General features: G+C 37.1%; 2 protein-coding genes across 2 annotated transcripts; both read right to left on the reverse strand.

Moving 5' to 3' along the window:
- Window positions 1-6,752: 6,752 nt before the first annotated feature.
- On the reverse strand, window positions 6,753-113,133 carry CRPPA (CDP-L-ribitol pyrophosphorylase A). Its single transcript, XM_064704418.1, has 10 exons — window positions 112,922-113,133; window positions 105,808-106,087; window positions 88,190-88,339; window positions 74,304-74,408; window positions 67,000-67,045; window positions 58,964-59,061; window positions 54,925-55,014; window positions 54,067-54,159; window positions 49,938-50,066; window positions 6,753-9,206 (listed from the first exon to the last, which is right to left on the reverse strand). The coding sequence occupies exons 1-10, from the start codon at window positions 113,080-113,082 to the stop codon at window positions 9,102-9,104; spliced, it is 1,257 nt and encodes a 418-aa protein (XP_064560488.1). The 5' UTR covers window positions 113,083-113,133; the 3' UTR covers window positions 6,753-9,101.
- A 13,187-nt stretch (window positions 113,134-126,320) lies between these two features.
- On the reverse strand, window positions 126,321-130,190 carry SOSTDC1 (sclerostin domain containing 1). Its single transcript, XM_064703306.1, has 2 exons — window positions 129,833-130,190; window positions 126,321-127,638 (listed from the first exon to the last, which is right to left on the reverse strand). The coding sequence occupies exons 1-2, from the start codon at window positions 130,035-130,037 to the stop codon at window positions 127,223-127,225; spliced, it is 621 nt and encodes a 206-aa protein (XP_064559376.1). The 5' UTR covers window positions 130,038-130,190; the 3' UTR covers window positions 126,321-127,222.
- Window positions 130,191-144,179: the final 13,989 nt, after the last annotated feature.

The following is a 144,179-nucleotide window of genomic DNA, read 5'->3' on the forward strand; positions in this document are numbered from 1 at the left end:
CACTGCAAGAAATGCTGCTGTGAAGTAGCCATTATTCATATTGCATAGAGGGAGGGGCTGAAGCATAGTGAAGTTCACCAGCCTGCCAGCTCTCATTTCCCCTGGGCAGGACTAGTGCCCAGGAAACCAGATTCCTTGGTCTTTATTGAAACATGGGACACACTCACTTTCTTCTTTAATGGGGAGAAAAGGGGGCAGCAGGACAGTGGGGGCCTAAGGGGTCTCTGTGATCTGGCATTGGCCTCACCATTCCGGGGCTTTGTGTTTCCTGAAGCAGTGCCTGGGTTCTTGGCTTTCCCCAGCCTCCTTACAGCACCTGTGCCCAGCCTCACCCCTTGGATTGTTAATTTAGGCTCTGGAATTCCTTGGATAACTGTTGTAAAGGAGTAATCCAAGGAATATTAATATCCAAGGCACATTATTGTCTCAGTGAAGATCAGGCGCCCAAAGCAATACATTCAGTGTATAGCAATAAGTTTGTTTCTTCAGAGATACTTTCACTAGACAAGTGTCTGAGTTCAAATTTTGTTTCTACTAATGAACACAGCAGTGACAGTAAGAGCCTTATCCCAGAGAGCTTCCAGGAGTTATCCTTTTTTCAATTACATGTATAAAATACATCTGTTTGAACCTGTTCTAGTATATAGTGGAAGCCCATGCCAGAATCAGTAACCAGCAGTCACTCTTGAAAATGTCATTGCTATGAAAAATGTCTTTGATGTTTTAAATAGCACATCACCTTTTCAGCATTTCTGACTTTTGCATCTTTTAATTCCTTTAATCATTATTATTATTACTATTATTATTATTATTATTATTATTACTGCTACTGTTATTGTTATTCAGTCTTTCACCTAATTATATCATACTTATTCTTTCCTCCCCAGGAGTCCTGTTCTAGATACTTTAGGACTGACCTTTGGCACTGTAGAAACTATTTCTTCTTTCATCCAATGAAAGTTTTATGCACATTTCTCTTCAAATATAAGTAGAAGGGCTATGGCACACTATTTCACAATTTTTTATGACCAAAAGTAAGACATGTCTTTGAAATTAGTTCATTGTAATGGAGGTACAATCAATTGAAATAAGACACTTTTTCTCACCTGCTTTTATAATTGTTTTGGGTAGGATGAATCACTTCAGATAATTCTATGCAAAAATATGATCAACACTTTCTGAAAGCGATGCTAAAAAAAAGTCACATGTAGTGATGAGACTCACAGTAGCTTTTAAGTAGTTTATACAGTCAGTGTATATAACTCCTACCTGACAGCAAATACGCATGAAATTCCAGATCTGAGATGGATGGCCTGCATGTGGAGCAAGGATCTCACATAGGAGGGCACCTCTGTTTATTTCTGTGCTCTCAGCTCTCTCAGCTGTGTAAGAGGCACAACTGTGAAAGTGCAGGATCATCTGCATTTCTGTAATGCTTGTAAAATATGAGTGGATAATAAAAGTCACAACCTAGCGTAGAGGCAAGCAAAAAAAAAAATTTGCAACAGTTTTACAGTTTTCCTTAACCCTAGGTACTGAATTCTGCAACCAGGAAAAACAGACTTTGACTGCATAGATACAAGACAGAGTTTTAACTGCAGAGGGCATGAAAGAGCTACTGAAGAGCAGAGTGTGCTTTACTTCCAAGGCATTATTACCTGCAAAATAATTTTATTCGAGTTTATTTTTTTTCCACACTGAATATCTACAATATGGCATTTTTGTTTCTAAAGGTCCCCTGAGGATCCATCTGAATCCTTTCTTGCAGAAAAATACAAACCTAATAAAAAACTTAAATTATTAGACTCATTCTAAAGGATATTTCTTTATGATAATCATTCTGTTATCCTTGCTGAATCTAGTGGATCTCTCTTCTTACTGAGATTTCTTTCCCATTTTACTTCACATTCAATACAGGAGTTTTTTAATTTGCATACAAGATTGTTAGTGTAGGCTGTGCTCACATTCATCTGTTTCCCACTTACTGCCATTATGCCCAGCCATTCGTTAATGCTCATTTGAGTCATGGACCACATCTATCACAGTGCAGTACAGATAATATTTTATAGGTTTTTTCTGATGCTTCTAAGGTTTTTATCAAATCTGGCTTAATAATTATAAAAATAAAAAATTTTAAAAAAAAAGGGAAAGACCTGAGGTTTTCACTAAAGTACAAAATAGAATTCAAATCAACCACTTGAATATTCATAATTTGAACACAGAATTGTTCAAATGCCCATTTCATCTGTAATTTAGGGTTTTCCGGAAAGCTGAAACAAATCTTACTCAGTGTGGGTTTTGAGAGGAATGAACAAGGTCTGCAAAAACCACTACCAAAAATTCAGCCTGAGGCAGATACCTGTTGGCAGGAGCCGTCCCAGACAGTAACAAATGCTTTGCCATTCTCCACCCACACACCCTGATTAGCATAAATCCCCATTTTTCCATTAGCCCACATGCCAAGGGTGTTTTCCAGCCTCCTCTTTGTTTTTCACTTTGTAGCCAACACCATGCCCGGAGTTTTTCATCCTATCTCAACACCTTAGGTTATCACTGCTGGGAGGGAATCTGAAAAGATGGAGAGAAAAACATTGACCCTTCCTCTGCCATCAGCAGTATTTGTTGGTAGTTAACCTGGGGAAGATTTTGGATAAAATATTGATGAACACCAGCAGAGGGTGCATTGCTGCCGCTGTAATGACCATTCTTATACTGTGAGTAACCAAAAGTAACCATGGTGCTGCAAAGCTTTGGACAAATCCTGCACATTTCAAGGCTGTGGAACACAAAGGTGCACGATCGGTAGCAGGATTAAAGACCAAAGTCAGTGAAGCCAGTTGCTTTAAAGATTAAGTAAAAACCAAACAACCAAGGAGAAGTAATCTGTATTTTCTGCCCTGCACTCAAGGCATTTTGCAGCTTTTCTTGAAATATCCATCATAAAAGTGCTTCTTTGATGTGCTGTAAGCAGCCACTCCCAGAAGGGGTGAGAGACACCTCGTTTCCTTCCTTCCTCTTCTTATCCTGACCTACCAGTCTGGAATGCAGTTCACCTCTGAGCATTTTCAGATGTATCATTTTCAGAGAGGTTTGCATGTCACAACACACAGCCAGGCTTCCTTTGCTGCTCACAAAGACTGCACTGACAGCCAAGGAGAGGAGCCACATCCAGCAGTGCCTGACCCTCCTGCACTTCACCCACAGATACACACCGACAGTGTTAGAGTAACACACTCTCATCTTGCCTCAACACAGGCAGGAGCTGCAACTGCAAAGTTAAGAAAACTCTGCCCTGAAGTTGAGTCACCATTTAGGCAAATCTGTGATTCTACTGCTGCAGCCCTGCATGCCTCCAGCACATCCCTTTGCAGCAGGAATCACAATGAACCTTCTCCCACAAAGGCATCCCACCTGGTGACTCTGCTGAGAGCTAGCCACTTTTTGCAGGGTTAGTTTGCAGACAGGTAACAGTTTTTCAGCTTCCTTGTCTGAATTTCTACACAGCAGCACAGCCCTAAATGCCAGAATACAGGAGAGAGGGACAAAATACAGTGTCCAAAAGAGGCCAAGTCTTTTTCTAGCCCTGCACAAGATCATTGTTTTAGGCTTATTGTGCTGTCATTGGATTCAGAGTGAGTGCTCAAAGACAGACTTTAAATTCTGAACTGCCCTTCAGAAGTGTCCCTATAACCCCACGTAACACAGGCCTGTGGGTGCTTAAGCTGGAGTCACAACTAAATTCCAAAACATAGTGGGCATAATGAAGACCATAATGTTCCCCATCAAACGGCAAGGGAGTTGAGCACAGCATAAATACACACTTAGAACTGCAGCACAATAAAAATAATGATGATGATGATGATGATAATAAGCCCCTAGCATAACCAGCATGTTTATGTGTGACTTAGCTGAAGATGGCTGGAGGGAGGGGATGCCAGGCATTCTTAAGTGCACTGCAAGGAAATTTCAGTCCCATGGACTTCGGTGGGGCTTCAGTGAGGCCACGTCTCTGCTGTGGAAAGGAGCTGCTGCACACAGCCACAGCATCGTGGGGTTCCTTGCTTTTTGTCTCTGAGAAACTCCTGGCAAAACCACGGGTTACTAAGTGAAAACACACTTTTTCCAGTCACCAGGACTGTAAGCCATACATACCTGGATTTGGCTTTTTTTTCTTTCACTTTTTGTTGCTGTTGCCATTCTGACAGATTTGCAAATCTGGCTTCTTGACTAGGCGCTGACTTTACAAACGCTGGTTTGGCTACTGAGGCAGGGGAAGGGGGTCTGGCCTTGGGGTGGATTGTCTCCCCTCTGTGGGATGGCTCTGCTCGCAGCCTGGCTGGGCTAGCAGGCAGCTCTCAGTGTCAGCCCAGCAGCTGCCATGCAGGAGGTCTGGCCCTGGGGCAGCTGCTGCTCATCTGCCCACAGCTGGCAGCGGAAGTGACATCTGTTTTCAGTCCCAGCTGTGAGCGGCGCGGAGGTGCCAAAGCCCCAGCGCCTCAGTTCTCGATCCAGGAGCGAGGAAGGGTTTCTGATGCCAGACCACGGCCTGGCTTGCAAGGGAAGGGAGGGGGGGATCGTCCCTTTCGACCATGGTGGGCTGGGAGGAATGGAAAAAGAGTGACAAATACAGAGAGAAAGAATAAGCAACAGAAGTAGGGGAAAGGATGGGAAAAGAGCACAGGAGAAAACAGGAATGGCTGAATGAAAAATAAATTTGAAATTTGAAGTGACTGATGTGAGGCACAAAAACAAAGGAGGCGGAGTAATGAAAGAGATGCAGAAGTAACAACAAAGAGAGACTCAAGAGAGACAGTTATCTAAAATGGCTGCTGAAGAGAGAAATGCCTTGTTGAGCTGCCATCTGAAGCACTACTGAACCTGGAGAGCATTCCTGCCTGCAGCCCTTAGCCCATTGCACCATTCAAGGGGTCTCCCCTGCAGGTTTTGCCATCTGGTGGAGCTCTGGTACATTCTCCCTTACCTCCTTCTTCTCCGTGCTGTTTAAATTCACGTCACTTTTTTCTTGTCCAAGTCTCTTGCGCTCTCATTTATCTTGGTAACTGTGTTATATAATTCGGTGTTGTGGCATTTTAACTGAATTCTAATTTTAGTTTCTGAGACAGGAATAGGTGCAGGATGAAGGACAAGATCCATTTCAATCTAAATATTGAAAGCATACTTTAATTAACCTTAGGATAAATGTATTAAGAAATGCCACTTTGCTCCCCAGGTTTGTGTTTGCAAGAGAAGTAACTTTATCACAAAAAGTATCTTCACAGTTGGGACTGTTTCCTCAGCACAGGTGCTGAAATTGTGTTTTTTAGATCTCTAAACTAATTGAGTATTCCTGGAAGAAACAATGAAGGAGAATGAATATTTAACAAGTGCTTTACAGCCCTGTCAATCAAAATCAAGCTACACTGGGAAAAAATGCAGTGTCAGTGACTGCTTCTTTTCCTTGGTGCTTGCCAGAAGCACAAGAAAAACTGAATTCTGGTAAACAATTGGGCTGGGAAATGGGCTGAGGGAGACAGATGTCATAAAAAATTACCAGTCTGAAGCTGAAAGTGCGGGCACTGGGGCACAAAGATTTGAACCCATTTTCACCCTGGTATCTCACTGTAGGCACCCAGAGCAGGGCATTAGTCATCAAACTGTGTGCCTTTACAGATTATTCAAAATCAGGTGCAAATTGGATTGAGTTGGGCAGGAATAATCTTGCTGCAAACTCTGGCCTACAGGAACACTGTTAGCATCAGCTTATTCTTGAACTCCCAAACCTCCCTCAACGGCAATGAAGGGATTGTCTGCACATTGGTGGATGGTTGATAAGATGAACTACAATTTTTCAGATCAATGTTATGGATAAAGAGGAAGGAGATACAAAATTTTTAAAAAATTGCAGGTCTCAAAGTAAATGTGCTCATCTTCAGAAATTGCCAAATGATTGGAAACTTTGTCTTTGGAAGCTTCTCTTTGGATGGCACATAGAACAGCACTGTGGAGATGATGAGATTTTGGTGTCAGATAGAAATACAAATCTGAATACAACAAAGGCTCCATGAGATCCAAAACATTTTTGTTCTGCAGCCTACATAAATTTTTAAGATGAGCTCAATGAAAGTTGACTCTATTATGCCACTTATTACAATAGGTAACATCTCACTTTCTTTCTCTTTGCTTTTTGGTATAGTTTTGGGGTGTTGGGGTTTTTTTGTTAATAATGCCACCATCTTCTATCCTTTTCATTTCTTTCTTCTTCAGAGGACCATCAAGCCTTTTTTCTTTCAAGTAGGTTGTCTGAAAAGCTAAACAAAAAAAGACTGAATAGAAAATCTTCTACCTAACTGACTGAAGACAAAGTAATACAGATTTCAGATTTTGCATGAAGTGGATTAGTTTCAGTATACAAATCCAATGCACTCAACTTTGCATTTTTGAAAAGCAAAAACTTTGAATTTTTGAAAAGCATTTCTTGGGCCACATTTTGCATTCTCTTTTCTGATGAACACTACCCAAGGAATACTAATTAGAGTGCTTAAGGAGTAAGGTAAGCAAGGCTGGCAGAGTCTGAGCTGCTATTTACTTTCTGTTATCTCTGTCCAAATGTTCAAAGCAATATGGGTGGTGACTGATTCACTAGTTAAATTCAAAACAGCATGTGTGTACAAAAGGCTGCCAAGTTTCTCATGTATACTGCTATTTGTGAGAAGCTATGCACAGACAAAAAACGATCAGCCAGTTTCTTAATTTCATTTTATATCTTTATTCCCATTGTAAGTACTAACAATCACCCAAAACCCATTTAAATTTGGTTTGGATACACAATAGCATTAATCACAGCCTAGTTTCTTTTTTTTTTTATTGCAGTTTTAGTATTTTGTGATCTGTTCTAGTAGTTCTGTTGTTGGTGTATTTGCTTCCAGCAAAATGGACTTCTCAGTGTTTGTAGATTATTTTAAAAGATTGCTAAAGATTAAAAAGCCATAACACAATGATTAACAGTACATTAATAAAGCTTATTATCTTCCATTTAGGATTAGTTCTAAGTATATTGGATGACCCAAAACTTACTTTTTCTTGTGCATTGTCTGTTCTCTTTTCAAAAATAAATCCATAAACAACTAAACAACCATAATATTTTTTTTTTATTACAGCACTTCACTGCGGTATCATTTTTAATTGGATTGAAATCCTCTTAGGAGAATGAGGTAAATAAAACAACCCTAAAAAACAAAAGCTCTGTTTAAGCAAATGATGTTGCACACAAACCAATGTTAATGCAGTATCACGGTGTATAAATTAGAGTGGATAGAAAACATGAAGGGTTTTATAAATTCACCTTCTCATTATTTGTGGAAAACACATCACAGATTGCATTTTTGTCTTCAAGCAAACAAGAATAACAAAATACAGTCAAAGAGACATCTTTCATCATGTCTTTTAAAAGCCTGTGGGACAAATTCCTTCATCAAATTTATTAATGTAAAAGCACATTCAGAAAACTTATTTGTGAGAGCTGTCCTGTTAAATTATGAATACCAGTAATAAATTCTTTAGTTATTCATTTATTTGTGTGCTCTGCATATGAACAGATGTGAATATATGTATGAATAAAACATGCCTATTGTATAGCCATACACAGAGCTAATATGAATGCGTATGTTGTACAATGTCAGAAAAGGACAAATTATTAATCAAAGCAGAGAGAAGAAAGAAGCAAAGAAGAAAGCAGATGATGCACAAGAAATTTGTTAGTTATCTTAGCATGACTTGTGTGTGGAAGAAAATGTATGCCTTGGATATAGAACCATCAGCTGACAACTCTTTATTTTATTTTGGAATGAAGGAAGTTTGGGACCAAGATCAGGTTCTAAAAGGGATTTAAACCAGAGATATAAATAGTCATGTGAAGGGAAAGGGACCAAGCAGGGAGCTTGTTATCCCAAGTTTTGTCTGAGCACCAGAGGGAGTGGAACATGGTGGGAGTAAGGGGAGGGATGCTGTTTATAGAGGGAAACTTGCTGAACTGACAGTGATAGACTGAATCAGGGACTCACTGGACAATTCTAGTGGGGATACTTCTCCAAGATTTTATTCATATCAAATATGTAAGACACTAACCTAGCCCCTTCATAAATTGCAGGAGAGACAAAATCCTGGGTCTGATGCATAGGGAAAGACACGTTTTCAGGGACGCTGCTTGTATTGCTCTTAGTCGTTGTGATACCTGGAGACACTCCACATAATAACCATTCACCATTTCACCTTCCTGTCCCAATGGTCTGCACTTGACTATCAGTGCAGAGTATCTTTGAGTTCATAATGCTTCCTCTCCTTGCTGCTATTTACTACATACCTCTGCTAACCAGCAAGAGATGAGAATTGTATTCTTATGCATGAATTAACAGACTCTTCCTATTTCAGTGGAGCTACAGGAGCTCTCAACGATGGCACACGGGCACTGGAAGAAGTGCAGCACCACGGAGGCTACAGCCAGAGCTCACTGCATCTGGAAATCTGGGGCTTGGCACCTCCTTGTACCCATGTGTATCTTTTCTCTGATTTGAGGTTACCTTCATTCCACAGAGAACGGGCACCTGACCTTTCCAATACTTCCTGCAATTTGCATTTCTCTTTATGGCAGGAAAGCCACACTCTGTAAGGAACTCTACATTCACTAAGAGGTATTACAGCAGCAATTTTAAGATAATTTCACATAAAGTTGAGCTGTGCTTTATCTGAAATAAAACTTAATTCATGCAGTCCTAGAGTACGACACACATACATACTTAAAGACCATTTTGCATGAATGCTTTGGTGTCCTCTGTGCACCATTAAAATGATCAGTACCTTGAAAAACATTTCAGTATCATTCCTCACAGTATATACCCAGTGTATCTCAGAATTATTTGTATTTCCTTTTACACTTTATGCATAATATTAGATTGTATTTTAAATATCAAAAATATGCTATTAAATGATCTTAATAATAAATGGCATAAATCCAGAGTTTTCAACAAAGAATAAAATTACTTAAGACCTTTGGTGAACAGATGATGAAAACTAACATTTCCAAAAGCTACACATGATTTATGGTCTTATGCTACCAACAGCTGGCCAATAAGCTCTGGGTTTCTGTCCTTTATCAATGCCATGATAACAGCAGCAGCAGAATTTACTGTCTCCTGAAGCAGCAAAGGGTCCTGGAACAAAGAGAAAAGGAAAAATGAGGGAGTAGGGAAAACAATGTATTTACAAAAGTGGAAAAAGTAAATATTTAAAATCAATTTTCAATTATGCCAAATTACCATATTATTGCTGAAGAAACAAAGCTCTTTATTAGAAGAAGAACTTCTAAAGCTTTTATTTTAAGAAAGTGCAATTTCATGGTAATAACTGTTTTCTCCAATCTTCTTGTTGCAAAACTGCTAGAATTCCATCTACTCAGAGACCACCAAAAAACTTGATTCTGTCACTGACTTCCTAACTGACTTTTAAAATCTAAAAGGCAGTAAAAATTTTGGGGTTGAAAACATGGAACAAAATACAGGATTTAATTGACTGGCAGAGTTAAAGACCTGCAACTTTAGGCACCTACTGAGTCCCATCTGCAGTCTACCAACTACTTGAATTCACAAAGGCATTCAAGCACTGTGATTTCAATGGTTTAGGCTGATTTTTGTATCAAATAACTTCAAAAAGTAGTCTGGTTTTGATAGGCAAGTATAGAAACCAACACAGGAAACAGCAATAAAATGAAACACTGATTATAATTGAGCACTCCAGTTCATATTTGAAAGATTCCTGTGTCTAATTACCAAGTTTTCTTAATTGTATGGACTATAAAAGGTGGGCCTCTTGCTACCAGTAGGATTTCCATTTGTGCACTGGGGAAATAGCAATTGGTATAGTCAGGCATGGACACATCCCTGGAGTGAGAAATAGGAGAGAACAATTTCTGTGAAGCAACAGAGAAAAAGAAAGGTCTACAAAACTCTAGAGGTAGTGGGAATCTACAAAGAGAAATCAAGAGCTGTTCTCCATAGCCATGATGGATAAACCAATAGCTTTTATTCATCCATTTATTCAACTTATTCCATGATGGAAGCCATAAGTAAGGACTAGTATACGTCCTTGGAAGAGATTTTTGGACACATCAAGAAAACTCATCAGGAGAGTCCTATAACATAAGACTCACATCCATGTAAAATGTGACACAGATAGATCTTCCTGCCTGGGGTAGGAGGATAGAGCAGATTGATTCCACATCTTTTCACCTCTTTTTCTAAGATGCTGCACAAAGGAAGAATTTGTAGAGAACACTTAAGAAATTTGGACTAACGGACAAAGAAGAAATTGTTTCCACAACTTATACAAAAACACAATATCAAAACATGCTCTTTAATAAATAAGGCAACTGCTGAAGGGACCTGCCTATTCAGCTAGCACAGAGGGGAACTGGAGACTAAGAAGTTGCAGGTGAAGAAGAAAAAACTGAATGGGAAAAGGTGTCCCTGGAACATTCTCAGTGAGGAAACAGGTCCAGTGGAGAGTCACAAAAAATGATGAGAGGGCTGGAGCACCTCCCATCCTATGAAGAAGGGTTGGGGTTGTTCTGCTTGGAGAAGGGATGGCCCTGGGGTGACCTCGTGCAGCCTTTCAGCACTTAAAGAGGGCCTACAAGAAAGATGTGGTCAGATCTTTTAGTAGGGTTTGTGGTGACAGGACAAGGTGCATGGTTTAAACTAAAATAGAGTCAATTCAGACTAGATATAGCAAAGAAGGTTTTTATGATGGGCAGGTAAAACAATATAAGAGTTTTCTTAGGGAGGTGGTGGATACCCCATCCCTCAAGACATTCAAGGTCAGGTTGGTCAGGGCTCTGAGCCATCTAATCTAGTTGAAGATGTTCCTGCTTACTGGAGCAGGGTTTGAATAGGCAACTAACCTTTCAAGAACCCTTCCAAACCAAACTATTCTATGATTCTACGACAATGCTCTTATTAACTTTTTTACTTATGTAAATGAAATTAAACACGCCAGAGATTCTAATTGGATTGTATTAGAAATAGCTAGTTTATAACTGATTTTTTTATCATTCTTGAAAAAATGATTTTTGTATTTGCCTAGCATTTTGTCATAAATATCATCAAATAATTAAATTTGTAACCTCACAAATTCATGCTATATATTTCAATCTGCAGTAAAATTTTTTATTAGAGTTCTACAAAACTGTGGTAGAATAAAAATGCTCATGACGTGTGCCTTGCTTGAGTGACGCCTTTTCAGTTAAACGAGTGCAGAAGGCTGCTGAGGTCCTGCTCCTTCAGAATCTTTTGTCATGGGCCAGGGGTGCAAAGGCAAACTCAGACTTCACTTCTGTGGTTCAGCAGGGCACTCAGTGCCTCATTTCCCATGGGTATGGAGTGCTGGATAAAGCACAAGGAGAGCGGAACCACTCAGATGGCAAACGCTGCAGCTGCTTTCAGAATCCAGCAATGCAGCTCTTGCTATTCAGCAATGCCAAATCTCCTTATGCCCTTCATCACTTTTTGTTCAGTTTATCTCAAGAAGCACTTCACAATTACAGACACTGTCTTCCAAATGGGCTTCCAGCCATATCTGAAGTTAGCTGGAGGTGTATAGTATTTTTTTTCCATTTCACAAAAAGAAATAAAATACACCTGGCCCAGAATGCTCTTAATGCTTCTCCCAATAAATCTTTCCACATCCTCTGTTGGTTACTGGATTCACCACACATTCCTTTGTAGTAATAAATTATTTAAGTCTCTGAACATAAAAGGAAGCAAGAGAAAGAAATTTAACTTTCACAGGAGAGATTGAAAGTGACACCCTAAGATTCCTTTAGACTGAAAAAAGCCTTTTCTAAAGCTAAATCTAAAGCTTTAGTGCTAATTTCCATGTTCTTAAGGAAAAACATGCAAAGAATTATGAGTAATATTTGGAAGGCAGGCAATGTGGCAGAATAATGTGCACAGAAACCTGCATGTAGAAGTTGTCTAAAAACCACTGAAACTGACTGCTGAATTGAAACTGGTTTAAAACCAGAAACATAGTAAGTAAGCAGCACAAATTAGAACTGCAAGCTTTGCAGTTACTTCACTTCTAATAATCTGATTATTAATACCATCATTATAACTCTTCAGGAAACCTACTGGCCCCTGTGAAGGATTGGTCACACTATGTCTGTTTTTTGGAAATAACCATAAGTGTTTTTCTTTAAAGGAATATATGTCATCTCATTTAGGAAAACTATGTAAAAAATGGAATAGAAAATATATTCTTATTTTAAATACAGTTCCAGTTGATGGTTTAACTGCCTCATGAAGTACATACTGAGGATTTCAATGAGGCAATCCTCTAAAGTATTTATCATAGGGGTTATTAATTTTAGATTTGTGCTAAGGGTCTTTCCCAGTAACATTATCCCATTCTGATCTCAGGGTCACCCATTCACTGAAGAGTGTCCAGCACCTGGTCCCAGGAGCCAGCCTCTGAGTGCAGGAGAAATTAGTGCCACAGAAATCAAATCAAGTATGTGCTGACTTCAACTTGCTTTACTCTCACAGCCACAGTCTCACTGGAAGGAGGTAGTGAATAACACAATGAACTGGACTCCTCCAGGAATTTCAATTTGCCTATCCTGTATCTTTCTGAGAATCAAGACTCACTCTTATGATAAGAATCATTATCGTAGTATCGCATGGTCACTGCCTGGGCATAACTTAAAACTTTTGTTCATCACTTCTAGTCATTATCACAACCACCGACCCCCAACAAAATAAAAACAAAAAAACCCCAAACAAACAAACAAAAACAAACACAAAACCAGAAAATAACTTAGCAAAAATTTTAGCTACTGAAAGGTAACACGTTGTTCAATGACTGATGAAACAGTTAAACTATATTTTAGGTATTTCTTGTTTCAAAATCCTGCTAGGACTCTATTTATTTTAGGCCATCACTCTGCCTGTAAGCAGTTATTTTCAACATAATTTGAACACCAGAAGCTGTTCTAAAGAAAATTCAAAAGAAATAAAATAACAGGACTTAACAACAACCCAAGAAAGGAAAATAATCCTGTGGGCCCTTATTAATTTAAAGTTAAACAAACAAGTGAACACTTCAAGTCCTCTGACTATACCCTTGGAACACTCATGGTTTTGACACTGCAATGTTATTTCTGGCAACAATGCTGATTACAGCTGATAGTGCCTACAGGGAAGCTTCAATAAGGATGCCAGGACAAACTTAATCTACCACACCTAACTCCATTGCACATACAGGCCTCCAAACTTCTTTTATATTCAATGGCATAGCACTAAATCTTTCAAAAATCTCCTTATTAGTTGCAGGAAGTCAAATAATCAAGCAGAACCACGTCCTCACATGTTTAATTGCCTGACATGTTTGCCTATATTGTAACCAGGATAAAAGCCAGGATGTCAGAGCAGGAGGATCAATACAAATCCTCCTCTGCTGCAGCCCCGAGAGCTCTCACACGTTCCTGCCCACCCACTGCTCAGCACGGCCAGTCCCAGCGCCAGGCAGTGACTGCACAGCCCTGCACACACTGCTCTGAGAAAACAGGAATAGTTCTTGCCCTCATTAAAGAAATCCTTAAAAAAGACCTTTGAAGACTTGGAGGCAGTAATGACTTTAATGGATTAATAACTGAAGTTCCACATGATCAACTGGTGTGCCATGAACTCCCCTCAAACCATTGTGATATTCACTGTCTACTCATTTCATCCAGTTGATTGAAATTATTCTCCTGTAAAAAGAAAAACCACCCCCTAACCATTTCTTGGCCATTAATGAATAGAAATTTTTATTGTTTGAACGGCTTATTAACTACATTTATAAGCTAAAATCAAAACTTTTACCACTTTATATTTATGTACTTTGGAAAAAAAAGTATTCAGAAACACTGCCAATGTTATAAACCATAAACGCACATAACAGCACTGTGATTCCAAAATAAAATATCTACTTTGTCTGTTATTAAATAGTGAAAATAGTCCAATGTAACCATATTATGTGATGGCTGTAACTCAAACTCAGAATTTATTTGATGTAGAGTTTCTGACTGTAGGGGTTCGCTGGTCTGCAGATTAAGACTGGGAATGGCTACAGGGACAGAGTTAAAGTTGTGTTTGGAATATGTAATCTGATATTTTACAAATGTGCATTTATTTAAGAAACTGTGAGGATATCTGAATACTTACTGACATTTCCCTTACAATTCATTTCCTTGCTTCAATCTGTTTAGGATTTAGTTTTTTTCCCCAACTGAAACTTCACATATAGGCATTTCAATGTACATATGTACTAGCTCTGTTTAAGAATAGTTTGAAAAACACACCTATCCTTTTCAGCTCAAAAAAAAGAAAGCCTCTGCAGTTATCACCTCTGTCTTGTTCTGCTGAAAGAATAAAACTGCTGTGTTCCATTATTTGCACTCTGTCTTGCTCTAATATTATTTGACATTCCATTAAATAAAGTTTTTTTAAAATTAATAGAATCATATAGTCCTGATTATATGGCTGACAGAAAGCCTGAGAACAGGATTTAAAGACCCTGCTAAACTTAGGCAATATCAGTATGAACACAGTTATGTTTGCACCAGGAACACAAAGAGGGCCGGAGCATGTGCTGGCATGCAGGCATGCTCCTGCCCTTGCTGTTCCATTGTAAGCCTGCTCCCTGGCACCGTTTTGGCTCCTGACAGCTAACATGTTTCCAGACAATGGCTGGGCACGGTTCAGGGGACAGCACAGGCCAAGGAATGCTCCCAAGGGACAGGCTGAATGAGGCCACCCTCTTTTGGGAATGAGAATGTAGCCATATGGAGATGAGGCATGCTGTGCTTTTTAGCCCTAGGACAACAGAACCATCCCTGGCCTGTTTTCCTTACCAGTATGGATACATCCTACATACCACTGGGAAGTGACACTTGAGCCTTTCTGTCCCTACCAGATGCATCAAGAATACACAGAGCCACAATCAAACAGTGCCCCCCAGACTGAGGCACAAATTCCATGTTGCTACCACAGCCAAGCACAGTCATTAAAAAAACAAAAACTAACCACTCTGTAGACACCTTTCCCACTAAAACAGAGAAGGAGAGAGGGATGAACCACACTACAAGACAGTAACTCGCTGTACTGCACATTCTTGCTACCTTAGGGAAAAAGGCTGGAGCCAACAGAAGGAACTCGTGCCCCCTGCTCCTTTTCTCAGTGTGGATATGGGTGCACACCAGGAGACATGGGCAGAAAAGTGCTGAAACAGTCTCTGTTCTGGGAAGCATCTTGCTAAGGACTATGATGGCTGTACAAGAGGAGCTGCTGCTAATTTAAAACTCCACAGAATGCTGCAATTTATACTAAGGCTATACCAGATCCCTCCAAAACTCACCTGACATCACATACTGAGTGTTTCATCTGCTCCAAGAGAAACTGAGTGGAGAATCTAACCTCCAAAACCTCAGCTTGAAACTTGAAATGTTCTTCCTCAATTAATACTTTCAATTGAAACAGTTGTTCTGACGTGGGACAGAGGTTCTTCCACTACCAGAAATCAACGATCTAACATGGTTTGTTGTTTTATCATACCAGGAGGAATTCATCTGTAGATTCACAAAGAAGCATTTTTCCCCCTCAAGATATGCACTGGCCTGCATCTACACATTAAAGAAACCTCAACTTCTGTAATAGTACAAATTATCTGAGGTCTCCTTTCTTCTTAAAATGCTTCCACATCACATTTTTAATCCATTTGCCAAAGGATCTATTGATAAGTGTCATCTCATACATGATATCAATGCAACAATTTATCTCAATAAGATAGCTATGCAGATCATTCTAAAAGATAAGGAAAGTATTTCTGTGGATATTTTTAGGTTTTCTTTCAAGTAATACATAAGTAATTAAGGTAGCACTTGAGTTCAGCTAGGTAGCTGGGATCAAAATTACTAGAGCAGGTTCATAATTGAATGTCTGTACACACAGCCTTCCTTTCTGAACTAAGAAAATGCAATCAATTTTTCATTAGTGGATACTCCTCAAAATAGAAATAATTTTGAAATCTAGATACTGAGGATGCAATGAGGATTGGAAAAAAGGGAGTGGCACAGGAAGAACCAAGCTGTCACTGTGCTTATGAAGTTTAGCAAACCATTTAATTAGTGAACTCTGATAGATCTGAGTTAATTCCCTGTAGTTAAATGGGCATACATTCACAATAATCAAGCCAAATCTGGATAAATTGTGCATAAATATTGTACTGTAACTCTCTCTCACACTTTTGATCAGCCATGCTTCTTATAGTTTATACAAAGAAAATGGAGAGCCATCAAAATTTAAAATGACTGTGAATCTACTGAGAACAAACAAATATTTTAAATCTTCTGGAGTCTGTGAGGATTAAGTTTCCGGTGGTTTTGCTTTTATCTTTTCATGTAAGATTCACAGATTTAAACCTGAAGATAAACATTACTCATTTGTTAAAAAGTCCAACAAAACAGCACAAACAAATAAACAAACTAACAAAAACTCAAATACGATTCCTTTCTCTAGTATGATAAGAATAGACAGATTCACCCTAGATCAGCAGGCTTAAAACAGCTCCATTATCTACATATTCTACAGCATGTAGGTGACCAGGGTTCAGTTCCTTCCTTCAGTTCTCTAAATCTTTTTTCCCCCTGTAAAAAGCGCTGCTTGTGTGATCATGCCAAATGATCACTAAAAATTCCTGGACCAAAAAAACTCTGTGAAGAGCTTGTTATGAAGAACACTTTCAGTACATTCAATCACTGCATCTTAGGCAAGAGTTTTCATTCAGCACTTAGCCACTATCTGATGGAAGCTCTTTACAAGAGTGAGAGTGCCAGCAGTGACAACACCATGCCTGTGAATCATCTTGCCCTCTAAGTTGCTTCAAATGCTCCCTAATCCTTGAGCTAGCAGCAGGTCTGCCACCTGTATGGGACTGGTACAAAAGTACTGGCAGAAATAGGCCATTTAACAGATGTGGTTGTCTGCAAAACTATATTGTGTGATTGAGGTTTCTTAAAGGTGGTCTCTTAATACAGTATGTTACCAAATATGAAATATAAATGTTAACATGAAAGGTATTCATGTTAATATATGTTACTGTGCTACCTACAGGGTCTATGAGGTGTCTCTCTGGTAACCTTGCAAAAAACAACACAATCAGGGTTTTTAAGGGGAAGGAAAAAATTATTCTTGTCATCAGTACAGGAAAGCTGAAATGTTCCAGAGGCACAGGAACCTTGCTTTCTGCTCTGAAAAACTTGCTCACTGTGAATTGCTGAAAACCTAAGACTTGTCTGAAGTCGACTGAAGCTGTAGCAAGTCATTCCTCTGTTTTCAGAAAGTTGTGGATCAATTTGATAGCACTAATAAATTCAAATGGAAGTAGGATTTAAGCCTTCCCCACAGCAGCAGGACATAGAATCACAGAATATCCTCAGCTGAAAGGGAACCACAAGGATCATTGAAGTCCCAACTCCTGGGCCTGCACAGGACAGGTCCAAAAATCACTCCATGGGCCTGAGAACATTTTCCAAACACTTCTTGAACTCTGCCAGGCTTGGTACTGTCACTACTTCCCTGAGGAGCCTGTCCAAGTTCCCAGCCACGCTCTGGGGGAAGAACCTTTTCCTGTTATCCAACCTAAATCTCCCCTGACAGAGCTTCATGCCATTACTTGGGTCTGTCACTAGTCACCAGAGAGAAGAGATCAGTGCCTGCTCCTGCACTTCCCTTGTGAAGAAGTTATAACAGCATTCCCCTCAGAGTGTTTGTGTCGTGGGTTATCTGCTGTCTTGTCCACTGTGAGAGTCCATCAATACTTCAATGGGCTGCAGCATGGAGTTTTGCAGCTAGCCAGGAATACAGAGCAGACCCACCACAGAAAAAATGAGTTAACAGGTGCTGGCCTGCTGCAAAACACAACATCCTAATCACACAAATCATTTACAGACCGCTGCACTTCTCCAGGCACCAAGCAAAGATGCAGCAGCTACGGATCTGTATGACTGCATTTGACATATGGGGGCTAGTTGCAGAGCAAAAGCAGCTCAGCACAGTTTAGCTGGTTTTCTCCTATTACAAACAGAAATGCAGCAGTTTCAAGCTCTGTTTCACTTGATGACTGTTGTTTTAGCCCTAGGTGGACTTTTGCCTTCCTAGAAGGAGGGCAAAAATGAGATCGTAGAGAAGACAGAGAGAAGTGGTAGGGGAGCAAGTCAGAAGGGGGAAAAGGAAAAATCGCAGTTAAAAGTTTTAATAGACAACTATCTCACCCTGAAAATATTTTAAAAAACCCACTGCTAAAGATCAGGTGAGATTATATCAATGTCAGAGGCTCTGTCTGACAGATAACTGTGCCATATACTGCAGGTAAAATCAGTAATTTTAAAAAATCTTCAAAGAAGCACAGAGGACATTTCTACCCAGTGAGATCTGGGGTCATCAGTGTAACTGTATTACAAAAGAAAAATAATAAATTACAAAAAAATTCCAAAAACTACCTATTGGGAATAGAGGAAACAATACAGCACTTCTTCAATAAACTTCTAGCACAAGCAGAAAGTACATATTTAGGGTATATTTAACACAGTATATTTCACTATTAGAGGTTTTTCCTTTCTATACCAATTGCATTGACAACATTGATTGGTTTTGTCACTTTTCAAGAAAAAAATGAACACAGTAGTTCACAAACATCTAAGTTGATAACATTGTACAAGACATGAAATGCTTTCACTATCACAGATTACAGAACTTGGCATACAAATGTGCTGCAACAGTTTCATATACTTTGTGACATACAATTTGTGATTGTGACTAGCAGGGTTATATAAAAAGACTGGACAATTTTTAATTAATGACTAACAAAATTGTAAGGTTTTTGGAAAGAATGAGTGATGCATTTGAATCTCCTGGGGGGATGCTAAAAATCAGTGCAGAGGAAATGTGATCTTTTTTTTTTCCTTTCTTCCAGTCTAAAGCACATTTTTCTTCCCTTCTATAAGTGCTAACTTTATATGTAATATAAGCATAATAGACATTCAGCTCTCCAAAATAAGAAGAGGCATGTGTCCTTTCAGTCTTTAAAATCTTCATTATACCACTCCTACAGACTGTGAATAATCTGAAATACAAGCACACAGCTGCAGTAACGAATTGATTGGAAACATTCCTTTTGATTACAGATATTTTATTTGAGATGGCTCAGAGGAAAAACCATATGGCCTTCTAAAAAGCAACAACAACAGAAATTCTTCTTTGGGGAAAGAAGTAAACAAAACCCAAGAGATACTGAGGGACAAAGTATGCATAGACATGTGCTGGGCTATTGTTCACATCCAGCCCTGTGGCTTCCAAACTTTTAGGATGATAAAATCAGTTCAGTGGGGTAAAGGCCACATTCCAATCTTGGTTACAGAAATACAAACCAAAAGCAATGACAGTATTACAAGCCTGGTGACTTTGCAGTTACAGAGACTGAATTTCAATTTTAAACTCTGTATTTTGCTACAGGAGATCTAATATGCAATTGGTTTTAAACTGTTCTCTCAAAATTTCAAAAGCAGTTTTAAAGTGACTCAGATGTCAGTGTTTTGGGCAGCAAGACACAGTGAGAGGGCGTGACTGTTCAGAAGCTCACTGTTAATCGTTTGATATCACAGATTTTCCTAATTTGATACTCTTAATTGAATCTAGCTAGTTGCATACAAAGTGGGTCTCAAGTTGCATCATCTCATCATTCTGTGAGGAGGGATTGATTGCAGCATAAATCATAAAAACTTTGTGTACAAGTTACACACTGAAATATAAAAACATCTTTGAATCACACCTGAATGTCCATCCTACAGCTTTCATCTTATCACTCAGGTTCTACTTCACTGACTACATGTCTGTGATGTTAAGGCATAGTTTATGTCCATTTCTGTATTTTCCTGTCTGTAACTGAGGCTCTACACCCTGCTGGAATGCAAAAATATAAATTCCTTGCCATTCAAGACTTTCATGTAAGGCCAAGCTAGTTTACATTGAACAGAAGAACACAAACTACATGAAAAAAACTCAAACAAAAAACCCACAAAAACAATGAAAAAAACCAACACAGGCTGATGAAAAAGCATCCAGAAATGTGACAAAAGTTACAAGGACATGAGGTGACATCTCTCCTTGGAGAATAAAAGGAGAGGAGTCAGCAGGAGTAAAACAAGTTACAACAGAATTTAGTAATAAGATTTATTCCCTTTGTCTCTCACACCAATATTAGGTTTTAACACATCAATTTTGCAGTAATTCTGATTGTTCTCAACATTCTTTTGCACAAAACACAAACTTGTTCCAGCTCCAAAGGAGTCTTCACACAGTGAATGTCATAAGCAGAAAAGGAACTTAAATTTCTTGCAAGGATGAATGATTCCATAAGCAAAGTACCTCAAAGCACAGGTATGCTCAAAGACACTCAAAACTGCTGTGAATGGAGAAAGCGCATTTGCACTCTATTGTTTTCCTTGAGGTATTTTACCTACATGATGTTTACCTACTCACTTAAGACAGGACAATTTATCTGACCAGCACTCTAGGACATGAGCTGAATGAATCCCTACTCAGAAGGCACAAGGAAATAATAATAATAGTAATAATAGTAATAATAGTAATAATAATAATAATAATAATAATAATAATAATAATAATAATAATAACTTCTGAAAATGTTGATCCAAACTCTCAGTTTCTCTATTCTTTATTTCTTTGTCATCCTTAGTCCATAGTCTAAAGTCAGTGCAAATAGAGCATCTGTCCTTTACTTCAACTTTTCAGCTAAGCAACAGTGGGAGCATATGAATTTTGAATGATTAATCCTAGAGGAAGGATGAGTCTTAAAATCTGGTGTGAGCAGAGGTTCAGAGAGCAGCAGTGAACAGTCTGCACCTAATCCAACAGACAGGGCAGGAAAGTATAAAAACACACTAGGAAACCACAGTGGTAAAGTGCTCTGTTTTCAGTGGGTAGCCAAGAGGAATGGCAAACACCCGACACTCTGTCTCTTCCCATGGAAGTGTGAATGGATGTAACGCCATTTGCTCTACAACTCCCTGAGAGGAGGATGTAGCCAAGTGGGGGTCAGACTCAGGCAACCAGTAATAGGACAAAGAGGAAATGGCCTCAAGTTGCATCAGGGGAGGTGCAGGTTGAAAATCAGGAATAAAGTTTTAACAACAGTTAAGCACTGGAACAGGCTACCCAGGGAAGTGGTAGAGTCACCATGCTTAGAAGTATTAAAAAAATTAGTAGATGTGGCACTTCACAATATGATTTAGTGGGGACTGTGGTATTCTATCAAAGGTGGAACTTAATGGTCTTGGAGGTCTTCTCCAACCTTAATGCTCCTGCTGTGATGGCTACTCTGTCTCACCCCCACCTGATCATCCCTCCACTGTGACATCAAATGGAGAACTCTCTCCTGCCATAGCTACTGATTAAACCATGGCACAGCTGGAGGGTAAATAGCCAGTTTCCAGAAAAACTCCTTGAGTGAAGCCCAGTGATAGGCAGGCAGAAAAGAGCACATAACTTGCCTTGCAGCAAAACCATGGCAAACAGATAAAGCAGTTAGTAGCATTCCTCAGGGTTCATGAGTAAATCCTTATCCTTCAACTCACAATGTATAATCCTTATAGCTGTAAGGGGACAGATGTGCTTGCTTTTAGATTCTAGTTTTCTCTAAGGCTATGAGGGTCCAGCTACACCACAAAGATAGAGCTCACAGATGTTCTTTTACATAAAAATCAGTTTGCCAAGACAGACTTCTCTCTCTTTCTGCCAACAAGTATCAGCCCAAATCACGTAACACAATAGCCTGTCTATATACAAACAAAAGCACTCAAAATGAAAATATATCCAAGTGGTAAAACTTGTAAAATAAAAAAAAATATTGTGCTTTTAGAAGAAATGCTATTTTAAAGATTTTAAAAGAAGCAGAAAGAAATATAATAAAAAAGGAATAAAAAAAGAATGAGTCCTGTTTTAGCAGATGGATTAATTTTACCCTATAATTAAGCTATTCTATTAAAAATAAGGCATATTAAATATTTTATTAGCTATGAACACATATGTTTTTATGGGATTATCATTCATTGTTAATCCTATTCTTCGGGTATGTTGTATCTTGAGTTGCATAACAGAAGAGACTAAGAGACCTTTAACACTTTCAATTAAACTGTTACCAAAGTTTCCTTTCAAAAATTCTAAAACCATCTTGCGCCTACTTGCAACTTAAAATATGTCTGTGACTGGCTGCACAGGCAAGTTTGGTTCTCCCCAGTACCTTCTGTACTAGGCATTGAAGAAACTATCTACAGAAGTTTCCAAGGGCATGATTAAACATGATATGTAAGAGTTTATCACGTCACTCAGTCATCACTTTAAAATGTGGGTCATCCAAAGCTAATTGAAAGCCATGGGCTGAACAAGTGATCAATGTTATTTTCACTATGATGGATAGCATTAGTATTTTTCATAAGAAAATGGACTGCCATTTTTCCAAAATAGTAAGGTAGAAGAGGTGATATTGAAGACTCTTGTAGACTACCTGCATGTGAAATGGTTTTTTTACCTTTCCCTATAAAAATTGAATATTCATCTAAATTACTGTTGCCAGTATTTAGAAGTGATGCAAGAATCATGATTATCATGAGACTTGTATAATTCACTTGCAAAATGTCTAAAATATTTTAAAATATGCTAATTTTGAACAATATTTAAAACTAACTGAAGAATAATTTAGAGGGTTTAACAAAATTGTTGGCTTATTCTCTGAATAGAACAGTCAAAAATGAAAGCAAACAGAACACTAAGTAGCCTCCACTCTCATAGCAAAAATCTTGATAGCATCTAACCATTACAGATCCTGGATATAATACTGCTGAGGAATTTTAAACTCCTTTTAAAATGTCAATACTTTTTTTTTAATAGAAACTGCATAACAATTAGAACATTTATGTTTAAGGGAAATGTGGTGGCTTAATTTTGTGGAGTTCTGATCTTGGTATCCACAGTTACCAAGGAAATAATACTCATGAAAAGGTCAGTTAGTCAAGTGGGAACACTGGATGGCACAGATATGAATCCCAGCACTCACCATGTGAGCTCAGTTACGAGAGCCTGCAGAGTTATTATGTCATAGATTTGTTTGGTAAAAAAGGAAAGGAATGTAGCTCTGTTTAAGCCTTATCCAGCATTAAAAACCAGTTCTGCTGTTCAAATAATTTAGGTGCTAGTTCCAACTAGAAAGCACAACTTTTACTTTTTCTCTTACTTTGACTCACTTTTATTTTTTTCCCTTCCAGCTTCAGTATTTGTTTCCAAATTCACAGCTGCATTTAGAAGTGCATGTATCCTTTTACATGGGCACTGATTTCACATTGTTCATCTCCTCAGCCTGTATTGATTAGATAAATGTGTGGTTTGGCTTTTCATGGACATGCTTTAAAAGTTTCCTCCGGACAAAAGAAGTAATCTCTGACTCCATTTCCACTAAATCCTCTCTTGATTCAATATCTCTTTTGTCTTCAACAAACTGTATTCCCTTGTGCCCACTCTTGGCCTCAGTTTTTACCCTGCATGTTCTGCTTCCATAAATCTGCTGCCTATTCAGTCAGCAGAATTATGTCTGCAGCAGTACAGACGTGCCACAGCCTCTTCTCTTGACACTCCAGCTTGTCCTCAGTCACAATGTCCCCTTCACAATAACTGCTGAGATTCTCTTTCCATTACTTACTTGAAGCTTACCTGGTAAGAACTTTAACTTTTGCTGCTTAAAACCCTTTTATATGCTCAAAATATTCCATTCCCCCGGTCAAACAAATCCAACAGCAACATATTCCCTTCAAGGTCCATTAGGAAAACACAGGCTGTCTTTTGCTTGAGGTTGTTTGTGGACTTGCTCCAGCCCAAAGATGGGATTTAAAAATCCTTTCTAAGTTACTGCATTGATTATTTGGAACTGGTTTCTGTATACCCTTTCCTATAACCAGATCAGACACTAGCAGAAAGGATTTCCTGAACTGTTTAGGCTAATCTTCACCTAAAAAATATTCTTCTGTCCATGCCTCAGAGATTTACTCTTCCTATAACGGTGATGGTGCAGAACACATTTTTACAGTATATAAACTAGACAATATTATAGAAACATGTAGTAGAAAAAAATTCCTGTCTTCCACTTCCCTGAATTTTTTTTCAAATATTTGCTCTCTTACCAATATCCTGGACAATATAAGCAATAAGGTCTATAATCTAAACTTTCAAGACACAGGTCTCACTTTTATAGAGAGAATCATTAAGTCCAAACTCACAACTGAAATCTTTTATAGTTGCAATTCATATATATGCCTAGAGTATTATTATTATTGAGAGTATTATCTGACTTATTCTTCCTTTTAATTTTTTCAATATACTTTTATAAGTTTTTAATACCAGGATGGAAATTTGAAGTGTGCATTTTGAATGTGAATTTTGTGTATTTCTTCATGACCAATCTCAAAGCTTTATGAATGTACACTAGAATTAATTTCTTCAAACAAACTTAAAAATAAAAACCAGTTTTGTACAAAATGGCAATAAATATCTGTTAGGGCCATTATAATTTTGCAATGAAATTTAAAATTATTAATCAGGAAATCTCTAAACATCAACCTAAATATCAGAAAAAACATATTTTAAAATTCAGAGCTATTTATAAACTGTAAATATGCCAAAAATCATCTTTCCCAAAGCATTTCTAGATTCATTCCACCTCATTAGGATGTATTTAGGGAAGTAATGAATTTTAAAAGCATAGTATATGAATCCTTGTTTCTGCAACTACCACCATATTAAGTAAACAAATCACAGAATCATCAAGGCTGGAAGAGACCTTCAAGACCAACAAGCCCAACCATCAGCCCAGCACCAGCAGAATCATCCCTAAGCCATATCTTCATGTGCCACATCCAGACACCTTTGGAACACTTCCAGAGAATGTGACTCCACCATCTCCCTGGGCAACTTATTCCAAAGCCTGACCACTCTTTCAGTGAAACATTTTCTTGTCTAATATTTAAATATGTGGCAATCAAATTCATATTCTGTAGTCAGTAAGTACCAGGAGCTCTAAAGCCAAATCAGTAAGAAGAAGCAATCCTTTATTGTGCTTAATTGATAATGTTCTGAGAAAGCTGCCATGGACCCTAGACAATTTTCTGTGTCCTTGTGTTGGCCACTGTGATGTTATATTCTGCTTTGACTTTGGTATGTGCTTAAAGGAACCAATACTGTATTTACACAATAGATAATACATAAACTGTAATAAGTTATGACAAGCATTGTATTTCAAGACAATTATAATTTGCCTCTAGTAGATTTATAAGGCATGGAACTAAATACCTATTGAGTTTTACCACCCAAGAAGTACTGTTTTGGACTGAAATGCCTGGATTATATTACTGATATAAAATGGAAAATAAACATCAAAATAAGGAAACAAGAAATAGACTGATTTGTGAATGATGTCATTGCACACCAGTTCCAGGACATTAATTTTATCAATAAGACTGAAGCTACTTATAAAAGCAATTGCTATCAGTTACTTTTCAATTTCTTAAAAGTGTTAGGCAAAGAGAAATACAGTTCAGATGAAAAGAACTAGAAAAGTCTGATAAGCAGCATTACAAAGCAGAAGAATTGCGTGATTGTGAGATTCTGCCTGCACTCACTGTTTGCAGTTAAATATGATCTGATTCGATAACTTAGAATCTGAAAATAATACTTTTTAAAAGTTCAGATATAAAGAATAGCACTCATTCATGACCAAACAGTCAAAATTCAAGAAGCTTAATTGCTTGCATTCATTAAAAAAGACAGTACATGAATCTTTGTATTTAAGTCAGGTAATTCAGACTGCTGTGTCACTTGCAACTGCACTTCAGGTTTGTAAGTTGTGGAATCTTGTAAAGTTAATTTTGGAATCAGTTTCTTTTCTTGAAAGAACAGCAAAAACATAAAAAGCATCACAAATCACCAGAATAGATTAGTTAGCTACTGCCCAGGTTGCCAGTCCCACCTTATGCAGAGACACATCCAAGATTCAACATCAACAGATCACCAAGACTTGGTTTTGTTTATTTCACTGGATGGAACCATGGCCCAGCAGAGGCTGTGGGCAATAACAAACTCCCTCAGCCTTACAGTGGGTAGATATGTACTTGCTGATATCACACATAACAAACACCATGTACTTCAGCTGCAATAACTGAGGATGGCTTCTGGCCAGTGCATTGCAAGGTTCTGATGGCATCCCAAGAACAGCATCTTTCTTGGAAAAGTGTGAAAATGGCTGATATGAATTGCTCATTTGTCACAAATTTATCCATGGTGTACTTAATCTGGGATTCTAAATCTCATTGGCTTTAAGACAAAGCATTATTGACAATTATCTGTACCTCAGATACAGTTTAAATCATTCTTCATAAAACATGTAAAATGCATACCTTTGTTTCTACTATAGAAAAATTCAATTACATCTTCAAATGCCAGCCATCAGAAGCAGAAATCAGCATGAATAATGTGTTCACCCAAAGTATATTTTGTCCACTTCTGCTATCTGTGTATTGCTTTCACTCTTTGGCAAATTCTGCTTTTCAGCTGTAGCTTCAGACATTACATGAAAAGGAAAGAATGAAGACCAGAAGGTGTAACACTATTGTGAAGCTTAAATGAGCAAACTATAGAATTCCATTACATAAATAAAAGCAGGAATCAGATTCCAAAGGCAATGTAAAAAAGGTGAGGAATTTGGCTTGTATATAGGTCAGAGTGTTTTTAAAATGTCCTTCTGTACAACATTAACAGTTCTGAGTGCTTATAGGGATGAAAAAGGGATGTAGCTACAAAAACTTACTTTAAATTTGGACAACCAGATTGACACAATCCACAAAAAAGTCAGAATTACAAAACTAGGCAATGGGAGAACAGCTTTTAACATAGCTAGTAAAATTCACTGCTACATCAGATGAGAGAATCCAAAAATATATTAGAATTAAACACAGATTCATAGAAAAACTTCATTATTTTCAATAGATCTTGGACAGGAAAAGGATGACTGAGTTCAGAAGTATAATTTTCAAAATCCAACAATACCTGCAAGTCAAGTAGTTGATGTGTTTGACACTATGCTCCTGATATATTCTGCTTTTGGAAGAGCCAAACTGCTAAAACACAGAATCACTAAACCTAAAAAATCTATAAAACTCTCTGTATTAACTTGTCTGACTCACTCTACTCTAACATTACCTGCAATAAAGTGGATGGCTAAATCAGGAAGCTTCTTCCCCTCACGCCCCTTCAAAGATATAAATGAACCTCTCCTTTCCTACACAGTGATTCAGATCAGGAGCCTAACACTTACCATTTATTTAAATATCATGGCTGGATGTAATAATCAAATAATCCATAATATGAAAAGAAATTATTTTCTCCTTTTAACATTCCATAGAGAACTTTGTATTTGTTAGAAAATCTCATCTAGCAGAGAAAAATTCTTGTGTGGAAGAGAGGCATTTCAAAAAACCTATTTTAAAGGCAAACATATCCCGTTATATATAAGCAGCAAAACACCAAACTAAATCTCACAGATTTTTATTTTTCATAAATGCTTCACTTTGTCTGTTGTAATAATTGTATGAAATTATTACTTGAATAGTCACTGAAAATAAAAGCTATATATTGTAAAAAGTATTGTTTCATAATAGAAATATATGTAATTCTGTGCCTGCATTAGCTGTCAGTCATGAACTGAAAATTACAATAGAACTTGATAGAATTAAATTCCTATAAATGATACCTAAGAGGAGGTTGGAGTTTGTTCAAATTGTACTTCAAAGCAGTTGCTATAGCTGCTCACTCAAACAGCCTTGTATTTTCTGCCTGCCTTTCTCTTGCAGGTTTATTTCCAATTTCCCATTTACTGAGTGTCTGTGTAAAAGTTCTACACGTTAAGTAACAGATATATTCCTGAAGACCTGTGATTGTCTGTCTTCAATTTAATTAATTTGCTCAGAATCTTTGTAAATAATGTGAACATAAGGAAATTCAGATTCCAGGCATCTTGATTCCATAGTTTAGTGTAGCAAAGAAGGTTCTACAATGCAAAGCATTAAGTTCAAATATATGGTGGTTTAGTTTACATTAAAAAAATGAGAATTCTTAAAAGAATTTATTTTTACAATTATATTGTGTTGTGTTATTTTTACAACTTTTGTAAACTGTGCATAGAAGATTTTGGAACTGAAAACACTGATCTAGATACTTATATCTAGTAAGAATTCAGCAGAATTTGAAATATCCCAATATCAGGATGGAGACAAAACAAATTAAAATGGAAGAAGTTTCCATTGTTCCTTGTGGTCAGTAAAAAGAATAGCTCTGCACATTAGAAGTCTCCATTCGCAGTATTTACTACACCTGTCCCCCAAGGTAAGGTAAACCAATTAAACATGAACATTTAAGAATCCTAACACCTAACTGAGCATAATTGAGTTGAGAAGTTCCATAAGCTTCAGCGAGGGTCAACCTAATATTAATCTCATTTGCATTTGCTAAATGCCTAGATTTATTAAACAATTGACAGAGCATATCAGAAAAATGAAATATGCCTGCCAGATACTGTTGCTTAATTCATGGAAGGTATACAGTGAAACAACAGATAAATGACACACACTGTATGTAACTCACAGATACTGCCAGTTCACCTAAAAGTTCATTTTAACAAATGAAGAAAGGAGCTCTAAAAATGCCCCCTGCATTATCTGTAACTGCATGAGTTTATTGAGTCTATTCCCAAGCCATATCTATCAAATCCACTCTGTTAGGCAAAGACAATTGTTAATGAAAGAATATTTTCTAGTTCAATCTGCTCAACCTGTGCTACCAATCAGTATTCAACTGTGCACTTCTAAAGTTGCCTGAAGTCAACTTCACTTCAGGCAACTTTGGAAGCAAACACACCTGAGGAAAGAAACTCGACTCTTCCTGTGCCATACCATGTTTCCCCATACTTCCAAGTTTGAATCATTTCTCAGGAAGTATTTTTCACATCCCTTGTCAAGTACAGTTCAATCTGTGCCTTAGCTTTCCTGATCCCATCCTTACATATCCAAACTGCATTCCTCTACACTGCCAAGGTTATTTGTCTTTGCTTCCACTAGTTATGCATTTCTTTCCTACTCCTCAGTTTAAAATCCTTGCTCAGATCTCAAGACATCCCTTCCAATCTGAAAAACATTCCTGACAGTGCTGTAACAGGCATCAACCTGGAGGCATAACTGTCAACATTTATCAGCATATGAAGCAAAACTGGGGGCAAAACACCAAAACAAAAGCATAATGTACTTTATTATCATACTTTCTAAGCAGCGCTGTTCTCAGCTGTACAACACATCTCAGTGCACCAGTGAAATCACTGCACATGCATATCCTCAATGCTCTCTTAATATACCTCTTGGAATTGCCTACTTCTCTTACAATGTGAATGTTATTTTGCATAGAGGTGTTTACTCTTATATGTCATATCAAACACAGTCCTTCTTGCTTAAGCTGGAGTGTGTGTCTCAGCAAAACTTTCAAACAACAACAACAAAGTTTAAATGGCATTTATGTAGAAGGTGTTTAACAAACACTTGACAGAACACATTATCTGCTTGTTAAAAGGTTATTATTGATGCTGGCCTGTATCAGCAAGACTGTGGCCAGCAGGAACAGGACAGCATCCATCCACCTGTACTGGCGAGGCCAGTGCTGAGGCTCTGGGCCCCTCACTACAAGAAAGACATTGAGGTGCTGAAGTGTGTCCAGAGAACGGAGCTGGTGAAGGGTCTGGAGCACAAGTCCTATGAGGAGCAGCTGAGGCAGCTGGGGATGCCTAGCCTGGAGACTAGGAGGCTCAGGAGGGGCCTTATCACTCTCTACAGCTGCCTGAAAGGAGGTTGTAGCCAGGTGGAGGTCAGCCTCTTCTCTCAGCCAACCAGTGACAGGATAAGAGGAAATGCAGTGCCAAGGGAGGTTCAAGTTGGACATCAGGAAGAATTTCTTCACAGGAAGGGTTGTCACGCATTGGAAAAGGTTGCCCAGGGAGGTGGTGGAATCACCATCCCTGAAAGTCTTCAAGAAACTGCTGGTTGTGGCACCTAGTCCCATGAACTGACAAAGTGGTGTTGGATCACAGGCTGGATTCAATGATCTTGGAGGTCTTTTACCAACCTGAATGACTCTGTGGCTATTCACAGACAAGCCCTACAATTGTTCATCAAACCAGCAAGTCACCAGCTGCCTTGGATACCTTTGTAGATAGACTTTACACTTGAGAGAAAAACACATTCTGAACTCTGAGTATTAGAGCTGACAAGCAGACTGGGTAAAACTGTACAAAGCTGCTATGTTAATGCCAGCTGACTTTAAATGTCCCTGCACACTGTGACAAAATGCTTTTTTGGTAACTGCATTCTCACTACTTCACATTTTAAAACATTCTCTGGTTAATGACCAAAATACTACTGAGCAATAACAATGCTTATTGTTTTCACACTTTTTTCATCTTCAGTCTATAAAAATTAATTGCCATGAATAAAGCAGATGATGAAGACTGTTCCTACCAAGACAAGATCCTTACGGACATAATTTTTTTATCAATTATGAACTGAACTTCATGAAGCATTTCCCATCACAGTTTGCTTTGCACTCAATTTTAGGCACACAGTACCTTCACTATCTGCACTGTCTTCCTCATAACCAAGCACAATCCTGAATATCCACGAGGCAGCTCGGGTCTGTGTAGTCTGCTCATCTCACTTTACAAGCACGTGAACAGCACTTAAATGGAACAACCAGCTCCACTTAGGATCATGCTGCTCTTGCAGAATGATTCAGATTACCACACATATCCAGTGAAGAGTGTTTAGTGAACTTTGGGATATGTCAGGAAGAATTTCTGATCATCAGTATTTGAGAAATAATACCTGCTTGGGGCAGCCTGCTCAGAATATTCTCATCTGATGAGGGACATGAACAAAATAACATCTGGAAGCCTTTTATATCACCCACCCCTGTTTAAAAAAAAAAAAGCTATTGTCTGAGTTGATGATTCACGGTTATAACTTTTCTAGTAACTGTCAACTTTCTCATGCCAATTATTTAAATATCAAAATAATATATTTGCCTGAGGCAATAAAAAGCAATAAAATAAGAGTTGGCAGTTTTACTTACATTATAAAAATCTTGATTCAAAGAGTTCATCCAATTAGTAAAAGAAGAAATTGCATTGTGTACCTTTTAGCTAAAGCGTTTAATACTGTTTTCATTTAGTATTTGTATTCGAGTCCAATAACAGTGAGTGAGAGTGACAGGGATCCATTTTGTGGATCCTGCCATCTGGATCAGGATCCCCTGGAAGAGTCACAGAACATCTGTTTAAGCACCAGATGCTCTTGAGGCAGACAGAAAACTTGTGTGAGGGGCACGGAGGGTAGAAGGTCAATCAGATGGGTGTCTCACTGGGCTGGAAGAGGTCTCCTTCCAAGCACAGTCTCTATATTAGCTGCATCCAGGCTTTTTGGGTTTCACTTGAGCCAAACACCCATTCCAGGCCACTTCTGCTCCATACCAGTAACCAAAAACATAGGAGCTGAGTGTAAACTCCTGGACAGGGGTGGCAAAATAGGGAACATTAAAATAATTTAGTGTAAATAATAAAAGTAACAGGTAATTCTGTTGCTGAAGGGAGTAAGGGACAGGGACTATTTGATTATAAAAAGTATGCTGCTGCAAGTGAAAGGAGAAGAGAATTCCCTGTACCAAAAAGATGAAAGGAGAAGGGACGACTGCCTGGCAAGATGGAAAGGCAAGCAGCTGTTGTAGGGAGAGGAAAGTTGCTGCTACTTTCCAGTGCAGCAGGAAACTGAAGCCCAGGTCAATATTTTAAACCAAAGAACCCAGGAAAAGAGTATCTTCTGGAGTTTCCTAAATTCAGCTGTCTTCACCAGGTAGAGCAGCACAGTAAGAGCAGACCAATGTAAGGATGCTGCTGAGGACCTTGCAATTAAGCAATACATATTTTGCAGATTTTTACTTCAGTCTAGTTCAAATCTGAGGTCCAGATCAAGTGTTTCCACTCCAGCAATTCCAAGGATAGTTAACTCACAAATCTGGTGAAGAGCAGATATATCAGGTGGATACTCGGTGAAGCACTTCATCATCCTTTTGTCTGTCAGACACGGTAACACCAGGTGGCAGAAGCAATGGCATGAATCTCCTTTATAAGCCTCATATATGGAGTCAGTCCTTTCTGTTCATCTTTGTTTCCACTTTGAGTCTTCCTGTCTTTTGTTACACTGCCACCATAAAGCCATCAGGAGTTTCCTCCTTTTCCTACTCTTCCATCTGTAGCAGACACTCTGTGACAATACCCCAGATGAACAGAATTCATGGAGCCACTTGAGTCTGAGGAGAGAACGTTTTCTAGGAGTCTTTAGCACCACTGCTTCTTTGACTCTAGTCTGGTACCAGCTGGATGAGACTGCATCACCCTGCGACATGGATAAAGCACACAGCATATGCAGAACTTCAAGATGCAGAGGCTTACAGTCAAAGCCTTCTGCTATGAGTTGGCATTGTGAATTCACCATGCTCATAACAAATTTCAGGTGCCTATAATTTTTTCAGTTACAGTAGGCAAAGATATAATCAAGACTGCCGGGAGCGTTTTTCAAGCCGTATTTTTTGAAAGTGTGTACATAACTGTATGGAGAACATCTTTCCTCACATGAAGCAGTATGGTATGATCAAGTCTTGAACCTAGAGATGTTCACATTACTCATGAAAACTCCAGTGGAACTGGTACTGGAAGGACAGTGACCACTGACAGGGACGTCAACAGCAAAGACTGTGAGGTTTTATCAGTCTATAGCATGAGCAGAATATTTCAGTAGTATATTCCACATGGAGCAATACAATCTGGTATGATTCCACAGAGGTTCCCTTTGTTAAACTAGTGTTACAACTTCACAAAAAACAAACAAAAAAATGAGGCAAAGCATTGTAAACATACATAATATTTGTCAGCTATGCTAAGATACTACAACACTAATACCAGAGGGTTTCTCTGGGAAGACCCACCTGGGGCTCTTCCTTCTAAACTGCTCAAGTATTGACACAGCCTGAAAACATTTCTAATCTGACAACCTAAAGCAGCAATGCATAACAAAAAGGCTTCTCCAAAGCTTGTTCTGGTGAATCACAGTACAAACCCAGAATTTTACAGTTAAAACGTCCAGAAAATATCTAAAAGTCTTATGGGAGAAGTTTCTTATTCTTGTAAGTCTTAGCAAATATGCGTGTTTATTTTGGGGGTTAAATTTGCAATTCCAAAAGAATAAAGGGCCCTACCATTGCTTTATGTCACTTTTATAATCTTACTTTAAAATGCTATCGTCACTAATACTAAATTTTCCATTGTTTTTCAAAGTGAAAGTTTTACTTTGCTAATGTTAATTTTTATAGCATCATCAACCAGTCTTCAATAACAGTGGGGTTTGGGGTTTTTTTCAATAGGATATACCAGCATCACTGCATAACTCAGTTGATTGATACTGAAATTATTTTTCCCTCAGCATCTCAGACAATAATTGGGTCTCTACTGAACATCTTCATCAGTCATTAAGGAAAGCTTTTTAACATGCATATGCAGGGAAATATGATGAGTAGTCTGGCACAATTATTTTCGTAATTGAGTAGCTGTTATGAATTCCATTTTTGTAAACAGAAGCATAAAATGAGGGAATCTCCACAACTTTCCTGTCCAAACTCTTGCTCCTGAGCTATCCACATGAAATTGAAAAACTGAAGTACCATTACTATGTCAACATGGACCATAACACTAACAAAATCCTGCTTCTCACAACCAGACGTGTAGACAAACCCTCCATTCTCCTAGAACTCACAGGTTCCAGGCTTCTACCCAGTCTACTTTAAATTCAGCTTCCTTGAATATAATTAACCAAACCCCACATTGTTTATAAACATATATAAATACTAGAATGAGGTATCAAAATAAATTCTGAAATACTGCATAATTCATTTGCATGCCACTTATTTTTAAATGAATGTTTTTCTTAAACACCATAATTGTGGAATATCAAAGCAATGGAATAAATCAAAATCTTACAAGGTAAAAAACAGGCAAAACAAAACAAAACAGAAACCAAACCCCCATTATTCAGCCTTAAAGCTCAGAGTGAGGTAGAATATTTTCTCTATTCCAAGCTTATGATGGAGAATTCCTCACCACTTTTTCTTTCTCTCAAATCTGATCCTGTATGTTCATTCCTCCCAGATCTTCTTACAAAGGATGACAGAGAGACTAAGATCTGTATCTCCAGATCTGGCCAGACACAGCATTCCCTAGAATGTGTTCCCCCACACAGAGCATAGCATCCGTGGTCGTGTCATCAATCACAGATGCAGAGAAATGAATATAAATGTGCTTATTTCTAAACCTGATAGCTTGTTCATACTTGAAAAGAGATAAATCACTCCACAAGTGTCTCATAAATAATGTTCACTTACAATGAAAGCATTAATAACTGCAATAGTATGTATGAAGAGCTATGCAGAAGGCTATTCACCTATCACAGGGTGTGGAAAGAAAAAACTAATAGCATGAACAGTTCAAAAACTCTGAGACACAATAGACTTAAAAGACATAAAATGCTGTGGGGAGGAAAATGTGGAGTCACACAAGAAACTTGTGAAGCAAAGCTGTGAATCCATACGCATTCCACTCCTCCGCAGATACTGGCCTGGGGCTACTATACGTCTGGAAGAGGGTGTCTGTGTGGAGATTTACGAATTAACTGCACTTCATGTCCAAAAACTGCTATTCATCATCACATGGTGTTTTCAACAAGGGCAGTTGAGCTAAAATGCTTCAGCTGAAGCCACTAAGTATTTGCTAACTTGATACTGATGTCAATTCCAGGGTGGAGAAAAGCACAAAAATTAAGGATCGTGGTAGGCAAATTTCACAAGAATTTTACAGAGAACCCTATTTTCTGACTTTTACAACTCCTTTCTGCTACTTGAATTTTTACTACAGCTCACTCTTCCTCTTAGCTTACACTAAAAACATTGCATCCTAGTTTCTTTTCTAAGAAAAGATGCTGATAAACTCCAGCAAGTGAGAAAGATGGAATAGCAAGAACATGATCTGTATCACTGGTGCTTTCATTTATATCTGACTGATCAAGCAAAAAAGAACAGTTTTGTAGTTGCTCCCACTTTAGCACTTTAGCCTTCTCTATGCCATGATGAACAGATACTGTTCATCAATACAATAGCATACCATGTTTCAGTGTAGGGTGCATTTGTAACTCCTGGTAGGCCTTGAGAGTTCCTGCATGGATGAGCATGTTTAGGAATGTCTTAGTTTAAAATAGACATTAGAAACTTGAGTAATAAATATATAATTATAATCTGGATAAAGATGCCTAAAATCCTACTGCCTCTGACTATAATTATAGTAATAAAAGTATTGCTGACTGATGAAGAAATGTACTATTTATGCTGCAGGGATTGCAAATCAACACTTTTTTAGACTGGGTTTAGAATCCAGTCTGCATTATAAAATCTCATCGGTATATAAGATAATTACTCATTGGTATATAAAATAACTCACCTCTGGACTGCAGTGATTAAATCTTCTGGCTTTCTCCTCCTGTATTATCTTTTTACTATGATCTATATTATTGCCATGATAATAAACTCATCAATTCAAGACAATACTTGGTCTTTACTGGATAAAACATGTTTATGTAAAATGTATGCTCATTGTCCTAAATCACATCTTCAAGATATCTTTCATATGTAGTAAAATATTGTCTCAGTAGATTACAGCAAATATTTCCAAACATGCCTACAAAGCACAACCCTCAGAAACCTCTTATCTTATTTTAATATCATATCTTTAATCTTATTTTGCTCACTATATCCCTGGAGTGAATATTAAAAAGAAGACCTATTTTACAGTTGCCAAATGGGGATACATCATCTGAACTGCAAATTCAAATTTAAATGCTTTAGATCTTCTAGAAAGATTAAAAACGTGAGTGATATTTTCATCTATATTTATGAAGTATGTATTGATAGAGTTTCCAAATTCTGGCAGTAGGAGTGGAAGAGCCTTCCCTCATTCAGAGATGATGTGGTTATTGCAATGCTTTTCCTGTTCTCAATGGAAGAGTTATGGACCATGTTCTACATTCAATGAGCCAGCTTATAATTAATTTTACATTAGATGCCTTTTTGAGAAAATAGCGAGGAAATAAACAGTTCACTGTATCAGTTTTCAGTTTCAAAATACAAAGATTACCACAAGTTAGAACTCAAATAATTAAGGAGTTTCTGTGCAGACTATTTCAGGATATTTTTGCATAAAGCATTTTAATAGCATTTGATTATTCACTTTTCAATCCACAAGACACATTGGGAACAGCACTAACAAGTGTGGCAAACTACCAAGACTGGTAAAATGATCATGGACTCCACTGTCTACTCCACCCATGCCATAAAAAGCCAAGTTCATTGCCGCTGTCCAATTCCCAGTCTTTTTTTTTTTTTTTTTCCTGCAACGTTCCCTCCTGTCTTGCCTTTTTTCTCCCCCCTGCCATAAGGGAGGTGTCTCTTTATCCCTTATTCTCTCTTCTTGACACCAGGTGCCCAAGCTGAGGGTGGTTATGAACACATGAAAACCCTATTGCAACTAAAACATATTGTACACTACCACCAAATAGGAGCAATGAGCTTCAGTGTATTCCCTGGGGGAAAAAAAATGGGGAAAAAATGCCAAAGCCTCTGTGGGGTCTGTTCAAAGTCTTTGTGGAAAGGGCAGCCACAAAGAAAGCTGAAACCCATGGACAATAATCCATGACGAATACAGCGGAACGTCTGCAAATTTCACAGCTGTAGCTTCCACTAGCATCAACAGTGTATGTACAAGAGAGAAGGGTTATAGAGTCACTTGGCTAAATCTGGATTAATCATCAAATCATATAATAACCTCAGCTGGAAGAGTCTGACAAGGTTCATTGAGTCCAAATCACAAGACAATCCCCAAAATTACATCATGTGCCTGAAAGCATTGTCTCACAAGAAAACAGTAAAAATTGTTCCGAGCATTATGTTGGCTCTCCGTACCAGGATGCAGCTTACCTTCTTCAGCAAAGAAAAGTGGGAAATAAGAATTCCAAATTAAATTTAATTCATTTACTGTAGCTTCCGATCCCACCTGGGCTCATTGTTCTGACTGGACAGTCTCCAGTAGCAGGAACTCTAACAAGGATCCCTGTGAATGGACAGAAGCTAGGACACTATAGTGGCTGCACAGAAGGAGGAGTTCATCAGATACATAAGAAAGCATGCCTAATGCATATAGAGCCAAGACACTGCTCACTTTTCACAAAACACAATGTTAGAACAGGCTACAAGTATGTTTAAGTAAGTTAAATCACACTGCACAAAGTAAATCCACCTTCATCTACTAAGAAAACTATACAAATAAGAACATTCCTTTCTCAATTTTGAGAACCACCTCTATGCACAGCCAAGGAAGCTTTTCCTAATGTCACCAAAAAAGCATTCTATTTTTAAGTGGAAAGCTTTTGTTAAATTTTACATTCATCTTGATTACCAAATAAAGTCAAGTCCTACAAATAACGTGAATTTAGAGTAAACACAATTTATAAAGATGTCAAGTTACAGTGCTTACTAAAGCTTGTAGAAATAATAAACATGATGCTATGAATGTTAAAATCACAGGAACAAAAAGAGCCATTGGACTAGTAGCATTGAAGTGTACTAGCTTAACCCAATACCAAAGTACACAATCATAGGATCACAGCATGGATTGGGTGGGAGACACCTCTAAAGGTCATCTAATCCAACCCCCCTGCAATGAGTCTTCAACTAGATCAGATTGCTCAGAGCCCTGTCCAACCTGACTGTGAATGATTCCAGGTTCTGGGCAACCTGTGCCAGAATTTTATCACTCTCAGTGAAAAAACTTCTTTATTTAATCTAAAAAACTCTCATTCAGTTAAAAACCAATAAAGTTTCTAGTGCTTCTCTGCAGTAACATCTCTTTTGCCTGTACACTTGAATGTGTGTATTCTTTGGCTGAAAAACATCAGCAAGGAGACAGTTGCTACATTATGAGGATACAGAGGGCTTTTTCTGCAAAACACTTGCCCTAGGATTAAAACTAAACTTGTTGCTGCACTTCTGTATGGAAACAATGTTAAGAGCCATGTGCAAATGCTCCATTTTAAACTAAACTGATGTTGTCTCAAATGATTTAGCATTGTTTTAGGCTAGACACTGAATATGATTCTGATTTTGGCACAATTTGGTGCAAGCTTATGCTATAAATTAGCACTCTAAGGTCCTCTGACCAATGTTCTCATCCCAAGTGAATCTAATCCTTCACATCCTTAACTATAGTGGCAAGTACTCTCTTAAACACAGCTGTACTGCTTCTGGCAAAATGGAATATTGATACAGAATCCTTGGGGAGGAAAAGAGCCAAAGACAACCCTTGATAGTTTCACCAGTGCTTCACAGTTTTTAAGAAGAACTTTTTATTTTAAAACAAGTTTCCCACTCTCTTTTTCTGTAAAGAAAAAGCTATCTTAGCTCTGCCCCATTGTAGCACTTTACTTTGTGGTGGTCTTAGTTTGTGGATTTGAGGCAAGAGTGAACATTATTTTCAAAAGGCAACATGAAGAAAGATCCTGACTTACAAAAAAAAGAAGTATGTTACTCTGATTTGAGCAGTTGCTTTTCAATAATAACCCTGAACATTTCTATATGTCTTTGTGTTCAAAATGATATTGCTCATGTTCCCCTTAACCAAGAATATGGAGGTGGTAATTAGGCATGGAGCCAGTGAGTTTCCAAGCAGTTTGTCTTAATGCTATAATATCAATTAGTACAAAATATGCCCTTTTCAAACAGAAGGAGAGAATGGCCTAATTCATACCATAAAGAATTAGAAAAGGAAAAATATACAGAGTTAATTACATAACAATATCTGCCAAGCAATGAATAGCTGAAATAGATGGGTATACAAGACAAACACATGTTTCAGATGAGATTTATCAAGTCACATAGGCAAGATTGATAAAGTTACGAAAATCAATACAGAAGGACGGTAAAGACAACAATGTTTGCTTCAAGGAATAATCTTGAAGGGGTTGGATGATGATTTTTGCTGTCACTTAATTCCTATTTTTCTATGTGTGAAGAAAGAGCAACATTATTAGCCACTCATTTGATTCAGCACTGACATTGAAATCCATCTCTTTTAGAAGCATACTTATCTAAAGCTCTTAGAGACATGGCTACAAGCAGTTGCTGGCACATGAAACCACAGTGGTCCTTCCACTAGAAATGCAAACCCTGTTAACAACAAAAGCAGCAGCGCAGCTGACAGAACTGCCATCCTCCCTTTGCTATTGCTGTGACCGACACGCAACCTGTCTATGAAAACTTTCAGCGGCTGTTTTCTTACACCACTAAATTTCATCCCCACTCTCACTCTTGGGATAAACTATTTCAGCAAAGAGATTATATTGTTTAGGAGAGAAAGAGGTTTTTATCAATTCATGCCTGAAAAAAAGTGGGGTGGCATGACATGCCAGTAATAGCTACTAGTACATTAATCAACAAAATCTTACATCAACTGGACATAGATGCATGGTTAGCCCTTATTTAGAAACAGCTAACTACTTAAAATTGGGTTTGGAGTAAACTTTAGGAAGTGAAATTTTGACAAACAAACATGCTTAATGGAACTTCAGAGTGCAGTAAATAACCCCAAAACATTTTGAAGCTCTATAAACAAAGCAGATTAATCTTCTCTCCAAAAGATTTAGAAATAGAGACCATATAGTTCCATAAAAAAATAACTTCAGAGGAAAAGGCACATGCTCTCCCTTTTGACATGATCAATATTTTGGTTTATGAACTCAAGAGCTTGTAAACATAGTTATGACATAGTTCTGTGGAAGAACCTCTGTGCCTTGAACATGGCAAGCATAGAGCACACTTGGAGGACAAAAATCAAAAGCTAAACTATGGAACTGGTATCTGACCTAGCTGAAGGAAAGTTCTGAACCCATTTTATTCCATTTTGAATAATGAAAGACCTCGCAGGAAAAACATCTAAAATTGCACAGTTCTAGGGGCAAGTGACCATAAAAGTTGCTGTGTAGAGAGCCTTACAAAGCAAACTTCACTGTACTGCTGCTGATTAAGTAGAAATCACACATTATCTACATCTTTCATATCATTTGCTACAATTTTGCCTACAAAATTCAACACCTGGTCTACTCAATTTAAGCACAGAACACCAGAATTAAATAAAGAAGGGAAAAACACTTGAGCTCATAGCTGCATAAGAATGGAAAGACTGAGTCAAGGAAAAAATTGAAGGCAGAGGTTCTGCCAAAAATGTGCATTCATGCTGCTGCCAGTACCACACAGGTTGAATAAAACTCAAATGTAAACAATCCCCTTTTTTAAAAGATGCTGCTGGGTAGAAACTTCAAAGAGCAAAACAGTTATAAATCAAGACAATTTATAAAAGTACATTGCAAAGCAATGGGCCATGATGCTCAATAGAAAATATGGCCTCTGACCTGGTGAGAGAGAGTACACTGTAAGGCTTGGAATATGGTTAAAATATTAGTTAGGAGGATGAATAAAAATTGGCTTAGGAAATCAGTTCCTCAAAGAATGCTTTAAAATCAAATTTAATGAGTTCAGACTGAAAATGCTGGAAAATCTATAATGGTGACATTTTCCACTTTTATTCAATCCAAGTATTCAGCTGGAAAATAACTTCCAGGATATACTTCACAACAAAATTCAGATGAAAATCACTACCCAGTGGAGGCTTCCTATGATCTTTCTCTGATTTCTGTTAAGCCTCAATCCACACATTTCCACGTCTTAAGAGAACAGTTTCATCTAACTTCAAACACTCTGCATCTCACAGTCTTGAGATATGAACATATTTTCATATTCAGATGTTCCAAAACATATTTAGATGAAAGCCAGCTGAAATGTTTAGAAACTTAACATTGGTGAGATGAAGATGCCACGAGATTTGCTCCTGTTATCTTTGAATGTTAAAATAAATAGCCCGCAGCAACCACAAGCCAGCACCAGAATGCACTGTGATTGTTCTGGCCTTATCACTAATGAAGAGAAGCACCAGGTTCCTAGTGGTGTGCATCATCTCTAGTTTAAAAATTGCCTTAGCAGGCACAACAGCCTGGTAATAATTTTCAATCTAAAACAAGAAAATTCTGAAAAGATACAGGAACTACAGAATATAAAGCTGTAACTCTGTACCAGAAAATTTAACAAACAATTAAATACTCAATAGTAATAACAGGGAGCAATTTAAGATGATGAGAAAGTCAACATGTTTTTGTTTTTAAGTTTGAATGTGCATTCTCACTGTATTTCTTCAAAGGAGTGGGTGACAGTTGATTGAATTTACTGGAATTTCCAAAACTTTCAACAAAATTCCTCCCCAAAGGTTTTGAAGAAAACTAAGGTTCCAAGACATAAGACAGAAGACCTGCCAGGGATAAATCGTTGTTTAAAAGACTGAGTAGAGTGGGTAGGAGAAAATGCTTAGTCCTCAGAACAGAACCCACATAGTTCAGATGGCATCTGTTATAGGACCTATGTTGTTCAACACATTCAGTAAAAAATTGGAAAAAATAGTAAGTAATAATATGAGTTTGCTTATGATATGAAGTCCATCAGGGTAGTGGCTGACTGGCATGGAATGCAGGAAGTTCATTAGGAACTGAGTAACTAGACAATAAAATGATAAATGAAGTTGAAAGTAAGTGATTGTAAAACAATTCATCTCTATTTCAAATTCTAAATTATGAGATCTCAGCATACCAGTAGCAAGCTCCTGTGCTTAGGACACTACTTTGCAAAGAACCACCTCTTTCTTTGTTTTCCAATCTATGGAGCTGCTCACTAGGGGACACACTGGAGGCTAAAAGTTTACACAGATCTCAGAAGACAAGAGCATGGAGCAGAAACCCATCAGGGCTAATACTTCCACAGAAAACCTCTCTGGCTCAGGAAATACTTAGGAATTACTGAGTGTAAGGAGAAAATTTAGGGGTGTCATATATGCTTGCCCTGGTCTGATTCTTTCCTAGGGATTTCCTTACAGCTGCTGTTGGACACAAGACAATGACCTAGATAAACTTCTGATCTGGTCCATTATGGCCATCTTTGATGCTGACATATTGCAGCATAATAAATCCCACTGCAGCAAAACCCAAACCTGGGATGTGTCAGGACAGATACTTCCACAGGCAATGGGTGACAAAGCTGAAAAAGGTCCAAGGGCACAAAGCAGGTACTAGGACAGACCAGGTATCACTGGGATCTGATGGCTGTGCAAGCTGGGGCATTTTTCATTCTTGGGCCTTTGCCATGTGTAAAATCACATTTTTAAATACTTCAGCACTTGGTGTGACGCAAAATGGATGACTTTCACTGAACAACTGGACACAAACAACAAATAAGACTTGAGGCTTAGTGTCAAATACATACAGAACCCCCAACCACCGGTCTTCCAGCCCTTCCAAAGAAATACCCCAAAGTTAGCCTGAGGCTGGATTACTTGACTCCTGCCAAAATATAGCAGGAGAGGATGAAAGAGGAAATTAATACTCCCAATATAGACTTGATGGTTACTGTTTCTGCTGCACAAATTTTAGGAATTACCACACTATAAGAGCCTGAAGATCTGTTACAACCACTAAAATGTACAGCTTGAAGAGAATTTTTGTGTTTAAATGGCTGAAGAACTTCCTAAGTTTTCCTGGTCCAATAGAGTGATGAAAATTGCTACAACCTTTACATACTTTCACTATAAAACTAAACTTTGCTTTGAAACTGGAAAAAGTTATCTGAAGAATTTCAGCCATATTTTTCATTGAAAAAGTGCACTCAAAATACAAAACTCATTAGGAAACCAACACAACAGCAAGCTGTTAACATTTTCAAAATGCCTCTTAAGCACACAGAACAATTTTAGAAAGCTTCTTTGTTACTGTTGTTTCATGTAATCAGTGCTAAGCCAGAAAAAAACCAGAAGTATTCTGTACTATAGGTATTTTAGTCACCTACTAAATGATGCCTCTGGGAGACAGCATGGAAGCCAAGTGAGAAGATTCATTTTTGATGTCCGACTTGGACAGTAAAAGAGTACAAACACCACTTTAAGTGGAGAATTGCAGCACTAACAACTCAAAAGTGCAACTGCCCTTAAACAGATGTAATGGTCTTCAGAGGTTTCTGTCAGGCAGGCTAGCAATGGAAAGAAAAGTTAAAAGGCATTTGTTTGCAAACAAAATTTTGTGTCAAAGTCCTTTCATCTTAAATGTTTATGTTTCCATTAAGAGATAAGAGGTCAACATCAAAGCTTTAAGAAGGAATAAAAATCAGAATAACTCATACTATCAGATTTGAAGATGAAACTCAGATTTGATGCTCATAGTATTTGTTTTTGCAGATGGTTCCAATTCAATGTTTATTTCCTATTACAATAATGTATCCAGAATAATTTAAACTAACATACTTTTCAAGTTCCTATATTGTATATCACATATTTTCCTTTTCACTTGAGAATCTGGTAGTTCACCTCAAATCCACTTGTTCCCCAAAATTCTTTATACTAAGGAACTATTTTTAGAGGAATATGTATTATACAATTAAAATGTCCACAAAAGAAACAACTGGCAACCTTTATAGAATAACACTGTCAGAATGGCTGAACTGAGGTAAAAGAGCAAGGATGTTTAAAGGGCAATTTATGAAGTCACGACTTTTAGGATATGCCTACATGCCTTAATCACTTTGGCTGACAAGTTGATGGAAGAACTCTGATTTCTCCAATTATAAGTCAATAGCTGAAGCAAGTCTAAAAAGGTCATGTGTAAAAGGCATAAAATATTAACCTCATAGTTTTCTGTGCAGCTTGTTAAACTCCCAGAACTTGTAATAGCAGAGACAAATTGAGCAACTTTCTGACCTTTCTGTGATAAAAACCTACAGTTATTTAATGAAAGCCCTAAAGGTTACCAATTATTTTTCTTAAAAGCCCATCTTCCTCAGACTGGGAATTTGGTACTGCACTGAGAAATTAGTTTGTGGAAATATTAATTTGAGTGCTTTTAGAAGAGTTGCAAATCTGGAGAAAATCCGCTGGTTTGTTACCTGTTTTGGCTAGAAGAGGAGGAAGGCTTGAGGGGAAACAAGAGAACAACAGAGAAAGGTGTCAAGAGAAAAAAGCAAGGAAATAAAAGAGCACGTATGCATGCATTCAAGGTAGACACACCAAAACTCTGAAATAAAAGAATAGCAATCCCAATTTTTTGATCAATATTATCCAGTATCAAGCTTCAGGATATCTACTAAAATGAGCAGCCAAGCAGCTGTGCTTCCCAAGTTGTCATGCACCAGAGTGTTGCAAGCAAAAGTGAGGTTCCAAAGTTCTGCGTTTATGACCTTTCCTGACTCAAAGCCCAAAACTTCACCAACATTTTGGTAAAATTTCACATAATACATTTCTTAATTGACTAATGTTCCAGAGACATGTTCTTTTTTTAATTTCTTGACATCCTGTGAATGGTACAAAAGAGATACACAAGTCCAGCTTGATCAAATAGATTTCAGTTCAAAATACAAAGCCGTGTTTGTAACTCTTTCTCATCATGTCAGTTTAACTTATTGCAAAATACACATCCATGACTGATTGCAGATAGCACTAATAATTAAGAATAAAAATGTGTAAAGCCTCCATAAATATCAGTTTCTGGTTTTACTGGTGAATGACTGCCTATGAGTTTGTATTGAGAAAGCTACAGATTCTGATTTTTATGAGCCTATCCATATACAAAGGTTCAGACTCATTTGGTTTTCCTTTTTGTCCTAAACTCCATGGAAACAAGACCACTCTGGCTCATCACATAATTTGCACAATTTTCCTTGGTGAAAGAGTGAATAGTCCATAGGATCACAAAATTTAAAAGTTCAACTTCTACCTCTTGAAAATACTAAACAGTAATTACTTGGCCTTAAGGATTTCTAGGAATAAATGTAAGTAAATAAATGCATTACAATCTATTACATCATTGCAGCTGAAATTTTTAAAAATGTCATTTTTGCTGTCTCCAGGCAGCATCCCAATCATTTTAATCAGATTGCAATCATTTGACCAATTCTATGCTGATTATTAAGTGAATTGAGAAGCATGCAGGGGTCATGTACAGCAGAACCTATTTGTTTTTAATGAGTTTCCAAAATTTTATTTTGTGATTTTGCTTCATTTGCCCTCCAGGCTCATTATCTCACTACTGGTTGCCAAACCAACTTCTAGTTTGTGGATTATCCCATTGAGGGGTGTGTTCCCTCTTTTGAGAAACACTGCCTTAATGTTTACCCATAATACTATTTTAAGGGATCTTTGATGAAAAAGAAATCATAAATGTTTACCTTTGGGGCTTACCAAGACAGACACAAAACACTTCTAACACACTAAGTATTTCTTGAGCCATCAACCACACTGCAGACGAGCCTCCTGTCTTCAAAAAATCTTTAAGGCTACAGTAAGTGTTCAGTATGTTTGCATAAGAAAACACCCACAGTTCAGGTTCCTTTCAGTTTCAAGCAGCTTCATAACAATTATTCTATTGCATCATTTGTCTCTTTTTAGTGTAGGTACTGTGATTTTTCTGGCTGTCAGTGAATAGTTCCTTTATCTTAACCAAACAGAAGTTTCAGAGGCAGAAGTACTTGGGCCCACGGCACCCTAGGCAAGGCCCAGCACATATTTGCTGCACTGACACAACATTCTGTCAGTGCTTCTCTGAAATAGGATTATTTTGAATTCACACAGTTCTATAACCAAGATTATATTAATGTTACTTTCTTATTTTAAAGCTTTCTGTGGTTTACTATGTCCATCCAAATGTGCTTTATTTTGGATTATTACTGTTCCTTTTTAATCCCTCCAAACAGTAACAGTCTTTATTGAAACTTACAGGCCAAGATTTTATTTCTGTAAACATTACAAGCTGTTGAATTTGAACTCCCACGCTAGGAAATGCTTTTACTAGTCTCTTTTTATTATTTTATTGATCATTTTTGTAATTTGGTCATAAGACTGTGATTATTATTACTATGAATATTTTTAAAGGGAGAAGAGCAGTAAATAAAGAAAATAGGGGCTTTTTTTTAAACATTACTGTCATATTCAAGCATAACCCCATTAACTACCTAGCACATGTTTAAAGATAACAATGTGTGTGTGTGTGTGTGTGTGAGATCAAGGCCAATTTCAGTAAAATTCCATTGTTCAGAACATAGAACAACAACATGCAGCTGAGGTATCCTCCTAAATCTTGTGCCTCCAATGATAGAAATCAATAGTTTTAATATATATCCATCCCTGCATGGATGCAAGGATGGTTTGACATTTGCTTTCATATTCTTTGGGGTTTTAGCAGTTCTTAAGTCTCCTTTTAAGTACAGCTTTGTTTATTTAAGAATAATTTGGCTTCTTTTTATAGGTTTTCCTCCTAATATTCAGAATTTGCTTTCTCCATTACATCCTATATGATATGATTATTAAAACAAAGATTCTTATTCTAATATATAATATCATGCCCGTCATTGCTATTTTCAAGGTGACCTCATTAAATTAAGGAGTTGGAATTTTACTAACATTTTCATTAACACTTGCCAGCAATATCATCCATAAAAAAATGAACCTTTCTCCTTATTTTTACTTCACATTACTTATCAACTATTTCCTTCAAATTATCTGAAAAATGGTCAAAAACAAATTCCCTAAGTTCAGACTCAGACACTAAATACTCTTTGGCTCTTTGCATTTTGAATGTGCAAACCACTTCTAACATTGTAGAACTGTTTAGAAAAGAAAAAGATATCATAAATGCAATTTAAATTAACTGTATTTTCAGGACTAGTGATTTTACTAAGTGGATCTGTATATCAATATCAGTAACATGGTGTCCTATGCATGATGTTTATAAGACAAATAACTATTTGTATACCAGACGTTTGTTACAGGAAAATGAAAGGTAAAAAGCAGGTCATTTATACAGCACATTAAAGCCTTTTCCTTTAATTCTCCTGATTAGTTTCTTGGTATATCAAATAATCATAAAAATACTTGAAATCTTTTTCTATATACCAAACAAACACCGCTTTTAAGAAGTGAAAGTAAAGGCTCATACTTTTTCTTAGGGCTTCATAACTCTTTCAATATCATCAAAACTGAACTCCGTGCTTCTACGAGCATTTAATTTCCACTTCCAAAACATTTTAAAAAAGCTATATTTTAAAAATGTATTTATTTCAACAAGCTTGCTTTTTGCAAAGTCCAAAAGACTGCCCCCATTTTCTTTTATATCAACACATCCTTACACCGACTTAATCATGTAACCCTATGAAACATAACATCATTTCATCTGAACATTACCATGGCCTTGTCTCAATAAAGTCCCCCCCTTTTTTTTTTTTAAATTTAGGAAATATGTACCTATCAGCTGTGTATGTCTGGTAGTGATGATATAAACCTGTCAGCTAGAGGAAAGCTCCATGAAGTAACCTGTCATCACTCTTTTCCTGAAATAAACTACAGCTTTCTGGGACTTCTAGAATGCATCTAATGACAGAAATTATTGCAATAATAGGGTATCCTGCATTAGCACAGGTGCTTTTTTGTGTTTCTACTTCTTCTGGACTCCTCATCATGCCTATGTGAATGATGGAACTCATGTACAGGTTCATCTATTAATGGCTTGTACTAGAAGTAAAATACCTTGGTGACTGAAATAATGAAATTATGCTTTGGACTTCAGAGTCCAAAAAAAAAAAAAAAAAGAAACTATTTTAAAAATGTTTTTTCATGTAAAAATTTGCTTTTGTTCACAGTCTCTCAGTCCCACCCAGACCAGCAATAAATTTGGGGCTATGTAATTTCTAGATTCATACATCAAATCTTTCCATAGGCCTTTACCTAGAAACAATAATGTTCTATATAGATCTGCAGCCAAAAGTAAACTTGATACATATATCACATATATACAAATGATGTGTACAACCTATTCTTTTGTTATTGATCAAAGTAGACAGCAGGAACTCAAGACTATATTCCTGTCTCTGTGAGCAGGGACATGTTTTAAAGCCATTATAAAACAAGACAGTTAGAAATAGTTTACTTACTTTTTGAAGTGTTTTACTCTATATAAGACTTTCTCCATGCTAATAAGTGATGATTCTCCCTACAATGACCTTACATAATGATTCTAGCTTTTTATTTTCAAAGAATGGAGGCAGCAGTCTGCTGCAATCCTCTTATCACCACAGATCAAGAATTCCCACTCAGATCTCAACTGCTCTTATATGTGCCCATTAATATTAAAATGTCTTGTTGCCATGCACATCAAAATCCACTGAAGATTATAAAAGATTTTTCTGTCTTCCAGTCAGGTTTACTAACTGTTGCTATCCACATGTGTCTATTTGATTCACTTGAATATAAAATCACATACACACAATGAAGTCAAAAAGGCAAAAACTGCAGTTAGACCACAGCAATATCTGAAGCGTTCCTTTTTACCATGATAAGGTGACTCTTAGAGCTATATTTCAATAGTTTTTCAAATTATTTTTATCAAAAGAAGCCAGAATTCAGCCTGAAAAAATGAGATTTGATAGCAGCAGAAAGAAAACTGGTCAGTTGTATGTCCATTGGTGTTTTACAAACAAGAGATGAACTAATGTCATATAATAGCAATGTTCATATTTTGTTGGCATTAAAAGTCTATAAAAACATAAACTGATAGGTATTGATACTCACAGCTCTTAATAAAGCAACAGAATTTGATGGGAAAAATCAAGTGCTTGGTATACCAGAAAAATATTTAAAATTAAAGCCACATTTAATCAATTATATATAAACCCAGATATATAATTTAAAAAAAAAAAGCAGTTAAGATTACATTTATTCTTCTTTATGAAAATTTCTAGTTTGCTTCTTCCTTCAAACTTCAGTTTGCTGAGTTAAAAAGCTGAAAAATTTTATCTGCACTGGAGGCAAGGCAGCCCACTCTTCTGGTTGACAGAACATGTTTCCCAGGCAAATGGTTTATTTTTAAATAGCTTTTGTGAGTACAAAGTATGTTGGAGTGCAAACTCTTTTTGCCTCCAGCTGAGGCAATTTGCTGCTATTACAGACACTGTTTCAACACCTATACACCATGCCCTTCCTGTCACCTGAGTACCAAACTCATTTTGATGAGGGACATAAAATACTGCAGAACCACTGACTGAATGTATTTCACTATTTTTCTCTTTTTCTAATGCTGAGAAAAAGCAATTTCCTAAGCAGAAAAGCAAAAAGGGTCCTGATGTTTTCATGCATTTCTAAAAAGTGTTTATCATTTATTCCTCTCTAATCAAAAAGCTTACATTTTTGTTCATAACTACAGGCTTGTCTGAATTTTGAACAAGAACAGGCAAGAATCTTCCAAAAAAATCCTTTTCGTGTCATTTTTATTTCCCTTTGATTTTGTTTTAAATGAAGATTCTATCATTAATCATATAAATTGCAAAAGAAGATAATTTGCACACAGAAAGATAATTACATACCTTATATTGGATAAGGAGACCATAAACTAAAATATTTTTCTTTTTAGTTTCTCTTGCAAATTTCTTGATTGTAGTTAGGTCTTCCATCCCAATGCTGAAAGAATTATTTTCTGGAATATCCAAGTGCACCTGCAAAAGAACAGATGAGGAAAAAACAAAATCCACTTTTTCCATAGTGTGCCAGTTTAGACTGATGGCTTTTAGTATCTGATTTTTATGTGTTAAGCACACATAAAAATACAGACTAAAAAAGGCTTTTCTTAGCTTTTATTTACTACTGAATTCCACTGCTTACACATTTAGGGACATGAAAACTATTTTTTTCAAAGCAGAAGAAACCAATATGCCAGAACATGTAATGCATCTTAAAAATATTCAATTAAATTTGAAAACAAACAACATTCTTTTATAATCTCTAGATTAACTTTCAGAGGAGTTTTTTTGCTTGGGTTTTTTACTATCAGAGGACTATAGAATACACGTGTCTTTCGTAAGTATCTTGAAGGTTTTCAAGACAAAACGAAATTCTTTAAAGTTTAATTGGAAATGTACTATCCTTTCAGTATAGCAAATTAGTTGCTTTTATAGGGTTAATTTCAAGATAATACTTCAAGTTTAAAAAGCAGAAACTACCTCAAAAGAAGCCTGAGCCCTTGGGCAGGGAAAGGCAGGTCTCATTTCCATCAAGGATGCTGCACAAACATGGCAGATCTTATAGGACCTGAACTGAGTTTAAGAAGTATTTGGACAACACTCTCAGGCACAAGGTGTGATTCTTGAGGTGTCCTGTGCAGGGCCAAGAGTTGGACTCAATCATCATTGTGGGTCCCTTCCAACTCAGAATATTCTGTGCTTCTGTAACTGGTATTTCAGGGAGGTACCAATTAGCTCAATCCTTTCCCAAGTCTTACATATACCACATTTTAATCAGCTTACCTCCAAAACTTCTATTAGCTGTAGAAATCAAAATTAAGTATAATGATTTGTACATATAAGGTTTCAATGTCTATTAATAGCAGAAATACCTTTACTCCTAACTAAAAGGAAAATTATTTCAAGTTCTATTTGTACTTTGTTCCATTTACACTGACAGAAAATAGGTCCCCACTCATTTTCCCTTGGAGCACTTTTTAAAAAAAGCTGTTTATTTCCTAAATGCATACTTACCAGAAGCAAAGCTATTGTCTTCTACTACACAAGCAGAGATTAATTTTCACACACAGTCATTATTTTGTTATTTTCTACCCAAAACAAGGCTAAGTAAGTACTACTCATTTACAGCTATTTACAAGAAATTATTAAACCTATTATTTTGAGAGAACTTAACCTAGCTCTTCTTTAACAGCTTTGAAAAGAGATTTTTCCCAAACTAACTTTGGTACTGAAATACAAATAATTGCAACTACAGAGCTGAAGCACTAGCATTCCTTTCTTTCTAACCCTAAGCAAAGCAACAACATAAAAATCAAATCCATTCATACCCTTTACAAACATGAAAATGTATTGCTCAAAAAAGCAATGTCAGTTTAAGAATATGATTTGTCAGGTTACAGCATAATTGAAGATACTGCCTTGATGCAAACAAATAATTGCCTCAAGTTTACCTCTGTGATGCCTATTTCTCCTGCAACATTAATCTTCCCTTTTGTCCAGATAGAGTGATCCTATTGCTGCTTCAGCTTACAAATGCCATGAAACAATCCAGTCAGGCACCAGGATAATGGATAGACTTTGAATCTGTGGCAACTGATAGGTGGGAATATGAAAAAAGTCATTGTGTCCAGTGCAAGCTCATCTTTTTATTGGATCAATGCTCACTGGGCTGGTTAAACAGAGTCTGGCACAACAACAACACCTGTCATTTCTACAACTAAAGAAGATGACTATTGGAAGGGGAAAAAAACCCCTTTTTTCCTTAATTATCATATTATTATGAAGAAATTGATTTTTGTCATAAAATCAAAGAATAGACAAGAACTTTCCAATTACCCAAATACAATTGCATTAGACTGTTCCTAGTTATGAGTTTGGAATAGAAGCAGTTAGCTGCTCTCCCCATTTATTCTTTCAAGAGTTTTACTTTAGAGAGTAAAAAACATGTTTCCCTTATAGGTGGTACCTAAGACCTATGCATTTAAGTTTCAATATACTGCTTAAAATTCTGATTCACATTTGTCTGAGAACTATTAATATGTCCTTTTACATTGAAAGAAAGTGTACTACAGGATTTTTCATGAACAATTATTTCAGTTATTATGTTAAAAAGGTATATATACAGGAAAGAACAAAGTTGATGAAAATCCCACTCATGAGCCTTAGAGAAGAGGACACCCAACACTGAATTTAAATTAAGACTGCTGAAGGAAGTTTCTGTCTACCATAACATCTGCAATGAGTTTTAGAGCTCAGAAGTTTAAAGACTTCAATACTTTCCAGTGATTAATAGGAGACAATGATTTGTTAAGCTAATTCTTGTCACTCTAAACATACCTCCAAGATCTCCTCTTCTTCCCTTCTGGTATTTCTAAAAGATAGTGTGGTATATCCACCAGATGTCCAAGTGCAATAAGGCAACATAATTTTAACAAATGTATTTCTATCAGTGTTTTAAATATTCACAACTGTTTCCACCTAGTTATGAGATTTTCTTCCAATGTCTAGTTCTTAGAAATTTCAAGTAGTTGTCAGAAACAACTGATGCATGTGGAGGTATACTAAAGGGATTAAATGCATTATTTTCTCCTACACCTCTTTTAAAAGGAGTCTACCTAAATAATTCATGCATGCTTCAGGCTGTTCAAGCAACTTTACTTTCATTAAAAATGGTTCTGGGTTCTACAATGACTTCAGGATCTAGTATCTCAGGGGTAAAACCCGAGTTTCATGGGGAGATAGTGTAAGAATTACTTGCATTCCTATTTCTTAGGAGATACTAAGACCAGAATATTTATAGCTACAAGTATTAAACCATTTTCATGTTCCCAGCATCACACTCAAAAAAGTATTTAATTGAAAGTCCTGACTGGAAAGTGCTATCAATTGGGCAAAATAAGTATGCTTTTGACACCTTAGCATTAGCTAGTTGATAAATAATTCCAACTTTATCTTCACACTCAAAATTCAACAAAGAAATGGTTTTGTATATTCTTGCTAAAGGACTAATGAAAACTAATGGAGTGCAAAAAAAGACTGTTTTACACATCCAGTGGCTTTGTAAATGACCAACAGAATTGGAGATATGTAATTGCTCTGATTATGAAAGGCAGAAGTAATTTATCTTAGAAGATTCAGTAAAATAAGGTTTTACCCTGAAGTTCCCCAGAAACAGGGTCAAGAAAATAAGATAGTCTAGAAACAAAGTGCTAAATATTGATGTTCATAGAATCACAGCAACTCACTCCAAGAGAACAGCATACCATAGGTGAGGCTATAATAGTATGAGAGGTTAGGCTCTGCAGAAGGATCTGGCCAGGCTGGATCCATGGGCCAAGGGTATGATGTTTGAGAGGGAAATGTGCCAGGTCCTGAACTTGGGTCACAACAATCACACCCAGCACCACAGGCTGGGCAGAGTGGCTGGAAAGGTGCCCAGTGGAAAAGGACGTGGGCGTGCTGGGTGGCAGTGGCTGAGCAGGAGCCAGGGTGTGCTCAGGTGGCCAAGAAGGCCAAGGCATCCTGGCCTGTACGAAAAACACTGCAGCCATCAGGACCACACACGCATAGCAAAAAGGAAAGCCACTTAATTCTGTTTCAGCTGAGCATCCAAGCACAGCACAAGCTTTGCAGCATCCCCACAGAGATAGAGTACAACAGCAAGGCAGGAGTTAACAGTTCAGTACAACCAGCCAGCCACAATGAGTCTTTCACAGAAATATATAACCAATAAACTGTCATTTGCTAGTGTCAGTTTGTTTTCTGACAGCATGTAGTACATTTGTTGAAGTGAAAATGAGTTTCTTTGGAGACCAATTTACAGTTTGATTTTACAATTTTATTCTGACTTAGCAGCAGTGCAAATCTAGTCTAATTTAAAAATTATTTATATTACATATTACTTATATTTATATTAAATAATACTTTAAAAGAATTAATGAGATGCTTTCTACAGTAACTTACAGGAGTTACCTACCAAAATAAGGACAACCGGATATAAGAGAGGAATATTTGATTTTTCCAACACATCTACTAGTTCCTGGGTTTCTTGAATGGCCCACCTTTTATCCTAAATAAAAAGAAATGTTTAGAATTACTGGAAACAACATTTATTTCATAAAAATGGAATTTGAAGAACTGTTATTTACCAAAAGAAGATACATCACTTTTTTGCTATTGGGGTGGGAGGGGGATGGGATTTGGTTGATTAGCTTATTGTTTTCAATATGTTTTAAATATATACTTTTATGATATTTTCTGGTAAAGTTAGATGTTTGAAAAATAATGAGATTAATAATCTTAATAACTATATATATATATATATATATATATATATATATAACCAAACAAAAAAGATTAAGGATCTTGATTGGTCTCAGATATGGCTCACCTAAAACCAACCTGTTCCCATACATGGACCCAAATACAGATCACATGGCATGCACATGAGCAGAATGGGAAATACTAATTCAGACCACAGTAATGAATGCACAGTTAGGTGACTTCACATATCACAGGCCTCTCCTAATAATAACTCACATTGATACAACAGTTATGATAGGAAATTTTAAACTACATCAGATTTTATTCCTCTTGTTCAAGAATTCATGTCTGGTTAACAACGCAGTGACAGAAGTGTGGAACCAGAGGAGAATGGACAGACCAGTATCTCAAAGGTCAAGATTAGTGCACATTACAAACACCAAATATCAGAATGAACACAGTGCATGAGGACAAAAATAACAAACAACTTATTACTTAAATATTTAATTTTTTATTTATCATTACTAGTAAGTTTAAGCATAAAATAAAAGCATGCATCCTCACTACTTACATTTACACAAACAAAATTGTAGCATTGTCCTGAAATGATGTTTTGTAGACAGCTATCATTTTTGCTTAGAGATACTGAAATAGCTTCAACCTGATTAGACAGAAAAAGAAAAAAAGTCAAAAATTTTAATTCAGCCTTAACTATCTGCTAAAGCTTCCATCTCTGTAGCAGAAGTTGTTCATTTAAATGATTTAAAACTGGCAGTTATTACTTCCACTACAAAAACTGAAATTTGCTCAAAATTTTGGGGCACTCAACAGTGAAGCATGGAGCCCAACATATGTTGAAGTATGCTGCTCAGGGAAGGCATTCCAGAAACAGCCCTGGAAGCACCAGACATGAGTGCTGCTGCCTGGGTTCGGATGTTCAACTGTTTCGAGGGATGAAAACACTGCCCATAAAATGATCTAATGATTTTAGACCTCTGATTCTGAGAAACCCTCTACAATACTCAGATATATACATTTTGTCTTCATGAAGTTAAAAATAAAATAAAATAAGTATGCTAGAAAGACCAAGTGCACTGGTATTCCAGGATTCTGCCCAGAACAAGAGTATAAGACCCATCTAGAGTTTCTCCTTGAAATAATTTTCTCAACAAATATTTTTAAATACTTTCTTAGGCACAGACATACTTATTTTGCAACCTTTAACACAAGCTAAATAACTATCTTATCTCAGTTAAAATATAAAAGTAGATTCTACTACATTATCAGCTTTGGTATTGCCTTAAGTACAACAGTAAACCAGGTAGCAGAGGGTGAATCTGTTCCCTAAGAGAAGATAACACTTTGAAGCAAATAAAACATCTTGAAATTCAGGAGAAAAAAAAATCTTCATGTTATTTCCATTAAATCAGCAAATCCCACTGTTTCACAGTACAACTGAGCATTATTTCATCCCAAAACACGTTAAGTATCATAGCAAGCAACAGAAGTAATACACTGCTGTGTTCCCTCAAAATGCCACTTAATCCCCAATCCAACAAAAGTACCAAATACAACATTTAAAAAGGCTTTGCAGTGCTATGTAAAGCTGTATTTGTTAATTTTTGTAATAATCAGAAGCTAACTTCTTTGCAAAGGAAGATGGTTTGAAACCAAGAAGTTGATAGTGAAAGTCTAAAGATTTTAGAAACATTTAGGGCTCAAAATTGGATAGCATAGACACAAATAGCTGATATTTAATATTTTAAGATTAATTTTTTTAAGTCACAGAAGGTATTAATTACTTTGAATTTCCAAAAATACTTGGAAAATGCAAGACTCCAGGGCTCACCTGGCTTGAATCTCTGAAGATGTAAAAGCAGAAATCCCTGGAAACTCTACAACCTTGCACATACTTCAATGAACATGAGCCTACTGCAAGCCAGTGTCTTTTCAGAAGGTATTTGGAACATGACCCAAGGCAGAAGGCCTACTTTTATTTTTTGCTTTGAGGTATTACAATACATGACACTTCAGTTTTGCTGAACATTTAAAAATTCCTTTAGTGTATAATTTAACTTCAACAATTTTATTAAGTAACACACTAGCATTTTTTGAGCCCCACATAATCCAGCAAAAATGAAATAAAAATTTTCTGTTGGAAAAGTAAGCACAACTGCCTAGGTTGAAGCTTCAATAAATCATCATTTAACTAAAATTAATTATTATTCTATTTGCCATTTAATATCCTATGCAATAGTACTTTTTTTCAAATTATAATTAATATTAATCAATGTTACCAGCTACATTAGAGAGGAAAAATTACCTAAAAATACCACCTTGATAAAAAGTGATTCTCACATAATGTTTCAGTGTTTAAATAGAAAGGAGTATATGGATTTGCTTGACTACTTCTGGTCCTAGTAAAAACTGATATTCTTTAATTTTTTTTAGTTATCAGATGACCTGTACTGAATTTTTAACTTTATTCAACATCCACTTCCATAAAGTCAAAAACTAATACCAGAACATTTGGAACCTGCAAATTTATTTAAATTATATCAGAATTTAAAATCACAATTAACACCAATGCCACAGATGGACAATTCAATCACTAAAAAAATGGTGAATTTCTCCTAGTAAAATGCTAGCTCTTTTTCTATTTGAAACAACCTAATTTTTTTTAGATCCTACTTATGGATAATTATCCAGTCACAAAAATGGCACACAGCTTCATCCAGTTGATTCCATTTCATGTGACAGCAGCACTTTGTCACTAAAGAAACAGGAGTACATGATTTCCAGTCATAGAAGAAAATACCTTCAGCTCCTATTTAGGTTTGTTTGCTAAAAAGAAAGGGCTAAACAACAAATGTAAGGGAAAGGGATAAACAACAAATGTAAGGAAAAACTCAAGCTATGTCTCTCACAGTATGATATCTTTGACAAAACATTCATTCATTAGTCATACTGTTTACAGTAACACTGACTAAAGTACTGTTAAAGTACTTCATAAGAAACAGCTGTAGCCTTAAAAATTTTTTAGAAATTATTTTATTTATCTTATTAGTTAAATTTATAGATTTTTCCCCCCTGCTATTGATATTATCATGTTATTAGAGCCTCTCTCAGAAATCCTTCTAAGAAAATTTCTTTTTAATTCTTCTTTAAGGACATATGTAGAAGTTAACAAATATCCCACAAATAAATACGGTTGCTACTGAGGACTGCAGAGTCAAAAGTATCTAAAATGTTAAAATAGTGGTTCCAGATAATATGTACTCAACAGAATTATTCCCAGTTGGTCTCTTATTTAGATCAATTACCTTCCAATTATCCCTTTGAAAAGCTTTCAGTGCAGTACACCTACGTTGCTTAAAATAATTATTTTGCACAAAATCAAATCTCTCTCACACAAGGTACTGTGCTTCATTGGAGAACAAATAGGCTTGTACATAAATTCTTTCTAAGGTTTGAAATTCTGTATATTGGTAAACCTAAAAATTAACTCAGAGATTTTACTGTTTAAAAGCATAGGGATAAGTGATGTCCTCCTACTAACAGCAGAATAGTTTACACAGAGATGAAAAAGAGATATAGCAATGCATCTGGTGTCAGTGAAATGGAGACATACTTCTGCCCCATCATACAGCTATTCAGACATACTCAAGTCTGCTAACTTTTTTCACTTTTAGATGTAGACAATTAATAGATATAAAGCAAGATTCCATGCTAAATGCAGTTCTTCCTGAACAAAAACTTTCAGTGCAATGTCAAATGACATTTCCAGATATAAGACAGCAATACAGGTTCACAGGGAAACATATCCTTCTAATAATTAACACATCATGCAGAAGATCAACAGACATGAATAAAACCATTGCAGAAGTAACATTATGCAAACCAGAAAACTTGAATTTTTGAACAGTTATTCCTGTCTGTTTCTCTGGGTAACGGGAACATGTGTTAACATCACATACTATATAATTAGGAATCACCCCAACACCAGTCTAAGCAATTACCAAATGTTAATCACCTTTGGAAAGTGGAAATATGATAGCTCTAGTAGAAAGAATAATGAAAAAGGAAAAGACAGTTAAATGCCAGTAGAACATCAATATCCTAAAGCAAAGACTCCTATGAGCGTTCACTGTGAGGGAAATGTACCCCTATTGCTCTACAAAAAGGCTGATTAATTTGATTTTGCGTTCACAGCTCTGCTGGAAAACAACCTACTCTAATTGGTTTGTACTCCAAGTCAGACTTCAAAGTAACAAAAGCATTTCCTCTGTAACATATTTGTAACTTCCATTTATTGAATTCACAAAATCTAAAGAAAATTGCCTCTCTGTTGTCTGCATTCAATTTCTCCTCTAATCTAATATGGACATTTTAATTGGATCTGTAAGATGCCCCTCTACAGCACAACTGGAGAGAAGATGCTTTTTCTTGGTAACTTCAACACCTGATGTTAATTCCCTGTGATAAATACTACAGAGACACAGGAAGCTCTCAGTTTCTGTTTTCACATTACTAAGACCATTTCTTAGGAGTAGCGACAACCAGAAGCATTAAATTAATCAGACAGTTGAGAGCCATAGAGTTGTACTTACTTTTATTTGGCTTTTCAGAGATTCAGGAAGGAGGAAACCTACTTGTGCAAGAGTTTCCTTCACATTGGTGATAACACAAACTTGCTGTGATAGGTTGTCTGTGATAAAGAAAAAAACCTTAGATTTCATGCAATAATAAATTAATTCAAATTACTAATCTGCTAAACATTACCTTCAATCCACATATTGTTGTTTCTTGACAGAATATTTTCAACAGCTGTAAATTTAAAGGCTACAAGGTACAGTTAATGTAACTACGTAATTTATATAATATACATCTCAAAATTCAAATTATATTTTATATTATTTTGTACAACATGAAACCATTACATTAGATCTGCTCCCAAAGCCCATTTAAATTTATTAAAAGATATTTGTTCAGGTCCATATTGACACTAGATGACAACCAAGAAAACTTTTTGAAAATTTTATCTATTGTATCACTTCAACAGATAACTAAATGCAGTGTCAGAAATATTGAGTAAATAAAGGGGGGATGAGGGGAAAAGAAAAAACAAAAAAAAACCCAGGAGATAGCATAAGTCCTATTCTCAACAATATATACTAAAAAGTTTCCAAAAAATGAATGAATGATACTGTTTAAGGAGACAGCAGATGTAACTGTTCACCTCAATAGCAAAGAAGTCTCAAAGTTGTGACAAATATCTTGGCCTGGGGAATTTCCTAGATCTTTTACTAGGGGCAAAATACAGTATTTTTTTGCTATGAGGAGCAGCAGTTGCAAGTTATTGCCTGATTTGTTCCACAAAGCCAGTATTTCACAAAATTAGTAATTTCTCTGGTTATTGACATCAGGTTTTAGATTCAGTGAACACTTTCCTTTTTTTAAGCCAACAAATCAAAACTCAAGTCTGAAACTCTCAAGTCTATTTAAGGCCTTTGTCCTTTAGATGCTGAATTAAGACACAGAACAAACCACAAGATTCCCAAAACTTTTGGGATAGTCATTCCATAAGTGACTAAGAAATTTCATACATGTAAAGGCTAATTATTTTTAAAGCAGACTTCAATGAAACTCCAGAGACAGAAATATACCAAACACCACCACAAAATAAATTAGAAGTGAAAGACAAGAAAAATTATAAAAATATGGGGTAACTGGTCTTCAAACAAATCTGGATATAAACAATATGTATTTGTTGCATATGGAAAGTTATTTCTATAATTACATACCACACAATAAGTTCAATCAGATGCATAACCTCAGTAGTGCAGAAACATCTCACTTTCTATTGTAAACACACAGACTTCTTTATAAAAGTAGACATAAAGACCTGAAATTTAATTTTTAAGCTGCTGTAGAGTTAACACTATTGGAAAGTGACTTGTGATTTTTAAGCAATTTTCTGTAACCAGGAAAAGTGATTTAACCACTGAGAATTCCAATAGATAATTAGAATGATTTTTTGAATAATGGATATTTATTATGTTCAATATTTATAATGTGACAACAAAAATACTGGTGGCAACTGAGTTTGTATTAAGTTACCAAGAAGGGGAGGGAGGAAGAAAGGGAGAGAACAATAAACATCTGCTTATAAACCATCACAACCAGATGGAAGTGAGAATTAAAAAAATGCATGGCCGGTTCTCACAGGATTGGAAATCAGAGGATACCATAACTGTGGGAGAAATTATCTTCCCATAGATTCACTGGGCAAAAAAAGTATACTGAACATGCATCACAGTTGGCTTCTACTTAACAGAGAATAACTTTACAGTCTAAAAAATGGGAAACCATATTGAATTAATTTCTTATCAGCAGAAAGAAACTAATGGGTAGATTGAAATCAGAGCAAGAGCCACTTGAATTTAGTACAGTACACAAAGATACAAAATAGATATACATAATAAACCAGACTAGCATATCAGATTTCAAGAACTCAGACTCCATTGAACTAAGTAATTTAATGAAGAAGGTCAGATTGGAGCTATTACAAAAATTCACATGTGGAAGAAGGCTGTGGAATCCAAAAAGGGACCATAACTTAGGCTCAAACAGTTCTTTTTAAAAAGAAGTCTGTAATCAACAGCAAGTGTCAGAAGTATTCTCACAAAAGACCGCTCAAAGGCTGCAGCTATAAAAACCCATCTCACTACTCTCTCCAGCCCTCTTAGATCTCTAATTTCCTGTAATATAAATGAGAAAGGAGAGGCAATTACAAAAAAGCAACTAAGATTTGCAGGCTGGGTTTAATAAAGAAGAGAGAAAAAACAATGAAGTGTGGAAAACTGTATTTTTTTTCCAGAGAAGAAACAAAACATTGCAAGGGGAAAGTATGTTAATAAAGTAGGAGAACCTTAAAGTAATGATAATACAAACATTGAAAAGATGCTGCATGCTTTTGAATGATCAAGGAAATGAGTGAAGGAAGTCTGGAAAATCATCTTCTATAAAATCATCATAGTAAAGCAACAGTTCTGTTCTATTTGAGGTTTGAAACTCAACTACCATTTAAATCCAAACTATTTCAAGCGGTCAAAAAAGATCCATATGTTAATTTAGACTGCACCTTTGCTGCACTGAGGGAAGGAAGACTGAGTGGAGCTTTCCTCCCCAGGACCGCCTGCTAAGGTGATGGAGCTCTGTCACTCAGTGTAGTCACACTGAACCCAGTGAGCCCAGCTGCAGTGCTGGCTCCTAACTCCAGGGATTCCTGGAGGGAATTCCAGGCTTTGCTGCCTGCCAGTGAAACCCACTGTGTGCAGCATTTCATTCCTGGTTTTCAGAATTCTGTTTGGGTGAATGAAATATCCATTCTGGAAAGCCATGACATGGCCATGTCACAAAGAATTTCAATACTGAGCTAAAAACGTTTTGTTTTCCATTGGACCCCCGGATGATTGAGGCTGGAAGGGCCATCAGGAGGTGCCTCATTCAAACTCCTTCTCAAAGCAGGATCACCCACGAGGTCAGGCCTGGTCTCTCAGTCCCTTACTGCTCTGCCAACCTGTTCACTACTTGATTGTCTGTCAAGGGTGAAAGATGTTATTCCTTTTATCAAGTTGGAACTTCCCATGGTTGAGTTTTAGTGTTTCCTTCTGTCCTCCCACAATGAACCACGGTTCTACTTAACTACTTTCTGCCATAATTTCTTTTTCTTCATCTGCCCAACACTTTTTTTAGTTGTTTTCTCTCACTATTACATTACATATCAAACTCTCTACCTTTCTTTGGCTTCCTCTACTTATTTAGACTTGCTGTTTTCCTGGAAAATGCCTCTTGCTAACACACATAATCCATTTACTGCCAGCTTCATTCCAGCTGTACCTGATAATGGAGTAGTGTTCCCTATTCACATGGATCACATTTGATCCCTTCCAACACTTTTAACATACGCTCAGACCATATTTTTTGCATTAAATAAAAAATAGTTTAAACTTTGCACTGTCAAATTTAAATATTAAATTTCCCTATCAGGGGTTTTCTTCATTAAAGCTAAATTTGATACAAGATTTCACAATTTATTCCATCAAACCTATTTTTTTCTACATCAGAAAACCTAATTTTCAATTTCTTCACACCCTCCTTTGATATGCTGAAAACTTTAGATCACATTATTATGCAGCAACACCTGCCACAGTCTTTATCCTAGGATCGTACACAATTATAAATTAAAATGTGTTCATGTTTATGGAACTACCATAGTTAGATAGTGTATTAAGTGAACTCTGATGGGAGACTTAGAAGTTTACCTTGAAGAGCATGCCACAAACAAACAGCAATTAAAATAATACTTTGTTTGAATAAAGATAATAAATATCATATCCTAGAGAATTAATACCATAAGAAAAAATGCATCCGAATGGCAAATAGGTTTTAGCCTACAGACATAAATTTTTTTCTCTTAATTGCACATATACATGTGTACATACACTTGTTTTTGGAAACATGCTTGTACCACACCATTCTTAGTTTGCTACTACAATTCCTATTATTTTGGAAGCATATGCTAATCATCAAAATGCTTTTGAAGTTTGCAGTGAATTCCAAGTAATAAATTAATTTATCAGAATTCCATTTGCACTTTCTACATAGCAATGGCTTGACTGGTTGGGAAATTCAGGATGGTTTCCTCTGGCATCTTTAGAAACACCTTTGTTACAAAATGCTGCTACTGTAAATATAAGAAAAATTAAATAAATACTGCCAAGCATTCATTCATGCTTAACAGAATAGTTGAAATTGTTATTTGAATAATGTAGGTAACCAAAAATATCTAACAATTTTTTCTTTATTTACCCGTTCCCCATGTCTCTGTAGCCACAAAAACTAAAAATCAAACTTGACACTCACCCTACCAATATTAGTACAGAGGAAAGAAAGAAACATTTTGTGGGAGAAGGCAAGAAAAGAGGGTTGTTTTCACCTGACAGTAGCTATTCCAAGGAGTATTCCCCACCTGCCAGCCTATTTCTTTGGCTCAGAGCTTAGAACAGCCATTTGTTCATGAGCATGCTCATGAAAATGCAGATAAGATCTCTGTCTTTGCTAAACAAGGCTTATCTCAATTTTTATTTTTATAAACAGTCACATAGTTTCTTCACAGAACACAAGTCATAATATGTAGCTCTCAACAGCCACAAACACTTTGAAGGCATTACAATCTTTTTCTCGGCAAAAAACTTGCAAAAATCATCATTTTATCTGCCTCAACAGATACTTTTTTAGCCAAATGTGAGGGCAAATTATCCAATCTGCAAATGCATGCTCTTGTGAAAAAGTAATTTATAAAGTAAGGCCCTTGAGAAAAGAAAAACAAGAAGGAGGACAGAGAATCAAACTGTAAGTTACAAACTTCTGAGAAGCACCATTTAAGTTTACATGTTGGAACTAGAGTTCAAAGTTATCTACCTCAAGGGCAGTAATCCTAATGGAATTTTTTTAGGATGTTTTGTATTAGCCTGATCTTAACTACATTTCTAGATGAGTCACCCTTATTGTAAGACAATGTTTTCTTACTTCAAGACTATTAAAAATAGGCATGTACCACCTTGTCTGCATACTCTACAAGTTTATACCTGCTTAACTAAAGAAAAACATCAAATTTGCTTCTTACAAAAGTTATAAAAGAGAATTGAGGAAGTCAGAAAACTAAAAAGAAATGTTTTAAGAAAACAGTCTCAAAAGAAAAATAACTCATTAGTCTATTTACATCAGTGAAATGTATCTTTGTGTTGCCTTGAAGAATGATATGCATGCATATAATATCTAAGGTAAAACAAACGTGTGTAGGGATGTACTTCCACCTGAGTCAGGTTTAGCAAGGGAGAATTTGTTGAATTCCTGAGGAAAACCAAAAGTTTTGATCACTGATAAACTGCAGATGACATAAAATTTGGAATTGTAGTCACAAAATTAAATGTGTAGACTCAGAAGTTCTTCATCACTACTGAACTCATCCAGAGATAAAATGTGTATCCAGCACAGTAAACAGGTAATAAACAAATAATAAACAAATCAGCTGTGAAGACTGAAATAGCAGTGGGGAGCAGTGTGAGGTCAGAGCCCTTAGTACCCAGCACCCTCCCAGCCCATGCATCCAGTTTCTGGGCCATCTCTAGAGGACCTTGACAGCATGCAAGGCAGCATTTAGGGAGCTGGTATCTTGCAGATCTACTTGACAGTCATGTAGGATTTCCCCCTGAGGCACTCTACATGGCACAACAAGTGATAAGCAAGAGCACATCACTTACACAAGAGCATGTAGTGATAGGGCAAGTGGGAATGGCTTCAAATTGAGATTAGATTAGATTCAGATTAGATATTAGGAAGAAATTCTTTACTGTGAGGCTGGCGAGGCAGTGGAACAGGTTGACCAGAGATGTTGTGGATGCCCCATTCCTGGAAGTGTTCAATGCCAGGTTGGATGAGGCTCTGAGCAACCCAATCGAGTGCAAGGTGCCCCTGCTGATGGCCATGAGCTTGGAACTAGATGGTCTTTAAGGTCTTTTTCAACCCATTCTATGATTCTACAATATAACACCATATAGTGGGTTCTGAACTCTTAAGAAAAGCAGACACTGTGATATAGCCAATTACCCAGCTTCTAGGAAAGGCCTAACTGAGCATGCCTAGGCTTGTTGGGATGGTTGCCATTCTCTAAGGTGACCTGTCCTTGAAGGTTTCCCACAGGTGCAGCACAACACAGCAGAATAGAGCTAATAAGTTTTCTTCTGTAAAACTAACAACCATAAGACAAAACAAGGCCATACAGGGGTACATCAGGATGATGCTCCAACGGACAAAAATACATTCTCCCCTTAAATATGATTTAACTGTGGAATGAACTGTGCATAAATCATCTGCCTAATATTAATTTACATGGTTCAAGTGTCCACTACCAAAATAATTCATGCTATAGTCACCTGAAGGTATGAGATTTTAAGCCTTTTGAAGGGCACAAAATAGATAAGGCACAACTTTCAAACTGCTGTCTTGGAGGACTAACAGTGCCAATTCAAAACCCCATTAAAGATAATTAATGATGTAAGATAACTCTGTTATGCAGTGTCCTAATTTGCTATGAAGGATTCATTATACCACTTGCATAACGAGCAAAGAACACGTACAGCTTCTGCTTCCTGAACTCATGCAATGCAGCAAGAAGCAAATCTAAACTTCAACAATCTTAAAGTACAGATTGTCTTAGAGACCACCATAATAAGACTACTGTGGTAACTGAAGCAGATATATTGCATGCTGGCACAGCAAAGGGACATTAGATAAGTAAAGGGATTAGCCTGATTGACTCCCATGAAGGTCTTCATTTTTACTTTCAGCTACAAAAGTTTTTTATTATAAGCATTAGCTGAAAAAGATTACACAGCTTTAAAGAAAAAGAAAGCTGATAACATAACATATATATATATATGTGTGTGTGTGTGCGTATGTCTATATACATGTGTATATTTATATATATATAAACTAATGTAACAACTAATCTCCTTTAAAGACCTATGACATTACTGAAGCCCTTGTATACACAGGAGCATGGAAATTCATTTGGATAAAGGCTAGTTTTGTTCCAAGTTTGTAATTTTTTGACCACTGAGGAAGACTCTGGCTCCATCTTTACTGGAACCCATTGCTCGTCAGAACCAGAAATTTCCAGGCTTTCCACTTCTATCTTTTTGATTTGTGCCTGAAAAATTCAGTTAAGTAGTTGTAACAGGGCATCTAATGTGAAATATTTGCCCACTATAATAATGAGACTGAACAACTAGCCAGTCACTCTCTGTGACCTCAATAGCACACAGGTTTTCCTCAAATTTCCTTAAACATTTCTCTGGAAAGGAAATTATAATCCAAAGGGAAGTCCCTTTCTCTTCATCAGTTTCTGGGGTTTTATCCCTCAGTTCTCAACAAGCAGTCAGGCAAGGGTCCCCTGAATCACTGCCTATCAGTTTACAATAACTATCTCATTGTACAGTATTTGAGAATTCTTCCTTCCTACATTGTTTTTTTAGAGCGAGTCCCCCTAGATAAAGGCTAAATCCAGTCTTAATGTTAAACTGGTATGAAACCACCTGGGAAAAAAAAAAAGGTTAACAAACTGTTCAACAAAATATTTAGAAATTAATGAAATACCTCAATATCACATAACTGCTATATCAATTTAGGCAACAACTGCCTGTATGTAAAACAATGAAGAGCCCTAAAGAATTAATATTTCATTTTCACGGTACTATGTAGAATAGAAAGACGAAATATATTCAGAATTGACCTGCAAATGAAAGAAAAAAAATTGCTTATTCCTTATAAGGCACTTCAAAATTAATCTCTATTTGACTGTAATGTACACAGTCTTTTATAAGGTTCTGTATTCTGAGAGAAGTAAATAAAGATAAATATGCCTAATAGAAAGATACCAGTAAACAAGCTAAAACAACTTGCCTAAGCACATTTTATCCATCACATAACTTTTCTTAAAGACATTTCAAACTATCATACACAAAACTCTTAATTAGAATCAGGAATATGCAAAGTGACAGTCACAAGGACAAACACGTACCCTTAATGATTGATTCAGCTGCATACAGATCCCGCTTGTAGGTCACCTAAAGGACAGACAAGCCTCATTAGATTTAACACAGCAAGAAGGAATGTAAAACCAATAAAACAATGCCCTGAAGGCAATTCTTTACATTTTAAACACCATAAACAAGTGATATTGTCAATTTCTTAATTTTAGTAAAATATCACCGCCAATTTATGAGAACAGAAGTTGCAGAAACTACTGGAGACTTGAGAAAACCTCTTTCCCAAACACTTAGATCTGCTTAGAACTTATTTGAAATCTAAAAGTATTTTCAATACTTTGGAAAATCATGAAAACATATTAATGCATCTATTTTTTTACACATCCACTGTACTCTAATTTTACTGCAAATAGATTAATTTTTAACAGGACTTGGGAACAAATTTTTAACAGGAGTTGGGACACATTGACAGCCAGGGAGAAACCTTGTTATTGCTTTTACTAATAGAGGTGCAATCCTTCAGTAGTGCAATACCGTTACTGTTAATGAGAGTCCAATTAACCAGTGGGAGTCAGTGAGACTACAAGGAAACAGTGTGAGCTTTCAGAGAATTGATAAACATCAAATTCTTCTTGAAGATATTAATCAGATCAAGTTAGATGAACAATAAGATGCTGAATATTTACTTGGTACTTGCAAAAACACCCTTCATAACTGTCTTTGTACCCTCATGAAGGCTGACAGTCACAATAATAAACTTTGCAAATAAAATAACAGAGCATTAAAGTCAGCATCTACCCAGGACATTGGCAGTCTTTGCCAGCAATGTCTTCACAATGACAAGCAGTGACTTCAACTGACATGAGTATTAAATATTTGTATTTGCTTTTACTGTAAATTCATTTTATGCTAGATAAAATTTTACTGGACTTTCTGAAATTTTTTTTCTCTTGAATCTGAATCATATTTTTTCTTTCTTTTTGAAATGAACTGAACAGGATTCCAAAAGCTTTAGTGCTGCAAGGTAAATCTTTCAGCAGGACACCACTAACAGTAGCAGCATCTTAGTCTCTAAGTGATTACTTGATTTTAACATAAGGATTCTTGTATCCACTTTCCTTTCAATCTCATAAATTAAGATCTGGATTATAGTCAGACACTGATGAATAACATCTCATGATTTCCCCCATGCATTATATTATTTTAAAATGAAAAACTAACTTACTTCCCTACAGTTTGTCCTGGAGGAGGAAGAGCCAGAGAATTAATCTACCCTGATAAATCTTTGGAGTCTGACTTTACATACAGACATGTACATTACTACTTACTGTTGGGAAGAATCAATATCTCAAAATTAGATTTAAGGCTAGAGTGAGCAACTGAGTGACTGACTTTGCTGCAAAGTTTCTATTCACCAGATTCTAGAGGGCCTTTATACTGAACTTTCAGTAAAGTGAATCAGATTATAATCTCAAAACCTATCAAAAAACAAGACTAAAGTCTGTTAGAAATGGTCTCATACCCTAACTTTAGTCTCTTTGAGGTGCAAAAATATTTTTCAACAGTCTGATCTAAAAAAATGATAGGTGCAGTCTTTGAGAAAAGCAACACAGGAGAATAAAAACTTAAGAATAAACCTTTAAAAAAATCTCTTCTGAAATTCTGAGACAGATATCAGTAAATGGTTTGTTTTGTAGAAAAATAAATCAATGAAGTCCATATCACATGCTTCATTTGTAATTCTTTCCAAATCTTTAATCCTATAAGATAATTTCAGATACAAGCTCCTATAAGTTTCATGAAAATTGGAGAGTTCACAGAAAAACCCTTCCAGACACCATCTGCAACCACCCCTAAGCAGTCAAGGAGGGAGAATTTCTCTACACCTCTTTCAATTTGACTAAGATGTTAAATTCAATTCCATAAATGTTCCCTATTTATAACAGTTGCACAAAGCTTGAGCCCAGATTCCTCCATAATATTCTAGGTGCACTGGTAATACTTGAACATCTCTTTTCTAATTTCATATTTTTGTTTCTCTGACACACAGTATTTTGCCCACACACAGTGTAAACTTCCTGTCCTCTGAATGGGATGCCTATACTACATTTAAAGTCACTGCCTTCCAAGAACAATTCACTAAATACGACCTACACTTCATTTGTTTTTAACATCAGTTCTTTATATTTAGCTGCAATGAAAAGCATACTCTTTGTTGAAAATATTTTCTAAGTAATCCTTATAAATAGGTTACTTCTCATCAATTACATTTTTATTTACAGATCGTTAAATCTTTGTCTGCAAACTTTATCAGACAACTGTTAAATACCTTAGAGACAATAACAGTTTCTGCAGAAACTGGTGAGAATTCTCTTTCGAAATATATCAATTATCTAATTTTTCATCTATTTAATAAGAACTAGTACAATTACAGTCATCCTATTTTTAATTAAGACGTCATGCAGTAACAAGTCAAACTTCTGCCAGTTGTATGTTGTATCAGCACTACCATCTTTATCAGCCAAGATTACAGTCTTGTAATAAAGTCTTGAATCAATTTCACAAAATAAATAAATTCCATGTTGGCTGACATTAATTACTTTAATCCCATGACTCTTTATTGATCAAGTTTTGCCTGTAGCAGTGCACCCTTTTGCTTTGTTGATCAATATCAAACTCACAGGCTCCCAATTACTCAAATTCTCATTTTTTCATGTGAAAATATTAATTTTCATTTTGTCCTCTTGAACATACAGTGATCCAAGATTTCCAGAATGTTATTGCTGCAATGCAGCATATCACTAGGCCAAATATTAAAACTCAACACAAATACCTCACATTCACAAAATATGAAAACATGACCTGCTTAAAGCCAAGTCAGAACAGTCTTACTTATTAAATATCTCTACTTTTCTGTATAATTAACAATCTATTGTACCTTAATAAAGCCTCAAAAATCAGCAGAGGAGTTTGTTTCTCCATGTCTCTTTTTTTGTTAATTGTCAGACTACTAGTTTTCACTACCTAGGAAGATGTTGTTTTAGAAGTTATTCCCCAAAATTACTTCCATGTGATGTTTAAAATTCTTCTTCAAACTGATTTAGTTTGATGGATGGTTCCGACTTAGAAAAATGTACATTAAATGCAAAAATACAACTCTTTACACAATAAATACAAGGTTATGATCACACACACACAAATGTACTGCATTTTGGTTTAATGAAGTTTTTCCCCTCTTATACTACATCATACAGAGCTCCTTTGTATGAGATAGTTTTGTAGGATTAGAAAATAAACTGTTGTTTTTTAAAAATAGTGAGGAATTTTCACTCTGTCAACATTGTCTATTGTCTCAATTTTTAAGAAGTGTTATTATACTGAATTTTTTATCTAAAATACACACACACCCACACTTTAGAGTACAACAAACACATTCTGTCAGTTAATTTTTAGACTACTTAGAATATTTAAAGTAATTTTACTTCCAAGGTATCAAACACAGAGAAACGGATAATGTGATGTTGATAGAGACTTTATGTTTCTTTTTTTTTTTGCCATCCTGATCCCACGTATCTTATAATTAGCTATATAATAACTATCTTTAAAATAGAACTTATGAATATTTATAGCACTGAAGTAATTTGAATTACTTGGTTGTTTTCACTACAAAAAATTATTTTAATTTTGTAATTTGTTCCCAGAAAATAAAAAAACTATCTCCTACTTTAGCTCCAACAATGACTTTGAAATGTTAAACTTCCTAATGTACAAATGCTCAGGTAGAATAATTAACATTAATTCAAGAAGATTATATATAAACACACATAATTTTCCACACCTTTGCATCATTTAATGTTATGAAGGTTGTGCACCTCATGCATAAGCTGAATTTTTACAATTATCTGATCTGCTCTTTAAAAATTCATGGTCGACATAGGATGAAACTGGTTTTCAATACACAAACTGTTAATTAACTGCAGTCCTCCTGCTATGCATGCTCTGAAACTGCAACTGAACAATGATTATTTATTTCAGTTCTTATTTATCTGGATGGAACATCTCTTTGCCTTGTGTTGAAAATATAAGACTGGAGCCATTGAGAGAATATCAGTCTTTGGCATATGAAATTTCATTTAGCTCAGCTTTAAAAAACCTATCAGAAAATAATAACAATAAATTACAAATGATGGTATTATGACAGCTAAGGAAAGAAAATTGTTTTTCTGAGAGTTGATTAGTAACAAATATAGTTCCAAATAATTTTTTAAGCAAGTATCACTTGAGGTAACTGTAGTCTTCTGCATTTTATGAAACTGCAGACCAAGCATGACTGTTCTTTAATGCTCCTGCTCTAGGTCACCTGACAAACATCTCAGTACAGAGTGACCAACACCAGGTGCTATTCAAGAAGGAGCTGCTCTGCTCTGTAGGCTCTCAACTGAAATAAGTATTTCCTGCAGAAACAATGTAATATTTTACAGACCTTGTCATTTTTATGCCTTCCATTTTTAATGTCTTTACAAGCCACAGAAGACATCAACAAATTTTAGCTACAAAATTAGGGCACAGGATGCAAGAAGGTACTTCAATGGCCTGGCACCAGCATCTTTGTGTTCATGTAAAATATTCACTGCTCTGCACAGCCTGCAGCACAGTGCCTGCACATAAATGGGTGCTCTTGCTACTGTCACACTGCACAACACTGTCAACACAGAGACTGTGCTGGGTTGACCTTGGGTGGATACCAGGTACCCACCAAAACTGCTCTGTCATTCTCCTCTTAAGTGGACAGGGGAGAGAAAATATAACAAAGGGCTCATGGGTCAAGATACTGGCAGGGAGAGATCACACAAACCAGACTCAACTCAGGGAAATTAGTTTAATTTAGTTTAATTTAGTTTAATTTATTACCAATCAAATCCAAGAGTAGGATAATGAGAAATAAAGCCAAATATTAAAACTTCTTCACATCACCCCTCCCTTTTTCCCAGGCTCAAATTTACTCCCAATTTTCCCCACTTCCTCCCCTCCAGTGACACATGGGGATGGGAAATGGGGGTTGCAGTCAGTTTATCACACAACGTCTCTGCTGCTCTTTCCTGCATAGGGAGAGGACTTCCCTTCCCAGATGCTATCATTTTCCAAATGTTTATAGGCCTCTCTAAAGTCCAGTGCTACTGCAATGGATCCCACATGCCATAAAGTTTAGAGCATCAGGATGTTTAACTTTTTCATAAACAGTGTTGGAGGTGACACTGACACTTCAACAAGTCCCTTTTATAACGGAGATGTGCACAAGTTCAAGTCCAAATGAAACCGGGGACTGGTTGCTAGTGCTATTCCTTGGGGCCTGATACTGGGGACAATACAAATATCATTTTTAACAACCTGAGAAAGGGGAAATACCCTCAGAAAACTAGTAGATGATAACAAATGAACAAGTATCCATTCAATATGCTCAATGATCCAACAGTAACTTAGAAGGCTCCTGAAAGCCTGGAGAAAGAAGCTGAGAGAAACTTTGTGGTCTATAACAAACATAAACACAGAATCCTGCATCAGGGACAGAACTACCCATGCTGATGCTGAAATACAGAAAACAGCTTTAGAGAGAAGGACCTTCTGAACTGAGCATGAGTTAGCAGTAGTACTTATTACAAGTAATACAGGGATTATTTCCCTGTATTTGGCCCTTCAGAGAACACTCCAGAGTACTGCTTTTAGCTTTGGGCTCCCCAGTACAACACAAAGAGGAATAGGAGGAAGCCAGTAGAGGGCTGCTAAGATGATTTGAGAGAACTTGGCTTGTCCAGCCCAAATTACAGAAGATAGAAGGTGGGGAAGGGTTAATTAATGGCCATAGGGAAGAATATATTGGACTTTTCTTGCAGAGCTTTCTGTTGGCCTTTCTTCCTTTTCCAGTGCAAGAGGGATTAAGAGAAATGTTGATAAAATATTATGAAAAAAGTCCCCATATAAGGTGATACTCATTAGAATTGTCTTCCCCAGAGAGCCTGAGAAATCTCCCTTCTTGGAGATATTCAAAACTTAGCTGGACAAGGCCTTGCACTGCCTAAACTGGTTCCACTTTCAGCAAGGTGTAGGACTCAATGACATCTATCTATTTCATTCAGACTTTAAATTATTCTGTCATTCTAAGCTACATTTATCAGCTGGAAACCAGTAGTACCTACAGATAACAAAAAACCAGATGAACACTCTAATGAGCTAAATGAGCATTAGTGGTGTATTTTGCTGCCTTTCACATAAGTACCATGCTTTGCAATGCAGAAGATGAAACCATCCAAAAAACTGTCATGTAAATACGCATGACATAATCTGTCCCTCAGAAGACTAAATAGGAAAACAGACCATATTCTATTTCAGAATGACTATATATCCCCAACAAGATATCAAAATAAATTCTGCATGCAACCAATGCACAAGTAAATTTTGCTGTTGAAGTGCATAGGAAACTTGCACTGCAGATTCAGGAAACTGCCTTTCTTTTTCATGAAAGATTTGAAGATTTATGGTTATACTATTAGAAATAATGTCTCATTGGAGGAAATTTACTGTCAAAGACAGATGCAGTGATTTAAGCTGCTTCCAGCTCCTTCAATGTGGTAATGAATAAAATAAAATAAATAAAATAAAATATAAAAAACTTTAAAACTGCTTGATGCAACAGCTACTAAAAATGAATAATGTCCCACCATCCAAATCAATGACATGCAATACTTTGAAGTAGAAGGACATATGCTTTGGCATCTGTACACACAGCTGCTTTGTCACTCATCAGGAAACTAACAGATTACCAGACAAGGTAAATGATGCTTAAATATATGTAAAAGATTATTTGAAGAAGTCTTAAATATTACAGTGTTACTGAATGTAATGAGCCACCCTAAAAATAAAATTGTTGATAGCCAGTTATTTGCCATGAGAAAAAAAAAAAAAGTGATGTCCTCTCAGGAAAAGTGGAGGAAAATAGACAAAAGATCTAGAAATAGCATGAGAAAGCTCATATCATAAAAGAAAATTCTTAGTTTTGGAGATTACAGATTTACAGATTCTCAGGCCATTCAAATACCTAGATGTTTTCCTATTTACAGGAAAATGCTGTCTTCATTGATTATCTCAAGTAACATGTGCCCAAGTCTCTCTACAATAATGAGCTGTATAAAGAGACGAGACAAAACCAATTCTGAAAAATGAAATATAAAAGCCTAAATTACAATTGAAAACACATCTGAATTTTTATGGTAATATGCAAATTTTATTAATTTTAAATAATATATATATACATATAACTAGATATTATTATTGTCTTTACCTTCCAGAGGTCAGCTGTTCCTTCAACAAGTTTGGCATTTGTTTTACAGTATTTCAGAGCCAGATGCAAACATTCAGTTCCATAATCCAGGTCATAGTCTGTACACTGTAGTAATTAAAAAGAAAAAATATACTAAATTAGTCTTAGATACTTCTAAGCAATAACACATTTTCTTTCATTAATGAAGCCTTACATCTCAACAGTCCTATCCACAGTAACACATCTGTATTAGGCACATAGGTTCAGTATGGATTAGAAATAAAACCATTCCAAGAAGCTTATGCCGAATTGTGGCTATTGAGCAAAGTCCTACAGAAGTAAATAAACACTTTATAAGCACAGATTAATTCAGTTAGGTGCTACAAGTACTTTGCTAAACCTTTACATTGTTAAATAAATGAATGAGAAGTTACATGAATAAAAATATTCTTGATGGAGTTGAGAGAAGCCTCACTAATACACACCACTGACCTTCCAGTGACACACCTTTAGAGTACAGGAACAATTTAATAGATGAAGAAACATGACTCTTCAAGTGCTGTTTTGGTTATTGCAGCATCAAAAAAAGGATGGTAGTAACTAAGAACCTCCATATTCCTTATGTGATCCCCTCTATCTTTTTCTCCAGTTATCTGTACAGAAAATAGCAGTCCCATGCTGCTACATGAGCCTTACTGATTAAAAATAAAACCAAACCACACCAAACAAATGTTTAGCTATCTTTTAGTCATCTAGAAAAGATATTATTTTCTTGACACACCCTTCCCAAGCAGTTTGGCTTCCTATTGATACTGATTATAAGAACCTCATTAAGGAAAAACTGAGTAGGGAGAAGAATATCCTGAGCCAAAACACAGGTGAAAAAGCAGGAACTGGGAGCTTATCAGTCAGGACTACCTCAAGATGAATTAGCCTAGGATAAGGAAGTTCTACTCTATTTTCATATTGCTAAATTAGCAGTCCATCCAGAAACACAAATTCCATGTAACAAGGATAACGTAAGATAACATCTTATATTTAAAAAAAAAGGAGGAATTTCAGAAGATCACAGGCTGGCTCGCCCACTGTCCAGTCTCTATTTCAGAGTGAATTGTCAACAATAAGTAATAATGAACAAGGCATTAATATGTTCTTACTTTCCCAGAATGCTCCCTTTGCCTCCTATAAAGCTATTATTCTGCCTTCAGAAATCCCTATAATAAAAAGTCCCTGAGGGACACATTGAACCAGAAGCAACTGCCTTAACAGCACTCAGTGAATCAAGGGAAAACTAAATTTACCCAATTATTTTTTGAATAGCAGCATTTTTTAGCAACTGCAGCAGGGAGTATCTCATTCATCACTCTTTTCATCACATGCTCTGGTATTCTGACAGAAAAACCACCTTCTCAACTCTTCAAAATATTCCACCACATCTCACATCCTTCCACAGATAAAGAGATCAATATCTATTCAGTCATTTCATGTGTGGAAACTACTTTAAAACTTTGATCAACCCTTTTGCCCTTTTACACTTAACTATGAATTTTACCATAATATCCTTCTACAAACCTTCTCAGTTAGCCCTCATCACTGCTATGAGGAAAAAAAAAAAAATGCACACCTCCATTTCCTGTTTCAAATTGTTTATGAACAAAATAACTGCAGAAGTCTCAGTACACACCATCATGCAACTCCAGTGGTGATTTACTGCAATGAAAACTGGTCATGCACTTGACCTTGTGTCTTATCTTCTAACAAATAGTCTACTCTACTAAGTCTCAAATCTTTAAATTACCTTCAAGAGTCTTCAGTAAAAGCTTCTGTGAAACATCTTATTAATGCACTTAGGTTGTTATCACCTCAATCAACCTCAAACAAGATGCCAGTGAAGTCCTTAAAGAATGACAATTAGCTCTGCAATACATAACCTTTACTTTACAAACAATTTCACCATGTCAAATTTAACCACATATCTACAAATTCATGTTCCAAAGATACTGTGCTCAATAGTTTCCAGTCCCCTCCAGGATTCTAGAAACCAAAATTGTCAAGCATGTAAAAATTTCAGTGGATTAAAGAACCAAAAGAGAGTACTGCAATACAACCTGTCATTCTATTAATTCCTGAAGAAGTTTATTAAAACAGATGAAGAAAATTTTTAGTTTCTATTCTTGTTTTATAATGTATCGGTGAAATTCAAGAAATTCATTGGCATTACACATCTGAATTGCAATACTCATACACACAGACATCCTAGAAAAAACCAAAACTATCACTTTTATATTATTTAAATCACTGAATTCTGACATTTTAATTTGCCAGTCAACTTAGAAAGGTACTTTAAATGTTATTGCTCTTTACAGTTTTTTAGCTTGAGTTACAAAACAAAATGGACACAAGAACACAGAGTAACTTAAAAAGGAAAGATTTTCAAAAAACCACTTTGGAATATTTTTATACTAAGCAGAAATTTAAATATAGAGGATACAAAAAAGGTCAATAAAGAAGACAAAAGAAGAGGGAACTCCATCTCCAAAATACATAAAAATGCAGTGATTCCTTAAGTAAAGAAGATATAAAGTGCCAGTAAAACCAGAAATGGCCTACTAACTTTCAATTCCAAATATTTATTACTAAAATGATTCCTTCTTTCACTTTTTTTAAGGAAAATTTTCTGGTAGAACACAAAAAAATTTCCACTAATGTGAACAACATACAGACTAAAAAAAAACCATGCATTTTTATTTTTGCTTCAGAATGGAAGAGAAAATTTCAGGAATAAATTCAGCTGTGAAGAATTTACTTGAAATATAACATTTTTAAATATACAGGTAATTAATGCAACTAGGACAAAACTAAGCAATTCCAACTTTTTAGCAAAGTATTAATCACAGATAATTAGTAGGGAGTGGAGAAGTTCCATAAATGGGCTGAGGCATCTTGAGCGCATTGCTTGCTTCAAGGGATGAAATATGACACAAAGCAAAGTAATAATTAAAAACATATTTCACTAACACTTGTATATCATGACATTTACCACTCTAATTATCTGTAATTGTTTCAACCTAAACATATTGTCAGAGTGTACTGTTCTCCAAGTCTGATACACTGATGTCAGAGGAGAACAATGAAATGAAGTAGCAGCACAAGGCCAGCTGTTTATATACCATCTCATGCTAAACATCTTCATATGTGAAATTTTAAATCCATATATTTAAAGTGCAGAATTCAAAAGCTTCTATACTGCCCTAAGAAATTCAGTTAACAAATTAAGCATTATTAGAGAGCACCTATAAAAAACGTCCTGCATCAGGCACAGCATCACCAGCCAGTCAAGGGCAGGGATTGTCCCGCCCTGCTCTGCACTGGGGTGGCCTCACTTCGAGTGCTGGGGGCAGTGTTAGGTCACCTCAATATAAAAAAGACACTTAACTATGAAAGAGTTTCCAAAGGAGGGCAACAAGGATGCTGAGGGGCCTTGAGGGGAAGCCTTGTGAGGAGGGGCTGAGGTCACTTGGTCTGTTCAGCCTGGAGAAGAGGAGACTGAAGGGAGATCTCATTGCACTTACAACTTCCTTACATGAGGAAGCAGAGAGGCAGGCACTGATCCCTTCTCTGTGGTGATCAGTGACAAGACCCCAGGGAATGGCCTGAAGCTGTATCAGTGCAGCTTTAGGTTGGATAGTAGGAAGTGGTTCTTCATCCAGAGGGAGGAATAAACTCCCCAAGGAAGTGATCCAGCACCAAGCCTGGCAGAGCTCAAGAAACATTTCAACAATGCTCTTAGGTGGTGGGACTACTGGGGATGTCCTCCGTAGGGCCAGGAGTTGGATTCAGTGATCCTTATGGTCCCTTCCAACTCAGGATATTCTATGATTCTAAGAAATCCAGAATACTTGTGAAGAAAATTCTTACTGACCCAGGTATACAATCATTCTCATTCCAAGACTTCTGTATGTAATTCGGTGTACATCTAGATTGAACTAACAATACAAAAATCTTTTTAAAACTCTTACTCTTTCTAAAGCCCCTTTATTACTGAAAGCCTTTTTAACATAAGTTTGACAGTGTACAGTTAACTGAACTTGACATGCACACATAGCTTTGTGAAACAATAGACATAGTTTAAGTTTCAGACCACAGATTTGAAATGATGGAAACAGCGGGAAATATTGGCACAAAACATATCCACAAAAGAAAGAAAACATAATAGTTTAGCTCTTTAAATGACACAGAAGGAAATATGTTACTTAAAAATGCCTTTGTACTGTTGAATATTCAAAGGCATTCTAATAGGTAGCTTTGGGGACACTTTTTTGTGGGTAATTTTTTTTGTTTGTTTTCCAAGAGTGGATATTAGAATAAAGTGCTACAAGTGGAATGAGATACAGATTTTAGCAATACACAAAGTCTTCTTCCTCTTCCCCCAAATTTGTTTGAAAACATTTTGAAAAATAGTACTACTTCCTAAAATGCAAGGTGTAAACATAGAATAAGAGGTTAGAGAAAAGAGCAGCTATGCAGCCTGTGTCTCCCTGGTATTTAATTTACTGTATCTTTATATGGGAACTGGCAATCATAAAACAGAACCAGCACAGATTAAAAAAAAGGTTCAATACAGGACTGTTCTTTTCTTATATTTTCATCATTCCTTAGTTTATAATGACACAAAACAATATTCTTTTATGCATGAACTAAAAGAAAAATTTCAGATATGCTCCTTTATACAGGTATCTTTAAAGCCTGTGTAGAGACAGTGTTTTCACTTCCGTAACCCTTGACTGTGTAATCTTTAGCACTTTTTCCACTGTCAGCAGCCTATCCATTTTATTCTCCCATGTAAATCCATTCAGTAACAATATCAGAACACTTGCCCTTAAAATGCATAACTAATCAACAATAGCAGAGCCTTAGGATTTTTCCAGATCCTGGCAAATCAAGTTTCCATGGCTGAAATGCCAGAATACATCATGAACATTCATCATCAGGAACATTTTACTGAGTTAAGAAAAGAAGTAGACACAAACTCTCACTGAACCTGAATTGGCCCATTTTTATAATATTTTATAAAGATTTTTTTTTTGCCATGCTCATTACCATTGAAACCAAAAATTGCTGAATCCAACAGTGGATTTGCAGACAGTACTCAGTCTACATCAATATGCCACAGCGAAATGAGAGACAGCAGAAGCAGCAAACAGAAGGAGGAAACATGAATGAGGAAACATTGAGATCAACATAAACCAGATTATCTCATCTCTGAAACTATTTTTACTGTAGTTGATTATTAAAACTGTTGTGACAAACATCCAGATGCAGTAGTAGTGAGGAGAACAAAGATAAAGAAATTTGCTCCCTAACAGAATTAAGCAAGCCTTTTTTTATACGATCTGTATATATATCCCAAAATCTTTCAGTGCAGTAACAGCAAGTGCCTTTCCTGTACATGCCATGATTTCATGGCAATCTGCCATTAAACCCCTGAACACTTCCTGATTGCTCATTGCCATACTTTGGTACTCATGCAGCTTCCAAGTATACTAACTATACACACCCATATTTTAGTTACAACATGAAGAAATAAGAAAATGGCAAAAATCTATGTGACAAGAGTAGCAGTCAAAACACTGTGTTAGGATTCATTGTTTACACTTTTTAAATTATCTTGAGAATTGGAAAATACTTGGGAAGCAATTATTTGGACAAGACAAAGACAAGAAAAATCTTGCCCTCATGTAGAAAATACAGATTATTTACATTATTCTAAGAATATTTGAAGACATAATTGTTCACATTCTCCCAATAAAGAGATTTTTAAATACATCACATTATAAAATTAAAAAACCAACAGATAATTTAATGAAGGTTGGAAGCAAAGGTGAGCCAAATTCAGGCCAAGCTAAAATGCACTTTTAAATTTTAAAATTTTTTAACAGATAAGACTGTTCTTGGAACAATCTACTTCAGAAAAATCACCTCTTGAATTATACAAGATTTTAAATGGTCCTTTTCCTTGCCTTTCAATACACCAAACTGTCAATAACATGAGTTTAAAATCACTAGCTTCACTACCTTGTCTTCTTTGTTACTCTCAGAACAAGCAGCAGATGACAATTTAGGTGGGTGGTCTCCCATACACAGGGTACCAGGACCCTCACTCAGTATTCAGCATTTTCTGAGCCTGTGCCAAACAGGTGATTCTCATGGATACAGGATACTTACCAGGGTAAAGCCAGTAACACAACAGTATTCTCATAATCCAATCTAACTTCCAACTTGAATATTTGCATTGTGTCTTCTTAGCATACACCTTCCAAATTATATCTGAAGACAAAATGTCTTTTCACTGCCATAGAGATGCCAAATTTCACCCATGGAGTGGAAGCTTTGCACCACTGCAGCAAACAGTTCCAAGAGCTAATATGTGAATTTGCAAAGTTCTTTGAGATCCTACAGGATGAGGAGTGACATAAAATGGAAGTAATTATCCCATTAGCAAAAACCCTTTTTTTTTTTTTCTTGTGCAAGGCATTAGAATCTCTCCAAACATTCTTGTGGCAGAATTTAATTAGGGCAAGGTGGGGATCCAGACAATATCCTGGCTCTACCATTGTGCCAAAGAACTAATCAAGCACAGAGCTATCTAAACTAGCTTGGTTTTCTCCAGACCACCAATCTAGCTTCACTTTTTGAATAAAAGAAAGCATTACTAACAAAATTTATTTTAGCACATTTACCCTGAAAAGTATTCTTTAGAATTGGGTAGGCTTTAAGGATAGGAAAAATTATTTATTCCTCCCTGTTCCTCAGGGTAAAGTTGTCAGGTTAAAAAGATGCTGGATGGAATAGCATATCTCTTTGGAAAACATCTCAGTGTTACAACCTGCAGGATATAAAAATTAGGATATTCATTTAGGTGAGGTTGACAGCACTGTACAACACAGTTGAACAACACTCTGCATGCATCAGCCTGACAATGAATGGAGAAAGGCAGAACCTCTGCAAAACTGCCTTATTAAAAAAATAGCGCCATAGCAATTTTGCATCAAAACAAGAAAAAAATTATCAGCTTTCAGTGCGCATTAAATGGAACAGGACTCAGGTTCTACTGAAGTTCCAAATAAACAGTTCTTTCTAAATGTGACTAAAACAAATCACAACATCAAAGCTGAAATAGACCACAAAAATGAAAGGGTGCTGTTGATAATGTGAAATTTCTCATGTAAGAAGAAATAGATTACCTAACATTTAGTAGTACACAGATTTCCTTGTCAAACCATTATATCTAAAATCCTAATGACCTATGAAAAATCAGAAATGCTTCCTTTTTGTAAGATTATTTCATATGCTTAGATTGTACATTGGAAAAGTCACAGATATTTGCCATCTTCATACAAGTAGTACACTGATAATTAAAACCAGGGCTAGGAACTTCAAAAAACTATTCTGCTGAGTATTCAGCTAACTTGGACCAACCAAGTAGGTAGTTACACTAAAACTGTAAACAGATGGAAGAATGATGCCTTTAAGACTGCATACGAATACATTGGTTTGTAATACTGCCTTCATACAAATCATACTACAAGACAAGTCTAGCCAGCTCTTGCCTAATTCACAAATCACTTCTTGATTTAGTATTTCAGAATACCTTTAATGAGAAGGAAGAATACCTATAGACACAAACTAGAATGCAGAATTAGGACAAATACAATAATGGTGTTACATGGCATATATTTATAAGACCTGAACATATAACTATAAACTGTAAAAGCAAAGAGGGTGACCAGGGCCTGGGGATGTGGAAAAGGAAGTGGACCTATGCACACACAGAGCATTCAAAAACTGCAAAATCACTTTGAACAAGAATGAATTTTGAATATAAATTATCATCCTTACAAGACAATACACTTAATAAAAGATTCCTGATTCTTTTTTAAAAGACAAAGGCCAAGAAACAACCCAGTACAATTTACAATAAAACATATATTCTATGTGCTATTTGTCATATGTTTCAAACAATGGTGATCACTTTTTCAGCACTTTTACACTACAAAAATGAACAGCTCTGACCCATACCACTAAGTCAGGATGGAAGAGAATCAGACAAAAAAATGATCCCCAACTGAATGCTTACAGGAGATAAAATATTAAGTTGGTAAACCTTCGTGACAACTTACATGCCTTGATATACACAAAGTTTCATGTCTGGTGAATGTTAAAAATAAAGGTTGAGGTGCCTTGAAGATTCAGATATCTTTAGTCTTGGTAAGCAGATGAGCAGCAGTTTTTTCAGGATTCCAGCACTAGAATTAAATGCCCAAATTTTGTCTCACTTATGTCTTGATCCTTCAGTCCTTTTTCAGAATCTGACCCTTTCTCCCAAAGTTGCCAAGGTTTTAGTCAACAATTTGTCTACTACCGTTCATCTAATCACTTCTTGCTCCTGGCAATAATAATTTGACAGACATTGATGTTTTTAACAAAGAATGAAGCCACAGGAAAATCCCCAAATCAGTCTAGACATTTTGCCTCGAAGGACTTTGCCTGACCTATGCCAAAATATTGCTAAACTGCTACAGCTGACTCCATTTCCCTGCTACAGAGGATACTAAAATGCTTCACACATGTTTGAAAAAGAATGCCAGTAATGTTGTGCCCTTTCAAAAAGTACTTTAGAAGTTTACAAAATCCACATGGAATACACTCCCTATTATTTACATACAGAAAAGACAATACTTTGAGCAAATACTTTTACAATGGCCCTAACAACAGCCAACTTCCTTTCTTAGTCTGGCAAGATCTTCCCTGAACATTTCTAGGGGTTTGTTAGAGGAGAACCATTTTAGGATTTCCTTTTCTTCCACTAATGACCAGGTTGGACAGTTCGCAGACTATCTCTTTCCCCATCTCCACCCAATCCATGGACATCTTGCAATGATTTTTTTGGGGAGTGGAAGAACATCTGCCTCCCAGAATTCAGCATCAAAGTATGTGAATGATTCTCTCTGACACACTATTGTTGTGTATCTTGTCATTACTATGTTTATATATAGCTGTTCTCTCCTATGCAGGCAGATGTTGTAATGGCCCATAAGTAAATGTAATTGCTTAATATTCAAAGAGTGCTTAATGTTGGCTATGAAAAGTTACACTAATTCAGTGTAGCCCCAAAAAGTACTAATCCCTACATATTTTCTACACAGATTAGATAGAATGCCTAAGATCACAGTGATCTGTGTGGATATCTGTAAGGAGGTTACAAACATGAATCAGAGAAATATCTCTAAACATGTTGAAGCTCATTCTCCTTCAATGAGTATTCCTGCTTCCTGTTCCTATTTTTTTTTCACTTCAGCTTCATTGTTCTGATTAGCTAAATATAAACTTCCATGCTCTGCAAAAGGTCTACTATGGACAGATGATTAAACTAACTATACATGTAATACAAACACCCCACCCTCCCCAAAAAGTATGTAATTCCTGCAATAAATTTCCACAGATATAGCAGATCTTGAGGAAAATTGTAAAATAATGTATAAATTATCAGCAGAACAAAAATGTGTACTTTTTAAATAAGATTCTTAAAAAGCTAACCCTTAATTTTGAATTAGTGATCAGACTTTGCCACATCACTCACATATCAAGGATTCCTGCACACAGCATTCTAACATATCCTGCTCTGTTTTCAGCTGTTGGTAACTATTCCCTCTCACAAGGTTCTTGGCTTCCCTGGACTGGTGGCACTGGTGAGCAACTCTCTGGTATTCTCCACACCCGTGCTGACAACTCCTTAACCATTGCATCATCTCAGCAGGGCTGTTTGTTTGCATATCTGACATAGAAACTGGTCAGAATCTCCCACCTACCCCAGTCCTCTTCTGCTTCCATTTTTGGTTATTTCTCTTCCAGATCATGGAAGGGTAATGCTTTTTAAATGTTGCTGTTACCTTTCTTGCTTTAGCAGATAAATTTCAAGTGTTCAATGCTTTGAGTATTTCAGCCTTTATGTACAGTAGGTGCATTACTTTGTACAGAACACATGACATGACACAACACGATGCTTTGTGTAAAAGACCAAAAAAACCTTTGAGATCTTTGTGCATTTCACAATATGTCAAAAACAAGTATTACAAAAATCAGTCTCAGCCTACTCTGATTAAAGGAAAATGGTAGTCTACCTGACTTCCTGATACTCTAATTCTTTTAAAAGGTACTGCTCCAGGGAACACTTGACTTCTGGTAAGTGAAGTCTTTCCCCCACCCACCTCCTCCCAGGCTTGCAGGCTCATACTCCACATTTGTTCCTATTTAAATTAAGAAGTGGAACAGAAACATGAAACTACCTTAAGCAAAAATGAACAAGTCTGGTCTAAGGAATCTATACCTTATTTGCTATCTTTGGATAGGATGGATTTTCAATTAACACTTAAACTTTCTTGATTTTCGTTGGGATTGATAAAAATAGAAAAAAAACCCAAGTATTTTTAAAGATTAGGAAATTGTTATTAACATAATAAAATAAAAATAATTTTTAAAGAGTTCAATTGGCTGATTTTGCCCCAGATAGTTCAGAACTGAAGTAAATCATAGATTCTGCCAATTTTTTGGAACTTCTCCAGAGGTTTTACTAGTTATTAGAGATTTGCATGTTTGGTTTTAAATTTTTTTATTTGTCCATTTACTATGGTTCATTACATTGTGCAGGAAAAGAGAACTCACAGATTAGGATGTAGCAGAGCTAAGAGTAGTGATGTAACACCACTAAACAAATTTATATGTCCTTTTTATTCCCTAAACAAATTTATATGTCCTTTTACCTAAAATCCCAAGGAAAATCCCAGGCTAACATAAAGCCTCCCACCTGCAAGACCCCCACACACTATAAATACAGTTCTTTCTCCCCTTGCAGTTATTTGCATTGGTCACTTGTCCACCCCAAGCCAGATACACATTGTACAAATAAAATTGGTAACTTTTATAAATGTTATAAAGCTTATAAATTGTATAAATTTGAAAGTTAATAGTTATCAAGTCAGAAGTCTTGACATCATAACAGTTAAAGCAGAAAGTAATATGTGTCTGAACAAAGATCTGTTTGGAACACTTGTTTTAGGCAACAGGGAAGATGTAAGACTGAAAACTAAATTAAAAGCATCACAATGAAATGCAGGTGAACAACCTGACTGAATTCCTCAAAATCTGCCCTGGATTTTTGGCGCCAAATGTGAAGGGGATTCCCTGTAGTACACATATATTTTAAGATACTAGTGAAAATCAAACTTTTGATATTTGTACATAAAACTAATTAGAGGAGATTCAACAGGGCATGTATTTTTCCCCAAGTCACTACTATCCTTTTTTTATTTGAGCTAGAAATGGAAAATGTTTTCTAAGGAAATTACTTAATTTGGTAAAGATCATACAAATATATTTTTCCATATATTAATAGTATTAATACCTTACTCTGTTCTAGTTCTAGATAAATTTAAAACAGCTATAAAAGGAGAAGCACCTCTCGACTGCCCTTCCCAGATTGCTATCAGAGAAGAAGAGCCAAAAAACTGCAGATAGCAAAGCTGTAAGGGTCAGGTATCTGACCTTTAACTAAATTTTGTAACTTGTGGTAAATATATTCAGATATCTTACACTCACAAACATATCTGGAAGTCAACAGTCTGAACCTACCTACTCACATTTGACAGTGCACTTAAATAGAGATGGAGTTTGAAAGCAGTATTCCACATTACCACTGTGTAACTGCAAAGCCTGTGTTACTCAAAGCACTAATTAAAATGGACAGTTTCTTTCCAAAGAATGCATGTTTGACTGTTGTTTTTCTCCACACTGTTGTTGCATAAAGGTCACAACTGTATAAAATACACAGGCATGGGATCATGGTCCCAGGCAGAGTCAGCCAAGATGAATTCCATTCCCAGCTTTGTGAATGACTTGCAACATGACTAACAAAATTAGTTTCTCGTCTTTGTCCATCTGTACAATGGTACTTACCTTCACCAGGCTATGGGAAGTGATTATGGATACCTTAACATTTAGAAAGCATCATAAACTGCATCCATTCCTACAAAAATCTGTCCTACAGTAGCTTGACTAGGTTTTTCAGGACAACGATTATCTGTCTTTTTTTATTTGTCTGTACAGTTCCCAGAACAATAGGGTCTTAATCCTTGACTTGGACAGCTAGACACCATTGAAACATAAATTATTAGGAAACAATATGAGTTGAGAGATTTTAGCAAAGTGTTATACTTCCCAAGGGTCCAGGCACAGAGCATTAAAATGACCAGAATTTAGCCGAAGCAAAGGAAACTGGGGACAAGAAACCATAGCCTTGGTTGCTTCTAACAACTTTGGTGGCTTGTTCTTGAAAGAGCAGGGATACAAAAAAGAAGACTGATGGAATGCATATGTGAGAAAAAAACTATTCAGAGGAGCGCAGGAACTGCAAATATAGTTGTCTTTTTAGTGAGGCATTTAGGACAAGAGCTTTTTATGTATTTGCCAGCTCTACCGTATTTGCAAATTATAAAAAAACATGGTAGAAAAAGTACTGGGTTGTTTGGAGGGCGGAGGGGAAGGTGGTTGCAAGAAACAGCACATAAACATGAAATTTGCCAAAAGATACACACATCAAAAAGGGTTGTATAACCAACAGCAGCAGTGGTTTCTTGAGATGTGTTCTTATGCACATAGAGGATACATTACTTATAAGTATACCCACTACATTCAAGGTAGAATCTCAGAAGTATCAGCTGTGTGTCATATACTAAGAACAACCCCCTGCCTCTTGTCAGAAGCAAAAAGGTTGAAGCCAGTCCAATCACTTGAGTAGCTCTTCATTTTGGATAGGCCTTCATCTTCAGCATTTAATATCTTCAAGTATCAAGGATAAAGGGTATGACATAGAATTTGTGCCAACATTTCTAAGGAAAACAATTACTGAACAATTAAGTAACAGCTTCTTCATTGCCTGTCCTCACATTTTTCTCTTGTTAGTGACTTCTAAGCTTTGTACTCTCTGAAAGTGAGTATCAGAAACTTGGGCTTGTTTAGAATTGAAAGACTGATGGGAAGCATGACTGTCAGCATGAACATGAAAAATAATTGCTTCCCAGTGACAAATGAAGAAATGCTCTGCTTCCAGTCAGTCTGGAAGATACCTGGACAGGCAATTTCCACAAGGTGATGAATGAAAAGGAAGCAGTGCTGAGACGAAAGGCTGGAATGTTTCCAGTAAACTGTGAATGCAGGGTGGGGCAAATGAAAGCAGTCTTCAGGGCAAATTAAGGCAAAAGAGTCAGGGTTTAATACATTACCCACAACTTTAATTTTCCTGAATAAAGTTAATTTCAAAGTAATATATTAGGAAAAAATGAAAAATTACAACAGAGACAAGTAAACTATTTTCAGCCACTTATCAAAGTATGTAATACACATGCAACAAGAAACAGAATGAACATTTACCTATATGTAGCAAGTTATATTATCTCAGTATTTTAGAACAGACTGTATCCCACTAAATTACTATAAAATGTCATTATTACACTGTGCATCCAAAACCCTTTGATACTCTCAGTCAACAATACTTTATACAGACACCTAACTTGAAACATATAAACCACTCATTTAACTATTTAATGCACAATAATGTCTTTCCAGCCATTTAGACCTATCACCCACCTTGTATTTAAAAGGTAACTAATCAAAAATTTGAATAAATTAGAATGATAAGCCTTTTCTAAAAGACTCAGAAGTAATAAGCATACAGTTTGATGTAATCTGAAAGAGGTTCTGAAGCTCTACTCTTGAAAGAAGAGAAATAAAGTTACCTTTTTCTTTAACTGCAGTAAATGGAAAAAAGGTCTTAGAAAGCCTTAATATCTTACCTGTTGGTATGCTTCATAGATTATATCAAACAAGAAAGCCTGAGGCATTTCACTTGCTCTGTACCTGGCACGTTCCAGTGAGTGGTCCAAGCAGCCATCAGCAGCAGAGGCAATAACAGTAGAAACTAAAGGACGAATTGCTCCTGCTGCCTGTGGAACAAAACACAATGAGAGACCTAAATGTTATCAATATTAATTTATATCACAAAGCTTTTGTCAAAAAACCTTGAAAATTATTTTTTTCCTTCTTTGTCTTTTCCATTTGTCATAATCTGCAAGTCATGCTACTTAGTCTGTATGAGACTTTCAAGATTAATGTAGCAATGGAAGACTGTATAAGAACACTTCAAGGGAAAATTTACCAAAAAAAAGAAAGAAACCATAAGCCCTTCATAAACATCTACTGCAAATACATGTACAGATCTAGGATGTACATTCTTAAGACTTTCTTCTCTATACACTGTAGGCAGTTTCCATGAGGACAGGTCTAGGCCTATTCAGAGAGCAAACAGCAGCAGACACAGCTGAGAAGTCTTGACAATCCACAACACCTATTGCTTTCACAGACCTCAACTTGATCTAAATAGATCTGAATTGATCAGAACTAAGCTGTAAGAAAAATTTCAGAAAATTGAGCTTGTTCCTCTGTGCTGAATTCACCCTGTGAAATACTGAGTAACCACACTTACCAGTGAAATCAGAGGGAACACAGCAGATACATCTGAAAGTACTCAATATCCATCAGCACAGTGCTGCAGAGCAGATATTTATATGCTTATATTTCAGTTTTAGTTTGCTTAGGTTTGAAATAAACTGAACATTTATTTATCTTTGATTTTTTCATCAATATATAATATTAAAGATCTGTGGCATCTCTGAAGCAGAACTCTCCTACATGGCTTTAGGCATTTTGATAGCAGAAAGTTACCCACACTTCATCAGTAACTTATCAAATGCTCATGTGCTTTGGATGTAGCTTAAGACACTTGGGACAAGAGTGGTCCATACAATAATGAAGAAGAGAATGCAATGGCAGAACACTGCTTACCAAGTCACAGGGCAAAAAAGCATGCTCTCCATCAATGATAACCACTGCTCCATCATGCTCTCCATCAATGCTAAACACTGAGAACTGCATCTTCACACTATTCTGCTAATAATGAATTTTTAGGATGAATAAAAAAAGAATAATTGATGCTGTTTCAAGATATGTGGATATATCCAACATCTTAAGAGTATGCCTAGAGAATAATTCCCAGTGGTGAATTCTGACACTCTTTACTGCAGACTCATATTTTCTGAGGTTTAGTGAATTTTGACACAGAAAAAAATTAGGTCCCTTATTACAAATGAGCAATTTTACTTATCACTGTTGGCAAATCCTGCCCTAATACGAGTCCTGTCCATTCTTAGAAGATTTCTGACCTCAGATAATCATAAAATAGCAAAAAAAGACAAAAAAGTTCTTGCAACCTCAGAAGAGAAAGAACAAGTTCCCTCCCCCCCCCTTTTACACTACTAAACAATAAAACAAAGGCAAAAGCAGTTTGCATGTTGAGCACTTTATGAGCTCCAAACTACAGTTTCTCAGTTCATTTTTTTACAGAATGAATACAGAAATGTGAACCAATTTCTCATGCCCAAACAGTTCTGATATGCATAACCAAACAGGGCAGGGTGAAGGAAGAGTCAAGATTCAAAAGATAAATGTGAGAAGAGAAATATCTGAAGTACTTTCTCAAAATCTGAAAAGCACCTTTCCTTTCTAATACATGGAAAGAGATACCTATAGAAAAGCTACATGGAGCAAAACACTATCATCCAAAGACAAAATGTGGTACAGAAAGGTCAGTAAAAAGCAGGCAATCACATTAGAACTGTCTGTAAAGAATCTCAAGAAGTCATCTAGGCCACCTTTCTCTCCTAGCCAGGATGAATTTTATTTCTCTAATAGAAAAGACAAACTGAGAAAACTAAACACCACTATGATTTTAGTAATATGTCAGTGTATTAAATGAGGTGTAAATTTAACAGATGTACTTAGAGCAAAAGCTGTGCATAGCAGAAGTAGAGACTAAATTATCTGCAACTTGTCCCCTCTCTATTTGCTATGATTCAAGGACATGGATTATTACATCTATATCCCAGCTGCTGGGCATTTGGACTATGATATTTTGCTCTGCCGTCATATTTTAATTGGTCACACACACACATACACATAAAATTATAAAATTAGAAGGTCATGGGAAAAGAGAGAGAGCAGCATGTTACCCACAGTTTTTCTGTAATTAGCTATATATTTGGTTTTTTCTTTCTGGAACAGTTACCATTCCAGAAAGCCATTTAGCAAAAGAGAGTTCCTTAGGCTGATCCAATATTTTATTACAGTTTTTAACAATCCTGTCATGTTACATTTTCAGCATAAAACAGGCTGGAAGAATACAATGTGACTTGCGTAACCAAATCTCACAAGTGAAACATGCACTCTGAGGAACAAAAAACCAAACTGCAATTCTAAATAAAATTGAATACTCAGAATTATGTTCTTAAAAGAACTCTGAAACACATTGTTTTCTTGCCATCTGGTTTATTGCACAATAAAAAATTATGAATATCTGTATTGGTATCTTTGTGACAATACTGAACCACAACTCCTGCTCTGCTGAGGCCTAGCTCTTGCAAACAATTCAGAATGACCTAATTTCTACTAAATCCAAATGCAATATTTTTTTAAAACTCTGCAATTAACTTCTCAAGTAATTGAAAGCTTCACGGCACTTAACATTTAACAAGTGCATTTTTTAAACAACTAGAGTTTTATTTTACAATACCCCATAACTGAGTCCAGCGTGGCAGGGTGAGTTTTTCCCCCTCTCCTCCTGCCACTTCAATAGGAAATCACAAGTTGGGCACAATAAGATTTTTTTCTGCAGCAGGTCCCCTCAAACTATACCTGACACTGATTGAAAAAATGAAATTTAAAACAAAGAATAAGATTCATGGCTGACTTCTGATCACACAAAGGAGAGAAATTCTGTGTATGTAAAAACAGGATAATAAGCAGTCATTTGATTTAAAAGAAAGCCTCAGCTTTTACTCCAGAAAAGGACAACTCAGTCCATGACTGAAAGCAGAATGGAGAGCTGTGGTACCTAGTAAAGCCAAGAAGTTTCAACTGTTCAGAAAAACTTCATATGATAAAGAGCTGCAGTCCAAAACCCCAAAAGCTGAGCTTGAGCACACTTGCTAAGATGCAGCACTGAGTCAAAATCTTAAAATCCTGAGACAAGGTACAGAAACTGATTCTGTTTTGCTCACTACTGGCTCGCTTTCCACAGGATCTTTCTCTGTCCCACAAGCACACATGGGCTGTCTCAACCAGATGATGTGACCCACCACAGGGCTGCATTTGCCACCTCAGTGACACATGAACTACATTAATTCCTAAGGCCACTTTCAGACTGTGTGAAATTGGGACCAAACAAGAGAAAACACTGGCCTGTGGCCCTGTGCTGTTTTCATAAGGCACAAGAGAGCTGAGTCCCAAATACAGGAAACTTTGCATCTGCAGTACTGCTGGCAACATCCCTGAGCTGGTATAAGGCAACAGAGCTGCGAAACCCATGCTGGCTTACACAGACCTCACCACTCGTGCTTCTGCTTCCAAAACTGGCTCATTGCATCTTCATTCATGGTCTAGGCACAACATTTGGCATGGGAAATCAAAAGAATTGAGCTGTGAGTTTTGTCTTATATACAGGCCAAGGAGGGGCATGTTTTAAGGATATATGCCTCATTCTGCAGTACTTCTTTCTGGTTAGCACAAACCTTCCCCCCACTCTGAAAAGCACAAAGCCTTTCTGAATTCCACCTAGCAGCCTTGCAACGAACTGGATGGGGAGTTTAGGAATTTAAGACAGGGCTATAGACTATATTTTTTTCATTCAGAAACTTAAATATTAGGGCACAGTAGGGACAATATTACAAGAGGTAGTATTGTAGCTAAATGGAATTCTGTCCCTGATAAATGTGGGGTGTAAATGGAGAACACAATCATTCAGCTAGTCCACACCTATTCAGTTACAACAGCAAGCATTTTAATCTTGGCAGGGGATTGCCAGGTTGTTTTTTTTAAATCAGTAATAAAAAATTATTTCCATATTAGTAAAAGAGAATATATACTGAGTTTCAGGTATTTGAATTTTATTTGTTCTAATTTGAGAAGTATTGACTTGCTCTTTATGTCAGGAATGCACTTTCTCAGTATTGAGCCTGGCTCTCGGGTGAGGACTTGAGTTCAGACATGAACTTAAAAATTAATAAAACAAAGAAAACCTATCCTCATTTAAAATTATAAGTACTTGCTAATGTCACTGTAGTTCTAAAAGTCTTTTTTGCACTTTGAATTACCATAGCACAAAATACATATATGTGAGTCTAAAGCAAGTGCCTGGGTCTTATACTGACATTTCCCTACTCAAGAGTACTTGTCTTCCAATTTCTAATCATTTTAAGCCAGACTTCAAGTAGGTTTGCTTTCAAAATCACATAGAAAATGCATCACACACCCTTCCTGAAGGTGAAGTGGATAGAAACTGAATTTCTTTAAATGTGCACTTTACAGCCTTCAAGCCACCCTACTTCAAACACATTCAAGCACTAACCTTGGCATGTCCAGGAAATGCATTTCTTTTCCTCGTTTTTGCACATTTTGTAAAATAAATCAGTTAAAGTATCCAAATATGAGTGACTAAGCTCTTAAAATACTGTTTCATAGCATAACGTTGAAACAAATACCACTAACTTGTTATTTTTCTTTTGCAAATAAAATATTGGAAGAAAAAACCAACCTTTTAATCTATAACTTCCTTAAAGCAATGCTAAAATGTCCTAAGAATGCAGAATTCTATCAACTTCAGGGGAAGGGACAGACTCCAGTCCCTCAGAGGCCAGCTGATCCATTGATCTGGTGAAACTGAACCCACTTCCAGATGCTTTTAGAAACAACAGGTGTCTTTTATGACTCATTTTAAACTGCATAAATCAAAAACATTTACATAAAGGTTCTGAGTCTTGTGTTAAATTTTTTGCATAATTGCCTAGACCATAACATGCATTCAAGAATTAAAGATTCAATGGTGACATAAAAAAGGTAGAGAATGAAGTGCATGAGGAAGGTCAGTATAACAAAGCATCACAAGTGTTTCCAGTGGATTCAAGGTGTACTAACCCATCTTTTCACTAAACAGTAACATATTGTTCTCAGTTTATCATACTTCCACTCTAACAAGATGTTGTTTAGATGTGTGTATTCAGTGAATCCATAACCAGGATGAGCTTTAAGATCAGACAGCAAAATCAGCTCAAGGACTGCTGAATCCAAAAAGTATCAATGACATCTTTTATTACAAAATTAAATATGAATTTTTAGATCACAGAAGCTGACACACAGCATAACAATTTGGCTAACATAATGAAGCTTACTTTTACTGAAAAATCATAAATAATTAAAATCCTCATTTTATTTATAATAAGGTTATATTAGGTAGTAAAATCCAAACAGAACCCATTAAAATTTTCATAAGGATTAGGGAGGGAAATGGAGCTGTTATCAAAAGCAACAAATTATCCAGCTTACAGATACCCAAAACACACTGCAGTATTCACCAGGGACCAGCACTCCCCACTTACAGCACAACACACCAAGAACAAGTTATCATGGAGACAAAAGGTCCAAAAGAGCATGATAACCAAGACACATCGCTGATTTGGTCATTCTGGGTAGCCAGTGCTGAAACAGAACAATGATAAATAGCTGCAAATCTCAACAAATTGAATGACATAGACTAGGAATAAAAAAAAAAAAAAAAAAGTTGCAGTGGCACAAAATCCTTACAAAAAATGTCAGAACTACAATTCCTTTTGTTTTAGAACAGTGTGGTAACAAGTTCAGACAACCACAGATCCTTCATGCTAGCCTACTAAAACAAAAGTATGTTGTGCCTTTGGCATACTTACCTTGTCCCCAGTAAGCCCCAAGTACTAACACAGACCCCCAAAGTCCAGCCACACCGCCAGCCTGGAACCCTCAACTTCAAGAGAGTGGGAATGACAGCTCACAACTTTACAGAGTCTAGTCATAAATGAGCAAAGCCTTCCATCTCTCTAACATGACTTCTTTTCACTTTTTGATTACACCAACAATACTCTTCTTCTCCATTCATAGCCTCTGCCTCCCCTGAAATTCATTTTCCCTATGCTATCTTCTCAGCTGTCTAGTACCATTAAGTGTATATTTTATGTTTTATTTCTTTAATATTTAAATCATTCCAACTAAAAATTCAATGTTTTAATATTACTTAGGAATAGGCCTGATATGAGGCATAGAAAAACAAGCCTTTGAGTGCTAAGTTTAAAAGAATGTTCCTATTCTTAAGCTTTTACATGTTTTCTCAATATTCATATTTATACATTTTAATTCTTTATTCAGACTTGTTTTCAGCTCTGACAAGTAAAATATGACTGAAGCAAGACTCACAAATAATTTAGCTACCCTGCCTTAGAAAAAATAAATTTGACTCGCATATATACACTGAAAATAGAAGTACATTAGAAATACATTTTCATCATTTCAAAGCAGCTAACTTCTTTGAAACTGTATGCTGGAGATGGTGGGGCTTGTCATACTTAGTAGGGCCACTATATCTATCTTGGAACACCATTAAAGTCAGTTTTATAACTGTGAACTTGGTAAACATACAATCAATTTTATCTTGCTTTGCCATGAAGACAAGAATTGCATTAGGACACTGGTGAACTACGTAACAATAACAATCAATGTTAATTTAGACAAGCTAGGTATCTAACAGTTTACAAATATGTCCTGGAATGGTTTTTGTTGGGTGAAAGACTGTTTATATGTTTCCAAACACTACCATCTCATAGGGATTTCAGTCTAAATTAGGTCTGGCTATGAACCAGCAAAAGAAGCTCAGAATAACTATGATTAATTTCTTCTCATTTTTTTCCATCAAACTGTTTCCACATGTTACTACAGGGAGAGTATTCTTTTACACAGATCAAACTACTTTCCAGGAAGGGCATTCACAGCCATCTACAGTATGAAAAAAAATACAGAAATAAACACAGTATCTCTGATACATGAAACAGGTAGAAACCTGCACTTCTATTCAGACATTTGCATTCAAACTAATTGTATCTACAGTAATAAACATACTTCAGACACAATCAGTAATTACTATTTGAGTTAGAAGAATTGTCTCTACTGAAAGATTTCCTATTTCAAATTTATCAAATAGAACCTTCAAAGCAAGATTCAAAAAGTTAATTATAAGATTAAAATATTTCACATATTTAAGAGGATGTTCTTTTCAGATTCCTTCTATATCTAATAAAACAAAGGCATATAACATTTTTTGTAAAATAAAACAATTAGAGAATTGCTTCTAATAAACATTTGCAGTATAGCATTAAAATACCATATTTTAACCTTTTCTTCTAACGTTTCTTTTTTTTTTTTTTTGGTTTTCATTTTCTGTATTTTGTATCCAGCTCTTATCTAGGGCTACATTTTTTTTTCTATAATCAAAATTTTAATCTATGAGAAGTTATATGATTCCAGTGCAGAAATGGAAGATTTAGGGTATTTCCTCTTCCAATCTATAGAAATCCTAGCAAAACAATCTATTTCAAGGGATGAGATGGAGGCAGAAACAATGTCACGACACAAGCCATACACCACCACGCCTTTACAGAAGTGCAGTTGAAAACAACTGCTCAACCACGCGAGCAAAGTTTTCTAAACTTGGATGTGAACACTTGTTCAAGCCCAAACTAGCCAAGCTTCCAAACTGAACTAATACAAGCCTGCACATAGTCCTCAGAGTTCATAACCTCATTCTGCACCCAGAACCCACCTACTTTCTGGATAGCAAGGCAAGGCAGCAGCTTGGTTGCATGGTCTTAACTCAAAGCTGTCACCATCTGCTCCCATAACTCATTCTGTAGATGTTGTGTCCAAAAGACCCCCAAGCCAGCTGCACACTTCTCTTGAAGGACCAGATACAGCACGGAGTCAGTCAGGACTACGGGACAAGCAAGATGACTCAGTAAAGAACAGTGCACCACAATAAAGGTAGAGGTGCTCTCATTAGCATGCAGAATGTAAATTTGAGTCCCGGGCATAGCATACTTTCACCCACACTCACACCCAGACTCTCCCATGTAGCATAGACACAACTTATGTGACTATGCTGTGGTGGGGCCAGGATTCCTTCTACCTATTCCTTCTACTGACAAACACGCACAATCTGCAACCTGGGTTGTGCATCCATTAGAAATTAGGTCTGAAGAAAAAGGATTACCTTCTTTCTGCAAGGGTATCTTCTTTAACAAAAAGAATAATTCTTAAATTACCTTATTTTGAATTTTTTTGGGCAAAAGAAAAAAACAAAAGACAAAATTCATAATCCTTATGGCTACGGCATATTTGAGTCTCCATAGTGAGCACTAGAATTTCCTTTGTGTAGGCAGTATCACCAGCCAGTGCAATTTCAGCTATCTTGACATATTTGCACTGGCAGCTTTTAATTGCCCAAGGACAGAATTGGTTGAAATGTTAAACAAGCCTAGTCTTACACAGATATTAAACCTAATCATCAGCCAGACAAAAAGAAGGTTAATTAGAACACATGTAAGGAGTTTTGAACACTAAAAAAAAAGGCTTGTATGCTAAACTTCACCTAATTTCCTTAAAGTCTGTTTACCCAGCTGGCTAGAAGCAACAGTCAAACTCACTAAAATTGGGCACATGTTAATCTTAAACCAACACCAGGAAGGAAGAAGTTATAATTGTGTTTATTCCTAGCTGAAAGAGAGGGGATGTTTAATCAGAAATTTAATATACACTTTGATCCAATGTTAATGAGCTGACACTATGTTGTACATTGAAATGACTTCAAAGACATAGGATGCCTTAAACAAATGTAATGTATATTTATGACACTGTTTAGAAAAAGAAAATATTTCTTCTAATGAGGTCACCTTTATCAGAATATACTATCTGAGTAATTGGTGATAGCACATGTACATCAAGACATGTCAGAGCCCCAATTAGCTAGAGCAAACTAAGGAAGATAACAGCAACTGTTGCTCAAAAATTAGGATTGCACATGTTCTTTTTTACTTTACATAATTTCTGTTCTTTTGTATTTAAAGCCTTTACTTCTAAGTATTAGTAAATATTGTTTTGGCCTGATCAACCACATGCTAAATTCTAAATGTTATTCTGTGGAACAAACAAGATTTCTCAGAGAAAACAGAAAAGATTCCCCTCAAAAAGACAGAATAATAGGAATACATACATTTTTTTAAAAAATATAGATATTTAAAGCAGAGGGAAGAAGCAGAACTAGATGTATAACAGGCTACAATTTTTCAACACACAGCACTGAAAACAAGCTCAAAAATGTACCATAAGTGGAGAAGAAGGAAAACCAAGTACATATGCACTAAGGAAAAGGGAAGAGTGGTACTGCAAACAATGACGCAACAGTTATGTGAACATTTGATTTCATATCAAAATTGGATTTTTTTTAAAAACAGACTGAAAGTAAGTCATAAGAATGTCATTTATGTTGTTCTTGTATCATGAATTACTGACATAAAATTTTAAAACAATAAAGCATAAAATACAAAAGTTCACAGGATTAAACCAATATATGGATTTTCAAAGTGTCATACAAATAACATAGCATTACTTCTAGTGCATTCTTTATCTGCGCATTCCTTGTGAGAATTCAAGGAAGGTCAAGGAAGTTAGTGTTTTCCATTGATACAATAGCACAGTACATTACATAAAATACTTTTTGTCACATTATTAGCCAAAAAAGGTCCTACTACCTTAGTCAACATATTTAACTTTTTCTTTTAGTCACAGCACATTAACTGGAAATGTTTAACAACATGCTCTTGTTTAATACATGTTTTTTCTTCTAGATACATTTTTTTAAAATATGTTAAAGTTTGGCATAGAGTCTGTATAACGCTACTAACAATTTATATTAAATATATGATACACACCACACATGGCATCCCTCACCTGAAGAGCAGCACATGCTGGTGCAGAGTTTCAAGATTTTCTTATGACCTATTTATTCTTTTCAGTTGTCAGCAATAGTTGTACACTAAACACAATTACAATGGATTCCATAAGATGTATAATTCGGTCTAAGCAATTCGAATATTTCAAAGCAAATCACATGGCCAGTAACCCACCATCAGTTTTCAATAATTTTTGAAGCATTTTAAATCATACTTAGAGCTTTACATTTTGGCATTCATTCAACATAACTGACAATAAGATGAGCTACCAGAACTTTCTTGTTCTAACTCGTGCTGTACTGCAAATCTAGGTGGCAAAACTTAAACAAAACATCTGCTCTAAAAATCAATGAAACACAAACCAAATAATTGTTGCCACTAAAATTAACAAAACTGTTTATTTTATTTTGACTGCATAGTATTACCTTGCACTAACAAGTAATGAAGCATAACTTACAGTCAGCAAGATATCTTTCATACCCCAAATACTGATTTACATTGCAAAAAGCAATCAGTGAGCACGCACTCTGCCACCAAGGATTTTGCATATTACAGTAAATCAATATAAGGACAAGTTAGCACTTGTATTCAGTGGAGCAAAAATCTTGATGCAACTGCCACAGGAGTTAAACATTTTTTTAGGAGGTTTATACTTTAAGAAGGATATTTTACCTCCAGACAGTGTGCATCATCACAAAATCAACATCATGATGTGAAGGATACTGATCCACTGCATATCATTTAACACACGATTTGCATCATTTTATGTAGAAGAAAAAAAGCTCAATGTGTTGTACGAAGACTCTTGCACAATTTAATCAACCGAATGCAAAACTGCAATGTTTAATTAACAGCTCTTTTCCCACGCATACAGTCCTGAGCAACCAAACCCCGTGGGCACTAAAGTTTGTGGTCACACAGTGCCCTAAGCAAATCTGCACATGCTTATCAAATGTCTTTGCCTCATGAACTTGCTCAGCTGCTTCTCTTAGAACTCCTTGTGCCTCTCCTTGCAGCAAACCTTGGATTCAGGTTTCTTTCCCTTAGAATTCATTAAATTCAAAATTTCAAATCACCTCTTTATACAGGCTTCATCTAACACTTTCTGTTACCAAGGGCCTTTTAATAGGGATCACTACACCTTGCCATGTCAGTTTGGCTCAAATAGTGACTTTAATACATGTACGTGTGGATTTGATACCTCATGAATTCTCTCCTACATGCTCCAGGGCTCCTCAAGGCAGTTTTAGTTCTTTCTGTACTACAGCCCACTGACTTCTTGGAAACAGGAGGATAAGCACAGAACCAGTCCAGCAAACAATTACAGCAGAGGAAACAGGCCAAGTTGGCTTTCAGAAGCTCCACCTAACCTGCAGGGCTGGTGTTGTCCTTACCAAAACGACCTAGATTACAAACTGAGTCAAAATGCAGCTGAGAACATATCTGCTTCAAAATTCAGATAATCTTTCTTTTCAATGCAATATTTGGTGAAAAGGAGTAAAATTTACATGCCTAATCTTTAGTCAGAGAAGTATGGCTAAGAACCTCTTCCACATCTTGGAATGTAGGAGTTGCTAGAATGATCCAGGGCATTTAATCAGCTTCTCACAGGTGCTGGACAAGGTAAGATTTCCTTATTTTAAGGAACTATTCTTTAAACCTTTTATCTGCTGCAGGAAGGGAAAAACTGAGTGCTAAGGTTTGCATAAGGCTGGTTCATTTCCCAAATGTAATATTGTTTTCTCAGATAAAGCATACAGATTTTAACTAGCCTCAAATAAACAGCAGTACCATATATGCTGTTTCTCTAAATTTAAAGGGGGTACATCTCTAAATTTAAAGGGGGTACATTTTATAGACATTACAAAAAAATGACCCAAACAACCATTTAAGTACAGGAAACTATGCTCAGAATTTATTTTCAGAATAAACTAACCCCATCTAAAAAAAAAAAAAAAGGAAGGTAAAAAACAATGTGTGTAGACCTCCAGAAACTAAAAAGTGGTGGATTAAGCCACCTTTTAGAAATCCTGGTTGTGTTAGTACTAGGCTGGTTCTATTAGTGCAACACACAAATGATGCCAAGAAAAAAGGGAGACTGCAATTTGAGTTTCTGTGTATGATTTCTGTATTTCAGTTGGGTGAATTGCATCCTTCATAATAAATGTGATTAATTAGCTAAAGCACTTAAATTGAGACTGGGAAATGACAGAGTTGTTTTTCCCCTACCAACGTCCTCCCACCATCAAACATTACATCTTGTTAGGACTAAGACTAGAAGTATTTACTAACAATGCATCAGTTCTCCATTTAACACAGAAAACAATTAACAACTTGGCTTAGAGGTTTTAATTTCTATGGGACCAAAAATGCCATAAGCTATGGAAACATCATTATACTTTCAATAGTTAGCCATTAAAAAGGAAAAATGCATTGTATACCTGTTTTTTGTACAACAGCATAATCACACTTCATTTCTTCATACAATCAGGGCTGCTAAGGAGCTCCTGATCTTTACAATAATGGAGAATCATAAAATAGTTTGGGTTGCAAGGAACATTTAAGGGTCATGTAGTCCAACCCTGCTGCAATGAGCACAGATGTCTTAAACTCTGAGTGAGATCAGGTTACTCAGCCTTGTTCAGCTGGGCTGACTGTTTCAAGAGATGGGCATCCATCATCTCTTTAGGAAAACTCTTCCTGTGTTTCACGACCCCGCTGTAAAAAAAATACTTGTCTCTATCTAGTCTGAATGTACTCTATTTTAGTTTAAAATCATTACCACTTGTCCTTTTTCAATAGACCCTGCTACAAAGTTTGTCACCATCTTTCATATAAGCCCCCTTCAAGTACTCAGAGGCCACAATAAGGTCTCTCTAGAGCTCTCTTGTCCAGGCCAATTGACCCTAACTCTCTCAGCCTTTCATCGTAGGAGATGTTCAATCCATCTGATCATTTCTGTGGCCCTCTGCTGGACCTGCTCCAATAGGTCCACATCTTTCTTGTGTTGAGGCCCTCAGTGCCAGATGCAGTACCCCAGGTGGGTTCCCATGAAAGTTGAGTAGAGGAACATAAACACCTCCCTGGACCTGCTGGCCACAACTCTCCTGGCCCAGAACATAGCTGGCTTTCTGGCTCTAAGTGCATACTTTCACTCATGACCAGCTTTTCACCCCCAAGTACGCACTTTTCTGAAGAGTCCCCTCAATCCTTTCATTACCCAGCCTTTACTGATCAGGAGCTTGCACTTGGCCATGTTGAACCTCAGTGTTCGCACAGGACCAGTACTTGAACTTGTCCAGGTCCCTGTGCACAGCATCCACCCCTCAGGCATATCAACCACACCATTCACCTTGGTGTCATCTATGTATTTGCTCAGGGTGCATCTGATGCCAGTGTGTCTGCATCAATGATGAAGGTATTAAAGAGTACTGATCCCAGCAGGAACCCCTGAGGGACACCACTTGTCACTGATCTAGAGCTGGACACTGAGGCGTTAATCATTACCCTCTGAATGCAGCCAGACAACCAATTCCTCCTCCACTGAACAGTTCACCCATCAAATCTTTCTCCAATTTTAAGAGAAGGAGATTGTGGATGACTGTGCCAAAGGCCTTAGGGAAGATGAGAGAGGCAACATCCATAGCTCTTCCTTGTGCCACTGATGCGGTCACTCCATCATGGAAGGCCAGTAGGTTGGTGGAGCAGGACTGGCCCTTGGTGAAGCCATAATGGCACTCTCTAATCCCCTCCCTGTCCTCCATGTGCTTTAGTAGGCTAAGAGCATGTAGGTCTTTAAATGCTATTTTATGGATGAGTAACACCCCTACAATTCATTAATAATTACTTTTACACTGCTGTTAGTCACTCTCCTAAAGTACAAAACTCATTCCATTCAGTCAAGATGGTAATAGTAGTATGCCATCAGTTCTCAATTCTGGTTTTGCACACGGGTCTGACAAGACAGTGAGAGCACTGCAAATCACCAAGCATACAATGAAAGCAGAACTTCTGAGAACACAGCAGAGGATAACTTCAGATGACCCGGTGTATAAATATGAATCAGAAACAATCTTGTCACTGATGCAGCCTTTGCAGCTGGCTAAAATCAGTCTTTGAATATAACAGAGGACAAAGACCAGGTGTAAAAATATATGGCAAAACCATAGGAGATAAGAAAACAACAATATCCAAGAGCAAAAGTGCAAAGAAAGGTCAGAATGGGGACAAAGCATTCTGTCCCCATTCAACTACACTACACCAGATCTTATTTATTCACCCAAATCTTCCTTTACTGTCAGTGAAGAAAAAGAGGTGGTTTTTGGTTTGCCATCCACCAAGTTTTGCTAATGTAACTCAGCAACCATAGATAGCAAAATCAGTGGGTGAAACAGGATCCACAGGGGTCCATGTTTTCTGCTCCAGCCTTCTGCTACAGTAAGAGTGAGGAACAGACTGAGCACAATGCATAGTGTTTTCTGTCTGGGGGTATTACCTTCACCAACTGCCACTGGGTGGGAGTCCACAAGACTGAGCAGCACTGCACAGCTGTATTGGCATGCAAGCTTTGTTCAGGTCCTTGCTAAAGCTCAGAATAAAGTAATGATGTTAGACAGCTTCCAGAAACCAGCTTTTAAGAGTGCCATTTTGACTTAGTCCTTTCAACATAATATATTGTACTTTCAAATCTAGTTTATGTTAACCAGAGGAAAAAAAGTCTTTGGATGTGCCTACTTTTTGTAAACTCTCAATAGCAGAACTGACAAGTTCCCCCCCACCTTCCTGATTTCTTTTTCATGTAAGCATTTTTCATTTTAGTTTTGTTTAAAATGCAATGTTGGCAATGAGATATTGCTAGAGGCTTTGGACTGATGCCTTCTGAGGCTTCCACTTTTCCCAACTTTTACTGGCTGCAAAGAATTTGTTTCTAGAAACATATAATTTTAATTGCAAAATTACCCCAAAAACATAAATGGAATTTAATTGCTTACAAAGTAATATTTTGACATAATCAAGGAGTTGTTCGGGGGTTTAAGGCATAATTTATTAGTTCTGGTTAAGGTACACATTTTTATTCCCACAGGCAAATAACAAACCGATTAGTAAGTGCAATAAAGCAGTTTATTTGTCTGACAATTGGCAGCTAGAAGTGAATAACTTACTTGATCAATTGCCATTTTAAAGAACATGAAAGCTTCTCATAGTTATGTTATCTATCTGGTATGCAGACATATAACAATACAGCATTACCCCTATTAACATAAGTCATTTAATGTGATGTTTCTGCCAGGTTTTGTACCTTTCTACATAATGCAAGAGGAAGTAATTACTTTTTGTGCTGAAAGATTGAAGAACTGACATCCTTTTAGATATGCAAAGAATTTGACCATAGGAAGAACTAAACATGATAGCTGCTCTCGATCAATTTTTTTCTGATATTCAAAACCATGCATACCAGTTTTGAGAAAGTCACAGCTTTCCATTTAGTTCCTCAGAATTCTGCAGTTCTCAAGTAGAAATAGCCACCTGTCTCTGGGAAAGTGGTTTTGTGGCTTTCCAATTTGTTACATAAAATGAAATTCTTCTCATGTTCCTTAATTCAATTACTTTGCCACATAATATCAACAGCAGGCAGCTTTTAGAGACTTTGAGCACACATCTCTCTGATGGCCCAGCCTTGCTGAAGCCAGTGGATCTCAGCTGACACAGAAAGCGACCACACACATTTCAGTCAAATGTGGTGCAATGGAATAGACTATTATACATGTACACAATCGCCTCTTTGAGATCAAATGATACTTCAGTGATCCAGGTTAGGAAATATTTACTGCTCAGAAGTTCAGATGAACTAGAACACTGACTTGAGAAGGTCCATGGAGACTGCCTTGGTTCCCACTACTTTTTTACTTTAAATACCTTACATTCAATTAAAAAGAAAACCAGGAGAAAATATTATACTAAAATCACAAAACTTTCAAGAAAAATTGAATAAGTTAAATTCAAATGAGATATGATATACCTTAACACGAAAAAACAACACAAACACATTCAGAAAAGTTATTCTAATTTCAACCCAAAACCAGTACAATTAACTGCATTCTTCTACCGCTCTCAAAGAGTCACATTTAAAACTGATTTACAAAGAGGATTTATTTAGAAGTCTTTGGCAGAAAATCAAATCTGAAATGCTATTTTGTGCTATATGAGAAAGAATTTTAATAAATTTTTGACCTAACCGAATTTAGGTTTTAATAACTGGAAATCTATGTTCCAGATCACTGAAAACTATAGTGCAGAGTCTCACTTTTATTGCCATTTCTTATTAAGTCTATCTAAAAAACTACAGGCCTACTAAGAAGAGGCTCAATATATTTAGATTTGCAACACAATGTTCTGAGAGACTTAATGTAGTTTGATTTTCATAATGATGCTTAAGGCATCAATAATAAACATTTTAACAGGCTATATATTCCCCTTCTACACTATGAAAGTGTAGGAGCACTAAGGAAACACCACAGTTCTTTCTTTGGACTCATTATTCCACCATGCACATTGTGAACCACCTGTCAACTGTCTTTTACCACATTTTCTGGAGGAAGACAAGCAGTGGTACATTTTTCAAGTTTTCTAGTACCCAAACAATCTGCTGTCACTAATGACTTCTACCTCAAACCATGTCCTTGAAGCAAGGAAGCATTATGCATCTCATTAATGGAGAATTCAAGAACAAATTAAAGATAATTAAATTTTGCAAATAAGCCTGTGGCTAAGTCATGATTTCTTACATCTCTGACTTGGGCAGTTCATCTAACAGTTCCTCTTGTTGCTAGTGCATACCTCTCCTATCTCCTTGCATAACACAACTTCTTACCAACTCTTCTCTTTCATGTATCTTACTTTGTCAGAAATCTTTTTGGTTTCTGTGAGTAATCCCAGTCCTCAGACAGCTGGAGGCTTCCCACATACCCTGTTTTCCAGCAGTCTGCAATGCTTACACGTTCTAGAACAATTTAGCATTAATACAGAGACAGCTCTTTTGCTGTTTATTCAGGATTTGCATACAAGTTTGAGATGAAAGCACAAAGTCTGCATAAGTACTGCAAGTCAACCAATGCAGTACACACACTCTTTGCTATTATTAGTACTCACTAACAGAACTGCTCTAGCATTTAGAGATAATTCTGCATGGAAAAAGGGGTAAACTATCATTACATAACCTACCTTTCAACTAACAAATTGCTGATTGATTCAATTGCTTACTGACAGTCTCCATGGCAACAATTATTCCCTGTACCAAAAAATACCTGCAGTATTTAAAAATGTCAACCTCCCCCACCTGACCTCTCTGTGTAATAGGGAATCTGGATCTGTTCTACTTTAAAAAAAACTCATCACACATTAATAAAATCACTAGAAAATTCCTGATTTATCAATCATGATTTTAAGCTGTACAGTATAAAGCACATTACAGAGTTCCATTGCTGTATAGTACATACCCCATGTTCTTTAGCAGCCATAACCACTTTTGAAACAATATCTTCTTCAACAAAAGGCCTCACAGCATCATGGATAACCACTACTTCTGGCTTCTGGAGCAAATGGCTGGAAAATTCATTCTCTGCAAACACTTTCAGTCCATTGAATATTGACCGGTGACGAGTTGTTCCACCTTCTACTACTGTAACTCTTTTGTGGCTATATTTTTCAATTATAGTCTTCATTGTTTCAATATTTTCAGGAGAGACCACCACAACAATGTCAGATATCCAACTTATCCTAGAAAAATCAGTACAAAACCAGAGAAAGTAGACATGAATGACTAAATAAAAGTGAAGATATGTGAAACAAAGAAATTCATAACAATAAAAAAATCAAGATGGCTAAATAAAGCCCTTCTCAATATATCCAAGTCCATGTTTTTGTACTCCACCCCTTAAGGGAGAGCTATAACAGAAGATTTATACCAATGACACTGGAGTTGTGGGAAGGGACTTGCTTCCAACAACCACTTTGCAGAGGGGCACATTCTGATAACTCTTCAAAAGCCTTGAAAACTTTTCTTACTCCAGCATCATTCCTAACTTCAAACAGAACTTCTAAATCAAACAGGAATAGTTTTCTAGTCAGTTTCTATTAAACTGGTAAATCCTGTGGCCTGGAATATTCCATGTTCCAGTGAAGCACACAGCGCACATGGGAATAAGACAATCAAGAAAAAGTCTGAAACAAAGATCACTATCAAGACAGGCATGAGCAGTAATTGACAGAATGGTAATGAATGAAACCATAACACTTTAATTCTGAAAGAAACATTACACTGGTAGTTTGAAAAAATATATATATTTACAAACACAAAGGTTTCTGCTGTAAGAAGCTAGAAAACGTAAAAATATAGCCGTGTTAGTTAATAATACCATATCAAAAATACATTTTCAGAGATCTCCAAGATTTTACTGTTGGCATCAGCCCTGCTTTAGAACTGAGGGGTTGTACAGGGGGAAGTGAATGACCCACAGACCACAAAATTAAAACCAATCACAAGTGAACCTAGGCTGAAATCATACTTCTGTCAAAGTAATACAAATTCTAGTAATATGTGGCATACTGTACTTCAAAACAACAGAAACACCATAATCCAAATCCATTGTAGTGTCCTATTTTCTAAACACCTACATAGAGAACATTAAAAAAAGTAATTGTGTTCCCTGTGTCCCCACAGATGGCAGAAGAGAGTTTTAGCATGTCAGACAAGAAACTCACCAGATGAGCAATGATTAAAAGAAAAATTACTATGTTAAAATTGTCCATATGTAGCTTACATGCCCAACCAGGGAGAAAGAGAGACAAGTACAACACACTGACTAAAACTAGTAAAGCTACTGGAACTAATATTGCAGACACAAAAAGAATGAAGGTACTAAGAACTGAATATTTGCAGTTAGAAAAATAAAAGTATGAAATTCACAGTTCAGAAATACACAGGCTCAAGATACTGATTTCTGCAATGACACATGACAAGACATTGCCTGGGAACCATTCTTACTTCAAAATCAAAATTAATGTGTGTTACAAAGCAGTTGCCTAGAACTCTGTGAAACAACAGAGCATCTTCCACCTTATTAATGGGGGTGGGGGTTGTAATTAAAAATACTCTATGGAAAACTGTTTAAATTAATTGTAAAATAACTATTTAAAATAAAGTTCTATTAGCATTCTCCAAAAGAAAAATACTTGTCCTTTTGTTTATTTTACTATTAGCAAAGGCAGAAAATACAGCCAAACTAACATATTCTCAGCATTCTTTAAGTATTGAAGTTGCCTAAAAGTAAAATCTGGAATCATGTGGTTTCAAGTTTCATTTCAACTTGTCACTCACCACAGGTCCATCAAAAGGTATAAAAATCTCTCATATGATTTCTGGCATACTCTTATATTTAACTACAAAACACAGCACTTCTGTATGAGTTCAATTTGGAACTAGGGCAAACTAACTGGATTCATCTCAGTTCTTTTAAATACAGAGAGTCAGTCATTTAAGAAAGCAAAATTCAGAAAGAGCTATTTCACACTAATCAAGAACAAGAGCTCTGTATTTTGATTTGCAGAAGGACTGAAGCCTTACACAGCACCCAGGAGCTGGACAGTCTGCACAGTCACGGTGACTGTGTCAGAAGAGCACTGACACTGCCCTTTCTGGAGTCAAAGGAAACAGATTTTGAGGCAACTGGGTAGTACACAGCATGCTTTGAGAAGCAGGGAGGAGAACACAAGTACTGGCCAGCCTGTGATAAATCTCTGCACAGAGGGGGTGGAATGGCTCAAGGCCTCCAGTGGTACAATTCACCAAAAAGTGACAGGATGCGGTCACAGCTCCACCCTGTGTCTGCATAAACACATTTGTAAACTTGAGTATGTCCTCCTTAAACTCATTCTGGACCCATGTTCTATAATTAGAGCTTGGATTCAGGAATGTAACATATTCATTCAAGAGCATAAAGGTATCCTCCAGATTAATTACATACAGAACAGCTTAGGGTTTGTCCCACTAAAACTCATGAAAAGCACTAATCCAGTAAAGTACACCACAAATTTTAATGAATGAGAGCTGTGCCCCACACAGGTTGCTATCACTTCTGAATATCTGCTTATGGAACTGTTGCAAATGTTTTAAAGAAGGAGAAAGAAGTAGTATGCACTCAATCTGGCAATAAATGAATCCCTTTTCCCTCCCTTAATTTGTCACATCCTTTCCTTCAGAAACATTTCATACTAAAATAACAATCTCTGCGTAGATTCCAGTTTACTAGATTTTCCAGTCTACTGCTCAAATCCAGTTTAAAAACACCATTCCAAACACCATTTCAATTTCATAACTGTAATATTGGATCAAGCTTCAGAAAGAATCAGCATGACCCATGAAAAAGATGACAATGCTGTACTCCAACATGCTTTAACAACACACAAGTCTACTGCTTCCATACAACACAGGCTGTTGTTCCAAAGTGGAAAATCAAGTCTGACCAAATGCCCAGTTACAAACACTTCACCACTGCCTTGGGAGGATCCCAATACTAGTAGAAAGCAAACAATGAGGCAGAAAGGACTATATATTTCTTTCCTGCAGCTATCCTTCTCCTCATCACCTACATACAGACTTACTGCCTAGTAAAATATAGTATTGTTCCAGTAAATTTCAAACAGAAGTGCAAACACAGTAGCTGTGCTAGAACTGAAACTAGTGGAGCTCTTTAACTCTGCAGCAGATAAAGCTATTCCTTCAAACACAGGCTGCAGAGGAAATGAAACAAGCCCACTTTGAAAATGTATCACCTAAATGGCATGCTGAAGTACAAATGTGACCCAGATTTAACCCTCTATTTGACTCACATAGAAACCAGTGCTGAAATCTGATATAAGACTCAAATACCCATACTCAATCTCTCGCAACTCTTACACTGCCACTAAAAAACTCTTCAATATAACCTATTGAGACCAGCAAATAAAGGCCAGAACCAGGCAGTCACTGCTGAGATGGCTTTAGCAGTGTTAGACAGGATCTTTCACTGTCACAGAAACTTTCAGAGGTGCAAGATATTATATATTGTATTACTTTTGCTAACCTTATTAAAAACCAAACGAAGCATCAAGAACAAAATCCATTTGCCAAATGCAAGTGTAACTTCCTTTTGCTCCATAAAAGCTTCATTATGTATTTATTGATATATGAAAAAAGACATTCAAGCAAATGTATCTCTTACAGTACAAAAATGGAAGCAGGAAGCGTTTACAGTAGATTAAGAAAGTTTGGAGGATCTCCTCTACAGAAACCACTCAAGTTTTTTCCAGAAATAAAATGCTCCTTATGAGTCAGATATGATAAAAAATATACCTCCCTAAAATTTGCTGTAACTATTTTATGCTCTTAAGCTATTAAAAAAAAAAAAAAAAAGCTAATGACAACTGGACAAAAAGAAGCATTAGAGTAGATCCACTTAACAAAACTGTAATTGTGTGACTTACAGACCCAGTGAATATGCACCAGTCAATGGAGAAAAACACTAGGCAAATAACTATGAAAGACACTTCCAAAGAGGTGCTTCTCTGGGAGCTTCCCCAGGGGATTGTAAAAGACCTCCCCCTGCTTTAAGATACTACTATAAAGAAAACAAAGCTGTCTGAAACCTTTATGGAAAATTTTAATTCTGACAGTGAAGGTATCAGCTCTGCTTTCCTCTTTTATAACCACTCTTTGTACTTGCAAAAACTGGTAAAATATGAGCACAGCAAGAATACTTTAAAATCAATCTTTACCTTAGTTTTTTTTCCTCTCTAAAGATCAGTAAAATATGCATGCATGTGTGCAAACAGAGCTAAGATTACTCCCTGACTCAGAGAAAGAATTGAAAAGGTTCTATTCTAACAAACATACTTACACCAAAAAGAAATCAAATGAAGGAAAAACTCTGCTAGTTGTTACAGAAGCAAAAACAAGGAATGACATTCTAAATCAGTGGAACTTGTTGCAAAAGCCTTGCTTAGTTCAACAAAAGCAGGAACAAATTCAATAGGAAAAAGAGACATTTAAGTTCTCTAACACATTTTAATTTTAGCCTGAAGGTAAGGCCTGACCTTCCTATCAGTGCCACTGCAGTGACAATTAAAACCAACAAGTTCTTCTTACCCTAGTTTTGTTCATCTCCTCTTCCTCAGGGTATCATCTGTGATTACTATTGGCAGGCCAATGTCCTACATTATCCTATACAACAGGATGCAGTGCTTATTCATTCATGTCTGCTCTTGTCTCAGCTGCCCATTTTTCCCACACTGATATTTAAGAGCCTCACCACTTTCAGCTGAACAGCATAAAAATATTCTTCTACTGATCTTCAAAAACCACGTGCAAAGATAGCTGCACATCCTTGAACTGCTCGTGTGTTTTTGTCTATACAATGCTACCTCTTTTCTAGATTTAAAAAAGCTGCAAAACAGTCACACCAGCCCAGATGCCCAGTTCAACAGAAGTTATTACAGGCTAATGAGTCAATGACCCATTCAGTTACATCAGGTAAACAACAAACATAAGACACAGTATCAAACTAACCACAAAATCTGCCATTTCTGGGTAGATTATAGATTATGTGACAAACTGCAGTTCCACAATATTACATGCTTGTGCTTACATATGCACAAAGTAAGAACAAGGTACATCCTTCACACTTTCAGAGCCAGAAGTGAAAGTGCTGAGATGAAAATGAAAGCCATTTCTAGCTTTGGATTAGATCTGTTCCAGCTCCTCATACACATCTATACCAATCAACACTGCAATTCAGCAGAGGTGGAAGGAAGCTTTGCCTGACAGAGCACTGGCAGGGGTTATTGAGCTTCTGAGCAAAAGCACCAAGTTGTTACTGTCACAATCAACTTGGCTGAACTGCACAACAAGAAATCAACCTAACTTTTTGCATCTTTAGGACAAATGTAATACTGCTGCTCAAAGTATGGCTATTTTCTCAGAGCTTACTGGCAGTAAAAATAAAGTTTTGGGTTTTTTTATGCATAACATTTCCTTCCCAAACCTCACTCTGTTCTCTTTTCCAGGTCTCCAATATACTGAGTGAGGATATAATTCTTCTCTGTAGATTCCCATGACATTTTGGCAGAAATTACAGCTGTGGCAAGCTTTGGATTGGATGCTTTGTTTACTGAAGTGCTTAGCTTTGCAACTGGCTGCTGTTGAAAATTAAATAAACAAGCAGTATTTCTTTCATAAAGTAACAAGTGACCTGAGGGAAGCCTCCCTGGGTGGGAATGGAAAAAGAGGCCCAATTTTGAAGTAGTACAAGTTTCCATGTGTTAAGAACTTTGGGACATGCTGGCAATTTTATTTCTTTTACTAATCTCCAATCCTACCCATTTATTCTCTCTAAAAATCTAAAGGTTTGTTTTCCTTTGGGTTACTGCAACACATCCAGAATTCCCCTTGACACTCTGCTCCAACCTGCAGTGTTTCAAATGACACTAGATATAAGACTTATATTAACATTTGATAATAATTTATTAATTGTCAGTCCCATGCCTAGAACTCAACAGCCTTATGGAAAGGAAAAGCCTGGCTGCTGAGAAATCCCATTACTTTAATCCCTTGCTCCAACACAGAATCATAGAATGTTAAGGGTTGGAAGGCACCCTAAAGATCATCTAGCTGCAATCTCCCTGCCATGGACTGGGACACTTCCCAGTAGACCAGACTGCTCAAGGCCTTATCCAACCTAGCCTTGAATGCTACCTGGGTTGGGACATCCACAATCTCCTGGGGAAACCAGTTCTGGCTCCTCACCACCCTAACAGTAAAGAATTTCTTCCTAACACCTAACCTAAATTTCCCATCTTTCAATTTGTACCCATTACTCCTTGAGATATCACTACAACATAAACATGGAAAAGATAAACTTGCACCTTCACACTACATAGGCCACCAGCTTCTAGCCCAGCAACTATAACTTAAACACTTTTCTTTCAAACTTCCGGCTGATGCCCATGTTTTTCCACGGGAAATAATGGAGCATAATGCAGTGCTGGACATCAGTGAGTTCATTCATCCCATAGTGAGGAGTGGATCATTTTTTGAAGCCTTTGGACATTATAAAGACCATCTACAATGGCAGTACACATCTCTTTTCAGGGGCTGATGGATAGTCAGTCCTGTGACTGTCCCCAACAGCTGCGGTGGGCTCACAGCTCACCAAACCAGCCACTGCAGCAGAGCAGCTGATCGCCAAGAGCCAAGGAATGCGGCACAGCCTCGAAGCATGGACAGGCTGGGGAAGGACGGCGGGGAGCCACCCGGGATGGCGGCGCTAGAGCCAAGCTGGGGCGGGGGAAGCGCCAGCTCCCGCCCGGGACTCGGTCCCAGGTGAGGGGGCCCAGGCACATCTCGGTCCCTTCCCGGTGTGACCAGGCGGGGAGGGACGGAGTCACCGCAAGGCAAACTAGACCCGCTCTAGTGCCCAGGGCCTGAGGCGAGGGCAGCGGGGGCTGCCTGCGGCTCTCCGGGGCCCGGCAGGAGCCGGCGGGGCGCGGTCGGAAGCCGAGCGGCGCCGGGCTCGTTACCTCTCCATGGCCCGCACCGCGTAGCTGACGAGCGGCCTCCCCTGCACGGCGCAGAACTGCTTGGGGGTGGCACCGCCCAGGCGCTCCCCGCTCCCGCCCGCCGGCAGCACGGCCGACACCAACACGCCGCCGGGCGCGGCGCCGCGGCCGTGGGGCTCCATCTGCGCCGGGCCCGGCGGCGGCTCCGCTCCGCGCCCCCCGCGGCACGAACAGCGCAACCGCCCGCCCGCCTGTTTTATTCGCCCACGACGTCCGCGATCCAAAGAATCCAGCGCCCGCCCGCTCGCCTGCCCCCGGCGCACACCGGGCCCTACCGCTCGCCCCCCCCCGTGCTACGCGAGCCCTCGCAGGAGCTCTCCCGGGCCCCGGCAGCCCCGCGGGAACGCTCGGACCGCTGCGAGGGAGCGGCCGGGGCAGCGCGGCAGGGCCGAGGCGGGCACACAGAGCCGCTGCCCGGGCACGGCCGCCATGGGCCCTTTAAGTGCCCGGCGCGCGGGTGGCTCGGGGCGGGGCCGGCTGAGGGGCGGGGGAGCCGCGTCCCGCCCGGTCCCGGCGGGAGCAGGGTGGGGGGGCCTGTGTCAGTGGGGAGATAAACGCGGGGAAAAGCAGACGGAACCATGGGCCCTGCGTGTTCGCGAGAGCCCAAGAGGCTGGCTGGGTCTCAAGTCATCGAGTCCAGTCGTTAACCTAGCGTGGCCGTATTCACTGTTTAACTACATTTCCCAAGTATTACATCCACGCGCCTTTGGAACACTTCCAGGGATCCGGACTCTGCTACTTCCCTGGGCATCCCGTTTTAATGTCAGCCCTTTCAGTGAAGAATTTTTTCTCAATATCCAACATAAACCACCCCTGGTGCAACTTGAGGCAGTTTCCTTTTCTGTCCCTTGCTACCCGGGAGAAGAGGCCGATTCCCACCTGAGTCCGGCCTCCTTTCAAGGCAGTGTAGAGTGATGGATGGGGTCTCCCTTGAGCCTCCTCTTCTCCAGGCTAAGCAGCCCCAGCTCTCTCAGCCACTCCTCACAGGACTTGTGCTCCAGACCCTTCCCCAGCCTCTTCGCCCTTCTCCGGACTCACTCCAGCACCTCAATGTGTTTTTTGAAGTGAAGGTCCAAAACTGGACACAGCACTCTAGGTGTGGCCTAACCATTGTCAAGAATAGCAAGACTACCACACACTATTTCTGATACAAGCCAACATGCCATTGGCCTTCTTGGCTGCCTGGCTCATGTTCAGCCACTATCAACCAGCACCTGCAGGTAAAACTCAGTGGTAGTCAACTCACTGTTAGGATCTGGGATGTTCCAGCTTGTCTCGTGGTGTTACTGTAAGCAGTGATGGCTGAGACATGTTTGGAAAATTCCCAGGGCTGATATTCATTAAATGGCAGAGGAGGCACAGCCTGGTGATCGCCTTAGTGAGGTGGCAGGTGCCAGGCAAGCCAGGAAGCTGAGCCAGGGGGTGTGGGTCAAGGTCAGGGAGGCATCAGAGCAGGTGCAGACATAGGAGGCCAACAGTAAAGACTGCTTAAAAGCAGCTCCCAAAGCACAACAAGGAAAGGAGGGTTGAGAAGAGGGTTGCTTCTAGCTTTTTCATTACAGCTCTTACTAGTCGAAGGACTGTGTTTGTACTTGGCAAGTTGGACTCCTTAACTCAGTCATCCAGGCTTGAAGGCGGGGATACTCAGGGCCCTGGCCCTTGCCTCTTTGACATTATTTTTAGGAAAATTTCAATGTCTTACATGCACCAAATAAGCAAAATCTTTAGAGTCTGCAAGATTTCTTTATATCTTTGAGAAGATAGGTTATTTACAGCTTTTCAGGGTTCTCTTAGTTGTGTTAAGAGGAACCTAAGAAAATCACATACAGAGACCTTTCTGAGGAGTAAGCATGAAAGTTTATGTGCCAGCTGGGCTGCTTTGCAATGCCTACAGTGGACTGGAGTAAAATGATCATAAGGGCTTGCAGAGGCATCAAAAGTAGGAGCCATACAATAGGAGTGCAGTGATCCCTCCTAGCAAAGGCAGGACTCCACAGGTACTCTTGATACTTGTCATAGCAGGAAAGTCATGCACAGCACAGGCACTTTGCATGCTGAGGTGTCAAGCTTTTGGAGTGGAGACTTTTCACCAGTGAAGGAATTAGCTAGAAGTTGAACTGCCTTCCTCCCAATGAGTGCTGGTCTCATTGTCTTCAGGACAGTTTAGCATGTGGGATTTTTTTTAAATCCATTGGTTCAGCAACTATGTTCTTTTTTAGCAGGTCTTTTGTTTTCTTTTTTTGGAAAGCATTTCACTACCTGACTGATGACATATATTTGTCTGTTGTCTCTTGATGACATATATTTGTTGTCTCTTTTACGACTTCCAAGTTTGCACCATAAGTCAGCATCACTTCATTGTTATTAGATGCCCAAAATTAATTTTTCTTCTTAAGCTTGGCACCTCTCAATATCCACGATGATCTTAGATTCTGATTTTTTTTTTTTGCAGCAGTTCTATACAAATGTGTTCATGGAAGCTTATTCTGCAGCATTCCCATTTTTCCAATTTTTTTTGGTGTAACATATTCTGAATTCTTGCCTCAGGTCTTCATGCATTCATTCATAAAAACCACACCTCTTGTTTGACTTTCTGTAAGGAACAAAATAAGTTCTTTTTAGTTCCATGGCTTTTCCCCTTCCTTCTTGACACTGTGGTTTTGTATGTCATCACCTATACCCACAATCTGTTGTGCCCAGTACCTTCTTTCTTGTCCAGCCAATGTTTCCCCACTTCATCTCATTCATTAATATTAATTTCTGCGAAGGAACATATGCCAATTTGGTTGTGTTCTTGCTCTGAAGTCCATTTCCCTTACTATGCTAGGGGTATTACGCTTGATCAATCCAGAATAAATTATATTTGATGGGTGGACTTTAGTGCATGCAGACTTCAGTGTCATCAAATCTGTTGTATATTGTGGTGAGATTTTACAATCCAGCCAAAAAGCACTTTGAAGCTGCTTTTGGCTGCACTTGAACATGAAATGTTTCTGAAGTTGTCATGCTTTCCACAGTCCCTGTGGAGTCAAAAGGTTCTTGACTTGTGTTGATAGCCCCTGGTAATTTCTCCAGAAGCCCATCAGATTCTTGGCATCTTGATTATACTGAACTTGCTACTGCTATTTCTCCTCTTTTTTTCTGTTTTCTTAGACAATGATGTGGAAGGAAGAGCATATTTAACATTCTTATATATTTATATTATGTTTTACCATGAATTAAGAAAACCGGGATTTGGGGGTTTACATTTTTTTAATATTCATTTGTTATTAACATGCAGTGAAGCACTTTGTGAATGCAGCAACACTTTGTGCATACATAATTTATCTTCAGTTCCATTCTATTATACATTTTGTATTTAATCAATGTAATATTTTAGTTGCTGTGCATATATATGCATGCTCATACATAAACATTGGAAGTGGGTAAAATGTAAATTCACACATATTGGAAGAACAATTTTGCACAGTTTTTTTCTGGATAAAAAGGGATAGAGGCAGCATTTACCTCAAAGCAAGTAAAGAGCAGGCTAATCAATCATTTCTGTGCAGGGGTATAACATCTGAAACCACAGTTGTAGTTTGCAATTATGCAGTAAATATGCCAATCATATCTTTTGAAAAGAAAAGTGGGCTTTTTTCCTTTTTTTTTTATTGGAGAATGAAGGTATGTACAAATTGGAATCAAATTACAATAGTGAAATGCACCTGACAATTTGACTTCTGGGAGAAAAAAATCATCTGTTTCTATGACTGAAACTCATAATAGGGTTTTTAGAGAACATTAAGTTATGGGAGTGGTAGATATCATTCCGAAAGGCTTTTGTGGAAAAAATAGTGAAAGAATAAAATTTCTTGATTTGAAATTGCTGTTGAGTCATCTGTAGATGGGGTATAGCTGAGAAATTGTCCTTTTTTCAAAACTCTTGAACCATTTTATTTTTAATGCAGGTGAAATAAGAATAATTTGCCCGTTCCTGACAAGCTGCAAAGTTCACTAGCATTTTAAAGGGAAATGCATGCAATTGAAGAATATTTTGCAAGTTAAAGTAAATTGTAAAAGCAAAATTACAAAACCCCATAATATACTGAGGAGGTGCAGGATCTTTTCTAAAAGACAGCATAAAGATAAAATATTACAAATCTGAGAGCTCTTCTTGAAGCTAACATAGTATCTGCAGCCTTCTGAGCAGTTGTGCAGGCTTTTAACCAGAACCTTGTGTTTGCAGGATTGTATTTCACTAATTTTATCCAGATATATACATTTTTACTTCAGTGGTGGCAAGCCATAAAATGAACATCCAGAGCTGTAAGGAAGGAAGTGGGATGCCAGTTCTCTTTAGACAGGTTTTGTGTTCAAGTAGGACAGCAATCTTGGCTCTCCTGAAACCACCAATAACTGTCTCAAATCCTAGAAGTCACTGTTTACAGAAACTGACACAGGTTCCTTGCCTATCTAAAGAGATTAGGAAGCCCCTCAAAGGATAGAATTTCAGTTTTTATCTTGCATGTCCGTTGCTGTTTGTAGCACTTTGCACAAGATCACCAAGTCTTAGGCTTCATAAAAAGCATGCTTATTTTTTTCCAGATATTTTATTTCAGTTCTGACTGATCACTAGAAAAAATAATCATGTTATTTTATGCTCTTCACAATTTTCTAGCTATTGCCTGAGTCTGAGGGCTGATCAGCCATCCACGTGTTCCTTTAAGACTGACTTACATCTTCACTATTTCAGTCTTTGTTGCGCAGCAGCTGCCTTGAAGTGTTTGCTCTGTGGTGACAGTGGTTTCCAAGCCAATATAGTGTCATAAGGAACACAGAGCTTGAGGCAGTATAATAGATGGGGCAATGTTGAAAAGGGCAAAAATATTTTCTTTCCAAAGTATATTTAGCACCTTTAGGGAAATCTTATCTTATTTCACATTAGCATATATTTATAGTTGTATTTTTACAAATATGACTTTTAAGGGTTATTTCTTGGTCTGAGATTTTTTTGATGAAAGAAAGGGTAATTTCTTGGTCTGAGATTCTTTGATGAAAGATGCTATAGATGTGTGGAATACTTAGATAAAGTGTTGTGCTATTGATTTGCTCCTATTGGTATGTGGAACTGAGATCAAACCAGCATGTATAGCAAGGGAGTTACACACATGCATAACTTAAATTATGTGAATGTTGACTATCAAATATCAAAGACTGCTTACATGCCTTATATACAGTGTGTGTAGAGCCACTTATAGATCAGATCCCTAAGGGGAATTCTGTGTGCTATTTCCTTCATAGGCAATTCTGCAAAATATATTTTTTTACTAGTTGAAGTGTAAATAGAGAATATTAATGCTAGAAATGTAAAGGAAATGTGGCCTTTGAATACAAAGGAGTGTCTTCATGCTTGCATGTCATTGTAGGTATGTTGAAAAACATGCATTGCATTTCACCTGTTGTGTCCTGTGTGCTTTACATATGTAAACCCATTTGACATTGTTTTACATGGTTTTGATAGCTAAATTTCTTCTATGAATACTTGAGGCATAGAGGAAGCATCTTGCTTGTGTGCTGTGCAAGTGCTAGAAAAAAAATTGACACACATTGATTTTGATGTTGGCATGCATTTTAAAACTTCACCCTAAAATGTTATATTTCCCCTGAAGTGTTTATCCATTCTCTATCTGATAGTCATCTAGGCCTCTGGGATGAGGAAGGTTATTTCAGGAGCTGATTAGTATTTTGTGTACACAAAGTAAAGGAATTTAAAGATAAGAGAATTACCCTAGTATGTAATCCAATAATTCATGAGAGTGAAATTCCCTGACTCCAGGAGAATTTTTGAAATTCAGAAATGTTAAACACTTGAAAAAAGACTGCTACTGCTTTGGGGAGTGCCTAGGCAGGTAGGCAATGAGATGGAAGTCTTGTAGTTTTTCATTAGAAATGGCTGACTAGTCTTAGACACTTGGCTCTGGAAGGGGCTTTGTAGACTGTAGGTGTGTTGGTCACATGCTCAGTAGTGCCAGGCTTGGGTGGGCCTATCTCAGCTTTAACATCACCCTGTGGTGTGCTGTGTGTAGGAACTGTAGTTTAGGGTCTTTGGCTGTCACAGTGCCCTGGATGGCGACACTGATGAAGACATGCAAGCTGGGGGATGGAAATCGCTGTGGCTGTTTTCCTCTGTCACTGGGACATAAGAGCCACACCAGCCATGAGGATAGTGCCCTATCATGTCAGTAAAAAGGAAAATGTTTTTTTTTGACTGATGTCCAGTCATGACTAAAGAAACAGTTACCTCTGAGTTACCTCTGAGGAAAGACTGATGGTAGTTTCCTTTCCCCAAGATGATTCAAAGCAGACATAGTTTATGAACTGGTTAAGTGGTGTTGAGCCACAGATGTCAAGATGCCAATGATATAGAATGATGTAATCAAACATTAGAAAATATATAAGAGTTGAAGTTAGATTTGGAATAAAGTTAGGATTTTCATGGCTCTGAATCTTTGTTTTAATTTTCATATGTGTATATTATCATGCTGTATTTTATTCTTTACCATCTTCTGCATTATTTCCATGGAATGTTTGTGAAGGAATATTAAACAATTCACCAAACTTCAAGTGATTGAGACAATCAAATAACACCAAGGAAAATTTGCAGATTTGTTATGTATAGGTATACAAGTTTTACTGTTTATTGCTGCACTGAAAGCATTGTTTCTGCATCCTTTGTCATGTTAATAATGGTCTTTACTTTAAGAATACCAGGAATATTATTCATTGGCCCCATGTCTAAGAAATATAGGTGAAATCAGTTTGCCAGGGTTCATATAGGAGGGATTCTGTTCATGTCAGTTTTTACTCAGTAAATGAAGACTGGTTCTGACTACTCCACTGGTTACTGAAGTTGCAGCAGACAAGGCAAGGTACAATCCAACTTGAAAACTGGACTTAGTCTTCATTGCCTCTTTATATGGTATACGTTAGATAAAACAATCATATGCAAGTAGTCCTTTTTCTCCTCTTCTTTTGATTTTTTTAGTGCTGCTTTCTACCCCTTTTGGTAGTTGGTAAAGGGATGTGCCTTAAAATGCAGTCTGTCTTGTGGTAAGATTTGTGAATCTTTCTTCTCTTTCCAAACAGTTGCTTTATGGTGAACAAAACATGCAGGATGGTAGTCCCTAAAAACAGTAATTTTGTCCTAGTCCTTTACCTTATCCTTTGCTGACTTTTGCAGTTCTAACATCAAAATGTCAGATTGGAAAGGGTCAGTCCTTTGATCCTGTTCAATTTTTAGAAAGATCAAGGTTACAGATTTTTTCCAGCTACAGAAATGTGGCTACCTGTTGTCCAACAATTTATATAGACTCAGCTTGTTTAGGATACACTGCTGAGCAACCATCAAAGGTTAACTATTTTCCAGCATACCAATCTAACTGGATGCAAACCAACCACTTGATGAAAAATGCTCTGTATCCTGCTACTGTTTTTCTGAGTACTGCAGTCCATCTAATTTTATTTTAAAAATTCTTCCTGGAACTTACCTGTGCCAATACTGTTGTGTTTTTTCATATTTTGTTTTCTTTGGTACTGAATGCTTCAGAAAATGGATTAAGTAAAACATCCTTCTGTGCATGTGTGTGTGTGTGTGGTGTGTGTATGAAAAGGAATTGTGGGACAAGTAACGTAAATATTGTAAAGAAACGAGCCTGGTCATTGAAACACCACGGGAAAGAGGATTTGATTTTGCTAGAGCCAGAAGTTTCAAAGGGAAGGGCAGAAATTAACAGATTTGCAAGGCACTGCAGTATTTGAGATAAGACTACCACACAGTACTTGTTCTTAAGATTCAGACAGTGGTTTGAATGGCGTGTCTAATGTGGGCTTTTACAAAGACCTATGCCAAGAAGTATTAAATTAAGCAAATTAAAATGGAAATCCTTAATATTTACCTTATTCTGGGCAAAAGATGTTGCAGACATTTTCTTCTGGGAGAGATGACAAGATTCATAACTGATTTCAAAAAGATGAAAACAAAATATGGGGACAGTAGTTGCATAACACCTAGAAGAGGTTTTATGTATAACTCACTAGTGTATTCTTGATGGTCTTGTTTACAAAGTCAGATTGCTGTAACTTTATACGTGTATACGATATTTGATATATTTTATGTAGGTGGTAAGCAAGATTTTGAGCCAAATTCTTCAACAAGAAGTCCAGATGTGTGGCAGACTGATAGCTTTCTAAGAAACCTGTGCATGAATCTTGTCAGCTTAGGCAGTATTCATTCTCCTCAGAAACAGGAGGCTGTGGTCACTCACCATCAGAAGATATGAACAGTGCAGTGGAATGTGCATTTCTGTGAAGATGGCAGATTCCAAAGTCTCCCTGGTTCAGTGTGGAACAGGACAGACACACGGTGCTGTGCATTCTTCCCTTTGCTTGGGAAGTGAAGACACAGAGACAGTCAGACATGGTTTTCTGCCATGTGTATTGAGACTTGATAGTCTGCTACATCGCAGGGGTAGCAATGTTCATGGACTAGTGGGCTTGGCAATCTGAAGATGGAGCAAGTCTTCTGAAGTCTCATGAAAAGTTGTGAGGACAGAAGAAAATGAAGAACACACATATGCAGTCCTCCACCTGCCATTTTGTTCCTTTATTTTGATCCATCTTCTCTTCTTTCTCCTCTACTAGACATACCAGGTTCAGGCATTTTAATATCTGAAAACAGATGCCGTGCAGTGAGTGATGCAACCAGTTCCCAGGTTCTATAAGGTGTTCTGTCTAGTGTCCAAAAAATTGCAATAAAGATGCACAAAAGCAAAATTTCAGCAGGCATTTCAATGAAGACAATAAAAATACAACAAAAGCAAGTGTTCCTTGCTAAAGCCAAAATTTTTGCAGCTTTGCATTTTAGAAACATTCAGGCTCTGTTCTCCATCCCAAATTAATGGCCATAGGGAATCTAAAAAGGCTTTCTCAAACCCATTTACTTATCCCAAAGTAAATGAATAAATAAATAAGCAAATAAATATAATAATCTAACAAGCCACAGATGCTTAAACTTGCTTCAGCTGCAATTCAGAAAAATTCTTTGTGCTGCAGAGTGTTTCTGCATAGTCACTCCATTTCTCAGTGGCTGTTCTTGTGGTAGGGCTAGACAAGTACTTTTCTCCTTAGGCCCTCTCTCAATTCTCCACTGTTTTATGTAAAAGAGTTTTAATGACTGTGCCTGGATAGCTCTTCTTTATCCAGCCAGACACCAGACTTCACAGAATAGTTCATGCTTTTGTTAAGTTGCTTTACAGCTTCTTCTCTAAGTCACTTCTCACTGGGCCTAACAAAACAAATTAAATGTGGAACTCCTAAGCCAAGTCAGCATTGCTTTTCCTCCCAGTAGTCAAAATTAAAAAATAATGCATCCAGATAGTCTAAAAAGAGATTTTAAATATTTATGTATCAAAAAGTAAGTGTGCTGTAGTAATGTAATTCAGAACAGCTAAGAATTTAAACAATGGGACAATTATACATCATTGTACAACTACTAAAATAGAGCAGGGGACAAGTAAAGAAAGTGTTCAAAACATTTTTTTGTGATTTAGTATTTTTTACTTAAGCAGGTGGTAGTAAAAATCACTTTTTGACATGAATTGCCATTGCAGTTTAGTAAACAAAACTATATTATCATTTCAGGGGATTTTAAATTAGGCCTCTTTTCTGATAGCTGAATTATTTTATTTTATTTCATTTTCCATTGCATTCAAGAAGTACCATATTCCACAAGCATCCCTATAAAGAAGTTGTCCAGATTTTAATTTCCATTAAGACATCCTCTTTCTTTGTGGTTGTAAAGAAGCATTAAGAAGATCTGAACTTCAGATAATGTAACATCACCTCTTTTCACTTTTCACGTCAAACCAAAGGGAGGTAAGAAAATGAAAACTCCCAAAATGGAGTTACAGTCCAGTGTTTCTAAAGATTTCTCTCAGCAATCAGTAGAGACTATTTATTTTCATGGCATGTTGTTCAATAAGCCTTAATTAAAAATTAAGAGTATTTTCTTGTCATGGAACTGCTGAGTAAGGTAGATGTTTGAATATTAACTCAGTGGTAGGCAATACTCTTGCAAATCACACTTTCCTAGTGTGTCAGTCCACATAACTCACAGAAGGAGTGAGCTGAAGGGCTGGATGTCTTTCAGAAAGATGCATGGGCAGGCTTTTTGTTGTGGGGGCGACATTCTGGCAAAATTAGCAAATCCAGTGACAGAATGTCTGCTTAGCTCATAAATCTCTAGAGAATTTTCAGGTTTAGCCTGGAGTGATGTTTATATGTATGTCAATGAACTTAAAATCAAAGCCCCTTGCCTGGCCTCCGGGAAAGGAAATGCATCATGAGAATAGGATACCTTCCAACTCTAAAGATTCCTTATAATTTTCAACTGAACACCTCCAGGTTAATACTGTAGCAACAAGACTCTCACAGTGGAATGTATTGAACAGTCCTTTCTTGATTAATGTTGTACCTCTTCAGGAAGGATATAAAGGTCAAGGTTAGAAGGACTAAAGTGATTTACTAGCAGAAATCTGTTAGGTATTTTGAAGGCTGTTATTCAAATGTCTGCTTTATTTCCAAACAAATGACTGAGCTTGGATTGGGTGATTTTGATTCCAAGGCTGTTGGAAAGGCGAGAGCAGCAGATTTGTTACTATTATTAAATAACTGAATAAATAAACTAGTTAAGGGCCTTTCTAGTCTAGATTGCAAATGTCAGGCCCTTAGACTTCCACAGTTGATAAATGTCTTAATGGCACATTCTATCTACCACTGCCTCTAAGAAGTGTGCCTCTGAGTGCCTCCATGCTATCAAAACAATCAGCATCTGGCTAAGTTTATTTCTAGTAATGTCTAAGGAAAATTGATTTCCACTCATTATAAAACAATTTACCCCTTAGCTGGGAGCAGATTTCATCAACTCAAAAATAATGAAATAGTGATGGCAGATTAACAGATTATTTTTAATTTATTCACTTTTAGTTTTCTAAAGAAGCAAATATGAGAAATTATAAAATTATTAGGTTCTTTTTTAGATGTTTGAATGCTTTTTAAGAAAGCATGTGGAATTCTGATCTGCCTATATGATTGAACATCACTGAGAAAGTCAACTTCTATATAATTTTAGTGCAATAAATCTAGACTATTTATAGTCTTATGTATGAAAAAAATTATCTAATCTGCCTCTACATTGTACTTTTTCAAAACATTTACATACTTCTTGTATTTGTTTGACTTAATACTTTAGGTGAAAATTTTAACATGCTTTCTTTCCTTTTTAACTGAGAAGCAAACTTGAGATGTATCATGTCTAAAATTATTTCAGTTTAAGAAATACTGTTCCACTGAGTCTTTGAGAAACTTTGGCCACTGACCTCCCCAAGAGCAGTGGCCCATATCCTGCCCACTGCAACTTTACCTGTTAGAGATTCTCCACAAGAAACCAGTTAGATGTACTTGTGTAATGCCTTTTGTCTGGATTCTTGGATAGACCCCTGTGGGTTCACATGTAACAGGATGAAATAGAAGGCAGACTGCATAGGCCACATTGAAGCTGCATCACATATTAACATTATTCCTTCAGAAAATTCTACATTAACGTATTTCTATGCTGCTTTCCTGCAGATCTCTCCTACAAAAGGCCACTCAAGGCCAAAGAGGAGACCTTTGCTAACTCAAGTGGCACATCAAAATTAAATTGCTGCTGATGGACACAGCTCCTGCTGGCTTCCCTCATGTTCCCTCAAATATGCCAGACTTAGAAATGGGCCCCATGGTCTTTCTATAGCATGTGTAGCCAAATTTCATAAAGTCATCTTAGCAGAAGTGTGCAAGATTATTCCCTTTTGGGTAGTTCTGCAAAAAAGGACAATCTAGAAGTTATTATCCTATTTCTAAATGTAAACTGATATTAAACATGTATTTTGTTCCTACAGACCACTTTCATTGCCTGAAGAAGAATTATGAGCAAGATATACAGTTTTTTACCCTTCTTATTTCTGGAAGTTAAACACAGAACAGGTAGAACAGCTTTACTGATTTTTAGTGACTGTTGGCATAAAAATTGGTTATATTTCAATCCATTATCTCAATATTTTTTGTTTTATCATCTTGAATAAGTAGCTGGATAGCAATTTAAAAATAGATAGATGTTTGGCATTTGGAAAAAAATTTCTGTCATGTAATGATTGAATGAGACTATAATGTCTGTTAAAATAATAAAAAATCTTTAAGTCTGCTGAGCTGATATGCCTAGCAGCAATGTCATTTCAGTTCTCTCCCTGCTAACTCCTTTATTCATCATCTCTCCTTTTATGCTTAAAAGAAGGACCTTTAAGATCAGAGAATTTAAGTATAAATGGTCTCTGGTCTCATAATTTTGATATTTTCACAGTCAAAATTGAATTTGGACCAACTACTTCATTAATGCCATGGGGGTTTTTGACTGTTACTACCATGTGAATCACTTAAAATTGAATAAAAAAGTGTATCTCTCTTTTACATATGCCAAATTTAATGTGAATTCTTGAAAGTAACTTTGAGGAAAAATCATTACATTTAGTCAATAAAAATTAGGATTCAGTAAGTCAAGTCAGGCAGCAGCAGTGGTTTTCAAACAGTTCTACATTAATGACCAAGATCTCTGCCAAGAACTTCATGATGAATCTTTTGGAATTAAAATGCAAAATAGGATGAGATAAAGAGAAGGTTAAAGAGAACTTGGGGGAGACCTTATCAGGTAAGATTTTTCATTACTCTCCTCTTGTGTAATTTTTACTTTGGGTGCAAATGGATTGTAAAAGTTAATGATTTAAGAACAGCAGAATCCCATTATGAAATCCTGCTCAGTGTTTAAATACAGCTTGAAAGATTAAGAACAGGTGATTCATGCACTATGTGTTGACAAGTAGATTAATTACTAGTTTTCTGATACATTCTATAAGAATTTGTGAATAAAAGTGCAGGACTCTATTGGTTCTATAGAAAAAATGAAACCATATGTAATTTGTACCATTATACTGACTTGATCATTACTAATGAAAAGAAAAAAAAAAGTGGTGTCTCACTAGCTTGTAAAATTTCTCAAATACACACTTCTTCTGAAATCTAGAGCTTGAAAATTGTTAAATAAGAACCTGACTTGGGCCATTAATAAACACTATCTGTTCAATGGTCATATAAGATTTTTACATTGAGAAAGATTGTTTCAATGCTAAATTTTATGGATAGACTTTTAAAATCAAACAATATTCTCCCTTTTTTTAAGTGTTGTTACTGGTTGAAATGTGTGCATTTTTATAGAGAGAGCCAGACAATACCATTTTTAGCAGTGTTTATTTTTGTAAAAAAAAAAAAGAAACCAATGAATTTGAAAAGAAGTCATATCTGTCTTTTGATTGCACACTTTTTAAACAAAAATAATACAAGATGAAGAATGAAAAATACAGGTTTTATGTTGCCATGTCAAAATAACACCTAAGTCTATGAATGTTCAAAATTAAAATATATATACCTAAATGCTAAAATGTCTATTTTACATTATCTACAAAATGTATGTTCTAATTCAGCCCCAAATCATAGGAAAATACTTTGATACATATGAAAAGCTATAAACATAAGGAAATTTTGAAGGGAAATACACATAAAAGCTCATTAAATAATTACAACAACAAATAAATAGTTTGTTCAGCTTTACTTTTTGATTGCTGCCATGCATATTTTAATTTTTGGTATACTGAGATAAGAGAAAGGTGAGCATGCAAAGCACTTTTTTTAGAATTAATCTGAAAGCAGATACACGGTGTTGTATTTTAAGCTGTTGTCAGAAGGTCATAAAACATGATATAAAAGGCAATAGATGTGATAAATGTTCTCAGGAAAACACACAACAAAGCATCATTTTGCAAAATTGACTTCAGTGAATACTCTTGACAAATTTTCTTTTCTTCCATGGCTGGAGAAATTGTAAAAGTTTATAGTGTGGTTTTGGAAGGCTTGTATTATTCCCCATCTTGAGCATTTGGAAAATCACCCAAAAAGTCCATATGCTGAGAATGCCCCTTTTGATTTTGGTCAAAGCAATAAGCATGTAGTGTCAACTGAGAACACAGCAATGGCAGACTTGTCTTTAAGCAGTCAGAATGGTAAAGCAAATGGTTACAGGTGAGTTCAATTTTGGCACAAGGAGAGGGAGATGAGAGAGCAGGAGATGTGTGACTTCTAACTTGTACTATGCTTGCTGGATTTACTGGCTCTTTTCCTTTCTTTGTGGTGCTGGATGGGTTTTGCTTGAGAGGTCCCCTCGAAGTTGTGGCTGGACTCATTGTGCTGCCTGGTGTATCGCTTGCACTTGCAGGCCGTGACCACAGTTATTTTGTAGGTTCTTATACTTCCATCCTGGCACTGCAGCTGGATCCTCTGAGTGCGAGTTTTGTCGTTTACACATCGCCACTCCTGCGAGCTCCTCCTGCTCCAGTACTTGGTTCCGTAGCCTCCTCCAATCCAGTTGGGCAGCAGTGGCAGAGGGAGGCATTCTCCAGCACACACCAGTTCTTTCAGGGGGTTAATGCTGGTGCACTGGCCGTCTGAGATGTACTTGGTGGATCTCAGCTCCCGACACCCAACCTGAACGCGATCTGCGGAATGCACAGAACAAGAAACACTGAGATCAGAATGGAGTGATTTCCTTAGCCAGTCATTTTCACATTAACTAGGTATGTTTTACAGAAGTTAAAGCAAGCTGTAATCTTTACAGGACATCTCTTTACTGCTGTGTCCCCCAACACAAGGGCCTCAAGTGCTGATGGTATCTCTGGATAATACCACAGCATAAAGAAATCCTAATGACATGCACTCCAGCAGTTGTGGTAGAAGAGGCAATTTTATTCTCTGTACTTCTTCTCAGGGACATACCTTTTAGAAGAGAAAAAATGCCCCAAGGGAAGAAATGTTTCCTGCTCGTTCTCAGTCTAGGGAATCTGCTCTGTGATGTTTACAACAATTATGTTGGATCATTAGCAAGGGGGAAAACACTGCTTTGGAAACAGTTGAAATGCTTTTAAATTAATTTCAAACAGTGTGTTTCTTCTTGTTCCATTGTTACAGTGGACTGAACTCTCCCATGAACTCTGCGGCTCTGAGCAGACACTGCAGAAGTGGTAACAGCTGAAGTTAGCACAGAATGGGGTTCTGCCTATGAAGTTTGAATGATTAGCAGTAACAGTTTCAGAGGGGTGCTTTTGCCCTCAAGAGAACACCATCTTTGTAACTGTAGTAGTCTGTATATTATATGTAACATAGAGGATCCTGCAAATTCTCTCAGGCAGCTGACAGAGCCAACATGCAGAGCTTCTCACACAGGCATGTTTGTACCCGTCTCTGTGTGCGGCTCTGCACCCTGCAATAAACACAACTGTTTATTTCAGTAATTATACTTTGAAATAAACGCCCACAGTGTGCTTAATTTTAATAAGCAATCTTTACTGTCTGTGCTCTCCCTCTTTCCGAAGGACAATTACGGCACCGATTCTACACACAATGCAATTAACTAACGCTTTTAAAATAGAAGTAATTACTAGAAACATTTCAGAATGAATCATAAAAGGCTTTGAAGGTGCATCTACATATCACAGCTACAGGCTGCTTCTGTTTCTACTTGGATTTTTGGAAGCAAGTTCTAAACTGAGGCACTGCATTAAGATTGCTTCACCTTGTCCTCTGTGTCTCAGGGTGGGCAGGAAGAGGGGACTGTAAATCTGCAGGCTGATCCCAGGGAATATTGACAGGGCTGCTCTACCTCCTGCTTTGCAGAAAAGATCCAAGCTTGCCTTCCTGCAGCTGCACTCAGGAATGTACCTGGAAGCATCTGGTCACAGATCTGAGTTTGTCTTTCCTTCTGTTTTTCTGTCTTCCCCTGCTCAGCTTTTCACCAGTGACAGCTCAGTGACAATGAATACCTACTGGGCTGTCCCAGTAATCTCATAATGATGAGATGTTTCCTGTGCATTAAAACCCTCTAGCATTCATAAAAGCTGACACACCTGGCTTAGCTGAAAGGTATCGGTGTCACTTGTTGCCTTCACTTTCCAGGGATGACTCTATTTTTATCAAGTTGCTGTGAGTGGGTTGGTGTGTGTGTATGTTTCTCTATCTGGATTTCTTTCATTTTAAGGAGGTGTGCAGGGTAGGGAACAGATAAAGTCAGCAGGTTTCCACATCCCCACATATCTGACTTATATACATAAAACTCAGAAGGAAAAGATTGGATATAAAAAAGGCAAGTTAGAGCAGAGATCATAGGTAAATTACGAGCTGATTTGTTTACTTTTGCTGGAGGTGTTAAGCGGGTAAGTGCTACGGCAGGAAGTAAAACTAAACAGCTGGAACAAAATTCAGAGTTTTTTATTGCACTTGAAAAGTAGCCCAGACACCTCCCCTGCCCGCAGTGGGAGGTGAGTCAAAAAAGCGAGCGCTCTGGAAATGCCTCTCTCTCCTTTTTCTTTATCTCGCTTCCCTGCCGGATAGATGCCATAGAGCCCGGCGTTCCTGGATGAGCCTCGCTCAGGAAGTAACCTGCCCGAGCGAGCCGGTCCTACAGGACTTCCCAGCACGGGGGTGGCAGGGCGGCTGGCTCGGCGCCGCCCGGCGGGGCAGATCCCGGTCCGGCACCGGCACCAGCAGCATCTCCCGCGCCCGGCCCCGCTCCTGGAGCGCCGCGCTCGGGCCGGGACCGGGGCGCTGCCGGGGGTGCGCGGCTCCGGCCGGGGCTCGCTGCCCTGCCGGGGCCGGCCCGGGCGGGGCTGCCGCCCACGGCCGCGGTGGGATACTCACTGTTACGGTCGGATCCGGCGCTGCTGTAGTGCCTGCCTCCGTTCCTGGCTTGATTCAACGTGCTGTTGCTACTTGGGCTCGCCGCAGCGGGTTTAACGACGTGAGAATAAAGTATCTCTGTGGCATCGTTCTTGAAAGCCAAGTAGCTTCTCGTGGAGATGCAAGCCAGGAGAAAGCCGTAGAAGTGAATGGCAGGGAGAAGCATGGCTGGTTCAGGCTGTCTGACAAAGCTGGATGAAATCTTTTCCTTCTGCTCCTTCTGTGTAACTGAAATTGCTCTTGCAGGTTTCCTTTATATATTCTGAGAGGTTTGGCATTCATTCAGGTGTAAAGTTGTGGATAGCTTCAGAATGAAAACCCACAAAAGGGGTGGGGTCCCTACATGAGCTGCGAAGACCTTTCACCAATAGGAGAGAAGACTGCAGCAAAGGAGGAGTTAGATGCACTAATTGCAGGATTCCTATTTGGGGCTTTTGAGGGTATCAGAAAACTCTTAGGAACCGGCACACAGCAGCATTCAGGCTGAGACCTAGAGACTGCCGGCTCTGCCCTGCCATTCCCTGTGGTCCTGCATGCCCTGGCACTGTGGCATAATGTGACTAACAGGGTGTCAGAATGAGTCTGTCCTGCCCAGCTCATGCAAAGTTATGTACCCTCTTCTCAAACTCAGCTGAGCTTTATGTGGATGCAAATTTATAGAACTTACAGAAGACTGCTAGTTACACAAATACTGTCTGCAATATTCCAAAATTATTTTTAAAAAAATATTGTGAATAATTTAAGGCTGCCTCTAGATGCTTTAAATTATGCAGCTTTGATCAACAGGGAGTACTGCAAGGGAAATTACTTGGTTTAGGGGAATATTCTCTCCCTGGTGTGCGGAGTTATAAGTCTGTATTTCTGTATCACTACAGATAAAAAGTGTCTCCTCTAGGCTCCTTAGTACAAAAGTATCCATATTCATAGCCTCACACCATGCTCCTTCACTAAACTAGTCTTTTTTAGTTTTTTTACATTGCCTAGAGCATTCTTATATTTTAATGTATTATTTCATGTGATAAAGGAAACAAAGAGAAAACATGTAAATCTTTTTTGGTTTTCAAAATTTTGGAAGAATAACCCTTACTTTGGCATAATTTTTTGTTGTGGCATGCACTTGATTTTACATAAAATTGCATAGCCCAGATCCAAACGCCAGTGAGATAAACTGAGATATTGCCAGTAGGCCAATGCTTGTCTGCATCATGGTGAATGCTCCATAGACTTTCAAAATAAATAAAACACCAGTGATCAACACTGAAAACTCTAGTGTTCTAACTAGAAAGGAAATCCTTTTCTTGGGAAAAAGCACAGCCTTGCAGAAGGCCATATTATGTAAAGATTAGACTGTAATCTCATTTACACTCTCTGTAACTGAGTTGGTATCTAAAGTCACACTGAATTTTATTGCTGTAATAAAATCATAAGGGGAACACAGGTTAGTTCCATCTATTGCCCAGATCAAAATCTGTCATTCAGAGAAGACAACTTTGTTTCACCCTAGTCACAAGCAGACATTTGTCTATTTTAGCAACACTTTCCTCTTGCATCACTAAGAAAGTTATCCTGGATTTCAGCAGGAGTAAGGACACATCCTCAGTGAGTGCCAAACTGATAGCTGCTGCTTAAAGGACACAGGAAGAACAGGAGTGTTGCAAGGTGAAGTGAGTTTTACTGGCAGAGCTGCGTGTGGGGAAGTTGAGTTGATTGCCTGCATCTATTATGACTAGCCCAACCCAGTTCTGGAATAACAAGAATGTTGCAAGGCAGAGTGAGATCTTTCAGCAGGGTAATGTATGGAGGAGTGGGATCTCTGCTAACCCCTTACAAAATGCCACATTCCACTCTCATGGAGAATCTAATCTAACCCCAAACCCCAAAAGAAAAGATGTCCATTTTACCTTCCCTTAAAAAAAGTTTTCTTAAGCAAATAATCAAAAAAGAAATGTACATTGCAGATCATTAATATTTGAGCTTTTTTTTTTTTTCAACAGCAGTGAACCTTGTAGATGTTGAAGTCCTACTTATTTTTTTTTTTCAAAATTCACAGATCATAGAGATTTTTACACATCTCACCTTCCCTGAAGGTAGTCTCTGTGCTGAACTGAGCCACTGTAATTAAAAGCATGGAACCAGTTTTCCAGTTATCCACAGTACCTGTGTATACCAGTCAGGATATCTCTAGTAGAGAGATTTTCCCACATTAGACAAGTCTTTAAAAAGTCAGAGGTTACCTTGAGACCTGTTTTCTTTGAAATAAGTTCTATAATCTTCTCACAGGGAAAATGAATGGGACTTTGGAGTCGTTATAGGGCTGGGTCTACAAGGAGCTTGCTGAGCCTCAACCTTTTCAGCTTTCAATGAAAGCTTTCAATGACAGCATCCTTTCAAATTTAGTCTAGATTAAACCATTAGGTTTGTCAGGTACATCTCTTGGTCTTGCCACTTAGAGAAGGAAGATCTCAAGAAAAGCCTCTTACTGCCTTTGTAAAGGAAAAGTTTGGCCCTGAATTGCCACAGAAAGATAATGCAGATTACCTCATTTTTCTGTGCACTAGACACAGAGTAGACATTGTTTTAATTTTATTTATGTTTTCCACTTGTTACATATGTTGCATGAAAATATTGTGATTTCAGTTTCTTGGTCAGTAGTGTCAGCTTCCCTGCTTTGCTTCTGAGGAGTTTGTCAGTTAGTTTGTCATTCTTTCTTTATCAAACCTAGAGCTTGCAGTCTTTCACTTTTTCTGAGTCTCCCTGAGAGAGATTAGAAGTTGCTTGAAGGAATTCTGATCAGATAAATTTGGGTATTCTTCCTCAGTGAACTTCAGAATAAAAAGGCGTTTCTTAAGTCAGAATGAGTTTCTAGACTTAAAATACATTTTGCTATCATTAGTTAAATGTTGTGATAAGTTCTCAAAAGTGAAGGCTCTAAGTTATCCTCATAGCCTCCAAAACAGACATACAGTGTATAGTCTGTTCCCATTCTAGTCAGATTTGATGGCTTGTGTCGAACATTGCTCTGCTTAATCTGTGATATTGGCCATAAGGAATATATTACACAAGGTCTTTGAAGTCTGTGCTGGCTTCCTTTTTGCCCCTGGGCATAACTCAGGATGTTCTTATTGATCTATAAAACTCTATGAGCTTTGAGTCCTAGGCAGTAAATTCTCTCTCCTTTATCTTCCATTATCATGCTTAAGATTAGCTGGGGCATACTGACTATACCTGAGTGTCTGGAGAGGTTGAGTGCTCAGTGTGAAGGGTCCAGGAGTCTGGGTTTCACTGCTCCCAAGGATTCAAGAGAGCTTCATTCTGCTGCTTGGCATAGTGCAAAAGACCCTTGTTTATTCAGGTACTTGAAAAGTGACTGTGGGGAAGACACAGAGCAGAAACCCATTAACCAGATTAATTTAAATGCTTGTACATGTAGCCAGGGATAAAGTGCTACATTTAACTACGCTCTTTTTTCAACTTATCTGCTCCTCCTGTATTAACAGCCTTGCTTCTGAGTGAACCTAAAAAGAGTGGTAAAGCCATCCATCACTCTTCAGAGAGAATGGTATCCAGAGTTATCTGCACCTTAAATCTTGCTTTTTGCATTTTCTGTGATGGAGAAACCACATTCTCTCAATGGATGTGGAATAATATAAGGCATACGTTCCGTAATGATCCCAGAAGAGAATTCCCTTCTTCATGGTCATTTATAAGTCTGTCAGGATCCCATTCTCCATGTTTCTTAGAAACTCTAATGATGTCCAAAGGGCAAAGTTTTGTGCAGAGTGCACACACCTGTCTAGCAGCACAAAACAGCCACAGGGAATAGAAGAGTATGCACTGACAAGTACAAATGACTGCCAGAGAGACTTGCAAACCACATGATCACAGAATGTTCACAAAAAAAAGAGAAGGAATCCTCAATTTTTCATAAAACTTAGGCCTGCCCAATTTTAATAACGACAGAATAGGGCCAGAATTGGAATGAAGGTGTCTTGGAAAGAAAGGTTCAAAATTTGTGTTTATATTTTTCTTGTTAGTTCCAAGAAGAAGACCACTGCACTTTTGACTTGTTTTGAAGCCAGATACTTTGAGAGTAAGCCCAGGCTCAGATAAATGATTGCAAAAAATAAGCTGACATTTATTACTTTGCACCTTAAAACAGAAAGGACTGTCAGGATATTTTCTGTTAAGCAATAAGTATATTAGTAATGTACTTCAAAGCTGCCTAAAATGTGATTTGGAGCTTGATAAGAGAACTTGTCTTAGAGTGAGGTAAAACTGTAATAAATGCAACTGTTGAGGACTTGTAAGCTGTTGTGCAACGTTAGCATAGTTTTAAAGCTCATACAGAAAACATGTTAGAGAACCAAGATACCTTCCCATGCTGCAAATTCTAAAACCAAATATTTTTTGGATACTGAGGTTTTTCTATACTGACACTTTTAAATTTTCTCAGTAAATTACATTTGAGAGATTCAATGGAAAACATAACATATATTCTCATTAATAAGAATTTCTAATTAGTTCTGATTTATGTCTTCTTCATCTCCCTGAATGCCATATTACAATTTCTTTTTTCTGCTTGCTCTTATACATAATGTAGACAAAATAATTTAGGTCAGGCTGTGGCTTCAAAGGAGGTAAATTATACTTTTATCAAAAAAGACATTAAATAGACTGAAAGGGGGGATTTTTAATTTTTTTTTTTATTCTAGGAAAATTTACAGTAGAGTGAAAAATCCTTCTTGAACATTTGCAGTAAGATTTTAAGACAAGTTTGAAGACAATGTGGCTTATCATCCAAACCATATTTTATGATTTCTGCATGTGTTGAAGAAGAAAAATTACCAAAACATTTTACAAATTAAAAAATAATGAGAATAACAGCCTGTTCATTGGTGATGACATTTCGGAAAATCTTAGATGACACTGAAATGTACCACTTTTCTTTTAAAGAAATTTAGGAGAGGAAAGGTGGAATTTATTTTTTTACCACACATAGACACTGAAGTGAACTGGACTTTGGTATCTACATATTTTGTAAAGTGTTGCCCTAAGGAGTGAAAGTCCTATTGATTTTCAGTGAGCCAGTCACTTAAATGCTTTTGAAAATTTTACCCTCAGGTTAAAATTCTGAAACTCCTACTCAGTGTTAAACAGGCAAAGTCCCATCAGCATGCCTCAGTTGCAAATAAACCAGAAACTGAGAAAAGGTTTTGAAGTCTGACTTGTTTCTTTATGTGTAATTAACTGAACTCTTACTATATCACTATGTTTCAGTAAACTGCTTTGTGTTTCTAATTATGTGGTCTGAAATGATTACAGTGTATTTAAAAAATGCACACTCTGCTACAAACCAGCAAAAAAAATCTGGCACGGTGTCAGGATTTCCAAGGCAAACACTTGCCAAACCTGTTGTTAGATCCAAAGTCATAATTTAAAAACAAGCCTACAAGCTATCTGGAAGAAGATCCCTCTTTCCTTCCTTCTGCTCCATCTCCCACTCCCTTTACAAGGAAATCACTTTAGGTTATCAAAACAGAACACTTGCTGACATTTGTCTCCTGGTAGGAAACTTGTCCCTGCTACGTTCAGATTTTAGTTTTGACTAGTGCACATTCTTGTTAAAGAAAAAAGTTGCCTTCACCTAGAATGATAGTGTCCAAATTCTTCAATCAGATAAACATGCACAAGTCCCTGCTGAAATTAAGGAAGCTCCTGAGGGCAAAACCTGGCCCCAAATTAGAATTTTAATAATTGTAATACTGTATAATCCTTTCCCTGCCAAGAGACAAAAATGGCCCATCCTGCACAAAAAATTCACAGGTTTACCACACACTCAGTATCAGGGTTTCACCCATGAACTGCAATACAGTTGATCAAAGTCTATAGAGCTTATTTTATTAAAATTAATCCATCTGATAGATATGATGGTGCATTTGGACAGTACTGAGAATTTCTTTTTTGCAGATGTGGGATCTGCTACAATCCAGCAAATGTTTTCACATTTTCACCCCAGACACAGTTTTAAACACTGGAAAGGAACCTTAATTAAAATGGAAATCTGTCTCTTTCCTAAAGGATCTATCTTGATGTGTTGCTTTTAACTCTTGGCTACTGAGAGTACTTCCTTCATATCAGAAATTAGTTTTACCTAATTTTTTTTAGTTCACCTAGTTGTTTTTTTTTAGTCCCAAGCAGTTTCATGCAATAAATTAATGAATCAGTCTGAATGAAATTAAGACACAAGGCTAAGTATCATCTGAATACACAGACACTACTGCCCATTCCAGACTTTTCTTCTGGAAGAGAGAAGAGAATTTTCATTACCTTGAATTCACATGTAAAAAGAAAATTAAACAGGAAGAGTTGATTGAGATCTCAGTGGAATGCCCTCGAATCTCTTTTAAAATTACATTTTTACTGAACTAAAGCTTAATAAAACTTATTTTGACTACAAAACCTTACCTAATAGAGTGGAAAGATGCACACTGGGAGTTAAGTTTCCAAAATTCTAGGGCTAAATACCTAACAGTTTTTAGGCATTTTTACAGTGAAAACATTTTGTTGTTGCAGTTGAGTCATGCCAGTCACAAATATAACACATAGAAACACATGCGCAGTCTGTTTGGTGAAGAGTGTGAAAAATGTTATTGACATGAAGTTGAGAGGTGGGAATGAATATTCAGTATATTCCACCCATTCTCCAGGTTCTATGTAAAATTTAATATCAAAACACTTCAGGGAAGAACAAGAATGGCAATTCTTTGCAGCCATAAATGTCAAGATTTCAAAATCTTTTCTTCAATCCAAGTCAGAAAAAAATCTTCACATTCTGAGTCTCCTTACAGAAGAATATTCAGAGAAAGAAGAAAATCTAGCCAGATGTTACTATTCTTATTTTTTCCTTGATTAATCTTGACTTTTAATAGTTGCAGTTCACCGGCAATAGGATAATCCTTGCCTTAGATTTTAAAGGATTATTTATCTCGTTTTATCTAAGCTTAGAAGTCACTTAGTATGCCTTCATGGTAAAAAATAATTATTAGCAGTACTTGCTTCACAGAGTTTTAAGCAAAACAATCCTCTGGCCTGAAGTGCAGTGGGATTTCAGTTTTCATCTAATGCTCTATACATCTATATGATCACAGTAGATCAGCACTTTGAATTAAAATGTAGTTAAAATTATATGGTTACAAAACAACTTACTGAAACTGCTGTCAGCAGAGATAATCAGCAACGATTATTTTAAAATTACTACTTCTTTGAAAATTAAACTTTGTCCATTCTGCTCAAAACTGGCCCTAACAGTAGTTCTTGTCACTGCTGCACCTCACATCACTGTCCAGGAACTAAACCGGCTCAACAACAAATGCATGTTACACAATGTTCAAAATCTTGACTCTATTTGTGCCTGTAACCTTCAGGCAACTAAGACATTCTTTTTCCAATGCAAAGGCTGGTTGTTGTGACCAACATTTATTTTGGGACTTCAGTCTATAGTCGTTGGAATGGCAAACTGGTTTAGATGACTTATAAACAGTATTCAAGAAAGGAAATGTCAGAACATTCTGTTTGTTCAATTGGTCTTTCTGCAATTCTTCAGAGCTTTTCAAAGGGTTGCTTTTCTAAAATGCATCCTAGCATGGAAATGTTAGACAAATAAAGCTTTCATAACTGTCAACATCTGAGTTTGTTTTTCAGGAGGAATATCGCCAATAAATTTTCATTCTGAAAAAAAAACAGAGTAGTGGCCTTCCTTCTTGGAGTTTTCATCTAAAATGTAGCTCTCATCTCACATATTCATGCCTGCCTGATTAGAACAACAAAACACTTACTGTAAATGGAAAATCCTGCAGGTGGAAATTCCTGGTCTGATTCTCTCCTGATGGTAACCAGACTGGCCTCCTGTAAGTCTTGGAGATGCCCATTTACTTTGTAGGGCTGGATGTACCAAGCCATCTTGGCATAAACAGCCAGTAAGAGATGGTATTTTGCTTAATTTTTGTTTTTTCTCATTACAGGGTACCTTTGCTACTTCTTAGGAGGGTAGGATCATGAAATCTTGTCTTTGAGCCTCCCTTCAGAGTTTTGCCTCACAGATGCTCATTTCCATCCACCTCTTGCACAGCTGAATGGAATTAGCGCCCGGTGCCGACTCCCTCCTTTTCTTTTTCCATTGCAAACTCTGGCAAGCTGTTGGAGCATGAGAGGTGTGATAAAAACTGCCTGGCATTCCTGTGTCTGTCCACCTGGTTCCTCTGTGTGAGAAGCACATTTAGCAACCAAAAGAGGAGACAGATACACTCTGGGAGCATATCTCGCCAGAGGTTTTTTTTCACAATTGAATTTTCAAGGAAGGAAAAGCATTTGAAGTACCTGTAAAAGCTGCATACTTGCACAATGGAGGAAAGAGCCCGTAGATTAGGAACTGCCCCTATTAAAAGTCAAGATTAATCAAAGGAGGCAATTTGGGGACATATTTTATAAATTTGGTATTCTTAGGAGATTTTACAAATTCCTATGATTCTGTGAAAGTACCTGTTGCTATAGAGTTCCTTACAACAGTGAAGAAACATATTTATGATGGGTTTCTTACTTTATGCAAATCACATAAAGGAAAACTACTTAAAAATGACTTCTATATGTAAAAGAAATTATAGCATAAGTTTTGTATTTTATAGGTGTAGAGGATGCCAGTAAATGTTATAGCTCAAATGCCTACCTGAACTTTGAGGTTTTGCCCTCTCTAGCTTATATAAAGTTTCATGACTGCTTCTTATTTGAACTTTACCACATTTATATATGTAGCCTCTTACAAATTGTGCATAGAATATATGTCTTTTTCTCTTTCTAATAATGTAGAGAACCGAAAAGAGGATCTCTCATACAGAATAAACTCTTTTTTCTGGTCAACCCAATCCATAATTCTTGTAGACATAGTACCAGTATAAGTTCTGTTAAGAAAAGAACCAGATCTGAAGTATTGGAGTGAATTTTTTCATTAATTCCTTTCTCTGCTGTAAAGTGAGGAAAGTTGTTATTTTATTACAATTAATTCAATCAACAAGTATAAACAAAACCAAAATAATATGATGGTTACTAAGGACAGAGGAATGTATGGCCATGAAATGCATTTTATTGTACATTCTAGAAAACATTTTTTAAAAAATTGTTTAGGTTAGATAATTTGTTTTCTAAACTGTCACAAGAAAGAGCCATCCATACTTTTTGCTTCAGCATTAGGGATCCTTGCCGAAGTCAATGAAAATCCTTCAGTCATCTCACAGGAGTTGTGTTTAGAGCCTCCATGCAGTAAAACACTCACCAAGAGAGTAGCTGGCCAAGTTCTGATGATCTGTGTTCTGAGGTTCTGAGTGCGCACTTTAAAATAACCCAAAACATCTTTCCAATAGGTGGCACATGAGATTTCATAGTCTAAAATGTAAATACAGCTATGACATGTCAGCGCCAGCCCAGAAAGCTCTTAGGTAACAAGTTTGGACTTAAAGGCCAATATGAACTTTAACTGTCTATCAGAATGGTCTTTTTATTAGCTTTGGCTCAATTAGCATTAGATCCACATTTCCATGTTAAAAAGAAACATTCATCATATTTATGAACAGCATGGTTATAAACTTTTTAATTTATCCAACTTGTTTAAATAGTTTACATCTTTTCATTGTTTCCATTACTTTATGTTTATTACTAGTGTCAGCACACTTGTGCTAATTATGTGATGGCAGTCCTTCCCAAGTACTCATTCCAAACATCTGAGAGAGGACTTTATTCATTCTTCCTGTTAGAAGTGTAGTCTGTTTTGAGGTCATTAGTGAATGTATCATATCCATCCCCCCAATATGCATTGCTTCCTATGGGCACTCAACACTGAGGCTCCAATTTCAACCTCATGCCACATGCAGTAATGCCACTATGTAAAAAAAAAAAAATAATCTGGGACTGTCCTTGAAAGAGAAGTTTGGGAATCCTTCCATTCCCATTTGGTCCTTTTTGTATCACTAACAGTTCTTTATTTTGATACAATAGGTAATGTAGCAGTGACTTAATGCCACGTCACCACATAAGACTTACCGCAGTTTGTGAAGCTATAATACCTGAAAGAACTTGAAAATATCTTAATTATCCCACACAGAAAGATTAAAGGAAGGAAGAAAGTCCCAGGAATACAGAAGGTGCTTAAGGTAATCATACTTCAGGATTACTCTTGGCTAGGGGTGTTGCAGAGGATTGAAGTCAGTCATTGTTTGCCTTATTACCTTATTACCGTGTGAGGAGCAGAAACACTGAGTGTGCTCTCCAAATCTAGCCTTCAGCTTTGTGGCACACATAATCTTTGCATGGTAAAAGTTCAGACTGTATCCTGAACCTTAATTGGTTTGGGCTCCAGCATCAAAAGATGGCGGCGTACTTGAAAATATCTCATTAATCTAATCTCATGATTTTGGGGCCATTACAATGCATTTTATGTCTAGGATTTGCCTCTCTACTGTCAGGCATGTGTGGATTTCTGAATATTCTCAATACTTAACTCTCCCGTAACTCACACCACAAACCCTTAAACTAATACCGAGGCGTTATTTAGATGAGTGCCAGGAGGTGGAAAAACTCTCACTCCTCTCAGAAACGTTGATTATACTCAGTGGCTTTGTGTGGGCCAAGCTTTTGTTCAGGCAGCCTGCCGGGCCCACACCCAGGCAAAATCAATCATAGTAATGGTTCATCAGCTAGTACTGGGAGGTTGGCTTTCTTTGTAACAGTGTAAATTATTTAAAACCTAGCTGCAAGTGGGCCATGTATGAAAGTAGAGATGGAAAAATTGTGGGACATGTGGCTTAGGGTGCCCATATGTGCAGTCAAACCCACTTTTCAGTTTGTAGTCTAGACATGGCCTTATGGCTTGGATTTGGCAATACTGAACCTCACAGAGATGAAAGTAGGATTTAATACCCTAAGGCAGATACATTGGAATGTGGAGAAAACCTAATAATGCAGGTTACTTTAATGTCTGCAGTATGACTGTGGTCAATCCCTCTCTTTTAAATGGGGAGGGGGAATTTCATGTCATCAAAATTTGGCCGGTACAATTCAAGACAAATAGTTTGAATCTCTAGTGAGTGTGGTTTGGAAACTAAATTAAAGTTTCTAATACATTTCTGTAAATTTTCTTTCTGAATGTTCAGCTAAACACAGCTTCTCTCTTGGAGGCAGCTGTAATAATAAAATATTTTACATTTATAAAGTACTTTTTATGCTGAAAAGTCCCAACAGACTTTGAAAACTGCATTCAATTGAAATTGCCTAAATATGACTAAACTGCATGGGGAGCAACAACCAGACATGGAGGCACAACACAACACGTACCTTGGGCTACAGAAGTTTTGGCCATGAACACGAGACTAAAACTCTATCACTATTGAATGAATGCTACAGTTTTTATTTACATGAAATGGCCAGGGCCCTGGATTTTTCAAAATACTCAGTTGATTGTAAATTTTACTGGTCCACTAAGTACCTGGAAGGGTAGAAGCAGTGAAATTATTTGGTTAGGATATGAACAGTAAAAGTCTGTGTGTCTTAAAGCTAATGCTTAGAGTGCTAGGCTTTGCTTGACAGATATATCTGGATAATAATTCCCATGTTTTGCATGCTACTGAGACTGCTGTCAGGTACAAAGCCTTCATGAGGCTGCAGACAAGCAAAAGTCCTTTCCCACAGGAGAGTGAACTGAATATTACCAGCATTCATTTGCCTGATTTATATGTTTTGCTAAAAATAAAAAATACTAAAAATAACAGTTACTTTGAAAGAAAATAAGTACTTCATGCAAGCAACTAATACAAGTAATAATATTGGGTGAATGCATATATTAAAATCACAGGCTTTTTCATGAGAGTGGAATTAAAATGGAGGATGTAGTGAGTGCTCTTTCTGTTTGCTTGCAGAACTGTCATGTAGCATTGTATTTTGGCATCCAGTATGCTGGAAGATCCAAAAATGCTCGACACAAGTCAGGACTGAAATGTGTGCTTCTTTAGAAGCTGGAACTCTCACACAGTTCAACTGCAATTGTGCATAAGTAAGGCAGGATCTAGCTTGCTGAAGAGTAGCTTGAAATGCTGAAATGCTGTTAGTTAAGACTGGAAAAGTAAAGGATTTACTACATGGCATCAGAAATACTAAACCAAATTGAAACTGCACTTTTGTGTATTGAGGCAAAAGTCTCAAAAAACTAAAAGATGTATTTCACCCAATGAAACAGATTTTTGGTTTATGTACTCCATGCTAGCTTACTCCTGCCAAAGGGCCCATCCTCATCCAAGCATTTAATGTAAATTATCAATAGAACACTTAGGGACAAAACACAACTCATATGGTACAGATAATAAACATGTATATAAAACATTTCAAAATATATATTTTCTTCCCTTTCGAAAAGTAAATTATAATCTACATACTTTCTTTTTGCTTTCTTTTTTTTTAACAAGTTTTTGGAAGAATTCTCTTAAAATTGGGCCAAGTTCATTTTAAAAGAAAATAATGATTGCAATTGATGTTGCTTTTTGGGACCTGTTATTCATGAAAATTTTTTTAGCTTTCCACACATGGTCTACCGGCCAAGTTGAGTGCGTTGTTCTGTGTCACAAACTGTAAATTCCTAAACAGTATAGTTTCAGGCATAACTGTTAAGAAAAAGAAGATAAGTACCCTTTCTGTAAGTGCATGAAATGCAAATTTTTCTTGTTTCTGATTTTGTGTTTGTAGGAGAAAAACAAAAAAATGGAAAATTGATTTTGGATGAAGTCTTTAAAAGAGATTAAGAAAATCAGCTGTCCACTTTAGCTGGTTCACAAGGATGGTTTATTTTCTATCACCTGGACATTTGTCTGAAAAAGACAGTCATTAAACCACTGTTTTCCATTACAGCCCAAGAATCTGGGACTATGAAACCCACAAAAATATATGTAAATTATTAATTCTAAAGGCTACATATATGGCAAAATACTTGATGAATGCACATAAAAATATTCAAATGTTATTTCTTAAATGGAAGAGTAAACAGAACATAAATCAAATGTTATTTCATTTCTCAAGGCTTGTTTAAGATTGAAGGGCAAGAGGATATTTCCAGCTGATTTTATACAATACATCCAGGTTCTTTTGTACTGAAATTCATCACCTGTATTGACCAAAGCATGTGCTCCAGAAGGACACTGAAATGTGAAGGAAAATTTCTTCAGAGTTATGGGATCTATCCCTTCTGCTAATCTGGACCTTCTCCCTTGTTATTAAGAATATGTATCTTATCTGCAGCCTGAAAGTTTGGGATTTCATTTTTTGACCACAAAGACTTCTCAACTACAATACTGCCTAGAACTTTCCCCTGTAAAGGTAAAAGCACACTAGGTCTCAGAGATCTCCAAGTCTTCTTTATTTCTCTCGTTTATCACTGTTCAGTCTCTCAGACAATGCCAAGCTACTCAGCTGAACACAAAGGAGTTATTTTTGTCTCTAAGAATATGCTATGAGGCATGCTATACACAGAGTACAAAACATGAAGGCATTCATGACAAAAACCTAATATAAGAACAGTGCTGTCAAATTCTGAGCAGTGTAAGAGTGAAGAATACCTTAATAACAATAGTTATATCTGTCTTGATCTTTTACAAGCTTTGCTTCATCATGCAGGTAGGTACTTCTAGAAAATGAATTCGTTGAGGTGGACTCCCCTTGCCTCTGTTTCTTGGGTTTTCTTAAAAGATCACATAACCAGAACTGGGCCTATTTCAGGCTGGCTGCTAATTTTTCACTGAATGCTGGTAATTTGTACCTCTGTACAATCCAGTTTTTCATTCTCTCTAGAATCCTCTTGCAGTTTAAATTCCAGATTCATTAGACTGATCTCATTGAACTGTACTGGTTTATGAATAAGTTCTACAGACGTTGTCTTAGATTCTAAAGCTGTGCACAAATTGGGAAGTTGGTGCTTTCATGGACATGAAATAAATGCCTCCCTAGAACTTGTGGGATGAAGGCTGGTGTCATTTGATGTGAACTGGGAGCAAGGTTACATGTTCAGGCGAGCCCTGTGGTTTCAGACCAAAATTTCCAGCCCCTAGAGGTATATTTCTATATTTCTTCTGTATTTCATCAGGCAAACACATGAATCTGCAGAAGGCCTTAGCAATTATAGTGATGCCCCACATACCAGTGGAGTGTGACAGTCCAGGAGCATACCAAGGAAGAAAGGCAGTGCATGCTGAAATTTAAACCACATAAGGGTACATGTAAT

The sequence above is a fragment of the Zonotrichia leucophrys genome, chromosome 2 (assembly GCF_028769735.1).
Source record: "Zonotrichia leucophrys gambelii isolate GWCS_2022_RI chromosome 2, RI_Zleu_2.0, whole genome shotgun sequence".
Lineage (NCBI taxonomy): Eukaryota > Metazoa > Chordata > Aves > Passeriformes > Passerellidae > Zonotrichia > Zonotrichia leucophrys.

What these genes read in the sequence shown, in the direction of transcription:
- CRPPA (XM_064704418.1), bottom strand. Translation starts at nt 113,082, where the DNA reads ATGGAGCCCCACGGCCGCGGCGCCGCGCCCGGCGGCGTGTTGGTGTCG. An exon ending in GCGGTGCGGGCCATGGAGAG is followed by an intron (nt 106,088 to 112,921) that starts GTAACGAGCCCG and finishes TGATTTTTCTAG; the next exon opens with GATAAGTTGGATATCTGACA. An exon ending in ACAATTTTGTTTGTGTAAAT is followed by an intron (nt 54,160 to 54,924) that starts GTAAGTAGTGAG and finishes CTTTTTATTTAG; the next exon opens with GATAAAAGGTGGGCCATTCA.
- SOSTDC1 (XM_064703306.1), bottom strand. Translation starts at nt 130,037, where the DNA reads ATGCTTCTCCCTGCCATTCACTTCTACGGCTTTCTCCTGGCTTGCATC. An exon ending in CGCCGGATCCGACCGTAACA is followed by an intron (nt 127,639 to 129,832) that starts GTGAGTATCCCA and finishes TGCATTCCGCAG; the next exon opens with ATCGCGTTCAGGTTGGGTGT.